The sequence below is a fragment of the Megalops cyprinoides genome, chromosome 24, assembly GCF_013368585.1.
Source record: "Megalops cyprinoides isolate fMegCyp1 chromosome 24, fMegCyp1.pri, whole genome shotgun sequence".
Classification (NCBI taxonomy): domain Eukaryota; kingdom Metazoa; phylum Chordata; class Actinopteri; order Elopiformes; family Megalopidae; genus Megalops; species Megalops cyprinoides.
The window spans coordinates 22,062,346-22,206,524 of NC_050606.1; the positions used below are offsets into that span (position 1 = coordinate 22,062,346).

The following is a 144,179-nucleotide window of genomic DNA, read 5'->3' on the forward strand; positions in this document are numbered from 1 at the left end:
TGGTCTAATTTGTGTGGTAATGGTAAAATTACAGTACCTAAGCAATTTAAAAATACATCTTTTTCGTATCATGGAAAAGGCAATTCACACATGGGAAAAAACACCTTTCAATTACACACATTCTTCAATACACAAAAAGATGCCAAGAAATAAAACATTGCTGTTTTATGTCTTACAGCTACTTTACAAATGTGTGAAAACACAGTAACGAGGCACTTTCTTTATAACTTGAAGCCACACCTCCACCTTTAAAAATCTCCTCTGTGTATCTTTCTTCATGGTTATTTCCAGCAAAAGTGTCTCAGCCTGCCTTTCTTTCCCTCAAGAATGACAGGTATAGAATACAGGTTTGTTTTATGAAGAACAATATCATGAAGAAAGAATGTAATCCATGCTTCTCGGTGATTGATTTCTGTAGCTTTCCATCAATCCCTTCTGTTTGTAAAGTATAAGTATCTTCACCTCTGAAATTGGCTCCAACATAATGCATTCAGGGTTGAAATATTCCTATATGTAAAATCATTAAAAAACATTCCATGTAAGGAACTGACTGAATCAAAAACAATGCCCAATGTCATTTCATTCTTACAGAGACATGGTTACTCCACAAAACCAGTTAGCAGAGGAAAGAAAGTTAGTCTGTTTGTTCATTCAATTCAATTTTAATTGTAAGTGCACTTTACAGTAAAAAAAAAATCCTCTTAAATAACAGGAGATGGAAAATGATTGAGGAAAAAATCCTTGTGTGTAAAAAATATTATTATAATAATAGAATGTTATATATTATATTTGATGCAGTTAACAAAAATGGTAGCATGACAAAACAGTAAGTTACAATAATGACAACAATAAAACAACAAACTAGTGTAAAACGCGCACGTGTAAGAAAAATGACACGTTAGTTTATGCTGCAATCAAAAAAGCTCTTAAACCTGGACAATAGCAATGGGAGCTGACAGCCTGTGTGGTGATCTGTCACCAGCTACAATTTCTCATTAAACATTATCCACAGTCACCGTGGAAATCATTTCTTTCTGCCACAGAACTGGTGATTGGGATTGTCGTTTCTCAATATCCTCAGAAATACAATGGAAAGACTAATGCCCAGAACCGGTGCTAATGTTATCAGCAGCATCACACAGTGAACTGTTGAGGGAGGGTCTCACCTTTAGCTAAAAAAAAAAAAACATTTAGAGTCCAGTGGTACTGTTTTACCGTAAGTGAACTTATTTTATTGATACGCAGGAAATACTGTTTTATTTTATTTTGCTAAAACTGTGGCAACTGTCAATTACATCTCAGAGTAATTATTCTGAGGTGCCTCACACACACACAACATGGCATTACACGTTTAGTTACATTGCTTAAACGTGCCTGAGAGTATGTTTGTGCCTGTGTGTGAGCGTATATGAATTTGTGCGTGCATGCGTGCGCATGGGCGTGTATGCGAGTGTGCGTACAATCGCTCCATTCACAGGATGACTAAGACAATCACGTTTCACGTGTGTGTCATTCCAGTATCTACAAAAAAGTCTTAGGTCGCTGTATTTTATCAGCAGAGTTAAGAACCAACCACAAAAATAATGATACAGAGGAAGGCTAAGTAAATGGAGACTGCCCGATAAAATTTCTGGTTCATGCCTTTAGATTATTTGCTATGTTTGTTTAGTTGGATAATTTCGATATAAATATTGAAAAGAAATTAAAGCAGCTTTTCAAATACTAAACAATTAGAATGCAACTCAGAGGTTGGGGTATGTAGTTCTGAATTACGCTGCTAGAGGGCAGTACAATATATACAATTGAGTAAAATTAACTCAATCAACTGTATGTACTGTATATAAAGCGCTCTCAGTAAAGCGCACATAACCAGCACAGCATTTTCAATCAAAATACAACTACCTACATCTAAGTATTTAAAGTACTTAGTTTACTTTGGTACTTATTGTAATTATTATTATTTTTTTATAATAATACTACTACTACTGTAATACTACTACTACTACACAACATATTATTTTGGAAATCATTGGTGGTACGAATATCATCCTAAAGTAAGCACTACACATCATAAGCTAAACTCAATCGTACTTGAAGCAATGAAAATGACCATGTCGGTGATATTGTAGCTATTGATTCTCAATTAGTCAAGTGATGTTTTATTAGTGGGTTAATTACACTTATGATGATAGCCGTTACTGTATTCATTATTCGTGAGAAATGATGGAACAGAAGCCGTTGTGGAGCCTGGCCTGCCGCCTGGCGCCTAGCCTGCCTGTATTTCACATCTGGTGCCTTCTGGACTGCGCTCGTCAGTTGAAAAAAGGTCCAGAGATCCCGCTTACCATACTTACAGTTATACACACGCTCTCTTCCAACAGTCAGGGTTGCCAAACAAATGACAATATTCCCCACGCTTTTCCTTTACAAAGTTGAGTCGTGGAGGGTAGATACGGTTGTCGTTTATTTGCAATATTGACAGTACTACAATACTCAGTAATAGTATTTAGTAAAATTATGTCTTCCATCAGCTTCAGTAGAGTATCAAAGTCACATAAATACATCTGGAACCGACAAAAGTGAGCGCTTCACTGTTGTGTGGGTAACAATGATTGATATCTAAATGAACACACCAGTTCCACGTTGTCTTACAATACTGCACACATAAGCTTTGGTTAATAAGAATCCAAAGGAAAAGCTCAAGCCGAGGAGCAACGCTGCAGTAAAGTAAAATCACCGTTTTCAAACAGCAACATCTCCCGGTCTGGTATCCTTACGGAAATTCCCCAAAAAAGAGTTCAAATCCACTAAGCTGGCAACGATGTTAATTAGATACTATGAATGACAATGTACCTAACCACCCACCGCGCACACCCAAAGTCACAACAGTATCCAGGAACCAATGAATTCCCTAAGAGTGCGTTTCTGGAAAAGAGAGGCTCTAACGCAATCCAATAATAGTTGCGACACCAGTGAAGTCCCGCCTACGTTCTAAACGCAACCAACCAACGGTGGGCTCTTCTGAATAATTCATCACTCTGCTTATGGGAGTGACGCAGATATTACAGATAGTCAAGTTTTTTTTTCGTAAAATTGTAGAAAATTCGGTTCATTTTTTTTACCCCGATATTATTTTATTACAATTTTACTGTACATTCTGAGTCATTCAGTCAGTCCCAGATTCAAGCCGGTTCTGTGCTTTCTCCAGGTCTCCGTATGTTGCTAGTATTGGTCGTCTAGCTCGCCAGCCAAGTTGATGTGTCGTTGCTAGCAAAAAAAAAGATGCCGCAGCCGAAATCCCGCAAGATCGCCATCCTGGGGTATAGATCCGTGGGTAAGTACATTTTTGAAATAAAGACTGTGTTGTGACGATGTGATACATGTCCGTTTGACGGGATGATAGGTCTGTGGTGAACCTAGCCGGCGTTGTGCACTGATGGAAGGACTGGGATGAGGCGGGCGAAACCACGGAGAACATAAAACGATAGTAGCTCGCTAAATGTCACTCCCGACTACTCAGATAACCAGGCGAAGCATTCACTCGAGTTCATAGTAGGAGGCGAATTTCTCAATTGGACAGCCAAAAGTCACACGTGCATTTGAATTCAGCTGCCTAGGAAGTGAGAAAAATTGGTGATGGAGCATTACTACCTATCATGTGTACTAGATTCAGAACAGCGGATTGCTGAACTTTTCCTTTTATAATCCGTAGCTTGGCTAGTTAACACCATCTTGCCATGTTAGCCTGATAGCCGCTTTTCTAGCTGTAGCCTATATATATACACACAGTATATAGTGCCCAGCTGCACAATTCCCAATTCATTTTTTCCCGAAGATTTTCAATAAACCGCAGACGCGTTATGTATTTCAGCTGTAGCCAAGTTAGAACACCGAATATATGCCGAGTGCACATACAACTTGGTGCCGTAGTGGAAGCCAAATGGCTAATACAGGCTAGCTGTAGCCTACAGCAGGTATTCCCCTCTACTATGAAGGATTAGAGGGAATGTTGTGCTCGATGCAGTCCGTTGTCGTTTTTAGTGAAACTGAGCGGCGAAGCTGTGGTTTGGTTACAGTTACTTTTTCGGCCGCGGAAAAGAAAACGCATACCTACACCAAAGCCTAATGTCAGTTTGTGTGTCTGATTTAAGAGTAAAGTAGCAATTGCCGCATGGCATGCTCAGCAACATGCCGCAAATTTAAGTTGCTCGCAGGTTGCGTTACACGAGTTTGGCACGCGTCGGAACAGACGCTTGTAGGGCGAAGCGAAGATGTCGAGCGGCGCAGACCATCTACCTTGATTTAATTGTTTGGAAAAAATGCTATATTTAGGCCTACTTAACTTCTTGACAGCGCAGTAAGGTTTTATGCTTTTGTAGCGTTCAACTTTTAAGAGTGCAGGGCTATCCTGACAGTAGCTACCACAGAGCATATCGTGGTAATTGTACCGATCAATAAGATGTCATCAGCTGTCGTCCATTGCCAAAGCAGGTCGGCAGTACACCTAGGAGGTTAACCCATTGCTTCTAAAAATACCATACTTTGTGTCCACTTATGTCAGCAGTACAGTTGGCAGAAATTGTGCGTGAACATGTAGTTTACGGTAGTTTCCCCGCCAAAAACACTAAGCGCTTTTGTAAAAGTGAAGTTGCACTTGTAGGTTTAACGTTCACGTCAGGTTCACTTCACTTTGACCCGATTCTACTTAAGGTACGGGATAAATTTAATTTAAAATGTCGATTATGCTATACGGATGGTGAGGTACATGTAGGCGAGCGGACGCACCAGCGCAGGCACCTGTATGGCACAGATTGCAGGTGTCTGGCACCGACATAAGCGAATGTGCCAAGGCTGCTCCGTCCAAAGCAGCACGGAGGAGAGCATGCCATTACGTCACATCACACAGTAATTAGCTACGGCCCGTTAATGAGGTCAACGTGTTGCGGGTTTCATCAGCTTAGCAGCTGCCAGCTACCGAACTCCATAAATAAAGTCTTAAAACTACACGCACTGCAGCTGACTTGTGTCCGCACAATGCACTACCAGAATGTGCAGCTGTAAAGACGCTTGCGTTCTGGATGTTTTCTTCTTAAATCCTCCGCAGTCTATACTGAATCTTCAGATGGTAAGACGTCCCCTCGGGAAGTAAAGCACGTGCTTGTTGAAACTATCGTACAGTATGTCCTTTCGGAAGAGAACAGGAAGTTCTTTTTCCACTGGTCCCAAGTATCTTTCGGCTGGTAGGTCATCTGGGCAGCGACGGCCCGGCATCTGGAGGCCTGTTTTCGGGGCCGTTACGAATAGGCGGCGCATTGTTCCCCGTCTCAGTGGCTGTAGATACAAATGATAGCAGTGCTGAAGTTGCAAGCACGCATTAAAGCAGTAAAACCTCACTTGAAAGGAAACCGGGTTAGATAACAGCTGACTGCAAGCTTTGAAAAGGGAATTCAGACAGCAAGGTTGTAAAGGGAGCTCTGGGTATCTGCACTGTATTAGATGTACTTACCTTAACCCCCCATCCCCCCCCCCCCCCATTAGTCAAGCAATGGCTGAAAGCGATGTGACATTGTGTTGCCATGGTCTTGTAAGCTGGGGAAGTGTACATCATCTTGATGTGAGAAGCATTGACATTAATGACATTATATCTTACTGTAAATCTGCTGTTCCCAGGGCAGATCCATTCAGTAGCATTGATTGATCTATCCACAGGCTTAACTAGATGTCATAGTCGTATTCATTAGTTGATGTGATCACAGTCTTGATTAAAAATCTAATGGTAGGACATTTTATGGATGTCTGCTGCCAGGTCAGTGAGTTAATGGGCACATAAAAATCACATTGTTAACTGTATATGTTAGTTAGAATAATGTACCCCTCCTCCTGGCATACACACACATACACACACTGTAAATGTCATTTCATTCTTAATTGTAACAACAAACCATGGTAAATGATACAGGAGTAGATTTGTTAGAAATTCCTTGAGATCACGTTGGCCAATGGGTAATGGTCATTATTGAGTTCACACACTATTAATGTCCTGTTTTTTTGCTCATACAAATCACATCGGCAGTGTCTTGGTCTCATAGGAGTTTAACTTGTTGTGCCTTCAGCTCTGTCTTGGGTTTCCACTGCACGGAGGTGACAGGTCTGAATGAGAGTCTCAGCTGTTTGAATGCATTGAGAGGTGTTCCCTTTTGTGGTCATTGTTAATGCAGGCGATCTGTTTAACTTTGCTCTGAGTTTTAGTGGTCTGCAGTGACCAACAAAGCCTTTCCATTTTGTAACTGGTCATTGATATGTAGCTGATATATAGTCATGTTGATATGTTGTTATTTTACCTTCTTCTTTAACCCACCAGAATAGTGATTGGTTTTAGCCTGGGCTCATAGTCAGCTGTAGGTGGTTGGGGCAGACGTTATTAATTCATTGAGAGAAAAGCAACAGAAAAACAGTACTCCAAAGTTCCTCACAGTCGCCATGTTTCTCAGCACTGTGGAGCTTTGCATCGATCAAATTCTCAAGTGAGAGGAGGATAAGTCAACTTTCCATTTTGAAGTTGGACCAGTGAAAACTTTTGAAACCTGTTACTGACACTGAACGCAGCCTAAAAGTATGCACTGTAAAGGGGAGTCCTACAAATGGGAAATTGTCTGTTGGGGTCAGGGATGCAGACTTTTAATTAGAGCAGCGTTTCTCAAACCTCTCCTGGAGTACCACTTGTCATGCATTTTTTAGATCTCTCCCTGCTCCAACACAGCTGATTCAAATGATCAACTCGTTATGAACTTCTGAAGCTGCCTAATAACAAACTGATCATTTGAATCAGCTGTGTTGGAGCAGGGAGAGATCTAAAAAATGCAGGACAAGTGGCCCTCCAGGAGAGGTTTGAGAAACGCTGAATTAGAGGGTTGCATGTTTGAATCTCCCATGCTGTTGCACTTCAGCAGTATACTTAAACTGACCTGCTTTCATAAAATAGCCCTGGTATGGATGGGTAATGAGTAACATCTAAGCTGTATGTTTTGACCCTGAATAACACCATCTGCTCAGCCATTGAGTATTGTTAGTTTATGGTCTGTCATCAGGCCTAATGATTGAAATATTACGGAACTACATGGGCACCTACGGCTGTACGCACAGATTTGTGAGTGCTCCACGAGAGAGAGAGATGTGTATGTGTGTGTTTGTCATGTCAATAAAGCTCTTTGGAACTGAAATTTGCAATTGAAAATTGAGAGAGACACATTAAAAAGGAGGAGACAGACCACTCGTTGAAATATAAATGGCGGTTGCATTAAGGGAACTCCCGTTTTTACACCAAATGGCCAATCGCTTTGTTGGTAAAGGCGTAACCTGGAAAAAGGCAGGCCTCATATTCTTAAGTACGCAGCACACAAACAGGGCAAATCTATCAATGAGTAGGCTAATATTAGGTACCAAGCTAGCATCCTATATAATGTCCCTGTTGGAGATCGGCGCATTATTGCGCCAGCTTTTCCACCAAATATTACATGTAAAAGATGACACAATTGTGACTGACGGAATTAAAGTATAGACCATTTTTGGATTTAAACATTTATTAATTAGTAATTCTAGTAATTATTAATTTAATTATTTGGCATTTATTGTGCTTTTTTCAAAATTTCTATTGAAGCAGAAATTAGCTTGCTAACTAGGTGTATCAATTAGCTAGCTAGCTTGCAAGCTAAAGTTAGCTTGTTAGTCATCTGCAGCTAGCTCTCGGCACACTCAAAAAGTAGCTATAAAACAAACAACAAACTGTGATACACCGACTTTATTAAGTACCAGGCATGACATGGTGACCACCTTTGAATGTTTACTGATAGTCACAGATCATGTAGCTACAAGTCCACTTCATACTTCGGGACATTCTAAAACACTTAACGTGAAAAGGCTTAATGTGGCTTAATGTTCCAAAACTGCGATCAATGATCACCAAATTTCTCTCGAACATCTCTTGTCAGAAACACTTCCACCTGTCAAAAAAAATCAAAACCAAAAACCTATGAGTATAGACGATATCATACATTAAGCACTTTCCTCTTCATTGACGCCCATTATAAGGAAAAGGTTTAACATAAGATAACGACCATATTCCTTGGATTTCGGGTTTTTGATATGTGAAAGTGTTTATGACAAGTGTTTATATTAAACCCATGGGGTCGTCGTATTGGTTCTTGAACGTGTTCATGATCAGAAACGTGCTAGAGAATTAGTCCTGATACGTCGCTGTTTTGGTCCATAATGCTATGTTAAGCTTTTCCTTATAATGGGGGTCAATGGAGAAGAAACGGCTTTATGCAAGATAGTTACCCCTTTTAGTGAATTTCAGTTTTTTTTTTTGATAGGAGGTAGTGTTTATGACATGTGAGATGTCAGATAAATTTGGTGATCATTGATCGCTGTTTTGGGACATTAAGCCACGTCAAGCTTTTTCCTTATAATGGGTGTCAACGGAGAGGAAAACGCTTAAGGTGAGATAATGACCATACTCCTAGGATTTCGGTTTTGATTTTTTGACAGGAGGAAGTATTTCTGACAAGAGATGTCCGAGAGAAATTTGGTGATCATTGATCGCAGTTTTGGAACATTAAGCCACATTAAGTGTTTTAGGATGTCCCCGTATTTCTCCTCTAGCTAAACGCTCATCAGTTAAGATATGTGATCAGTGTCTGGTCTGTGAGGAAGTGCTCAAACATTTCGATGCGACCGGGAGAAGGAGAGTAAACTTCAAACAGGTAGGCCAGATTTAATTATTCATTAATCAGTCAGTGGCGTTTCCCTCTCTCAGTTGTCTGTCGCTGTGTACGTGCGTGTACGTGCGTGCGCGTGCGTGGTCAGGTTTCTGTGCGTACCCTAAAATGAAATTTTGCAGGCGCCCCTGGGGAACTATATCGATGTTATTGTGAATATGTCACAATGCAGAGATGTGTCAGGGTATAGAAGAATGTCAATATTATCGACACAGTAAAACAGCAGTTGTCCTGCATTTTAACCTCTGTCTGGGGTCATTTGGTTAGATTGCATAAAGGAAACAAAAGCCCTTAAGCTCACTCCATATTTATATTTTTCGCCATATTTGTGTTTTGTCTTCACTCATTCATCACCCTGAAAATGTAAATCATTTAAGAATGAAATTGTTGCCTTATAGCAATGAGCTGATATCTTTCAGGGTTTTGTTTGCATCCCCTGTATGAACAACATAACAAAGTAACAGAATTTAGGTGTGCCCTGAAAATGTGAACTGTTTTCTGTAAATGAAGTGGTTTAAGCTAATCTTTGAAGTCTTAAGGCCAGTCTTAATAAGGAGTGGTGACTGGTTTAACACAGTGAAACCTCACTTTCTACAGTGTAATTATTTCCATATTCGGTACAAATTTATGCAATAGCTATTTCCTGTGTGGTAACCTGATTTTTAAGCGAAATGGGAAATATGCAAAAGAGGCATCTGGGATTCACCTGACAGAGAAGACATTGTGGTATGTTACCATGTGATAAGGACACGGCTTATTGAAATGATTTGAACAGAATCTTTCAGGCCAGCTCCCAAAGCCTGTCATTTCAGTTTGAAATGAATGTGAGGATTCGAATGAATTTTTACCGCCAATAATGCTAATTTCAATCTGCTTTGGAACCTGAGCTAAATGAAGGCAGCGCTTCAGGCCAGAGGAAATCAGGTCCCTGCGTGGGTTGGCTCCCCTTAACTTTTGAACAAGCACTTATGTGAGCACCGTTGTGAATTTGGGATGGACGTGTTGGCTCCCTGAATTATTGATGCATGCTTCCATTTGAAGTAATCGATACAGAAATGTTGATGAAGACCTCAGCCTGGCCTCAGTGAAGTCAGGAGAGAACACTCAGTTCTGTGGAGTTGAAAGGCAAAACTAAACCACAAAAAGAACCCAGTGCCCTGAGACTCTGACATACTTACATTGACTTTAAAAAAGACAGGTGGCTACCTAGTTGGTAGTTTTCATTACCATTTATCATGTCAGCCCGCAGGATTTATTTTATTTGATTTTTTTCTGAAAAAATTATACAAACGTGAAAACGGCAGTGTTTAGTTAGACATATAGTACAGTGCGGTACAATAGAAAGTATGCACTAGAAATAAAGGGCTCTCTGAAAGCTCACTTGCATGCTTAAATCCTGCGACCAAACACTTCCCCAGAGTTTTACTCTCTCCTTGAAACTGAGCCATTGGACTGTAAAGCAGGTCTAGGCTAGACCGAAGCGCAAGGGGAGCGGCAACGCAAAAGCTGCTGACGTAGGACTTCTCCGGAGAAGTTCTTGAGCTCAATGAAAGTTTTAAGAGCATGATGTTACGTAAAAGGCCGGCCAGAGATGTCTTTGGGGGACTCGACGGGTAGCAATGATGGGCGGTGCTGTCCTAGCGCTGTTCGGGAGCTCGAGTCGGGGACGGAGGAGAGAAAGGAAAGCGTTGTAAAGGAAAGCGTGGGGAGAGGTAGTGGAAGAGACAGTGCTGTTGGTGAAGCCGGGGGGGGGGGGGGGGAGCGCGGGCAGAGAGAGGCGATGGGAGGACAGAGCCACGGAGACGGCGGTGCTCCTAGACAGCGCCTTTGAAGTGGATGCGGGGCGGCAAGCTTTCGCCGGGAATCGTTCATTCATGATTTTTTCAAAAGGGTTTTAACAGCTCGCTCACGGTAGTATAGCCAGAGGGAACACACTGAAGCTCTGTAAACACTGCTTCTAATACACACCGCCTACAAAATATGAAGAACATGCAGACACCTTCACAAAATGTGATTGCTCATATATACAGTCAGCCTATCTAAGGACCATATTTTACATGTATGTGCTATGTATATGTATACATAGTATATTGGATGTGTTAGAATATCAGTTATCTCTTTAATAAATGCGTTCCTTGGACATATTGTCGAATGTATTTTTTCAACAGCCATACATTGTATAGCGTGCAGTATGTGTAAAATTACACATATGAAATTAGAAATGTGTAAATAGACTTTGGATGCAAAACTTTTAGTTCCTAACAAGAGATGTTCGTATGAAGTGTTTCCAGGACGTTCCAGGCAGACCTCACATTGAGCACTACAGCAGATCTGTCAGAAGCACCCACACAACCTGTGGCATGCCTTTATGGTGGTACCAAGGGAGGATTTGTGGTCGCAATTCACCTCAAGCCATGAATGCACATGGATTTTGCATTGTAAATATGTGCCTGGTGGCTTAGGTGCGATCCTGCAAAAAAAATGGATGATTTCCAAAGGAGGATGTAATTAGGCGAAGTCATAAGGTAATTTATTAAGCTGCTTGTGCAGCTTTGTGCTTTACAATTCCTGCATGATTTTCAGGTGCAGAAAGAGGTATTCATACTGCAGTACCTTTCAGCCCAATGCGGAAGGAGCAATTAACCCCTGACATGCCGATGGATCAGATGAAATGTGGCAGGCCCATGCATGGCACATGGCTATATGAACTGTATATGGAGAGGAGAGTTAATTTATGATTAGCCTTTTTAAGGAACCTTATGCAATTGCAACAGCTCAGTGAGGTGTGTCTGAGTCAGTTTAGTTTAACTTTTGTCCACCCAGATGCATTCGCAGAGGACAACTATAGCTTCCAGATACCTGGCTGTCTGTGGACTGCGCAGATGTGCGCAGACGTGTGCAGTGACCATGGACGCAGCCCTCACTGCTGTGCGCTGTTTTCAGCCCCTCCCCAGCTTGCGTCCGGTCACCTGGCTGGTCACAGCGGCGCTTCCTGCATTTTCATTACTAATCCTGTCTGGAATGCACAGTGATGTCATCGGGGATTTCCCAGGAACTTAAGAGGGCCCGATGGCTGGATTAGGGATTCGAATTCCTGTATGCATCCTTTGTTGTGCACGGCATGCTGGGATGTAGACACACTCTGTGTAACTGGTGCCTGGTCGTTCCCTCACAAAACCAAACCAGCTCACAACACAATCCAAATTGCGCTGCAAATTCACATAAAGAATTTTTCTATTTAGTGTGTTTGGTAAGAATTGTGGGCAGTGTTTTAAATAAACCGATTGGCTGGCACAAAAAATAAACTCGACATTGGAGATGCAGGGTGGGGCTGTGGAAGGGTAGATTGTATTATTAAGAACAGACATTTCTGATTGGTTAACCAATTTCATTAGCCACAGCATAAAGTTGAGTGTTGAGGACCCTCTTGCATGCTACAGCTATGGGACATTGGCCAGTGTTGCCTTTCTTGACACCTATTGCATGTTAAATATACATTTGTATTACACTTAAGTGAGGCCTAATTTTACCCTGTATTTCATACATACGTTTTTTAACCCATGAGGTCTTTGGAAGCTTTGAAGGCCTCCCATCAATCGGTTCATCACAGGGATATTATATAGTCTCAATTAAATTCATCATGCACAGTATTGATATGAAACATGTTAAAAATCCAATCTTAGTGGCAATTAAAGTAGCAAATGCTTTCATTTAAGCCATGTATACCATTTCCCAGGGAATGCTGTTCACTGAATTTATATGGAGTAATTCCATTGAACAGTTTTATGCGTTTGGTGTCTGACATTTTCTATAAAGGTTTTGTTATCTCTGATGCTGTCTGCAGATGTGACATTTTCCCTAGGGTCATGAAGCATAATCATGGACTACATAACAATATGATTTTTTCATGTCGATGACATTTTAGAATTACTTTAATTCATTCAAACAGTTTTCCTTAAATTGACTGAACGCTGAACATAACTTTCTTTAGCATCTTTCTAAAGTATTTCAAACATTTATTGAATTTTCAGACTTAATTCTGTGAAGCTAATTTTTGCAATTTTCATTTAGATTAACTGTACAGAGGCATTTTGTCTGTTTCTAAGAGCTGTTTGATAGTTGTATTTACCTGGTATCCAAATCACTTCCTGTTTGAATAACTCTCATCTTGGGGTCCAGTGGTGATCTTTGATAGCATTAATGTGTTGAAACCCTGACCGTTCATGTACAGACATGCACCAGCATTTGCAGGATACACTGCCTGTGTCCCTTACATTCAATTATACTGTAGTTTTTTTTACTGGGCCAACAGGAAGTGGGTCTTAAGCAGGGTGTCCATTATTTTCTCTCCGGGGTCAGATAACCAGTCCTGCTGTTTCAATAAAACATTGAGCATTCATTCCTTAGGGGTCTTTCCTACATTTTGATAAAAAGTCTAAATCTAAATCTAACATGTAAAAACATCATACAGGTGAAACGGCTAATCAACTTTGCCTTTGAGGATTATCTGCAATGATTTTGCAGGGATGATAGACAGCAACATTATGAACGGTGAAGGAAATGAACTTGTAACCAGGTCACTGCAGTTTCTCATCCAGGATTGAGCTGGAGAATATGTGTAAATGGATGCAGTGTGTGAATCAGCTTGGATGAGGACATCTACCAAGCAAATCGATACATGATTATATCAGAGCTGCCTGGCCTGTTCAGCATGCCATAATGTCATTGTGCAATAGCCACGCTCATTTTAAATTGACAGATAATTGTGGTCAGATTGACTTCACATTACATGCAAAAGGAAGACAAGAGATTGGGAATATTTTTTCTGGGGTCACAGCAACAAGATTTAAATGCTTGTTTTGCTTGCCTGTTGCTCACTAGAGTGGGATGTAAATATATCCAGTGTTCACGCATGTGTGTTTCATACCAGTATTCACAAGAGTGTGGTGAAAATTTATTCCATTGTTATCCAGAGTGCAATTTAAAGTTATTCTAATGTTCACCAGAGTATCATGGATCCTGACCCCATTGTTGATTAGACTGAGCTGTAATTTCCACTTTAATTGACAGTCAGTCAGGCTCTTATTAATCAATCCACTGAGAAAGGACGGACCAGCCCTCTCTCAGCACATTTTATGAATAGTTCAGAGACTTTTGGATCATAGCCAGGACCACATTGATCACCCATGTCCTGGTTTGTTTCAGGTTGGAACCATTAAATGCTGCATTCTAAAAATAAATACAAAAAAGCAGTACACTTCTGGAAGGAAAGACTAATATAACACACACATAAGGGACTCAGCTAGGCTGCAATATTTAGTCTATAAATCATTTTACTTAGATGAAAGGTGGGGACTGGTCAGCAGACAGCAGGATTACATACACACCAGCTGGTTGTTTAAGGTATTCCAGTGGAAGAGTCAGTGAGGGTCTGTCCGCAGACAGTCTCTCACCTGCAGCTAACATTGAGTCTACATGGGGCAGCAGTGTGATGATAGTGGTAGAAAGCAGAACTTGTAATTGAAAGGTGGCTGGTTCAATTCCCCACTGGGACACGCTGCTGTCATACCATTGGACAATATACACAACCCACAATTGCCTCAGTACATCTCCAGCTATATAAACGAGACCATCTGCTAAATGCTAATAATGTAATGTAATGCTGAGTCAGGAATGATGGTTGTTAACAGTGGGACACACTGCAGTGACTACAGGTGATGGGCGGCCACCAACAGTGACTGACCGACTGTTTAGGACGTGTCCTGAAGTTTAAATGTTAACCATGTGATGCACACTTGTGAGTCAACCATGGGCAGAGCATTTGAGATCACATTACTGGTGAAAGAAGAGGTTATTTATTTATGTGACATGTTGGCAAACAGGATGACAAAGATGAAGACCCAGGGCATCGCAGACAGTAATGTGCTATTGTTTGACCAGTAATAGATATTTATTGATTTATTTCTTTAGCTCATTTTCCATGTTTAATATTAGCATTATAATATGAAAGAATCTGTTAAGTCTCTCTCATTATGTTGTATGTCATTATGCTTCTTTCTCATTGTTGCAGTCGAGCACAGTGCTTTACGTAATGGAGCTGGAATATAGCAGAGATTGTTAAAGCTTCCCTATGTATGTAACAGCATGTCCACTGGGTTCTGACTGGAGGAACGAAGATCACATCTGCAAACAGCGAGTGCCGTGGAAAACCTCTGGTTGTTATAGTAACGGACTGCAGGACCTCACGGGGGGGACGTTGTATCTTTGCCTCTAAGCCTTCCTCACAGCCTCATAGTGTAGCTGCAACAAAGATGTTCCCATCAAAAGGACACCACGACACATTAAGTCATGATGCTACCACCATTCAACTCAGAAATGAGCAAATCCGTCTTATAATTTACCTTGCATTTAATGACTCTGCTCTGTCTAGTAGACATTGCTGTAAAACCTAATCCTACAGTACAATATGGTGTATGGTAAGGACCACGGCTCGTAACCTAGAGGTTGCTGGCTCAATTTCCTGCTGTAGCAATGCTCTTGTACCCTCCCTGTAGCAGATTGCTTCTATAAAAGAATATTTACAAAGTAAGCGCTCTCATATGTTCAGTGAGCCCAAGATTAAAGATGTGTCCATGTGTTGTAACTAGTCTCCCCTCAGGTTAATTGCTATCCTGGAGAAAGTAACTTGGCTGTGCTTCCTAAGAACAATCAAACAAAAAGTGTATGTAGGGCACAATCAAGTACGCTCCACAACACTGCCTTTCTGCAGTACCAGCACACATTTACAGAATTGATAGGTTATTTCTTACTTCTGCGTACATTAATTCTGCATACAGTGTAGCTAATTTAGTTTTTGTCATCTTGCTTGTCAGCAGGAATGTAATTGCAAAAAAAAAAAAAAAAAAGTGGAGCATTCTGTGGTCCAGACAGCGCTTTAAAAGAATAGGTGACTGTCATGATTCAGCCTGCAGGGAAGGCAGTTTAACTGCATTGTACCTCTCCACATCAGGTGTTGCCTTAAAGTGACTTCCATGACTGATCTGTCAGAACTTTGCAACTGAAGTGTGAGATCAGGAAAACAAGGAACCGGCCAAAATCTCAGTGGACTGGAAAACTGGAATTCAGGCAGAAAGCTATGATGGAAACAGCAGATGTATTTTTCCTGCCTGCACTAGTATATGGGAGATCCATACAGTCAGTTTTATGATGAGGTAAAATTAATATTGTTATTTGTATATATGGTATGTTATCAGTGGTAATTACATATTGTATATATTCTGACCATGATTAATTAATAAGATTTGTATGTACGCTGTAGGCATTTTCTCTTTTATTTATCTCTCAGGAAAATAACAATTATGTGTGACCATTTCCATGCTCTAAAACAGTGTGAGCTGTAGCATTTCTAAAGTTTTGGCCTTTGACCTTCAGGATAGCGATGGTGGTGTTGTGGCTTCAGGACTGAAAGGGAGCCAGGGGTCAGTGTGTTGGCAGAGGGAGGGCTGATATTTATGGCCGGGAAAGGGCAGGGTTGTAGTGAACAGGCCTCAGTCTGTACAGGATTCAGGACTCAGGGCAACGTTTGACATTCTCATTTCCTCAAGCTGTGGCAGTTCCCGCAAATCTGTGACAATACAGATCAACTCAATGTGACAACTGGAGTGGAACGGAACAGTTGGGTACACGGGCCATAAGCTTCGCTTCTGAATCTCTGCCAGCAGCTGGTTGTTGCACTCAATTAATTCATATTTTACCCCCCCTTTTTTGCAGGAAAGTCCTCATTGACAATTCAGTTTGTGGAAGGCCAGTTTGTCGACTCCTATGACCCAACCATTGAAAACAGTAAGTCGCTTTACAAATGCAGTTCAACATACACGTGTCTCTTCCACCCACATTACCTTGGTGTTGTAATCACTTTGTAAGTACTAACTGCTTTGTGTGATATATCACAAATTGCTGTTATTACACCATTACGTCTTTATGTATGAAGTTTTGGCAAGGGCATTATAGCAACAGTAACAACTAATCACAAAGTTGCATCAATGACAATGTTGCACTTAGAGTGTAATTACACAGATGCTCAAGCTACATGAAGTGACACCGAAGTATGTAATTAATGGTTTCCTTGTGCTTGAATGATACCCTTAGCCGGCCATACTATTGTCCAGTATTTGCTTGTACTGTCTTTATTTTGTACTTTTCTTTTAAGAATCCTTTTCTTTGGAATTTATATTAAGACTGCTTGTGTTCAGTGGCTTTTGTTCAGTGGTGTTTCAGGGCCCTAAACCTGGACCTCATAATTTAGCTGGTTGCCTGTTATAAAAACTAAAATGTTTCCACTGTAGTGGGGATATTTGTAATGGAAAACATGACCAAAGAGTTTATGTATGTACCCATCTCTCCTCCAGCAGCAACCAGATGGATTAGTACATGGGAAAGTAAACTAAAATCGAATCAGCACAGTCTTATTATCATTGACCAATATCTTTATCAGCGCTGAAACAAACCTTACAGTAAAGACAGGAGGGCTGCAGGATGTGGACGCAGATGCAACGTGGTGGAGACACAGTGACGCTGACAAAGCAGAGGGCATAAAACACACTGACGCTGGCGGTGCTAAGAGCGGCGTGGTGACGCTGATGAAGCACTCACAGCAGCGCTCAGCCGTGCTGGCGAAGCACTGCGAGTCGAACACAATGGGGCCCGCACAGAAAACTCAGCCAAAGTCCTTACTTTACCTCACATCATTAAACAGAAGTGCGGAAAAATAAGTCCACAGTCTTACCCAGCGTGGGTACAAAAGCATAAAAGGTCTTGGGAGTTTCATCCATTGATGTATGTGTATCGCTATACGGTGCAGCTCACAGTAGCAGCAGAGCCAATGCCAGGTCATAGAAAAGATTTGCTGGAGCTGCAAAGCTAACCATTATCCTGGAACAATAAGTATTTACGTTTATTTGTGGTAGTTCTTGCAAGTTTCCTGTGGTAGAGACCTTGAAATTCTACAGAGAATACCACAGACTTACGCACCTAGAGCTGATTATCTGGTTAAAATATTGAATATAGCTTGTACTGCACCTTGTCTGGCCAACCATTGAAACCTGGTCATGCAGCACTTCCAATATTGTTGACTCCTTATGGTTTTTTGCTTGTGTTGTGCTCTGGCTCACTTGTAGGTTGCTTTGGATAAAAGCATATGCAAAATGAATAAATTTATTATTAATGTAAATTAATATCTTTGGTATCATCATACATCCCTGGCTCTCCAGTAGGGGTGTAACGATTCATCGTAGCACGATGCATTACGATGCAAAAATGTGACGATACGCATCGTATAAGTTGGATGGTTTTGATCGTCAGCTCTAATTATATTTTTGTATTAATATCATCACTAAGCATACATTTTATTTCAAATGTTTAGACATACAAATACATACAAACACCAACAAACACTACATTACAATTCATCAGCGGTAGTAGAGAAATATATAAAATGAAAGTAGACACCTGTATCATTATTTGTGTTGCCAGTGTACAAAGTCATACGTCATGCTTCCGGCATTCCAATCGAGGCCTCACGTTTTACATGTTTCAGTCATAGACCGAAAGAGGCTTCAGTAGCAGACTAGCAGCGTCAGCGTGAAACGTAATGAGTGTGGCTGGAGCGGAGATTGAAATCGAGGACCCGCCATCCTCCTTTAAATCAGAGGTGTGGCAACATTTTCTCTTTGCGATCGTTCAACAGGAGAATGGTGACAAATTAACTGACAAAACGAAGACGGTATGCAAACACTGTAGAAAGACTATCAGCTGCACTACTGCTAATACCACGAATATGATGCAGCATCTACAACGCCACCACAACGACAAACTCCGGTCAGGGGATGTGAGAAAGAAAGCTACTTCCAGCAACTTCTGTTCCCAACGAAAGAGTTTTTTCTACAGCAGGGGATATTATAAATGCACAAAGATCCCAGCTTCTGCCTGCAAATGTGGATATGCTGATATTTCTGAAAAAAAATCTGTCAGTATTTTAGCTCAGCGTGCAATTTTCATAATTTCATATTAATGTCATACAGACAGACCCATTCAGTTCAATGCTATTTTATGTTTGAAGACTTTATTTTTGTCTAGCTTTCAAAGAATTCCTCCTAGGGTCAAGCTGTCAACACTTTAATGGTACAAAAAGACAACAATAGTTCAGCATTGTTAATGCATCAAAAATAAATCCATTGTTTTCATTCCAGTGTCAGTTCTATTGATATTCTTAAAAATATCGTGGAAGAATCGACCCATAGACACTGTGTCGTGAATCGAAGCAAACCGTGAGCTGAGCGAATCGTTACATCTCTATTCTCCAGGCATCGCCCATTCTTCTTCATTGTTTTTAGGTGGACCGGGTTATCAGTGTTCCATCTGCCACAGACAGAGGGCGCTGTGTCTTGCACCTCCTCCCACACCAGCATGCACGTTTCTCAATGAAAAATAAGCAGGGTGTAGTAGACTCTCACTACAGAGCAGCGTACTATCGATACATATATAGCTCACCCTGGCTTCAGGCAAGGAGCAAGAGAAAGGCCATAAAGCCCCAGCGTCCCTGTTGGGTTTGCAGTTCTATTAAAAGTAAGGATGACATTCAGCACAAATGAAAATACACTCCTCATGGGCACACTGTTAGAGTTTTGAGTTAGAATTAAACAACTACGGGCCTATAGGGCTGTGGAGGCTTTGTAAATCTATATAAACTGATAAGTTTGCAGAAATTTTAAGATACATTTTCACCTCATTGGGAAAAGAGGGTAATGTAGATTGGTCTACATTTGGAAAGGATTATTCAAATGTTGGTGCTGTAAGAACCCTGTGAACCCCCAACCTCTCATAGCCTCATGCCGATAACCAAGGTGCTGTGTTAGCGTGTAGGGAGGGTGGCAATGGAGAGTGTCGGAGTGACACTGGGGCGCGTGGGACAGCCCTCTGACAGGGAGAACAGTTGGGATGGGGCAGAGGAACGTGTTGCTCTGTGCTGCCCTTGGCCCTGGGGGAGAGGGCATGGCAGAACGGGCACGGGGTGTGCTCCGAGCCGCTGACGACGTGAAGGCGGCGCCGTGACCCGTGGGAACCGCGCCCCTCTGGGTTCGGCTCGACGGCTGCGGCCGCTCGCGGGGCCTCGGGCCCGGATTACCGTGGCGTCTCTCGACCCCGCCCGCTAATGAGACGTGACAGCCGCAGAGCGTTCCCGGCTTCCCCCTGCTCCTCACTCACAGTACTCCCGCTGATAATAGGAACAGATAACTGCCCTGGCCATGACTGGGTGTTCCCCTCGTTTCAGTCCAACAGTCAGATTTAATCTTCTCTTAAGCTTCTCATCAAGTGTTTTTCATCCTACAGCTGATGCAGGATGAGGGTAGACTCTATGACTGAACGAACCAGAGTTGTTTTTTTTTTCTTTTGCTTTGTTTTCACTGTTAATTAAAGCTATTGGTTGAAGAGACTGCATTTGGATTCATGTCAGATGAATACGTAGGTATACCTATGGGCAAGGCTCATAACCGAAAGGTTACTGGCTTGATTCCCCACTGGGGCACTACTGCTGGACTCTTGGGCAAGGTACTGAACCCAGAATTGCCTCAGTAAATCGCAGTCGCTCTGGATAAGAGCACCCCCTAAATGACAATAATGTCATGTAAATAATGCATTTTTTAATTTGTCACATGGATTTTCTTTTGTAGTAGTTGTAAAACAGGTATTCACTAAGTGCTGTAATGAGTATGTGATAAAGCTCATTTGTACAGTGAAGTCATTTAGAGATTGTTTTTAAAACTTAGTTGTGCTTTGGTCAGATCTGGTGTTTAGAAGCCAGAAAGGTCTGATTTTAACCCATTAAGACCTAGGCCACTTATTAAAAATCCTTTCTAAAACCTAAGCCTTTTCTGAAAACCACCTCCTAAAACCTGAAGGCTTTTTGAAAAATTGACAGAATTGTCAAGGTTTACTAAAATCTTTATTTCTCAGCCTCTGAAGCAGGTAGAGACATGAAATAAAAAGCATCTGAAATGAAATAAAAAGCATCTGAAAGCTGAAACCTGTGGCTTTCATTGTCAAGTGCTTCCTTTGCCCTAATGTTCACCAGTATTTTTTTTTTAAATCAATAAACAAACGGAATAGGAAAAAGTTAACAATTGTGTTTTTTTCCCCAGACATATTTTTTTATAAAAATGAAGTGGTAGTGCATTAACTTTAACTAAACCACATTAGTTTGTTTAGTGTACACAGTTAGTTTGTGTCAGCATAATAATGTCACTGAAAATGTCGACGAACACGCTTTCCAAAACACTCAATGTGTCCAACCCTGGTAGGAATGTCAGTGCCACTCCTTGACTTCCCCCATTTTCCAGTCATCTTGGAATCCAACGAACTCCTCCCCGAGATCCAACTCATCATGAAACATCCACTGAGCCTTGTCAAGTGGGTCAGCAGGCGCTCTGTTTCAGTCTAAATCATCAGTGTCATTGTCGTACTCATCCAAATTAATGCTGTGTTCAGCTTCAGTATTGCTCCTCTCGCTCAGATCATCAGCCATTTTGCTGCGCGAAACTTCAAAAACTTTTCCGGAAGCTAATAGCGCTAAAAACCAAAACAAACAACATTTCCCACAATGCATTTCGCGGCCCCCATGTGTATGTCAGCGAATCACTATACATTTCACGGGCCACGTGTCTTGAAAACGATGACATCACATGAAAGTCGTACACGTCGCATCCGGCTTTAAAGGTAGAAAGACTCCGACGTTGCAGCCGGTCTTAAAGGGAGAACGACTTATACGGCGCATCCGGTCTTAATGGGTTAAGAAGGTCAGCATTATCAGCTGTTCTCACTTCTGAATATAGCTGAATTGTCTTGCTCTTGCTGTAAAATAAGCTGTCTTTGAAAACTGTTTACCCTGGCAAATAAACTGAAGCTGTGTTACATTGCTTACATAGGTTACAATTCTTTACAATGTTATCCATTTATACAGCTGGATATTTACTGATATTTACTGATATTTACCTTGCCCAAGGGTACAGCAGCAGTATCCCAGCGGGGATTGAACCAGCAGCCTTTCGGTTACGAATCCTGCTCCTTAACCACTATGCTACACTGCCGCCCGTACGATAATGATAAAGTGATGGAAGTTATAGTGCAGACACAGACAGCGTAATGGAGGTGAACTGTGAAAGTAAGGAAGTGCCGTAACTCTGCTGATAATCGGCTATCTGAATGGGAGGCGCGTTGGCCTGAGGAAAGGAGAACTCCTTTAAGTGCTGGGCTGGAATGAAAAGGTGTGGTGTGATAAAGTCCGAGTCCAGTGGGGTGCAAACCTGTGACATGCTGGAGAGGCGTGCCGGAGTGAGTCGTGATCACTCTGTGCGCCGCGCACCACAGGGCAGCGTTGGCACGGAAACCAGGTATCCGTCATGTGTGGGGAATTCTGCCAGGTGTATTTCTGGAATCCTCTCCATTTTCATACACCACAGATTCACGCACACACATACCTACACACACAGGAAAACTGCACGCACGCACGCACACACACACACACAGACACACACTGTGGACTGGTAGCTGTGATACACTTGACGTCTGTTCTCACACGAATGAGATTTTCAGGGTTCTGATTTTTTTTTTTATCTCACAAAAGCTTCTGTGGGCAGTTATGAATGGGGAACAATCCAAACGATATCATAGAGCAGCAGCACTAGAATTCACATTTTCATATATCATTTCTCAATGATCCCTGCATTGCAATCTGGTTATGTAAATAATGGAATTAACTATGATGCGCTCCAGTCAGAGTGTGATCATGTCAGATATAGAAGCAATTTCACTGCATTCAGTCAGAGCAGAGAGTACGGAGTCTGCCCTGCCTTTGGCTCTGACGGGGGCATTCTGTGCTCCTTTTGTGCTTGTGTGTGTGTGTGTGTGTGTGTGTGTGTGTGTGTGTGTGCTTGTGTGTGTGCTTGTGTGTGTGCTTGTGTGTGTGTGTGTGTGTGTGTGTGTGTGCTTGTGTGTGTGTGTGTGTGTGTGTGTGTGTGTGTGTGTGTGTGTGTGTGCTTGTGTGTGTGTGTGTGTGTATTTGTATGTGTCTTTGTGTGTGTTTACAGTAACACCCCCCTTCTGTATGCTCTGTCTGCTAGTCATGTAGCCTTATGGGCGCTTATGTGCCTTTACTCAGTACTAGAGCGTCTGCTAAATGAGTAAATGTAAACTGTGGGACTAGCAAGTCAGTATCATTTGCATCTGTTTATTGATTTGTATTGCTCTTAATGGTGTCTAAATGGTCGGACACAGAACACACTGAAATGCCACAGCAGGGGCATGCGACTAGTTATCCCTCTGCTGCTGAGATTTGATTGTGTCATTAATGTTCCTGTTTGAATATAAATCCATGTCACCCCTGATTCAAGGTTTTAATGTAACAGGTGCCATCAGAGTGGTTAATGGAAAGAGAAAGATGCTTAGAAGGCAAAGGAATGGAGTAAAAGCAGGATGGAAGTCATTTTGTGGTTGAAAGCTTGTATCTTTAGGTAATTTCAGGGGATAGAGGTGGGTTTCTTGAGACCTGGGTTAGCATCATTATCAGTTTATATTGTGTTACCCAAAGCGTTTATAGACCTACTGGTCCTCTGTCACATCATGGTCATGGTTGTTTGTCAGTGTTTCAGTTCAGCTGCTTTTGCTAGTGCAGAATAGGAGCTCAGAGGCCTCTCAGCGCCGCAGGGGCTGATGGGATAGCTATGCAGATTGTCAGCTTTGACCTCTCATTTGGCTTGAGTAAGGTTTCTGTATAGTCTTCCACTTATATGTCATTTGATAGTATTACATGAATTCATCTCAAAGATGAATTAAGAGGTTTACATTTATACAAATGATCCACTCATCCACATAACCTTGCAAAAAGGTACCCAATAGTTGCACCCCATCTGAGATTCAGACATGCAGCCTTCTGGTTAGATAAAACGCCCCTTCAGCAGCGCTACAGTCCTCATATTAACAACTTAAAAAGTCATGACTTCCAGCATGACTACAAAAGGAAGAGCTCTCGGGGAGTCATAGGACAGGCTCAGATCTCTGAAGTATCCCAGCATGCACAGGGTTTTTCAATAACTGAACGCTCATGAATGGTTGAACACACGTGAATCAGCTAAGCAAATTAGAGTGTGTGAGGACGCCGACAAGAAGCTAACAAGCGTTTGATGTCTCTTAAATTGCCTCTTGACCCCTTTTTTTGAGTTTGGCTGCTTTGTTGTTTGTGTTCGGAGCCACGGGTGGTTCTTCCAGCAAGAAAAAGGGAAGCGTTCTGTGGAGGAATAAACATCAAAGATGAGCAGAGGCAAATGAGAGATTCAGACAGATTAAGCTTCGCCCCCTGCTGTGAACGTGCATGCTCGACGCGTGTGCGCCACTGATACGCTCCCTCAGGTTATTTTCCGTTGTGCTGTGAGATGGGTACTCACCACTGTGTATTTGTGACAAGATTGTCAAATTACTGAGGCTCACAAATACCAAATCAGGGGAAGCCCTGGGTATTCCTTAACAATGTCTGACAAAACGAGACATACGACAAGGCATCAAGAACGTTTGGAGATAAGTGGCTTATTGTGGTTGTTCTGAGAGAGATTTACCCTAGCCAGCAGAGATGTGGATCTGCTGTCATTTGGAAGGTTTGCATACGTGGAACGCATTAATGCTGAGTGTGTTACAATGGGAAATTACACTGTTAGGTTTGGCAGGCTCAGAATTTGGCAAACATACGGCTTACTGTTTCAAGGCAGCCTGGGCTTAGGGGGTGTCTGAAGAGCGTAGGGTTTTGGAGGCGTTGAACGTGGACACAGTCAGGGATGGGCCGGTGTTTGGCTGTACCAAATGGATCGGCATGAAAAGCACAGGACAGCTGGGTGTGAGAGTGAAAAGGGAGGCTGAGCTGTGATCATGTGATCACTGAGACAGTGGGCAGAGCCTGGTTGATGCACCACATGAAGCACCAGAGGGGGCATGTTAAAAGAGAGTGGTGAGAGTGTGATCTTCACTCACAGGCTGTGGCTAGATCTGTGGCTGTCCCGGGCCAGGTGACCTTATGTCCCTGCCAAACCCCCCCCCCAATCCCCTCCATCACCAGTCTGGAGTGGCCCACCTCCTGCACCTCCCTGCCCCCAGCACCTCAGCAGTGAGCAACCACGATCCCCCAGGTGAAGGTGCTGGGAGGCCTGTGTGCTGATACTCATCTGCCTGTACCAGGAGTGCATTGCCACCCCCCGCCTGCCACGCTCTGCAGTCTCTCACCGGCTATAAATAGCAGCAGCGTCTCGCTGGAGTACGCTGAAACATCAGCAGTGCTAACCCGATCTGACAGGGCCTGGGGGAGCCCCCCCCCCTCCTCTCCCCTCCCGCAGAAGCACTGCCGAAACGCCCACACACAGCCACCGCCGACCGCGTAGCCGGAGCTCGCTTGGTGGAGGAGCGCCCCGTCGCTCGTTCTGTAGCCCCAGGGGTTATCTGAGGTCAGGGGAGGCGTTGCTGGGACGCTGGGGCCCGCAGGGGCCCTCCCTGTGTCCCTGACCGATAGAAAGGAGATGAGGTAGGATGAGCTGGTGACGCGGTTACGGATGACTGGGCTCTGGGCGCACCTGCTGTCCACACACGCCTCCCCCATCACTGTGCTCATTAGCAGCAGCAGTGCTAGTAGCTAAAGCACTGCCTGCTTTTATCTGTGTCACCCAGAGGTGAATCAGCAGCACAGATTCTCAAATCTCTGAGTGATACGGATGCTCTGCGTAGGGCTGGGCGAATAATCGAATTTTATTTTCAGTTACAATTTTGGCTTCCAATGATTAGGAAAACAAGACAATCGAGATGAAACGATTATTTGTTATTTACTTATTTATTATTAATCTCTTTTTTTTACATTTATTTTTTTGTTTTTCAGTTGAATTATATTGGGACAGAGGAAGAATTCTCCGCACAGACCACCTCGCTATGAGGAAGCAGGGGAGTGCAGCAGTAGATTTATTTGCTCAGTTGTAAAAGAATACACGGACTCAGTTTTCAATTGCGTCTGTTTATTTCTTTGGTGCAAATCATCCTGGCTAGCTGTGTTGTGGTCAGTCCTGTAAAAGGAGAGAAGATATTGTTATGACAATGTACAGCATTGTTTGGTTGTTGTTGTTCGGATTTTGTAAATCTATAACGTGGGTGCACACAAAAACAAGCAATCGTGTTAGCCAATACAACATCCACGTAACTAAGATTTTCACTTTAGACAAAATGTGATCATTGTAATTAAAAGTTTAAATGACTCATCTGTGAGTTACAACTGCTGCCGAGAACACACAGGCAAAAGGAGTGCGTACCTTAGTCATGGGAATTATTTAGAACTATGGGTAGCGTAGTTTCCATTTGTTGAAACGTGAAAGGGGGAGTTTGTGCTGCCAATGTCAATTTTATCCTGCAGCGTGTTTATTTTAAAGGAAACGTGGGGTTGTGGATGAAATGCTTTTATTGCATCAGCAGATTGATTACTGTCATAATTCTGTGCTTTATTTCTGTAACTGATTTTAATATTTTGACCCAGGTAATGAGTTAGGCCAGGGTGGGGCTAACACTATTTAAGGACCCGGGTTCCTTCATTTGAGGAGAGGCTGTAGGAGAGTATTGACTCCATAAGCCAGCGTGAGAAGGAGACACTTGGGGAACAATTGCCCTGTGTTGGTGATTCATTATTGTAAATAGTTATATATTTAAACATATATAGTTCAAGAAAATCCACTGTTAAAAAGACAAGTTTTTTAAAACTTCATGCGTGATCTTTCCAGAGTCAGTGAGTATTCGTGTTAAATAATCGTGATCTCAATATTGACCAAAATAATCATGATTATGATTTTTGCCATAATCGAGCAGTCCTTGATCTGTGTTCATTCTCAGCCCATCCAGATAACATACGCATCAGTTGACCTGAGTTCTGGTCTCACCTGCTGTCCACACAGGCCTCTCCCATCACTGTACTCATTGTTAGCAGCAGCAGTGCTAATAGCTTAGCATTAGCACTATCAGCACTACAATAAAGCAGGGTCCAGCTAATGCACAACTCTGTGGAGAGAAGGAGAGGATAAGACTGGAGAAGAGTAAGAAATGAGAGTAATGAAGATGAAAGATGATCCACCCCAAAGAAATAAGGAGGGGTGGATGGAAGGATGAAGAATTGTGGAGCTGCAGCAGAGAGAGGAGTTGGGGGTGCTCACTTTTACACCGACCAACTTCAGGCAATCTGTTCATCTCATTGTTCATTTGGTCTGATGGCAGGCTGTGGAGGAAAATTTAAAGCATTGTTCATATTTTTGAAAGCATATTCACCCAGTGTTTGACTTTACTAATGCAGTTTTTTCACTCTGCTTCATTGAGAGATACTGGAGTATTACAGCAGTGTGCTGGTAAGCATCATCATGCCCACAACTCCTCTTTCTTCAAATCAATTAAATGTCAAGTTAACATTTACATTTACATTTATTTATTTAGCAGATGCTTTTATGCAAAGGGACTTACAAAAGTGCATACAGTAAGTAACAATTTTTAACAATTTTTTGCCTTTAGTAAAAGCTTTGTGAAAGAGGCTGTTGTTGCTGTAAGGCTTGTTAGCAGTAGCATTCAGTTGAAGACTAAAGATGGGCTTAAGTGGTTGCAGACAGTCACAGCACCTTCTGAGTGTTGTTACCCTTCAGAGTCCTGTAAAGGCTCTGCAGGAACAGTGTAACACAGTGTGGAACTGATTCAGGTCTACCAGAGCAAGCATACAGTCAGCCAGATTTCATCAAGAGTCCCTGCCCTCGATACAGCAGTTCTGATTGGCTAAAAGAGACAGCGACCTCACAGGAGTCTCACCATGGCCTTTATGTAGTAAATCAGTATCTCTTTTTTCATATTACATCACATTGCATTATGTTGTTGGCATAAAGCAGACATTCTTATCCAGAGTGAATTATTGCCCCAGTGTGGAATCGACCCATCAACCTTTCATTTATGAGCCCTGCTCCTTACCACTATGCTACACTGCAGCCCCGAATCTCCTATTGTATTACGTCAGACCTGGTTGAAAGTAGCAGCTTGCTCTGCTTCAAGGTAGAGAAGTTTGCTTATCCAACAATTTTTACAAAAAAACTTCCTGTTTGTGACCCTTTCAGTGGTTGAACTTGTAGTTGATATTTTTCTGAATGCAAAGAACTGCCAAGTTTGATTCTGTCTGACTGTGACTGGGCAAGGAATGTAATTAGCTTGTTAGAGCTAAAGTGCAGTTGAATGATAATTAGATGCATGATTTGCTGTGGGTAGAGCACAGTGAGGAGCTCTGCCTTCACTGGCCAGGGTAAGAGGCATTAATTCAGCCATGTAAGTGGGCTGCGGGATGACAGGGATGTGAAAATGGAGCTCGCCCGTATAAGGGCATCTGCTGCTTCAGTAAAACTGCTTATCTCTGTGAATGGACCATCATGGGGTGTGTGGCTGAGAGCTCCCGTCTGTGGTTTTCCTGACGGGGCGGGGTCCAGACGTGGGTCGGGGGCCGCAGACGGCGCCCCTTGTGCCAGCCTGCCCTTCATTGGAGAGCCTGGGACTTCCTGTCAGCAAGACTGATGGCTGGCTGTGGTCTCGAGCAGCAGCCGTGAACACACAGACTGGGAGAGAGAAGGCGGGAGGTGCTCTTACTCAGATCACCTGCAGAGAGAGGCTACCACTCATCTGGCAGAAAGGTGTCTGTCAGAGGGCAGCTCTGCTGGAAAAAATAAGAACCGTAATGTCATGTGCAGGTCTTTTTGTTGAAATCATTCAGTCTTTGTTTTGTGTGAACCCAGAATTCCAGAGCTAAAGCACCTCCTTTTATCTGCATCACCTGGAGGTGAAGCAGCACAGAATCTCTGATATTTAAATGATACAGATGGGCCCTGCGCTGTTTGTTCATTCCCAGATAACACAAGCCTGCATGGGCTCTGGCCAGTCCTACAGGAACACAACAGATTGGTTACCTGGTTCATTTCAAGATGTGATATTAAATTACAACTAAATTGTCAGTTTTCAAGTTAAGGAACAGTATTATAAAGTGAAATATCAACTTATATTTTGTTTGTGGAGTTCCCTTTCAGGAGTTCACAGCTGCATTAATTCTGCCACAAACATATACCTGTGAGCAGGCCGTAGCAGCAGGCCGACATGGGATGCTTAAAATGAAGTTTCTTCTCCCCAAAGTGTTTTTAAGGTAAAGGATCTGACCTTAGCTTGACTTGCACTCGCTTGAGATAATTCCCAGCTGTAGCGCAAGGTAAAATGTGCTGTTTTCCTATTCATGGTGTTTGGTGCAGTACTTTGGGATCACCACTCTGCAAAACAGATTTAGGTAATTAAGTACGGCTTGTAACTGTGTTCAGAGTGGGTAGCTGTGCATCATTTCCCCATCCATTGGCAAGATGTTAGCATTAGCTTCAAAATACTTCAAGCAAGTGGAACTGGACTTCTATTCAAAGGAGGTTTTGTGATTTCTTTCACTGTACTTCTGGGGCTGTTGGGATTCCCAAATGATTTTGAAAGAGTATATAATGTTTATATTAAGCATTTTATCTTAAGCCACACTCAGTGGAGTGCTCTTGTTTTTAGAAGGCTCTGTGAGTTTGTCAGGAGAGGGTATATCACAAAGCCAACAGCTTAATGTAAGCCTTGAGAAAGTGGTAGTATTTCTTGTTGAGCTAATATTTTGTATTGTTATTGTACTGTAAGTTAAGTGCAGTACTACAAATGTTAGCCAAGCATGTGAGTGCATTAATTATACCTTGTCCATATTTACTAAAGGAGTCAGTTTGGTATTCATCAAGCACACAAGCAAGATACTATGATCAGAGTTAATAAAAAATTGGCTTTGAGTGTTAGGCCACCTTTTTGATGGAAGGTGCCGTGACATACTGCTGTATCATCTGAAGACCATTGGAAATGCACGGTTTCTGACAGCCTGCCATAATGGAAGCTGCAGTGCATCTCGCTGCTGCTGAACGCATTGTCAGCACTGGCCTCACCAGCTCCCGGCATTTGGCTTTTAGGAGGTTCCACCGTGAATCATGTGCCTCGCCTGTTCTTGCATTGGTGATTTCACAGTTCAGCGCCTGGCCATCGAATCGATTCGCATCAGATAGTGAACTTTGAGGGAAATCACACTCTCGAAAACAAATAATTGACTTAATCATGGCATTTTGGCCTTCTCCCCTGGCCCGCATCAGATGGAAACAAGCATATGCATTCCATGGCCATGCAGAGTATTGACCGCAGGTTCCGTGGTCAATACAGGTGGCACCAGTTGACTCGCCTTACAACGGATGCCGGAGTGAACCAATAGGAAAGCAGCGTAGTGTGTCTAGACACACAAGGGAGAGAGAAAAGGAAAATCATGTTGCAGAGTAAATATGCTGGTGGGCTTGTAACCTGAGATTCCTCAGCATCCCTGGGCTTGCCTACAGTATTGGTTATTGTCATAGGATTACACCATCCCTTATCGTCTACTGAGACAAACATCTGAAATGACCTCTGTGATTACACAGTGAATACTTCAAGGTGAAATTAAGCCCACAGCCATCTTCAGGAGACAGTTTATATGGCTATATCTGCATGTATCAGTCAAGCTAGAGCATATACTACACATACTAATTAGGAATGGCCTTCCGTCATGTAGTGAAATGAATACTGTAGGTAACCCAGAAATGAATGGATAGGTAGAACCTGCAGGAGCCACAAACACCCCCCCCCCCCCCATGCTGTCCCCACAGAGATCCCTCTCTGTGCTGATTGCCAGTGAGATTGGTTGATTGCCCTCATCTGTTGCTGCCAAGTCCTCGTGCCTGGAGGGGGGTGAGTCATGTCGTGCCACCTCAGGGAGCACTCACCGCACCCCACGCCCCACTCAGAGAAACAAAACTAATCAATCGGGCCGCTTGGTTTCCTGTGATGTGGGGCTTTTGTGCTGAACTGCAAATCCCCAGCAAGGCGGTGAGGGACTTGCTGTGTGACGCACTTTTGGGGCTAATTGGTTTTTGCAGTTAATGGCGGGAGAGCGGCAAAGTGCAGCACTCCAAGCCCAGTGCACCAGCATCTTAGCACGTCTGTCTGAGAGTTTAACCAAGAAATCTCTTCAGGGCTTCAGCGCTGGAGAAGAGAGGACAGGAAAGCATTTCCACCAGTGCTGCCAATCTGTAGAAATCTCTGTGTAGAGATCTCATCATATTCACCCCTTGTGGTATTGAAGCCATTTTTGATGGGTACCCTAATGCTGTTTAAAGTCAGCAATGTGAAGGAGTCTCATACGTTCTTTGGAATCGGAGGTTGTGCCCATTTTTCTGGTTTTCGTGTTTTTGAATTGGGCAGTGTAAACTCCATCATATGTAGCACCCATTTGACTAAAGACATTGGGACCTCCCAAAAAAAAACAAAAAAAAAAACCTCGGCTCAGATTCGGGTCAGTCTTTCCCCTTCTTTCGCTTGTTTGGCTGTGGGTGTTAGGGAAGAGGTTAACTGTCGTGGCTCAGGCAGGGACTCAGGCGCGGACCACGGGAGCGTCGGGTTCCGAGCGTCTTTAACGGAATCGTCAGGCAGATCACTAATCCGAAAACAAGCAGGGTCGAAAACCGGGAGGCAGTCCGTGGACAGAGCGAGGATCGGGAAATCGGAGCAGGCAAGGTCGGGGAACCGGACAGGCAGGCAATCAAGCGAACGAGGCAAGGAGGCAGGCAAAAACGAGGTCAGGGTACGAGCAGGGTCGAAAAACGGGAAACAGGCAGACAGAAGCATAACGCAAACGGCGGGGACGAAACAGGCGAAAAACACTGTGACGAACTAGCAACCGGACAGGGAAAAGCAGGGAACATATAGGGCAAGGCTGACGAGGGGATGGAAAGCAGGTGTGCAGGCAATCAGGCGGGCGGAGACCGGGCGGGGAGCGGGGCAGGAAAAACACAAGGAAACCAAAAGCACGACAGCTAAGGAGGCGGAGCACTGACATTAACGTGCCCAGAAGCTTGCTGGTTCGGTTTTGCATTTACATTTGTAAGTAAAGAGACTTACAAGTGAGGTAGAGTACAACAAAAAACCATAAGGAATCCCCCTGAGCATATATTAAATGTAAGTAATGTGTACTGTGTCACCCAGGATAAGAGGGACTCCCCGGCTCACATGTGGCCTCTTGCCAAACCACTTGTTGGCTGTAATTAAAGACACAGCAGTTCCATTCACGTTCCATTCAAGACTGACACATGCTCAGAAGGGGTCTGGCTTTTATGAGGAGAGCTGCATCAGACAGTGCAGTTCTGACAGAACTGACCCCACCAGGGCCTTCAGTCGTGTTAGTGGCCTTCCACAGGTTAGCTTTGCTCACTCTGCCATCTCACTGCTCTGTGTGTGTGCGTGCGTCTGTGCATCTGTGTGTGTGTGTGTGTGTGTCCGTCCTGGTCATTCAGTAGCATGTGGGCAGAGGTGATTAAGCGCTTGAATCTGCTCTGTTCTCCTGGGTGTGTATGTGTGTGAAAAGTGTGAGCCTGTGTGAGAAAATGTGGAAATGGTCCCCATGAAAGAAGTGATACGTGTGAAAAGAAAGCTGCACGTGTAAGGACATTTTTGCAAATATATGCACATCTTTCTCTTGCACGTGTTATACTTACGTGTATAAGTATATGCAAATATGATGACATTGGATCATGAGAATGTTCTATAACTACATATAAATAATACATTTGCGCCAGAGTCTTACATAGGATACATACACATACAGACATAGACCTGATAAAGCGGAGGATGACTGTTGATAGCACTCTGACCTCACACTTCTCACAGTGAGTGGGGTATCTCTACAGTAACCACTCCACCCTAGTGCTGGAGGGGAGGGCCATACCATCATCACCACCTCTCCTCCCTCTCTCCCACAGCATTTACCAAAATGATCACGGTCAACGGACAGGAGTACCACCTGCAGCTCGTAGACACAGCCGGACAGGTAAGGGGGGCAGCATGGGACTCAATGCTTCAGCAACATTTCTGCAACATTGTGGGGGACAGACGAGGGAGGCTGCAGGAATGTCTAGACATATGGGGCTCGATGTACATCTGTGATATATATCACCTAACATAACATATAATTATGCAATACCGTGCAATAACAAATACATCAAATATACAATATATTACGCGTAGCAGTCAGGCTAATGGGGAAGATAGCTTTTCCTTCCTGCCTCCTGCATTAGCATTGCGTGGCTATGGGGGTGGGCATACCTCCAGACTTAACCTTGGGTTTAATAAGTTTAATGGATGGTGCTTTTCTCTATTAGGCAGCATGTCATGCCTGTATGAAACTGGTCTATATGCTAATGCTAAACAGCAGCAGTAATACCATGGCTCCATAGTGGCAATTTAAGGCCACTTATTTGCTGTGCCAGTGTGCAGTATTAACAGTAATACAATCAGAATATGCTGAATTTATATTACATTTACTGTGTGGAACTACAACATTACTTGCTTAGCAAACGCCTTTATCTAAGCTTAAATGGCTTCTTTGTTTTACATAATTGCCGTATTACGGCTTGATGTTCGCCAAAGCAATTAAGGGTAATTACCTTGCTCAAACAGCGCCTCATCTGGGAATCGAACCTGCAGCCTTTAGCCTGAAGTTGGCGCTGATAATAATGTCCCCCTTGTTCGTATCACTTGCTTCAAACTTCCCTCCTCTTCCAGGACGAATACTCAATTTTCCCACAGACGTACTCCATAGACATCAATGGTTACATCCTGGTCTACTCGGTCACATCCGGTAAAAGGTGAGTGTTTGGCTCCTGCTTGGGCTGGGGCTCTTGAGCTGTGGTAGTGAGGTCCTGTGTGCGGATCCACACGTACTTACCCTGCAGGCACATCAAAGCACCCTCAGATAAACCCACACAGGTGATGACTTACCGCTGAAAAATATATTTGCATATGTTTTTTTTAACATATTTTACATGTAACTTGTTTAAATTGTACATGTTATGTTTTTACTCCAGTTGGCCAGAGAATTCACAGCCAGGGTCTCCAAATGGGACTGCATAAAGGAGCCAGTCAGTTAGTGGGTGGGCAGGATGCCAATCTCTCCTTTAGACATGTATATGGATATATGAGTAAAATATGCTGTGTACAGTGGGCAGGACAGTGCATAAATGTTATGGACAGATTTATAAATATAATTTGAATGGATACGCTTATGTTCTGTTGTGCTAGAAGTTGCTCTGGATAAGAGTGTCTGCTAAATGCATGTAATGTAATGTAATAAAGGGCTATTAACAAGCCTGATGCTCAAAAGTAGTATGTGTGTGAGACATTCGGTTTCAGCTAAAATTTGTGGAAATGTCAGTATTTCAAAAAACGTAGAAGGTTGTTATGGCTCACGTGGAGATTGGAAAACAAACTGGTTTGTACCGTGGAATCAGAAGTCAAGTGTGCTTTTGTCAAACGTGCATCGCCAAGGGGACGTGTCACGCAATGATGTCACACCTTTGCCTGGAGGGAAACGGAGCTCTCTCTGCTACGAAGCTGCCTCCAAGCTCTGCAGGAAGCATGCACACCATGCCGGATGGAACGGCGTGTTCGGTTTTCTGATTCTTTTCGTGGTCGCCCGTTAAACGCACCTCTGACTCGACAGATGTAATCAGCGCTTTCCAGAGCACAGGAAGAAGAGTCTGTTTGCCTTAGAGTCTCTCTGACACTCCTATCTCTGAGAGAGATGTGAGAACAAAACTACCAAGTGGGTGGAGGATGAGACGGGTGTCGGAGTGGCTCTGTCTCCACCAGCAGGGGAATCTTTCATTTTAGGCCCTCTTTCATTTCAGTGAATGTAGAACGATACAGAAATACAAAGGAAACCCAAGGAGGCTCTGTATTAAAACAAAAAATTGGGTTAAGAGATGTATTTAACATCCAGTATTTATAAGCCAGCACTTGTAAAGACCAGTGACTTGGTGTGCTTGGAGTACTTTGATATTCAGACACGTACAGACATGCTCCAAAAACCATGTAATTAATAAGCTGTAACAATTACACACAGTACACATGGAAGACTAGGACTGTAAGGTGATCTGATGGTTCTTCAGAACATCCCCATCTATTCTGCAGGAGGGCCGCTGTGAAAGTCTCTCCTCCCTCATGCTGTGGTCGTATTTATAGGAACTTGCAGTGACTTTCTGAGGCAGCCTAAAAGCCCGGGACTCATCATTCCCACAGGGTCACCCTGGCAGTTGTTGGAGTGGAGAAGTTTGGGCAGGGGTTTGTGGACCTTGTTCCCCATGTGTCCTTTGAGGGCGCTGGGGGGTATCTGAGACCCCCCTGGTGGTGGCAATCCCACTCCTCCCCATGTGTAGAGCTCCTTAAGGGTGACCCTACACAGTATTTCAGCTCTGATTTATTCCTGATCCTGGCTGAACGAGGCGACGGGTTCATGTCTAGGCCAGGCAGTGGGCCTTACTGAACAAAAAACTAAATGCGTATAAGAGGCTGTACATCAGGGATGGATACAAGGTGCTGTATGTCTTGGGATGATACCAGGGTTTTCCCTAGGTTTTCAGAGGGCTTAGGTGCTGTCTGGGTTCTGGGGGTTGAGGGTTTGAAATTATTTGAAGGAAATTTCCAGGTGACCATCAGTCAGCCTGTTTTTCAGTGGGGTCTTGACCTAAAAATGAATCTGATTTTAAAGGTGTAGTCCTCAATCCTGGCTAAAGATTGTTGATATCTGAGCTCAACAGCCAGTCAAATACACCAGACCACTATAGTTTTATACATTAATTGTTTATAGCTTCCTTCTACTGTCATCCTAAACGTATTATGTTCAATTCAGAACACAGTGAAATATATGACATGACAGTTAAACTGTATCACCAATATTCATTTGTGGAGTAAAACTGTACAGGTCCTAAGAGTTTCTGGTTGGTGCTTGTGTTTATTTCAGTCGCTAGCAAAACTAGCCTGTTACCTAATGTTAACTCTAGGTTAGTATAAGTTATGGTAACAAAGGACGCTGTCAACTGCTTTTTGGGACAGTGTGTTTTTTTTTTTTTTTTTAATATTAGAAAATGCTTTGACCAGGCGAGGCGTCCACAACAACACTAACCCTACAGTCACACGGACAACACAGGAGGGAGACAAAGCGACTGGCTGCCATTCATTTTCAATGAGAGTTGGCGATTTACAGCGACAAGAGAGAAGTGGCCGTTGCAAAGCCAACGGGGCAGGGCTAAAATAGACTAGAAGTGTATTTTATGCAAATACTGAGCGATGCGACACGGCGACCACCAATGGGAGTGAAGGCAGCGTGACACACGTTGCTGAAACAAATGATGCAACATTTTGATTAGTTGTGTAACCTAGTAATCACAAGCCCATAAGCGAAAAGCGACAAGGGCTTCTGTGTCGTCTGTGTGATTGTAGGGTAACCCTACAGTCACACAGACGACACAGGAGCCCTTGTCTTTCTGTGGTATGGAAAACCCTGTATGTGTTTTAGCACAGTAGTGATGTGATGGTTTTTGTGTGGGGGTGGGGCTTTTGCTTTTAAATTGGCAGGCACTGAGCCTAAATCCAGTCTTTCTGTCGTACTGTGATTGCAGCATGTTCGTTGGTGTGTGGATATATTTGAGCCATGTAGTAAGGTGTGGGTGGCTGCAGACTGAGGAAATTGAATCTCACACACACACACACACACACACACACACATCACATTAAATCCCTGGAGTATCCATTATCTTTTCAGCTCCAAATCGGACATTTTTATGTTAATGGAAATTTAATGGAAGCCTGTCCCAAGCAATTAAAATTAATCATATTGTGTTTTCACGTTGAAAAGAACCACTGTTTTTCAAAAGCGGAGCCAGTTTTAAAACGTATTTACAAAGAGCCTTAGACCTCCATTCAGTCTGAAATGCTTTCTGCCATGTAATGAGTTTAGGCACCTTAAATTTTTCTATTTCACTTCTTATGTGACATTATGAGTTTTGTGGTATCTGACATTAATCAAAAATACTGTGTGAAGAAAGAAGGGAAAAAAATGTCATGCTAACATAGCATTAGCCTAAATTAATCATTGTAGAACAGAGGCCAACACCCTAAATAGTCTGAAGGCTTTTCAGAAGAGCCTGTTTTATGTTACCTGCATCTCTGAAAGCAAGGTTATTCCTCACAGTGTCTGTGCGTTAAAAAGGAAGCCCCCCCACGGCTCACCCATCTGCTGAAGTGGGGTACCAGAAGTGACTCTCCTCTCCTGGATCTGTCACAGAGAGAGGCGCAAGGTCACCGGGATGGGCGTAATATTCTGCCCTCTGAATCTCCCTTCAGGAGACACCTGCAGGGGGACCGTGAGGACACATGCTCCAGGGAAAGTGTTTGGTTGTACACACTAAGCATTTGCTTGAAGCATTTGCCGTTGCTGTCGGCAGTGTTGGAGCGTATTATAACTGACACCAGTCAAAGCCAAAAAGCACCAAGGATTTGGAAATTGGCCATGCTGTGGCCATTGACATGATGCACACTCAGTATATCTGGCTAAACGCCCCCTCCATAATTCACACCAGGCTCAACCTTCCCTGCCCCTCTACTACAGTTTATTCCCCAGCTGGAAAAGGGTTAACGCTTAGTAGAATGTGATGTTTGAATAATACTTTGGAAGAGACAGAGAACCCATGGCTTCCCATGGGAGAGGCCTTGTGCCATAAGCCAGATATGTGTCTTGTCAGGATTTCGCACCATGTAGTTGTTAAGTTTGTGGGTTCACATCCGCTCATGCCATGCTGGGGTCGTGTGGTCCTCACGGGCTCGGAACAGCCCCTTCCTGTGGAGTCACCCTAAATCTCTCCTCTGCTTTGGTTACCCCCCTCCTCATGTCCTCGTCAAGTCCCAGCATAACTTTGAATGACTGCCTCCCCAGCCTATCAGAGAGGCTGAAGCTGACCGCTGGAGGTGGGACCAGCAAGGGAGAGCCGGTGGGAAGCAAAAGCACACCTGAGCCATCACCCAGCAGAACAACGTTAATCACATCAGTGTCCCCACAGGCACAGGCTCCTGGTGACAGGGGCACCCTATATTCTGAGCAAAGTAGAGACGGGTTACAACTTAACATGTGCCTGCAGCGCACTGTGGGCGCACTGCTGGGAAGCAGATGGCGGTTATGTGTGTCGGGCCAGGCTGTACGTAACGCACTGGAGAGCAGGGTGCTGAGTAAGCAGAGCTGATTCAGTATCAGGCGAGCGCTCTCAGCTGTACACTTTGCCATTGTGTTTATCTCTCGACCCACATTCGGGGGCAAGCAGACTGGTTGCGTCCGGTCTCCACCGTTGACGTCACATGAGCATTTGTCACTTAGAACTCTCGTCCTTCGAGGGGACGGGGGCTCACCCGTGCACGCTCCGTAATAATGGCCTCTTTCTTTTCCTCTGTTTTGCAGTTTCGAAGTAGTAAAAGTAATTCACGAAAAGTTGCTGGATATGGTGGGGAAAGTTCAGTGAGTATTCTCCTCGATTGTCCTCAAATGCACCTGTGTCTCAGACTGAAAATGTTCACCTGCGATGTGATGTGATGTGTTCTGTGCTGTTCTTTCTGCAGAGTACCCATTATGCTGGTGGGAAATAAGAAGGATCTGCATATGGAACGGTAGGTTGAATTATATAAGGCATAATTCAACCCAGCATGTGTATGTACAATGTATACCAGAGCACAAGGCAGTGGACTGGGTTGGCTTCCATCAATAAATAGCGGGGCTCCACAGAGTCTTTTGTCCTCAGCTGAGTGATGAATTTTAGGAAGTGTTGCTTTTTACCCCTTCTGGCATAACACAAAGATACTCAGTGAAATTTGCGCAAAATGGTTTGTAATGAATGGGTGCTCTGACTGCAGTGCTGAGAGCAAAGAGTGTCAGATTGAATAGAGGAGTGGCCTTTGAGTCTATGTGCCAAGTCAAAAGGAGAAAGGGGGGGGGGGGGGACGGTAAGGCATTCATTAGCAATGACAGGTCTTTAATTTAGCAAGCCTGTGAAGAACCTGTCTTCTTTGTCAAATCCAACATGCACAATAAATTTCAAAATTCAAATTCAAATTCAAATTAGCTAAATTATCATGAAATACATTGTGTAAATATTGCCAAAGCATATATATTATACATATATGTATATAAACACACACATATTCACTTTGTCAAGACCTTTGAGTTACAAATGGCATGAGTCATAATATTTCACCATGAAATCACTAATCTGGTGTTTGGTGGAGTATTCAACGTCTTGGTAATTAACAGAAAAAGTGAAATTAAACTTGAGCTTGTGTTTTTTTTTTTTCTTTTTCTTTTTTTCTCATCAGTATTCATGGAAAGCACCATGAATGAAGCACTCTCCATGAAATAAGTGATAGATGTCTACTTCCTCCCTGAAGGTCTTAGTGAATGCAGATCTGTCTACAGTGACTCATCATTACAGAGCTAATGTCATGCCCTGCTTGTGGAAACATAAGAGTTTATGCAATCTAACACTCGATCCAGAGCCAGAGAATACCTTAATGTCAGACTAATCGATATGCACATACCTGCACCTCTGATGTCATCTGAAAATATAGCAGGCACCTGACGAGTTGCAGGTGTGACAAGGGGACCCTAGCTGGCCTACTAACTGGTATTGGCAAGAATTTGTTCCACCGAATGGTTCCACTGCTGTGGGCCCCTGGTTATTGTCGACAGATGACATGGCTGGTTTCAGACCAAAGCTGTAGGCCTCGGCCTACACTCGAGAGGAGTGCCTTGCTGTTTGAGCCCCTTGGGACCCAAGCCCTATGCAGTTTAACATACGTGTAGGGGATCTTCTTTATACCTCTCTCCTGCGGCTGAATCGGCTTTTTGAATCTTCCAATGTAAACAGAGCTCCCCTTCACCCAGCCAGCTCTCACGGATCCCTAGGATCTTTTGGCCTCATTGGGAGAGCAGTCTGGGGTTGGGACTCTGCAGGGCCTCGGTTGCCATGAGCAACAGCCAGCACTTTCTCAGAGGCTCTTTAAAAGAGATGCATGACCGTGCCCCCCCAGGGGCCATTAGGGGGTAGTGCAACACAACTTTTTAACAGGAAGCTCATCTGCATACAGAGTGGTAGAGAGTGGTATCACTTAACATGGGACTTATGTGAGGTCAAAGGTTATGATGTAAGTCTGTATGATCCCTGATGATTCAAGGTTCTGTTGAATGCAGTAAAAACATCACTCATTTCTCTCACCTTCATTAATACTGAGGTACTAGTGAAGGTGTCCATATACTATTTTTATTCCCTTTATCACATAAAAATTCCATTTTCATTTCTTATTGTCAGAATTGTTTGTGTATTGATTAGGAATTCAGCTATGTGGAGCACACCTGAATCAGCCCCATCTCAAGGAAAACAGGACTGGTGTAAATAAACATTGCTCAATGATTTGCACATATACAAATGTCAACATTTCACCCCTCCTGTAGAGGGCGACCACCGTCTGTTACCTCACACTGTTACCATAAAAAACTGCTGAGAGTTGTCAGATCAGTAGTGAAAAGGATTTGAAGTCAGCTATCTGGCTTCAGTGTGCACCTCTTCCATAGAAACAACCCACTGCTATTATCCTATTTATTACATCTACATTTACATTCATTCATTTGGCAGATGCTTTTATCCAAAGCGACCTATAAATGAATACCAACAATACAACACAGGTTTCAAAGGTTGGCCAGGCAAGCTACAACCTAGCAGGTAAAGCTAACGAGTGTGTTTAACTGTAAGATTACATTTTTTAATATATATATATATGTATATGTATGTATATTGAACAACATACTTTTTAACAACATACATTTTTCCATTTTCTCCCCAAGTTTGAATGGCCAATTCCCTGAATTTTTGGAATGCCCAATTTGTTGATGTTCGGTCCCATTGCACAACCACCACTGTCAATCCGGGAGAGCGTGGACAAGCACGTGCCCTCCTCCGAGACACCTGATGTTAGCCGCTGCTTCTTTTTGCACTGCGGTCCACAAGCTAAGCTAGCACAGAGATGAGTGAAAGGAAGACATTTCATATGCAGCTTTGGCACGTGGACCGCAGGCGCCTGACCGACCAGCAGGGGTCGCTGTTGCTAATGGGACCGAAGCCCCCGCCAACATACCCACCTGTCCCCGGTGGAACGAAGCCAATGTGTTCCGCCTGTGAGCTCCCAGTCACTGTCGGCTAGTGACACAGTCAGGATTGATCCCGGGCCGTAGCGTTCAGTCTACACTCGGAACGAGTGCTTTTACCGACTGAACCACTCGGGAGCCCACAACATACATAATTATATGAATGTCACGTCATACACACAACTCGACAGCTAATCAGAATCATAGGTGAGATGACAGAAAGTGGCTTTCTGCTGTCTGTTGCTATTTGCTATTTGCAGCAGCGTATGCTGTCAGCGCCGTGCCTGTGTTTAAAAGCATTCAGCAGATTGCTAATGCAGGCTGTAACCAGCCAGAGCCCTGAACGCAGTGTATCGCTGTCGGATAAAGGTCCAGTGGAACGTGGCACAGGAGCAGGAGAGCTAGATGCGCAGTGCAGCGGGGTCACCCTGTGACGCAGCCACATGGCCGGTGCTCGGGCCCGGCCATCCCAAAGAGGACGGCCGTAAATCTCGTACAGGCATATGGTCTTTTTTGTGTAACAAAGGGATAATTATGTGGTCTTTCATAACATTCATTTAATACTGAAGTGAGTGTGATATTGTAGTACAGTGCGCTCTGCTTATAAGAAAAACTAATATAAGAATCAACCACAGTGATCAAAAACACTGGAACAGGATTTCTGCTCTATGGAATAATTTCTATACTACTGCTGTACAGGCTTACTCATGTGTAATATAGTACTCAAAAAGCTGTTTAGAATTTTAATGCACCTCTAATTCATGTCTATAATTACCATAGCCCATAAAACGAGGTGAGAAAAGAAGTTGATTTTCTCGTAACCTGTTGTGTTCGGGCTGTGTGGCTAGATGCTAGTTGATATGGCAAATATAATTGCGAGGCTTTCTAGAGATCAACAGCACTGCCTTCTGCAGTTTTTCCATATAGATGACTTTGCCTTCTGCAGTTTTTCCATATAGACAACTTTGCCTTCTGCAGTGTTTCCATATAGACAGCTGTGCCTTCTGCAGTCTTGAAATATGGAAGCTGACTCTTACCAAAGACATACATCTGTTAAATTAGACATTCCATAATCTGCACTGCCTAAGATTCTACAAGATCGTCATTAGCATGTTCAGCATGTTCAGGAATAAAGGAAAATGAAAGCAAATAGGATACTTTTGAAGCCTACATACCAGCAGTTATCATTTTACATTACATTTACATTTATTCATTTGGCAGACGCTTTTATCCAAAGCGACTTACATTATCAGAGACATGAAATACATTGATGTTATTTTGAAATTTGTAGTGACATTGACTATACCGCTACACTGTAGTCTACACAGTGTTTCACATTTTGTGGCATCACACTCAGAGGATTAATGTGAGTCCTGTTATTTTTATTCTAAGGGTAAGGTGAAGGCTAGATTTGACTGGAAGATCCCCTTGGGGGTGGAAATAGCCTTTTCTACCCCTTCCCCATGTAGCCTGAGTCACATAAACCTGTACCCAAATCAATGGGTATTGTTTTTGTTTTTATCTTAATGCACACTATACTGTCTGTTACAGTATTGACCTGTACCATGTAGGGTCTGCTGGGAAGTACAAGCTTACCAGAAACAAGGGTTGTGCTGGAAGGTGGAGTCTGTAAAGAGAAGGTTGCTGGGAAATGTAGTCACTTTATGTGAGTGTGTTCACTGTTGTCCGATGGAAATGAAGCCTTTCAGACAGGGTGTGTCTGAGCTTAGTTAACATGCGATTGACAGGCCAGGAATGTGCCCAGAACCACTGGGCCAAGACAACTGCACAGCTCTGAACTGCTAATTCAAATGGATGTCATTTATTGTGTGAAGACAATCATACTGCCAGCATTTTTTAGAGATGCAACCAACCTGAAGGTGCCTGTTCACTGAGAGTTATTTTATCTCAGTTTCTGGGAGTTTCTGTGTGTTCTCTTATCTTAGCTGTTGCTAACATGCTCTGTTAGCTTATTTTAACCTAGTCCCCTGTGCTCCTATATCGCTAAGATGCTCTGTAGAGAATGAGGGCTCCTCTGTGGTGCAGGCTGTGATCTCCACTGTCTAAACCTGCTGTCTCTTCCACATTCACTGTTTTCTAGGGTAATCAGCTGTGAAGAAGGGAAAGCTTTAGCCGAGTCCTGGAACGCAGCCTTTATGGAGTCTTCTGCAAAAGAGAACCAGGTATCAGTGCTCTCCCTGGTCCCCCTGCTTCACCACCCATTCATACCGTGCCTCTGTCCCTTCCTAAATGTGCTACGCCAGTTCTGAGGGTCAAAGGTTTATAGGCTTCAGATTTACCATGTGTGCCTTGGATGTAAACTTCCCTTTTATGCCTTGGGTTAGGGTTGAATGAACATCCCTTTTCCCTCCAAATTAAGCTTTGAAGGTTTGAAGGCTTTGCGTCAGCGCTGTGCCAAAGACGTGAGTTTCAGGTTTCTCACCAATTTCTCGGTGGGCCAGGAACACATGTACACCACGTGCTCTCATATTGGAGCATAAATAAATACATACATACATCCACACACACACAACTCCCATCCCTTCCCACTACAGAAATGATTTGTGCTTGTCTTACTGCGATATCCTGGCATATTTTGATCCAGTCAGAAAGGGGATCTTGTTACAGTGTTAACCAATTCCCATCTGTCAGCTCAGAGGCTCATAACCCAGCTCCAATCAGCTTTGACTTTGAGATTGCCCTACAGCTCTTAACACTGGCAGTCACTCCACTGAGAGCACCAGCTCATCTTCTGATTGGACGGAATGCAAGGCTTCTCAGTAGTTCTGGTAAAGACTGTCAGTTCATTTATGTTGCACTGCTAAAGGCTAACCAGTTAGCGGGGATAGCGGAAACTGTCTCGATCTCTCTGATGCAGTTGTTCCATTTAATGACTAATCCACAGCATGACGTGGCTCAGCGTGAACACAGCGTCAGCAGAACCTCCAGGGCTCTTTGCACCGGTAGTGGATGGGGTCCACTAGAAGTCTTTAGGTTTCTTGCCTCGGATCCATCTCAGGTCTTTGGTGCTTAATTGGAGCCACTGATTGGCTAGGAACCTGACTCCAATAGTTCCAGACATCATCAGGCCGCTGGTTGAGTTCTCTTTAAAACCTGTAGATCCCTGGGACCTGGAGTGGCTACTACTGCAGTTTGGGATATGCTGTCTACAGCAGGCCTACAGGGTCCATTTCCATCAGTGGCGGCTGGTGAGCTGAAAACAGGGGAATCCCGAGCATTACCTTTAAATCTATCATTACTTTCAACCTGTTCCCCTTTATCCTCCTTGATTAACAATAAAACAAATAATTCACAGAATAATCGACACCAATCGTGTAATTAGAATAAATTATTACGCTCGCAAAACACCGCAGATTGTCTGAAATTTGTGTGCTATTGCGAAAGCTACAGCATGAGATTGTTTAATTAACAAGGATGGCAATTTGAATAATTGAGCGGCAAGTAATCCCAAAGCTTTCTATTAAATGTTTCACATCATAGCTTTCTTGTGTTACAAAATTCAAATTACAGAACGGAGCTAAATTTAGTTAAATCAATTTAAATTACTGAGAATAAATTTTTAGGTTAGATTGAGTGCAATGAACAATAACGTTTAGAACACAGACCTCACAAAAGCTGTGATGTGTCATGAGCATTTGATGCAATTTAAATCAATAAATGCCATCTTTGTTAATGAAACAATCTCACGTTGTAGCTTTCGCACGCACACAAACTGCCACTGATTCCCATGGCTCCCGGGGAAGTTGTCACTATTTCTGTGAGGTGGCAGTTTGGAGTACTGACATGTAACCAGAAGGTTTCAGGTTTAAGTCCTGGAGTAGAACATCATATGACCTCAGATAGACCTAGTCTAGTATTTGACTGATAAATAATATCTAATTAATAGATTGCTAAATTAATAGTTTAGCAACTTGCCTGTCTACTATGCCAGGAAACAGTGCACTATAGCATCCCCCTGGGCCAGTGAAGAAGGTGGTCTCTGGTTTTGGTGCTGAGAGCACCTCCTGAGGCAGCAAGCTCATTGGACCGCCTAATAGCCTTTGGAGGCTCTTATAGCCTGGGTTACCTGAGAGTGCCTTAATCCTGATTCTGCAGGGAGTAGGACAGAAGCTTCTAATGGAAGAACACAGCGCAGCGCTCCATACTTTAAGGAATCTGGATGACAAACGTACCATCACGTCCCCATCGCGCTAGCACATCTCAAAAAGCTGTTGGATTGCACTAGAGATGCACTAGAGATGATTGTAGGGTGTATCTTTCGGCTGCTTGTCGCTGTCGGGTGGAAATTACGACGGAGCTGAATTGCTAAACGATGTCAGCCCTTCTGAGAGCAGTCTGTATCGATCATTGAGCTCATTCCCATCTCCTGGCATTAGATCTCACTATTCCCTCACCATCAATGCTGCTGGAAGCTTCAGAGGCTGATCCTTGAGGTGGCATAACAGTAAATTGAGAACATTAAAAGCTGCTTTTCTCCCTCTGATATATCTAGGCAGGTAGTCCTCCTTCACAGAGTGTAAAGTTTCTGATGTCTGTAGAAACCAGAGTTTACTACAATGGCAAGTATGGGGTGGAATCAATTGCAGTTCATTTTGAGCGCTTCAATTCAGTTCATTCTATACAACAGAAAAAAATTTTTCATAAGTTTTCTTCACACTTTCTGACTAAGGCCCTTTTAGACTTCAGTGGAAGAGGCGCTAGAAACAGCAATGTACCTCGCTGACTAACTAGACTGACAGACTGACCAAGCAGCTACAGCAGTGACAGCATTTTACCACTAGGGGGACTCACAGCCATTGAACATTGCCTGCTCAGCTCTGGTTCTAATGAAACAGTGTTGTTGCGGCTCCTGCAGTCCCCTGTATTTATGTCAGGTATACTTCTGCTTTTCCCTTATGCTCACTTCCATTTTCACAGACTGTGAAGTGCACCAGAGCACCTGCATTTAGTTTGCAAACATACAATTAGAGAGACAACACAGTGTATTTTTCTGCTGTGAGTTACCTGTACTTTAATTTCAAAGGCAATTAGATTATTTTAGTCATGCCATGAAAGTATCTCCCTCTTCGCTGGAGTGAGCATGCTCCACATTGCATGTGTGTTGAGAGTTCTCAGGGCCATTGGATGCTAGGGGTCGACCGATATGGTTTTTTCAAGGCCGATACGATAATGATCGTCTGTGACAGAGGAGGATGATAACCGATATTTCAGGCCAATATCTGAATGTTTTTTTTTGGGTATGAAAAGAAATAGGCTGTGACAACATGGATTTAATTACAAACCCTCTTTACTTAGTCATATGTTTTCAGGCATAAAGTTAAATAAAGAGCAAAAAGATCAAATCAAATTTTTTTCTCAAAGATAAAAATAAACTGAAAATTGCAATAACTAAAATGACCACATTTGGCATTACAGGTTATCTGTGAGGGTCACATTTGAGCTGCAGCGTGTGTGTGCGTTCGAATGAGACCGTGTAGCAGACAGAGACAGGGCCTACTAAAAAGGAGCTAATATTGACGTTGTGGGTAAATTTCTCTATGGTTATCTTATTTTGGCTACGCAGCAGATGCCTATCGCTATTTCAAAAGCGTTCAAATATTGGACGAACAATGGCAATTATTACGTAAGAAATAAAGCGAATTGATACATCATGTAGGCTGCATTTTCATCATAAAGTATGAAATATCACACCTTAAAACTAGCCTGTGCATCCACACTTTTTTCTGAAGCTGCGGGGAGATTCTAGAAGCCCATTTGGTCATAAGTCATTTATGTGAAAAATGGACAGCTTATACAAAAGTAGGGTACCGTGTGGAAGGACTGTGATAAAATTAGCGAAAATACTGTGAAGTGCAAACTGTGTACTGCAAATTTTTATTTTAATATGCTCACTACCCATTGGGCATACTGCAAGGGAAACTGTGCTGTGTTATGGTGGGAGAATTGAACTTACAACCACAAGGTAACATGTTCACATCTTGAATGAGCCCTTGTGCAATGTCTGTAACTGGTACAGTTTTGGCTAACACCACGCTCTGTAAGTTAAATAGTTGATTAAAGAAGAGTAAGGTGTTTACCTCGCCCCACATAAAGACGTGCACTAAGCAGAACAGAAGAGAATGTATGGCTGCTGAGCAGAGACAAATGGAGTCTTTCTTTTGCGGTGGGGTGGTTCTGTGAATGCTCTCCTCATTAGCGGCTGGCTGTCAGAGTGAGGCTTGCTTGGACTCCTGCTGATCGCTGCGTAAGGTGCTTTACTTTAGCATACCCCAGGTCTGAAGCCCCTTCGCTCAGCCGTCATTAGTCAGGCCCAGCACGTGGCTGGTTAGCAGGTTGCTTCACCTTCCTCTGGGATCAGCTGGTCTGCCTGTAGGTACAGCTCTGCACGTTTGGCATCAAAGAGCATCCACAAACCCAGTGTGGAATCTGGACGGTTCAAAGGTCACTGGGTATGTTTCTTCCAGCTTCAAGAAGCCAGGCAGCAGTGGAAAACCAAAAGTTTGAATTTTACACCAGAATATCAGTGATGCATTGTGCATTCTGCTTACACAGGTTACAGTGTTGCCTGTATCTTGAACTGTGTTATGTGATTGTGCTGCATTTCCTTTGCCATCTCAGACTGTGCAGAGTACCTCTGCTGTCACAAACTGTGCAGAGTAGCTGTGCAGCGTTTCCTATGCTCTCCCAAACTGTGCTGAGTGTTTTTTTTTTTTCCCTGTGATCTGTAAAACTGTGTTGTGTTGTCTCCTCTGTTCCAGACTGCAGTGGAAGTGTTTAAGAGGATAATCCTGGAGGCAGAGAAGATCGATGGGGGTGTGCCACAGGGAAGGACATCGTGTTCGCTGATGTAGCACTGCCCAATGGCCACCCAATCGCTGGACACTGGGATATCCCTCTACTTGAAGGCTGACTGCCTGTTTTCCTCTATATAATCTTGGCTTTTATTTTATCTTTATTTTTAATTTTTTTCTTTTGTTATTTTGTGTTTTTCATGAGTGGAGCAGAGAAGTATTCACAGATGGAGGAGTATCCCACCCTCTTAGCTCCAGGTGGTCCTGCCCCCACAATCACACCCATACAAACCCCCGCCCTTAAGCTCCACCCCTGATGGTTAAAATGGATCTCTTCTGGTCATCTTCTTTTCTACTTTATTTCCCCTCACCTACCTTATCAATTTGTATATTGTATTTCTTAAAGATAATTATGGCCAAAAAAGTTGCCAGCATTAATTTTCTTGTGTAGTGAAATGTTGTTCCAATGTAATCATTAAAGCAGCATATTGTTACACTATCATTCAAGTCAGTATCTATGGTGGCGCGTGTCATTTCCTGCTCAAATCCAATGAAGCGTGTCCTTTTGTAGTGGAGATATTATACATGTACGTCATCACTGTATTCTGTCAGTTTGCTCACCATTCAAAAAGAGGCAAACCTGTTTCATTTAGTTCAGAAGACTTGAAGATTAAACAGAGGAAGCCTAAGACACAAGGACCAGCAGAAAAAAAAACTCCACCAAGAAGAAGACACATGTTGAGGGCAGGTTGAGTCTGCAGGTTTAGCGTGCACTCACCTCTTTGTCCTTAAGCTTCTAATTTAGTGGGCGATTGTGCGTATCGCCATCTCTACACATCCATTTGATCTCTAGGGGGCACTGTGCACCTGGATGCTCTATTTATTCTTAGCCCGGTGACATTTTGAGAACAGAATTCAACACCACAGGAAAAAAACTGTTCTCCAGCTGCTAGCTGGGAACACAAAAATAGCAAACTACTGTCATTTCATCATTAGTGGCTCAGGTTTGCTGGAAAACACTTCCATTCTGCCAGCTTGTAATGTTCTAGTTCACTTTCTGCAGTACAAAGAGCTTCCATTGAAATAAACCCTGATCATAAAGTAGACAAACCTAAAGATGATTGATTTTCTGTGACCTGATTAAAAAAACAAATTCAGATGTGCTGATATATTACATTAAATATGCGTTTGACATACATTGCCTAGCTTGTGAACTGCTATATGTAAGTAGGCCTACCTTTGGATTTGTAACATTTAACTAGTCAAAACAGTAAAACCAGGCAGTTCACGGTTTACACACTCACCATTCTAGAAACAACACTATTAAACTGTGTGTATGTGTCTGTGTGTATGTACACTATATGGACAAAAGTATTTGGCCAAACCTGTTTTTTAGGGTTTGGGCTAGGCTCCTTATCTCCAGTGAAGGGCAATCTTAATGCTTCAGCATACCAAGACATTTTGGACAATGCTATGCTTCCAACTTTGTGGCAACAGTTTGGAGAAGGCCCTTTTCTATTCCAACATGGCTGTGCCCCAGTGCACAAAGCAAGGACTGTAAAGACATAGTTTGATGAGTTCGGTGTGGAAGAACTTGACTGGCCCACACAGAGCCCTGACCTCAACCCCATCGAGCACCTTTGGGATGAACTGGAACGGAGATTATGAGCCAGGCCTTGTAGTCCAACATCAGTGCCTGCCCTCATAAATGCTCTACAGAATGAATGGGCACAAATTCCCACAAAAACACTCCAAAATCTTGTGGAAAGCCTTCCAAGAAGAAGTATATGTATTTGAATACAATGTAATTACAATCATTGTCAGTCAGGCGTCCGAATACTTCTGTCCATATAGTGTATGTATGTATGTGTGTGCGTAAGACCTTGCTGCACAGAGTGGCGTGATAGTTAGAAACTGTTTGCTGTTAACTTTATCTAAACTGATATTTGTTGTTAACTTTATCTAAATGGACACATTGATTATCTTTTCCCTTTGTTATCGCTCAGATTGAGGTTTATAGTGGCTGACACGATCTCTGTCTACCTCATGTTGATTGACTGATGTTGTGATGCATTAGGCCAAGTTCCTATTTCAGTACGGAAGTCCGGTATGGATTGAAATGGTTAAAATGTCATCCGATGAAATGGTTCTCATTAAAGACTCGTGTGTAATGCAGAACGATTTACCGAAACTCCCTCATGCCACAAACCTGAAATCGAACTCGTTAGCCACCCTTGGTTCATTCCAGACCTTTCAGCCAAACAAAAGCAGACGCTGTGACCCTGTGACCCTTTTGTCACAACAGTGACGTTTCCTTTATTATTTGGCCGTCTGATCTCCGCTGAAGTACGGGTTGCGGTGTTGGGGGGTTGGGAGGTGGGGGGTGTGCTGCTTCGTCATCACCACCCGGTCACACATTGCAGAGGTCAGTGTTGCAGCAGTCTATGTCAATGTAGGAGTTTGTCTTCAGCATGAGGCAGTCAGTCATCTTTATACAGCGACGGAAACTGGAGTCTGGGAGCAGAGACAGGCACAGACATGATGCTTAACACTTAACAATGGTGTTTCATCAACTGCCTACATCTGTGCGAAATCCACACCTATTCTGCATGAGGAAGGCTGAAACTCAGTCACCAAGTTTCCTCTGCGTATTGTGTTGGTGTAATCATTGCCAATCTTAGCTACAATAATGTGGTCAAAGGCAAATTCTGTTCTAAATGTTGTCTCCTCTGTGTAGCTGGCTCATTGTCACTGTGCTAGTTTCATCAAGACTGTGGGTTTTGAGCCCCCTGTTCAGTTTTATTAATCACTCATGAATTAATTATTAAAATTAATACGCATTGCTGTAGAGCTGGCGTCAGGAGTCCTTTAGTACCCCTGTGTCTGCAGTTCAGTCCTATGCAGTAACTCCTTTACAATGAATGGTGTATTCCAAATGTTTTAAAATAATACCAGGATTGATGATTATGATGGTAATATGATGATGATTTATGATATTTATTATTATTAGACTTACTGGTGCCTTTGACCTTCTGCAGATTACTGCACACATCTGACTGTACAAATGCATTTATTCAGCTTAGTGTTCAAAGGAGCAGAGCTGTCTGAGGGGCTCCACTGCAGTGTCTCCTGGGTTTTAATTTCCCAGCTTGTGGGTGGCAGTAACTTATTTAAAACCGGGAGGGCTGCATTTAGTCAACACAATGAATGCAGCTGTTGGTGTAATTCCTCACAAGGCACAGTTCAGTGAGTTTAATGGAAATTAAATGAGCTGTGGTTGTTTCAGGCCTGAGTTCCAGAGCTACTCTGCCACACTTACACCCTGTGTAATATAGAGAAGCTGCTGAGTTTGACCATGTACTTTGGAAAGGGGCAGTCTGTGCAAACAGGAGAAGCCCCATGGCTAGACCTGAAAAGCACTCAGACTTACAGGAGCAGATCAGATAGGGGATTAGGATTTAGGGCAGACCTACCAAGCAGTCCAGATTTAAAAGGCCAGACCATTGAGATGGTTAGGATTTAGGCCAGACCTGAGAGACAGTCAAGATTTAGGCCTGACGTGAAAAACCATTTTAGGACAGATCTGCAAAACAATTGTTACTTTGGCCAGACCTGAGGGGCGATTGGAATTTACAGGGTTAGACCTGAGAGGCGATCAGGACTTCGGGCAGCTCTGAGAGACTTACAGGGAGGGTTGAGGAAGGCGGCCCTTGCACAGGCGTCCTTGCCGTTTTCACATGTCTCCACACTGGTGGTGCATGTACCGCCTGGCTTTTTGGAAACGCAGTAGTTGCACTTCAGGGCATCTCCTACAACACAGGAAGCAGTTGGAGTCAGGGGTAATGTCAAGGTCAAGGTTATGTTTAGGATGCGGGATAGGGTCAGGGTTAGGGTTAGGGTTATTCAGAACTGGCATCGTTTACATTTTTACATGTTATTTCTGTTACTTATTACAGCCCGACATTTCCTGAAGGAATTTAGAAAATATAAATGAGTGAAAATGAATAAGGTATGTGCATTTCTATGGTCTTGGACCTCAACATACAATGTGAAGCAAATGTACCTGTATATTTAAACCTCGGTGAGACATTAAATACAGTGCAAAGATCATGAGGAGCGAAAACGCCAAAGAAGACAAATACAGGTAAGAATGCTTTGGCGTTTTCCCTACTGCTTAATGGTATGGCTTTCCAAATCATACTGCTTTTCAAAATGTGATTGTGTCGTAGGTGGTTTCATTTCTGATGGAATCTGCACGTCACTCAGTGAGCCACTGCTGAGGATTCAGATTGGCAGCTATTGTCTGCTAACTGTCTGCTTTTAAGAATCGCATCATTCCAGGATGATTCCATTGTCAGAAACAGTTGATTCTTAAAAGCAGATTTTGACAGTAAGGTGTAAAAAGCATGTTTATGAAGAACTTTCTTCATTTAATTGAAAAATGTTGTTAGCAAATGTCTTTGAAAATATACTTGAGTGTTCACTAGTTTTACATGATCCTTTTTTCATTAAAATAAAATAAACTTTTGCACATTATAGCACGGTGAATGTAACTGAATTAAAACGTAAAGTAGTTTGACTGCAATTAATTATCTTTGAGCGTCTCCTTGATAATTGGTTTTCATGAAGTGATGCCTCCTTAGTTCTTGAGAGAATATTAGATGTTAAACGCTGTGGAAAGCCCAAGTTTTTAGCTGCATTTTTTTACCACACAATCAAAAGACTCAGGAAGGCATCTGGATGTTCCTGTCTAATTCATGCAGCGTCGACTAGCATTCAGGCATTTAGGTAAACTGCAGAAACTTTTTTTTCCAAAATGTCTCGTGCTAGGAGCGTTGGTAGTTAGCGTTTGAGTGTATCTCTCATCTTGTACTAACAGCTTTTCTTTTAAATATGCACCTTTTAAATATTGCACTCCACTACATCAGCATTTCTTATGAGATGAGTGTGTTGTGCTTCCCTGATCTAAAAGGCATGATACCTCAAAATTTTAATGTCTGTCATAACTACTGCTCTGTGGTATTTTATATAACTAAAACTGCATATGCTGTTGCCAGCAACCCTAAAAGAAGTACGTACATTGACCGTTTGACTGAAATGAGACAAATTTGACAGAGAGCAGACTCACCACATGCCAGAACCAGCAGCAGAGCCAGGGAGACAACTAAAATCTTCATCCTTCTGGATTTTCTGGAAAAAATAGAAGGCACAAAAGAATGAATGTTTACCTGCCCATATCTGACTCTGAGTGCTTCATGTGTAGCAATGTTTCCTGTTACACATCAATTCATGCTACGAGAAACAATTAAGACATTCATGCAGAAATGTATCTGTTCTGTTAGTGTCCAAACAAACCAAATAACATTGATATCATTCTGATTTGTATTAAGTTACAAATTCTTACCCTATTATAGCAGAAAAATTTGATGATTCTGGAAAAAAAACCACTACATCAAGTAACTCCTGGATGGAGTTCTACTTTAATATGTGGTGATAGATTACTTCTTGTCGATTTCCCGACTTTGATGTATTAAAAGTGGGGGAGGAAAATCATTAAAGCACATTCCCAAATTTTCTGCACTTTTAAAGTTCATGTGAAAGATCAATAATGCTTAATGCATTGTCCAACTGGGAATTGCAAATGAATTACGATGCTTCAAGATCACAATACAACAGGGAGAAAAGCAAGGAAAAAAAATAACAAGGAGAGGCCAAGAAGTCATGATTTCACCAAATTATTAATGATCATTTGAAAATCTCACCCAGGATATGCTTGTTTTGGGGATAGAAATGTACCAAGCTTTCATTGTTTTACAAATGAAAAGTATAAAATATTATAAATTTTACATGTACAGAATTTGTTTTAATACAATTGTACAATACAATCTAAAGTGTAAATCAGTCTTACCTGTTTGGTGTCAAACTGGTGCTGGTGTTAATATACTCCCATCAGTTGATAGAATCCTCTCACCTCTCTGCTTTTTTATATCAACTCCACCTCCTCCTTTTTCTTCTGTTCCTTCCCTTTCCTTCTTCCCGCCCAGTGTCTGTGTGAACTAGTAGTCCGGGTTCAAATTGTGCTCCCTCTCTTTCCCTCTCTCCCCAACCTGTTCAATTCCAGTAAGGGTGCAGCCTTTTCACAGAAAAACAAACAAACCTTTCCCAACTCTGTCACCATCTCCCATCTGTTTATACAACCAGGAGAACGTTAGCCAGCACTAACATTTGCTGGCTAACGTAAGCCCCCAACTTACCTAATGAATGGCTCTTTAAAATGCTCATTCGATCACACGCTGACATATGAATCACTTTACAATGCCAACAAAGTGGACAGTGTAAATAAGAGGCAGGATGAGTTGAAGGTCTGGAATTTTATAAGTGTTTACCTCTCTCTTTCTCCGCCCTCTGTCTTTATCTCTCTCTCACTGTTTTCTGATACTGCTGCGAGTCACAGTTTTTGTACATCTCCAGTCTTCACAATAAGGCAGACATTACTTTATCCCACCATACATGTATCACTTCAGAAATGCATACTGTCCTCCCAGTGTTTAAGGAACTCTTAGGGACCCTTCTGTGTCTATCAATGGCTGTGTTGACAATGAAAGAAACATGGGGATTGTATAAATATTTATGTTTGGACACCTGTGTACAGAGCCTGACCAATAGTGTTATTCCTAAGAAAGCTAAAATCTATAAAAATAAACATGTCCAATAGAACAGAATATGTTCCCCCAGAGCAGAGTGGATATGTACAGTTTGGCTGTATGTATTTTATCAAGAGCATGGATGAAGGATGAAGGATGTATCCATCCTGAATACATGTGTAATAGGTAATGTATCTGTGTAGCTGTATTTGTGCCAGTGCTGGTAATAGGTCCATTCGATTCCATTCTAGCTGTAAGGTCCAGAGATCATGACCATCTAAAGTTCAATATCTGTAACTGAGAGAGAGTTGAGCGTTGTTCAGTAGAGGTAGAGGTCATATTTATTCAGCATCTGTGTTAGTATAACTTTGGTATAATTAAAGTCATGGGATAAGGGATGGTTACCTGGCTTGGACAATGGGGTCCTGCACTGTTCGGTCATTGCTCTACTCCATGGGACTGTGTACGCATGGAGAGGGCAGGCAGGGCAACCCTTTTAAAAGAGGATGTCAGAGCAAAGCTTGCTCTGGAAGACCCCAAAAAACTGATCAACTTTCTGCAACTCAGGCTGGGAAAGAGGCATGCACTCTGTCTCTGAGAAATCAAAATTTAGATTAATTTTGGGGTTTTCTTCATCTGTTTTTTTGAGAAAAAAGCCAGCAAAATGTCAGTTTACTACCTTGTCAGTTGCCAGCCTTTATGAACGAGCCACTCCTTTGTTTGTGAAGAAGCCATCAGCAAATCATAAAGATTTGAAAAAAGTAAGGCATTTTCCTGCCTCTGATTGGCATGACTGTGCTTTGACTTTACTCCCGCATATTCCAAGGTGACGTTGTGAAGTTCCTGCCTCCTTTTGGCCACCCAAATGCTGAGAGGACTGAGGAGCTGTCTGGAGTGCAGGGATGACTGTGCAGATGGGTTGACTAGCAGTCAAGTGACCATTCATTCTAGCCACAAGGCTGTAGGTTCAAACTGTGGCTTGGAGATTGTGCTTGTACCCTTGTACCTTCGATACATACAGTACCTTTGATTCTACAATAAATATCCAGAATACAAACTAACAAATGTAAGCCATTATCGATGGATAAGGTTTTCTGCAAATAAGTATTTCAACAGCTAGACCTTAGCAGAAAACTTTCTCATTGTGCAATCTGTTGACCAAATCAATTTTGTCGAACCTCTATATCTTGTTGAATGCTTCGTGGTAAATCCCACAGAGAGTGCCATCGGATAGAATTCAGTAAATCCCACAGAGAGTGCCATCAGATAGAACATGAGGTGCCCTGTGGTAAATCCCACAGAGAATGCCATCGGTTAGAACATGGTAAATCCCACATAGAGTGCCATCTGATAGAATGTGATTGCTGCTTTGGAATCTCCCCTAGCTGTGGTGACAGTCTGGTCAGTGTCAGCTGTTGTGTAAAAGCATTCAGATGTGTAACAGATGTACACTGTTTCCTGGGGCAACAAAAGTCCATCAGTACAGATGGACCTAAAAAAGTATATTCAGAATGAAGACACAGAGGGACTTGTTTGAGTGCCAAGATGCTTCTTCTCACGGTCAATCTGGAGAGGATCTCTGATGGTACATTACAAGGTAGGAGGGCGGACCCAGGAACATTTCCATCAGAAAGTAACAAATCTAAGTGGTTTAACCACATCGACCACTTAAGGGCGCTGCTGTAAATCTCCCCTCCTATCGACGCCGTCCCTGTCAGAGACTTGCTGATGGGGGAACGCGGAGAATCTAATTCAATTATTTTGGACCATTTGATACACAGCCCATTTTCCGGCTGCACCTCATGAGACATTAGCTTTCATGCGCTGAGTGTTTTTGATTTGATTTACATTTAATTAATTTTGTCTTAGAAGCTTTTAATGTAACCAGAGGAAAAGGATTGCACTGAGGAGCAGTCAGCTATCATCTTGGTGACTTCTCTCAGCACCAACCAGGACTGGCCTGTCTGAACCTATGCAGAATGATAATGGTACTAAAGGCATCTAGGATGGTCTTATGACTAAATAAAATAAAGGGGAAAACCATGTTTTTGATTGGATGGACCAAGTATTCCACAATCCACCTTATAAAGTGCCAAAGACCCTTGCAACACATACACACACACACACATATGAGTATGTGCATATACGCAGGGTGTACTGCAGTATTACTTACAGTGTCTGTGGTGACTGCTGCTTCTGAACACAACTCAAAGAATCTCTTCAGTATCTAAACACTGAGAAAGCATGGCTCACTTTCACTATGCAGAGTTAGGGTCAATTCTATTTCAATTCAGTCAATTCAGGGAATGAACTGAAACTCAATTCATGAATTGAACATTTGTTGTAGAAAATGATGTGGTGATTTTAAATTAATGAACTGAATTGGCTGAATCAAAATGGAATTGGCCCCAGCTCTAATACAATGCACTATTGACTCTACACTCTACAAGTGTCCAAGTTAATCACAGTGTTTGTGACTTTGTTTACATAATTTGTATTATTGATTATTGATTATTTTTAGTATACAGTATGTATTCTGTACTAGAATAATGATGACGATGATGATAATCATTATTGTGTTAACAGTATTTATTTATTTCACAGGCACAGTGGGCAGCCACTTGACTGCCCAGGATTACCCAGGAAGTTAAATTTCACCTGTAATCCCAGAGTAGGTAACAAGGAAAATAGCAAACAAGCATACAATGATACAATAATACAGAGGACATCTCATGGGTAAATGATGTTCAAATATTACACCATTATTACAGAAATAAAAAGGAAAAATGAGAGATAATGAATGAATGAATGGATAAATATAGTAATTATATAATATACTAGCAGTAGTAGTAATAATAATAACATGAAAGAGGTCAGAATGTTAGAGTCACAGCTGTGGTTGAATAACAGGGAAGCAGCAAGTTTGACATCATCTGCTGAACACTACAGCAGGAACTGGCCACAGATTACACAATTTAATAGAAGTACTCTCGAAGCCAAATCCAAATCCAAAACCAAGTGTAAATATGCTTCATTACTGACCAGACAGATGTACAGTACTGCTGAAACAATATAAAAATATTTACTAGACTACTGCTAAACTCCTAAAAGATTATTACTAAAACAAGAAAATAATAGATAAAATGGAAAATAGATATAGATTATGCAAATTTATATGCTTCCAGCCCACTCTCTCTCTCTGTCTCGATCAGTCTCCATCTCTTTCTCTTTCACTCCCTCTCTCCCTTCCTTCTTTTCTTTTGCTCTCTCTCTCGCTCTCTCTCTCTGTCTCTGTGTCTGACAGCATCTGCACCCAGGCCTGGGAGGCCATAGAGAAACATGGCATGTGCTCTCTCTCTCTCTCTCTCTGTCCCTCCCTCTCTCTCTCTCTCTCTCTCTGTCTCGGTCAGTCTCTCTCACTCCATCTCTTTCTCTTTCACTCCCTCTCTCCCTTTCTCCTTTTCTTTTGCTCTCTCTCTCGCTCTCTCTCTCTGTCTCTGTGTCCGACAGCATCTGCACACAGGCCCGGGTGGCCATAGAGAAACATGGTATGTGCAAATCCCGGGCAGCAAAAGCCCATCCAAGCAAAATCCATTGTCCTGCGCGTCTGCGTCGCAAAGCCAAAGTCCAGCATCAGCACTGCCAAGTGTAAGGGAAAGTGCCCATGTAGCACATTGGCTAAATCCCCCATTGTGAGGCCTTTGTCCGGCCGGCCTCGCGATACCACCGCGCGCTCTAACGGACGTATATATTGCGGTATCCAACTTTTTCACACTTACACTGTTTCACCTTGTGGGCTAGTTTGGACGGCATCTGGTGGAGAATGTCGCAGTACTCGGGAAAGGTAAGTGCCTGGGACTTGCTGGCACAGTTGCCGCGGAGTACCCGTCCCTGTCCCCCATCCCGGCGGAAACGCCTCCCAGCTGCGGTGTTGTTGTTGTGGTTGTGGTTGCGCAGTGATTGGCAGGCATGATTTTTGGAACTCGGTTCGAGCAGCGCTCTGGCTCATTACGTGAATTTGTGACAGTGTCATGTTAATACCCTACCTCAGCGTGACTGGATTTCTTGACCCCATTTTTTTTTTAACATTTCCACAGAAGCAACATAGCAGAGGACTTTCTCTCTGGTAGTTTTTGATGGATTTTAATTTAGGTTGCTCACAGTGGGCCATTTTTTTCTAGTGGAGATTTATTCTTCAAACCCAAACCCAAATTTTATCTATGTGTATATTTGTGTTGCTATATGTAAGGTTGTGTAACTCTACTAATACAAAATAAAACAGATAATCATTTATTTTTAGATGGGAACACACCCTAGATATATAAGTTTGATTAATTTGTATTGAAAAGGTTTGTCCACTCCAGACACTTTATCAGTATTATTGTTTAATGTCTTATTCACTGTTTGTTTGAGTCCTGAGCCCTCACTTTGGAGGTGTTATAATTTGACTGCAACATAAGCTGGTGAATTGTATTTTGCTTTTGAGATTAAAGCTGAACAAGAGAAATATTTTTATTTTAATAAGTAGAAAAATACTTTCCTTATGGGGGATATGAATGTTGAAGTGTCTATTTCTTAACCCTTGCTAATAAAGCCTGAAAATTCTATCTATCTATCTATCTATCTATCTATCTATCTATCTATCTATCTGTCTGTCTGTCTGTCTCTCTGTTTCTCTCTCTCACTGTATGTATGTATATCAATCTCTATCTATCCATCTGTTTGTCTGTCAACCTGTCTATCAGCCTGACTCCTCTCTCTCTGTCTCTCTCTTTGTATGTATCTATCCATGTGTATGCTTACTCTCATGTGTGTCTGACTTTGTCTATGTTAAATTCCATCTGTATGTGCTCCTCTGTGTTTGTGTCCCCAGATAGTGTTTTATGAGGGGCGATGCTTCACAGGCAGGAAGCTGGAGGTCTATGGCGACTGTGACAACTTCCAGGACCGGGGCTTCATGAACCGTGTCAACTCCATCCGCGTGGAGAGTGGGGCCTGGATCTGCTATGATCACCCCGACTTCCGGGGCCAGCAGTACATGCTGGAGCGTGGCGAGTACCCCGAGTTCCAGCGCTGGAACGGCCACAACGACCACATGGGATCCTGCAGACCCATCAGGATGGTGAGACCTGAGGCCTTGCACCAAGGGGAATGCCAGGGGGTGCTGTGGACACCGTCATTTGATGTCGTTTGACGATTTGAAACTACACGCTTACCTTCTAATTGAGCGTTCTCAGACTGCACTGCCATGCACTAAGGAGCTGAACATCTCTTAAAAGGCCCTTCGGTCTGTTTACACCACAGTCAGCGTTGATGTGTCAGTCTTGCATGCTTTGAAAGTGTTCAGTCCACCTTTGACACAGTATGTGTGGCAGCTTTAATGACAGGCTGCTGATTTGTCAGGGGCACATTACGACTACATTTAAAACTCAATTTTGCATTTTTAATAGTTATTATCTTAAATTTTAACAGTTAAGGACCAAAGTAGAACATTAACCCAGGTATAGGCTCAGCGTTATGTTAGATGTGGAGAAATGCTAGAGAACCTTTTCCGCTCTATATGCAGACCATTACATTGCTTGGTGCACCAAGTAATTTTGTGGGAAAAGAGGTAATTTCTAGGTAGGCATGCCTCTGTCCAATGACTAAGACGTCTGCTTCCGCCACCAAACCCTTCAGACTCCAGACAACATTCCATCAACACATTAAGGCAACTCAAATGCTATATTTACAGAAAACAGTAACTTTGCTGTTTTATGTTGGGGCAGTTTTTAATTGGTGAATTCAAAAATTTTACCAAGGATTCACTATAAATATAAGAATTACAACATGCTTGTATGTAGTACTACTACTAAAAACAATCATTCTCACATGAGCCCCAAATTAAACAATAATGTTTAATTATTATTTAATTTTAAGGTCTGAGGAAACATAGTCCTCCATTGCTCTGGATATGCTTAGCGCCGCGGATGCGTCTGTCTGCCTTGTGAGTCTCTAACCGTGTGGTGTGTGGTGTGCTCAACCCTCCACAGCACGGTGAACACTACAGAATGGAAATCTACGAGGGCCCTAACTTCAGCGGACAGTGCATGGAGCTGTGCGACGACTGTCCCTTCCTGCAGAGCCGTGGCTACAGCAAGACCTGCATCAACTCCATCAGGGTCTATGGCGACGGAGCGTAAGTCCGGCCGTATGGGCCCCCTCCGGTGCCCGCTCTGAAATTGCCCGCCTCCGCCGTTTAATGTGTTACACATTATCACCGATGGATTTCTTTAGTGGTACAGTACTGAGATTAAGTGCCTTAATCTAAGGCTCCCAGAATTCCTAGCGTGCCACATCGCAGCCCAAAAGCAGACAGTGACGAGCTGTTGCTTTGGGTTATTTTTTATCCCTGTTGAAAAATCATCTTTTAAGTAAATGCTTAAATCAGATTATTCCAGATTAATAACCTGGATGATGAGTTACATATGAGTAACTGTCTGTACATATACCCAGTAAGCAATGTGGAGACCATACTGCGATTTATCTGCTTGGAAGGTGTTTGCCCCTTATCCCCAGTGTATAAAAAGTGAAAGAGTGGACTCTAGCATGGACTCTACAGTTCAGACTTCTAGTGCTCCTTTGCTAACCAGAACCATACTTTTTATCAAACAGACAGATTTGTGCAACACAGATCCTGTACAACATAGATAAGCTGTCAATGAATCAAAGACAGTCACCCCTAGTGTTGGAGCTCCAGAATTATATGTAATCATTTACAAAAGAATACTTGGAGTGAACAAATCCATTTCAGTCTAATGAAACACAGAAACACAGATTCAATCTGATGAATGACACATTTTAAAACAAAATAGCATTTTTTTTCTTGCACTGTTTTTTTTTGGTGATGTAATCAAGCACACATGAATTAATTATTGTATTAATTATGAATGAATTAATTATATTAATTATGTAAGCCTTCACCGTAAGTTCGAGCTGAAGTAAATTTATATGGATTTAACGACCGAAAGTACTGCAACTATACAATCTTATTAGGATGGCGAACTATATACTTTGCACTGGCAGCTTTGCTCCTGCGTGGCTGAACAAAGGTGCAGTGAAAATGTAATCGCTCATTGAACGCCTTATCTCTGTGGTGATGAATGGGTGTCTGATCTGGCTGCCTTCTCTATCCATAGCTGGGTACTGTACGAAGAGCCCAACTTCCGCGGACGCATGTACGTCGTGGAGCGCGGAAACTACTGCTGTCACACCGAATGGCAAGGACACAGCGCCAACATGCAGAACGCCAATATTCAGTCCATCCGCAGGGTGGTCAACTACTTCTAAACCGTGCCCCATGGGACGGACTGTACTAATTACCTCTTTTGAGTGAAACTGTAAAATAATAAATAAAAAAAAAAACAAACAAAACAAAACAATATTTTATCAAACGCGTGTCCCTTTATTCGTGTCAGAATATACCTGAACAGACGGAACTTGAAACTAAAACGAAACACACACACATAATTATAGTCTATATGCATGGCACATAAGTTTAATTTAAATAATATTGAAATGGTTATTGTCAATGTATCATTATCGTTATTATTAGACTATTAAGGGGCAGTGGTAATAGTAGTCGGCCAAGTAGAAGCAGGCCTGTTATACACGATCACACTGTTTCCAGCACACACACACACACACACAAAGAGGCAGAGAGTGACAGACAAAAAACCTAGTGAGAGAGCGAGTGGCAATTTATGCTAAACATTAGAGGGCTGGCGTGTGGTGTGGTTTGCTGATTTGTTTCTCTCGCAATATCAATTTTAGGGATATTGATAAGTTTTCAATATATATATATATATATATATATATATATATATATATATATATATATATATATATATATATATATATATATATATATAATGTGTTACTTTTGCTTAGTATTAAAGACAGTAAACCCCAAACATCGGTCTTATACTTTCCACATCAGTTTCACAGTCCAAAAAAGTCATGCATCACACCGTTATAAAATAATCATTCTTCACATGAATAAATATATTACCATCATAAAATATTTCATGGGTTAATTTTTATTTCCCTTCACAGAAGTTTTCGACTGGTTTTTTGTTGTTATACCTTACTGCTTGGTATAAATGTATTCGTAGGATATAAAATATATAATGTACTACATACTTAAATTGTATATATTGATTTATTTAAGTATGTAGTACATTATATATTTTATATCCTACGAATACAATGTTTACACTATTTTATACCTACATATATATATGTTTGTATGACATATTCTTACATAACAAAATTTATCGTTTTTAATATTGATAATATTAATAAATGTTTAACCGACCTCACCTGTGTCTTTCCGTGTACTAAAGAATGTCATATAAATTCCCTGTTAAGAGGAAATCGAGCCAACTGGCCCTTCGGTAGTTAGACTAGGTTTGAATACAGTAAATCGTGTAAAATATTAACAATGATTCCTTCGCAAAACGGTACATCCATTACCGTTTTCAATACAACTCCGATGTGATGGGAAGCGGCACCTCCAGAACGCGGTACCTGAGAAACGTGCGTTCAGGTCACCGCAAAGGCTTTAACTGGTTAAATCTCAGCCTGGACGGAAGGAACCTGTTAACCTGCAGTGAAGAAGCAACCACATGCTTGGGGAGGACAACAGCGTAACAATGGCCCGTAGGTTTTCAAGGTAACCTTGCTCAAATTTAACTCTGAATTGACCTTTCTCGACAGTGACTTTAAGAGATTCTTTCTCTGTGTTTCATCGTCAAAGAAGGGATGCGTGCCGTTTTAGACTCCAAACAGACAGAAAAAATAGACGGAAAGTAACGGGTCATGCCCAAGGGCGTAGGAGAAAGTTTGATATTGGTCTGTATATGTAATCCCAGTCCTTAAAGGAGCATATATCTTGATTGAAGAATAAAAAAATATCCGGATGGCTTCAAATAAGAAGGTATGCGCGTGTAAACACCGTTTAAGTGCTTTCAAGAAGAGCTGCACACCTCTGTTACTACTAAACTCATCTGGACATAGGAGATGCACATCTGGGCCAGAGTTTGCCCCACATTAAGGTGTGTCACCCAACATTAGGATGTGTCTCATTAGGCCTATAAGAAGAGTTAATTTCCTCGTGGAGATGGAAAGTGTATGACACTAATCCACATAACCAAATGTCACACTTTGATGTAATGATGGCATGCCATCTAATCACAGCAGAAGACTGCCAAATATGGACTACACACAGCAGACAGGTTTTCCCTCACTGTATAGCCAGGGAAAACAGGTGCAACGTTGATGAAAATCTGTGGCCTTTAACAGGAAAGCATGGAAGTAGGCTACAGTAGATACTGTGTGTACGTTTTTTTGTTTAACTTAATTAAAACATTTATTCGTCTGCAGTTTCTAAAATTTAAAATGTCGACTGAATACTGCGGTGAAGTTTTCTTCACAAAGGTGTTCACACAATTGTCACACCGGTATTACTAACTAGATAGCTGATACTAACTTTACCTCAGCAACAGGCCTGTCAGTGACAAAACAGGTGGCTAGCTAACGCTAGCTTGTTCATTAACGACCAGCGAAATAAGTAACGAGCTAACGTTATAAATGAAAATTTACGACATAATACTGTTCAGCAGTAGGCTATAGAGAATTTGATACCGAAAATAGCGTGCGGCAAGTAGCCCAGAATACTTCCTATTCGAAAATAAAAACCTGTTTAACGGGTTTACTGTGCCTGCGGTCGTCGTTTAACATGAATTCAACATATCCTGAAATCAAATTTTATTTAACGTATAGTAGTTTCAACAGTACAGAAACGGGAAGGGGACGACGAAGACAAAAACAGCGCACACAAATATTGGGGGTTTGGGGGTTTGGGGTCCCCCCCCCCCCCCGGTTCCTACGCCCCTGGTCATGCATAGCACGTTGCGTTTCCAGCCAGAGGGATAACACCTTACTTGCTGTTTGAAATTGTTTAAATGTAACGCTATCTGGCCACTCAGAATCAAATCGGTCTTTTTAAGCATATCTTTTCAAAGAGAGAACCTGTAAAGGGAACCATTATGTATATATATAACCACCTTACTTCAGACTACTCAGATGTACCCAAGAACCTAATTATTTATTTATGCATTTTATTTAATTATGAGTTGAGGAATTAATCCGAGAATAGAAATAGAAAACTTGCAATATAGGGTAGAATTACTATTATTTTAAATTATTTTGTTTAACTGTATTATTGTATTTATTGTATTGTTCATTGTATTGTCTTGTATTGTATAATTCTGTCTACATTTATGTTTTCAATGTCGACACTTGCACCAAGAGAAATTTTTGTCATGATACCTGTTGCATTGTGACTGGTGTGTTGTGATGCATATGACAGTGTTACTCATACACAGCCCTGTCTAAGAGTAAGCTGTGCTGTGTAGGTGATTTTATGGGGAATTGTTGTGATTAATGGGCTTGTTTGAATAAATGCTTTGGGTAATTGAAGAGCAGGGCTGCTTGTTGTTCTATTTTAAAGCTCAGTCTGAGAATTAATTGCTCATTTGTTTTCAAGCTCGTCATTGTCCCTTTTCCCTATTGCTGCTTACCTGAAATGACTGTTGACTACTCTAGATTTGCCTGACAGAGTTATGGAGGTGGAATGTTATTTTTTTGTAGAATTAATCAACAAACATCCCCCCTGAGTGACTGTAACATGCTGTGGAACTGGATGATAGTCAAATACAATGTGATAGAGGAAGCTCTTCCATTGCTGGCTCTTTTCAGAAGGAATTATTAAACTGCATTGTGTTTGATGCCATCTTCTTCGTGAATCTGACACCAGTATCATTTGATTGTTAGATGGTTGGAGCATGTTGATGTCACAGTATTATTTGATTATCAGATGGTTGGAACATGAAGATGTCACGGTATGATTTGAGTGTGAGATGGGTGGAGCATGACGATGTCATACTGTGATTTGGTGGATAATGCCATGACCCCTCCCTCTTCACCTTTTAGACTTCTGGTGTTGGTGGCCAGATGCTGTGTGTTCAGAGGCTCTTATGACGGCATGGTGGGAGTGAGCCTGGCATGGTGAGCCTGGATGGTGGCAGGCCACAGTGGGAGTTCTGGCGGCACTGCTGTGCTGGGCTGGTGCTGACCCACTTCTCCTCCTAAGACCTGCTGCCAGAGCACAGGTCAGACAGTGAGCAGAACCGGGACTTCTGGTCACGAGTTTGCCTGGTCACCTGGTCTCCGCTATAGCTGGTGTCTGACAGGCAGTGCTACCAGATGCTGTCGGGCCACAAGGGGCAGTGCTCTGCATGGGGCTGGACACGCCCACCAAGATCCTCTTCATGAACTGCAGGGATCACATGGTGCAGTTCTAGGACCTCACCACTGGGGAGAGATTTAAATATTGCAGGGCCACCGGGGCTCCATTATCTGTCACACAAAGTGTAAAACATCATGTAACATCATCTAACATGAAGTGTCCATTCTGATTTTCCTGCTATTGCCTTTAACACGCCTGTTCCTGAGTGGTTCAGTCAGTCAGGGCTCTCCATTAGGTTATGCCATTTGCTGACAAAGACCAGTAGGTGGCAGTAGTGGAATGTAATTGCTTCTTTCCATCAAGGTAGAGTCGGTTCAAAAACACCTCAACAACACCCTTTAGTGACTTGTCAGGCACCTTTGACTTGCCTGAGATGACATCAGTGGAGGATACACCTATTCTCCTTTTGGCGATTGCAGACACCATAAAATGTGTTCAGTAGTTTCCTTAAAGGAACAGGATGGGCTGTTGCTGATCGAGTGCTTTAAAACTCAGCAGTGGTGCCGGGATGTAGCGTTCAGACTCAGCCCAAGAAACTGGTCAAACTGGTCATTTTTCAGTGCAAGAAAAGTGCTGACTGTTTTTCAGGCCCAGATTCAACCACAATGGACCCTGTCCTCAACATTAAGTTGCTCTTCTGCAACTTTTACCATTTTTGTTTCATATGACTTGCAGTTGCTGAAAATTAAGGAAAATGTGTAAGAAACAAAGAATATAAGCACTTACACACAAAGGACAAAGCACACTGTGGTTACATTGTATCTTGGTCTGGGGCTGGTTTTTGTTCCAGCTCCATGGGTTAATCTCTTTTCTCCTGTTTCAATACATGGGTGTTATATAAAAGTGTTACATAATACCGCTACCCCACCCCTACGAATGGGAGGTCAGTATGTTCAGATCTCTCTCAGTTCCTTATGCAATTGATCCATAACAGATAATTCCAGAATTTGACATCATCACATATCATCAGGGCTTAATAAGACAAACACGTTTAATGGCAGAGTTAATGTAATAAGTTTCCAAAGGACTGCATGCTTGGGAAATTAAAGCAACTGACAAAAATGCTGAATGCTGGGTGAAAGAACGATTTCTCTGCATGTCCCAGCTTGTTCTGAGGACTTCCACATGATTGGATTATACTGAATTCTGAAGGGAGTTTGTAGTGGGAATATAGCGGGTGTGTGTTTCAGATGGCAGCTGCCAATACAGTTCGGCTTAGTCTCAACCAGGGAACTTACTGCTGTGGGAACATGGAGGGAAACATTTCTTATGTTTATTGATAAAAGAGCTGTTAAAGCAGTCTGGTTAAAATTATTAACAGGAGGATGTTTTCCCTTAACACAGGCTGTGGAAGAAAAGGATATTGTAGGGAGGATGTGATGCATGATGTCATTTCCTGTCCAGCAGTTCCATGCTGATTGTGAGCCACACTGCTGTTGCACTGTTCAGCAAGTCTTTCACAGGATAGGTCTTTATAAGAGTCAAATCTTGGGAAACCTCTTTCAGAGGCAAACTGTTACCTCATATTAATATGAGCCAGCTAATGTTAACGCTTTGTAAGACATTGACATGTGCTTCCGATCCGAGTGGCTGTGAACGGTGACACTGATTTCATTCCACAGATTGGGAACTATAACCTGTATTCTGGGAGTGCCGACAACACGAGTGCCGGTTGAGACGGTTGAGTGCCGGTTGACTGCCATAGGAAAGTGCATTTACATGTTCAAGTTGCACAAATGCATCGTCAGCCCCATCAAGGACCACAAATGGCTGTGTAAGTGTTGGTGGCAAGGTGACCGCACGATCCCACATTCCTCAAAGCCTGAGTTCAGACAGAGCAGGCTGGACTCGACAGCCGTCTCAGTGTTGTCACAAAAGAAGCATCCCAGGGATTTCCCGGTGTATCCGTCTGTGAGAAAAAGCCTCTGTGCATCATAAGTGTCAGAGAAAATGATAGGCTGTTTGCTCTATAAAACTCTTCTCTGACTCTGCGAGTCCCAGATAAGAATAGCAGGCACTGTTCAAAGAAACTCAAAGAGATGTGTAAAGGATAGTTACACAATGATCGGATAAAATGCTAACCATGATCTGAAGGCACTAGGAAACTGTGTGGATGGCGATATGGTATGAAGGAAGAAATATGTGGCCAGTTAGCATTCTGCTCTCTGATGTGTAAACCTGGAAACAGCTGGAGCCAGAGAGAGTATCACTACTCCCCAAGCTTCAGTCAAACAGCACTGTTATACCTGCGGCTGTACGAGGCTCTGGTAAGACAGAGGCTGTCAGCCGCCTGAAATAGATATGTCACGTGCGCTACTGGAGTCCTCCGAACCAGCTCGCAAAACACACAGACGGATATTTGCTGAAGAAGACAATGTCTTTAGCCGTTTTCTTTTCCCTGGGTTTAGAAATGCAGGCTGCTTTGCACTTCAAGGGAGACAGCTCTTGTATGGAGACGGCCTTGTGGTGCAGAACACGCGTGCCATTCATCAGTCAGCAGCACTTTACGACGGAAGCCCCGTCCCCTGCACGCCCACCCCTTGTGAGGGCGAGAAGCCTTTCATCCAGACTGACTTGAAATTGGTTGCTTAACGATGCAAAATTTGAACCCATTGAATGCGAACTCTCGGGCTTGCACTTAGAGAGTGCCCATAGTGAAAGTGCGTCGGAAGGAGCTCTCATCATTTACGCAGCAGAACGGCATGCTGGGTAGCTTGTATAATGAGGGCTCACATCTTAAGCAGGGAAATTCCCAGCTCCAGTTCAAAACAGATTGCTGTTAATGCATTTTAATCACCAGCTTGTTATCAAAAGATGAACACTCACATGGAAACTGTAACTGTAGCTGCCGTGGACTGCTTAAGTGGACTCAGGTGCTAAGCACAACAAGTGGTAATTTAGCAAGGACAACTACTGTAGTTACTCATTTAACTGATCACACTAGGGCACATGTTACAAGACAAGATAATGAAGCACGACTCAACGCATACTTTAGTGTGTGGTGACTTTGTGTGGTGTTCACCATTTTTACAATCATTATCAGCAGTGCCATTCAGTCCCATCATTTTCAGGTGTTATTCCTATTCAATATTTGAATAATGTCTACTATTGTCACCAGATGTCCTCCTGCATGTCAAGCTTATCTTGTTCCTTAATGTCTTTGGAAAATATCAGAACACCTGCTGGTATTTGGCTGCTTTCCAGCTTGACTATAACCTCAAAATGAAAGCCAGATGGACATGTGAAATGCTGACTGTAAGGTAAAGTGCAGATCACTTTCAGGGTGCCTCGGCGACCCTTAATTCAGTTTAAAGCTCTGCTGATTTTATGCTGGTTGAGATCAATATTCCTGTTGATTGTTCTTTTTTCTGCAATGGTCAAAACATAATGAATCTTGAAGCTGTTTCGGTGAAATTGGTGTACTCGCAAGCTAACTAATAAACTGTTATACAAAGAACTTCAGTCTGGACCGTGGTTGCAGGAGAAGTAGAAATGTTTATTGATGATCTTCAATACAGCAAGGCTTCGCAGGCGATAGTTGGCTTCGCAGAGTTTCAGATGTCACACGCACAAGTCTCACACTTAGTATCTTATGCCTTACACACTCATCAACCTCTCACGGTCCGGCCTCCCTTCTGTTCCGTCTCTGCTCTGCTCACACAAAGAACATCTTTATAATACCCTAAATAGTTGGAAACTGCTGACATAAGCTGTGCGAAATATTTAATTATGACTGACCTTGCATTGCCTAGAGTCTGGTGCCTAATTGGAAAAACATTGCTTCAGAAGGTATCCTTAGATTGATAGGGGAGCACACACTGACCTGACTCCCCTTTGTCACAAACACTGACAAGGGAGGTAGAGTGGGAGAAAGCTCAGCCAGGTAGTGTACACCTATATCAGTAAAACCTTTATTATAAGAAGCTTCAAAGAGCTGAGGTATCTGCGGTTGTGATATATGCAGTGCTCCATCTGATCAACCCCAAATGGTTAAATATGAAGTGACTGACGTAGTACTGAACTACAACTACATGAGTGCTTGAAATCATAGGCCTCTCCATTGGGGCGGCCTTGTGCCACGTACACACTTTCAGTGTGCATGTGTGCATGATTAGTGCAACATAGCAGAATCACTTGGAATGTAGGTCACAGGTTACAACCCTGTGATCAACCTAAAAACTACATAGAACACAATCATCATTGTCTCGGTGTATACTGATTCTACTAAACTAATCAGTATATTGATACAACGATCACTAAATAATCACCACTATTCTTCAGTCATTAAAGGTTTTTGGCTTCAGGGTGTATGGCCTTCTTGCCCAGCCTTTTTGACTCCTGGTTGTCCCTAACCACTCTTTCATAATCTCATACCTTGTGCCCAAAACAGTTGTGGGATCACACACTGCAATGACCTAATGTAGCACAGGGTCAATGTGTAAGAAAAGTCACGGAATCCAACTTGCACCCAGAACATTGAAAGCTCAAATGCTGGGTGGGACACATTGGTTTACATCCCTGGAGTAAATATGAACTGGTATGGATGGGTAAAATGTGCTTTATAATGGTGTCTGGTAAGCAGATAAACAACGTGACACACATACTAAAGCCCACAGATTATTCATTCAATGCACAGTTGATAATTAGCATCACTTACATTTTAACACATTGATGTGACTTTGCTACTTGAATCCATGGCTTGGCTGTACTTCCTCTACTCAAGTGTCCTCTCCAATAAAACATTTTCTTTTGAGTTCAGAACTTTATAACACCATAAACTTTAGATTGGCCTTAATTCTTCTTTTGAATGTGAGGATGACAGCAGTCTACTGTCAACTCATTATGTGGTTGTAATGTGTCATACTTACTTATGGTGACTTGCTCCACTTTGTAAGGTAGACATTGAAATATGAATGTCCCAAAGAGTACTCTTTGTTTCACACTTATCATTATGTAAGTACAGTGTGGCATTAGCCATATGTCAGGACTGGCTATATAAATTACAGCAATGAAAAGAGTTTGATTTCTTTGTCAGTTTACACAGGAGGTGGAAAGTGTTGGGCCAGAGCATTTGTCACCCAGCCTGAGACATTGAGAAGAGGCTGGAAGGGACACACATTTGTGATCAATAACCTCGCTGTGGCCAATCTGTTTTTATGTGTGGAGCATCCATTTGGTCTGCATTAACAGGGTGATGAGCAAACAAAAGAGCATTTCATATATTATGAGGAAAAGCAGCTTGTTTGGCTTGCGCTGTGCTGTAAAACATGTCATTGACAGAAGACATCACACACATCTTAGTGCATGTTAAAATGTGCTGACTAATATTTGCTGCCACTTTCATAAATGTGATTGCATATATGCTGTGTTTATTGTACATTTTCCACAATGGATACTGTTGTACTTTTAAATATTCATGGTATATTTTTAATCATTTTTCCCATATTTAGGATAAAATACACATCTTAACATGCATTATTTGTGAGGGCAAGCACAATGTGTAGTGAAAGAAATAAAATAATTGAAAAAGCAATAAAAAGAGCTAAAAGTGCATGCAACACAGCAGTGCTGGGACCATTCTGCTTACTGCACTTTATAATAGCTTCTACTCACTGTTTTTGACATGAAATCTCTGTGAAACATAGTATCCAGGCAGGTGAGTCAGCTTTTGGCTGCTGTACATTTCTGAGACAAGTGCTATAAGAACGTAACAGCCAGCTGAGATCTGCAGAATCTTTTATGCAGAAAGGGATATGAGCTTAGGTAAATCGAGCCTATTACATTTAACAGCCCTGTGAACAGAGCTTCACTGTAGCCTCTATTGATGATATTAATTAAAACTTCCTATATAGCCAGCAAAAGGGCAATCAGATAATAGTGTTATATACAGCTGTCTGATTGGCTACCTTAATGTGGGTCTGATTGACTGGGGTTCAAGTGATTAATATCCCTAAAGTAATTTTGTCTGACCTTGTTTAGAAAGCAGGATCAATGGAGACCAACAGTGCAATGTACTTAGAATGTCATGAAAGAGCAGGCAAATTCACACCCATGGAGCACCACTGGGATACTCTCTCATACCGACACAATAACTGAACATACCCTTATATACCTGAAGTTTATTAGATTGAAGCAGCTAAATTTAATAGGTCATGGAGACTGTGTTGTTTACTGTTGGGTAGCATATTAATGTTTAATGAAATGTGTTTCAGGCAGGGACTATAACTTTTCCAGATGGTCCAGTCTTGAATTGTGGCTTTATTCATATCATACCTCTTATTACAGTCCAATGGAATGCTCACATCCTGGCTTACCCTGTGTGTGCTGCTTTGGCTCCACCCACTGCTCATAAATGACTGCACCTGCTCCTCCAACTGACTCCACCCACTCCATCCCCTCCTCTTAAATGACCCCACCCACTACTCTTAAATGGCTCAACCCACTTCTCTGAAATTACCCCACATCTGCTCTTCAATGACTGATTTTTTTTACTACTATAAAGTCAGCTAAAGAATACAGATTTACGATGCAATGATTTATGAATGAAAGTTTGTGATTAAAAGAAAGAAAAAAAACAAAAACAAATATGGATTGTTTCCTTGATTGAAAAAGTAGTGGACTCAGTCGCTCGACAATCGGCATATGTCCCAGTTCATTAAGTGCTAGTGATTTTGGTGGTCAATACCACACATAGCAATATGGCATTCCAGCAGACCTAGGGACAAGAGCCCATTGTACTATTAGTTAGATAGGCAGATGCCCTGTACAGAGGGATCTAGTTACATTCTGCATATCTTCCTGCACTGTAACATTAACTGGACAGGAGAGTAAGCAAAATACCCAGTTTGCTTTTTTTTTTGGCAGATAGTGGTGTTTCCCTAGTCAAAGGTCCTACTGATTTCATTGTTTGTAAACCTGCATACCTGCATGTTTCCTCAGTGTGGGAACATTAAATAATGGAAGTTGATCTCCCCTTACACTACAATGGAGCCTGACTTTTTCCCCATTGCATTTAGTACTGCATTTTGAGTAGAGCCCCTGATTTTTGACCTGTAGTACAGTCTGTGTGGTTAATGTTTCATTAGATATGCCAAATCATTAGCTGTCAGCCAGCTTGCTCAGCTACTGTAGGTCAGAGGTGGCACAAATTAGGCAATGTGGATATTAAGCAAGGGTTGGATGTCAAACAAGTAGAGTATTGTTTCGCTGGTGTTCTTTCTCCCTCAATCAGCATGTTTACTGTAGATTGCCTCCATTGTCATTGTACAGTGTTGACAGAGAACGGATGTGTGGGGGCGGGCGGTAAAGGTTTGCTAATCAAACACTTTTATTGAAACAGAAGCAGAGCAGCGCACACACTCTATGCTACACATGTCTGTCACCTCATTCACATTTTTTTATGGCTGTAAAAAAGGGAAGCCAGCCTGTCCATTCAAGTGTATCTCACCCTCGGCGCATCTGATAAGCAGCCCGGAGCTGCAGCCAGAGTTTGCTCTTCATTCAACGCCTGACAGGCACACAGGAGCTGAGATAAAGCACGACTGGCACAGCCTGTACAAGGCTATAAGCTGTGCACTTCAGCATCATCTCGCATTGAGGTCTGAGGTGAAAGACACAGAGACATATTTACATACATGTATATAATGTTTGTGCCTGTGTGTCTACGTATCTCTCTCTCCCTCTCTCTCTCTCTCTCTCTCTCTCTCTATATATATATATATATATATATATATATATATATATATATATATCTGGAGATAGGCAAATAGATAGATACAGAGATAGATAGATTCATTTATACTGTCGTTTAGCAGTTTAAAAATGAATATATGTCAATTTGTTTATATAATGCAAAGACTACATACAAAAAGAACATGAATCAATTCTTATAACCATTGCTCCCTAAGGAAGACTGAGTTCTTATTTTAAGTTGCTTCGGCTAAAACTGTTTAATGTTGTATGCCTTTAGTGTTCTAGATTGTACTGCCTATGGTGCCATCTACAGATCAAGGAAGGTATTTTCAGATGAATTATTGATTAGATCTGGGTTACTAGGGCTAAGCATCCCTGTGCAAGAGTAAACTGCCAAACCATGAACCAAACAGTCCTTTCAGAAGAAGACTATCTGCATTGTGTTACCCTGGCAAAACCTAATGCTAACAGGGAGTGGAACAGCTCCTAGATCAGAACAGCTTCCTCTGGGTTTAATGCATGTATATTTATTGTCACATCCACAAGGTAGTGTGAATCAATTATACAGCATGTCCTAAGGGCCAAATACAAAACAGCAATAAAAAAAAAGATCTATGTTTGTCTACCATGAACTCGTTGTGCAGTCTCCTAACAGTCTCCATGCATCTCCTAACATTATCATATTTAGTCAGAGATTGTATTGGTATGTAGTATTTTAGGGGTATTTATATTTCATAAAATTCTGTGGTTTTAAAAGACAAATGGCATGATTCAGAGTTAGGCTGAGCACAGTAACAGTAAGCAATAACGTGTTGTCTTATGATCAAGTAATTCTGAAGAAAATAACATTACTGATCTGTATGGGGTAGCGGTAAGGAGTAGGGCTTGTATCCAAAAGGGTGCAGGGTTGATTCCCCACTGGGGCACTGCTGTTGTACCCTTGTGCAAGGTACTTAACCCACAATTACCTCAGTAAATATCCAGATGTATAAATGGATAACATGTAAAAATGTAACCTATCTCACTGAATGCTATTGTCATTTAGCATCTACTAAATGACAATAATGTTATATGAATTATGTCATAAAATCTACTGTAGAGTTACATACATTGGAACATACACTTGACTATAGAAGTATAAAATTACATGTGTGAAATTCATGATATTGAGATATTTTTTCTGTGTAAATTGGGGACTGTTGGTTCACTAATGCATACCAGTAAATTAATAAACTGCATTAGTAACTGCATCTTCAGCATAATAAAACATTCCACCAAATCACAGTAACTAATAATGGTTTATTAATACAAAGCTAACAGTTACTAATTAAATGATTCTTTTAACTAAATTCAGGGTCAAAATGACTTGTGGTGTAGAATTACTAATTTGGAGGTGATTTTTATAAATTCAATGGTATATCTTTCATTTTCAGTATATTCTACTGATTAGAAAAAATATCAAATCAGTGATGGTATCCTAAGGGCTCTGTTGTACAGTACATATCAAAAATGAGTATTCTGTATAATTTGTGTAATCTGTAGGCCTATATTTTACTGTATATAGACAAATTGTGTTTCATAAAAGTTTAGCATTCATCAGATGTGATATTTTAAATGTCTGATGTTCCCAGGGGAAAAGACAACAGAAAACAGAAATATTTTTGGGAAAGATGATTAATCATTACAGGAACCTTGCATTGCCATTTTCCTTCGTTTCACTGCAGTGGAGGGTATCTATCATAATGTGTGTGACATTCTTCATAATCGATAGCCAACTTTAAGTTGGTATGCCTTGACGTTCTGGTCTAACCTTTGATGTGCCTTAGCCCCAAAAAGGTTGTAAACCTCTGATTTACCCAATATATGCTGAAGTGTTACGTCTTCCTCTCTCTGTCTGGTCCTGTGTCTTATTCTTTATACCAGACCGTTGGTAGACAAACGCTAGTCCTTCTGTACAAAGTGGTGGCTTTCTCAGGGGACAGGTCAGATATAATCCCCCTCCAGCTGTTGTCTCTTTGTATTAAATGTCACTGTTTCCTCCCCACGGCCGCAGCAAACTGCATGGTCTTTCCGCGAACACTAGGTGGCACTCACGTTGCGCGCTTAACCGTAATGTCCTCACGTTCACGGTTCAGGGAGCCGTCAGTGAAGAAGCGCACGTCAAATGAGAACTTCATGCGCGGTTCGGTGTGAAACACGTGAGCAGAAATTTGTTCCTGCCAAACCTTTTCCTCTGGATTCTAACAAATCCATTATGTTAAACATTATGTTTTTCAATTAAACAGCGCCGTTACCGGCCGAAAATGTACCAATTACCCTGACCCAAACATGCCCTGTCTCTCCATTCTCGCTTTCCTTAATGCCTCTGTGATCAATAAGAATCAGGCAAACGTCTGTATCTGAGGCTTCAGATCAGTTCATCTAAGGTGAACATTGAGTTGTTCTTTTTTCATCACAAAATGTCCAATGAAGTTAACCGATGTAATTAATTATCCTTTTAATTGATATGATAATGTGGTGGTACATTAACCCTCTCTAGGGTGAACTGTATTCTGCACTGTAACCACAATGTTATGGCCCGGCCCCGATCCGAACAAGCAGTAGGCTACTTACATCCAGAAATGACAGAGAAGTAAAGTAATGTTAATTAATGCAACCTCATAAAAACCGATTTTAAAACCCTGGGACTGAGAGATAAGCGACGAGTTAATGGACTCCAAAACCTAGCAGCGCAGAACGTATCAAATATTGTAGCAACATGCATGTGTTATGCTGTCAGAATTTGAATTCTGACAAAAGTGACATACATCGAAACAACAAAATAATGCGATTGGTACGTCTTTACCTGCCAGCTTCAGATTTTCCAACCCAAAACTCGCTTATAAAACGAGCAGTAAAGAACGTGAGGGCTGCTGTGAGTTTCTAATAGAGGGCGTCTCATCTGAAACGTGGCTCCCGGTCTGCTCCGAAGCAGATGTTTGCCGCGGCGCTCTTCGCCTGAATTCCCGCCGGCAATGGACAGTGCTGTCAGTGAACGCACTTACAGCTGCCGTGACTGCGACGCTCTCGAATGGGACCAGGAGCAGAATGAACAAGCTCGCGAGTCCCAGTCCCCTCATTAATTGGGCCAGTAATCATAGCAGTAAAAGGGTCTCTGTGAGCCCCTGGTAGCAGTCACTAGTTGATGACTGGGGGAAAATTAATACTCTATTATTACATTATTAGGTATGGAGCCCTTCAGCGTTAGGGCATAAGGCCCCTCTTCCGCATGATTCATATTACATTAGAGTATTCTTGCATTTTTTAAGTCACTTCAGGTTTTGCATAAGAATCTGATTGTTTTTTTTCATTTGCATAAGAGCTGTCTTCATATTAAGATGTCTTTGCTCATGATTACAGCAGAATATTCATGGATTTCCCATATGCGTGTTCTGTAGGATGGGTCTCCTGTGAATGGTGAGAGCCACCTGTGCTAGAATATGATTTCTGACAGGAAAGCACAAGCAATTGTATTGTAGTCGTTCGAGGACATCACATGCCTCAGCACCTTAGAAGATTGACTGACCTTTTTTTCAACAACAAAACCATAAAAGAAGTAACCTTCACCAAATCTACAAATCTATCTCTAAACACCAGATCAGAAAAAGCGTACCCTGTGCATGAGCTCTGCACTGAGCGTTGCTCTTTTATGTGACTAAAGGGAAGAATGGTGGAGACTACACAGAAAGAAATGCAGAACATGACTGAATTCATTCTTTTCTCTCTCTTTCTGGGTTTGTGCTTCAACCGTGGAACCCAGAAGTACATTCTGTCTACAGAACACATCTCATTTTGTTATTAGTGTGGGATTTTGATTTCATGTACAAGAATTCCTTTTGTCAACACAATGTCACTCAGGATAAAGGAAGCCAAACTCATCGAATAAAAAAGCACTTCTCTACATATGGCTTTGATATGGTAAAGTGCAAGACTTTCTGCACAAAGAACAAGACTGCACTACTTGTTCCTGAAGATTTGAATGGTACATCAAAGGCAGAGTTTAACTCCAGCTGAATCTCACCTGCTCTGTTGTAAAGTAAACAGGCTTGCTAGCAGCAGATGTTCCTCTGATGACAGAGTGGTTTGTACAAGGAGTTCATTTAATCTGGCCCGAAGGAGCACACATGGATTTGTTTTCTGAGAATGTTGTCAGTGAGCTAAACTGCATGTTCTTTTTTAAATTCTTATTCTGTTTTTTCCCTTTATACAACTCCCTATGCTGTAGTATTGCCGATTGTATAGGAGGCTCTTCTCACTGCAGCAAACATCACATCTGTGCAAGATCACTGAAGTGAGATGCATGCGATCGCATATGCTTGGACGCTGTTGATGGATATTTTTCACACTGCAAATCACCCAGTGCGCTACAGTGGAGTAGGCTCTCTGTTGCAGGATAGAGAGCACCCCACTGACCTCTGAGCAGTGTACAGGAACCTGCTGAATCACTGAGTGCCTGAGACTGAAGAGACACGGAAACCCTGTCCGACGTACCCACTCCTATCTGTGGAGGAATGAAGCCAATATGTTCTGCTGTCGTGGGCTCCTCAGTTTGCACTCAGAGCAAGCATGAATAATTTGGCCACCCAAATACTTTCTCTAGGATGTACTAGACAGTATATAAAACCACCACTTTTCAGGTACAAATCCACAGACTGACCTGTGACTGCTCACAGAGATCAGCACTTTGTTTTTGTAAAAATGTTTTTTTTTTCCTCCAGCATGGACACTTTTTAATATTTTTGTCCCTATTTAATTAAATGCTAAATGCATTATGTATGTATGCCTACTTCAACAGACATATGTGTTAATAATATATAGTAAAGTCATTAAATACCTGACAGTTTTTCATCCTTGGAAACTGCTGTTGAGTGGCAAGCCTTTCCATGGACAAAACCCAAACATGTTTTCACATTGCAGGTCAATTTGCGCCTTGACCGTAGACACTGGCGGACACCTCTGACGGCAACTGGGGTGTGCAGGAGAGTTCATGCTGCCTGTCAGTTCAAACTCCATTATATCTCGCATGTTGTAAAAAAGCAAAGGGTTGATGAGCTCCTTACGGTTCCTCCTGACTCACTCACTCTCTGCATACACAATAGGTGCTAACGGCCCAATGATTTTATCCAGAGAATAAATCACGGCTGAAAGGACACAATAGCCCTGACTGTGAATGAAGCCAGGGATGAAAGTGACTAAAGGGAGAGACTGAGAGGGCTGTGGGAGAAACCTCTCAGCACGTGCTGGGTTTGTCTTCCCTTCTGAAAAGTAACACATGTCAAATCATGGTGAAACATTCAATCCAAAAGTTATTGCATATATTTGGAAATGTAGAGATGGGTGCAGCTTCCCAATTGTTCCTATATTCCTCTACATTTAGATGCTTAGCAATTTTATTCAATTTTATCCAAAATTTTATCCTAATTTTATCCACTTATACTATGGGATATTTACTTGTGGGTTATGTAACTTGCCTAAAGGACAGCAGCGGTACCCTAGCAAATAATCAAAGCAGCAACATTTTTGTTATGTTTCTTGCTCCTTACCACTACGTCACACTGCTGCCCACAATCTCCATATTTGCAGTTTACCTATATAGGTAATCCTAAACTCCAGATACAGGATTTTATGCTTTCTGAGACAGACACTTTGCATTTATATCCTGAATTTCAGAAGTCAAAGAAACACCATCCAGGGGTACCCAGGTCAGTATTCAAACTTGAAAACAGACACATTCTAGGTGAGAACATGTATTGGTCTGTATGAGTATGTTGTGCACATCAGAGCAATAAAAGTATATCATGGCATGTTCATTCTGATTGCATTTAGGAGCAATGCATTATGGGAATTCCATTAAAGTAAAGAGAGATTCACTGTGCTCACATAACCAGCTCCTTCTCTGATCTCATTGCCGTCGTAAAACTCAAAAGAAAAAAGCAATTCCATCTTAAATTGCTTATTCAAAGTTATGAACAGGCAGTATTGTGGTTCGATTGAAGGGCCCATTTAGGCCCAGATCTAATGACAATGTGCTTTGTCCCTAACTTAACTGTCCTTAACAGCACACCATTGAACTTGTTACACTATTTCATTACATCATTTTGTTACACTGTTTCACTCAAAAGATTTTCCAATCATTTCAGCCCCCCTACACATATAATGATGTTCAAGTGCTGGAACATTCAGCAAGGATTTTGTGTGAACAGTGACCATGCATACCAAAAATACAGACTTTAGTTTGTCTCTGTTTGTTAGTCCCTCACTCTTGTGCAAGACAACACACTAAAGAAGTCACCATGAAAAAGAGCAGTTGTGACAATTCTGACATTTCTTTCCTGGGGAAGGCCCAGAACTTGTGCATGGGCATACAGTACCCAACCCCTATGGGGGCGCCAGAGGTAACTGGAACATCACCGAGGAAGACCCACAAGCAGGGTGCAAGGAAGGCAGATGATAGATCAACACCTGTTTTTCACCATTGACTCTCTTAATTTCTTAATTTGACATTTTATCGCTGCTTCATGACCAGCTGGACCACCTCACTATGCCTGCTGGGAAGTGGAGGCAGAAGCAGAAGCAGCAGCAGCTTTTAAGAGATGCCCATCCATTTTCAGCTGAAATCTTCCAAGATTATAACATCCCTATGAAAAATAAATGGGTTAACTGGTCCAAGACAGCCATCAGAGAATGTTTTGAAGCTCATATTGAGACTGTAAAAAATACTGACAGGCAGGAAGTCAGAATTTGGTTATGACTTTCGATTCACTGGAGCAGGGGAATGTACCGATGCCTCTTGAGGGGAAAGTAAGAAAACAATGGAAGAGTTCCCCACTACTGATACAAATTAGTGCATTTCACTATCATTCCCAATACAACAAGTGGTAAAAAGGGCATGAAAACAGCTCTTTTAAGGGTTATTGCTCCTTAAAGATAAGACAAACAGGGCTTGTATTCACTTAAATTATAATCATGCTGTAAGCAAATGGTGTCCGTAATTAGTTCACACAAGAATCCTTTGCGTACTCCCTCGTCCTGTGATTTGTTATTGCACTTGAGAGCTGCAGGATTTATTTGGAGTTGTTTTTCAATGTACCAGTACTTTGCATCCACTTGAGAAAAAGTCCTTATCTTCATTTTGCAGTAAGGGAAACACTTGAGACATTATTTGGGTGGCAAAGGCTGGCAGCGCTTTCATGTGGCATGCTGAAAGCTAATTCATGCCATTATGCACCTTTGATTGGTCCTTTGAGCCAGAGAAGAATGTAAAAGAACAGCCAGTGTCTCAGATTACCCACAGCGCCGTTGGGGAAAAGGAGTGACCAGATTGGTTGTTGTGACATCGCTGACTGGGGAGGGAATACCAGGGCCCCGAGCTGAGTGCTGACAGAAACACAGGCGACCTCCCAACTTTCGGTTTGTTTAAAAGGCCCTCAGGGTGGCTCTGTGATAACACAAAGCCAAGGATAAGTGGGTGGTTGAACATGGCAAGTATGGCTTATTTTTCAGAAATGTACCCTAGGTTCTGTTTTAGGGCATATTGAATTGGCCAAAAGCAAAACAGAAGAACCTTAACTCTAAAGTGGTAAAATGCCAATATTCATTTAAAAAAAAGGAGAAAACAAGAAACCATGAACCATTTGAACCATTATGCAGGATATCCTCCCTTAATCCACAACAGCATTGGTGTTCATATCTGCAAACTTTTAATGACTGTGTCATTGTCTCTGTGTTAGACTGACCTGGGAACAGCAGTGGTAAAGTGCTAAAGTAAACTCCTAATTGAGGCCCCGCAGAAGGTCAGATTTCCAAGCTGTTAAAATGGCTGCTCACGTTCACCAAAGTTTCAAAGCCCTTCTCAAATGTTATCTCCGAACAACAGAGGAGACAGAGTGGCACAAGATAGAAGCACAGACTGGTATTTGAGAAAACGCACAGCGTCACATTCATTACCAAATGCATTTCACAGAGTTTAAGCATTTACCACATCCCTATTCAAAGGTATGAAATCAGTGTTGACATTGAGGGGAATCGTGTCCAGAAATGATATCCAGAACTACGCTGTAACTTGTAATTGTTGCCTGAGAGCTTAGTGCAGGAATATAATTTAAAGCAATTCGAGAGGGGTGTGCTCACTATCCAGGGGCCTCCCCAGCCCTTGTGTTAGAACTCTGAAGTTTCAAGAGATACAAATTATAGTAATTACCGAAAGGAATCACCCTCAAGGCTCAGGTGCTTTTTTCCACCGAATGAGCAAATGAACAGTCGTCAACACCGTACTTTAGTGTTATTCAATTAACTTCAGCATCAGTTAACGCCGAGATGCTCTGCATGCTTTTGAGAAGCCTCTACAGGTTTTGGCGGATGATTATATCTCCCCACTAACCTGTTTAAACACAAACACATCAAGAACTGTGCTAGAGTGGTGACAGGATCTTGAAGAGTTCTTTTACAAGTTTATAAGTTCTCAATGGATCCATTGCAAATGAGCAGTTTTATAATTCATGAAATAAAATTGGAAATTTTCTCACATAATAAAACAAAAATAAAAATCTAGGATGTTAGGATATAGATAATCACATAATCATAGCAGTACACTTCTAATTCATGATCCTTCAAGATACATATTTCATTATTAAAGTAATTTAGATAAAGGGGTGAAAAACTCTCCTGTGGAGAATGCTGTGAGAATAGTGTAGTCTCAGGGTTTCATCCCCCCCCCCCCCCCCCCCGAACTTCTGCAGTACCCTCTGTGACATCACAATGATATCACTAATTAGCTTAGCTCCTGGAGTAGGAGCAGAGGGTAAGTCTTTAGAAGGGGCCCGATCTGCAGTGTACAAAAGCTATACAGCTACAAAGCAGTCGGTTCTGCTCAAATCCAAATACATCCTCATTCAAAATGAATTAGGCTCTTATTTCAGCCTATAATTTAAAGACAGTGGTCTTTTGCAGAGACAGGAGAACCTGACAGAAGGATAACCATCTCAGAAGCACACTGTCAATCAGGCCTTTATGGTAGAGTGGTTAGAGGAGTTAGGTTAGAGGCCACTCTTGGCAAAAAGGCATGTGACAACCCGCCTGGAGTTTGGCAAACAGCACTTAAAGAGGTCTGAGGGTATGAGGAAAAAGATTCTCTGGTCCAATGTGACAAAAAGTTTACTATTTAGGCTGAATTCCAAGCACTACATATAATGAAAACCAGGTGCTGCTCATCACTTGGCTAATACCATCCTTACGGTGAAGCATGGTGGTGGTGGCATCATGTTATGGGGTACTTCTCAGCAGCAGGGATGGAGAGACCCATCAGAGTTGAGTGAAGGATGAATGCAGCTAAATACAGAGAGGTCCTTGAAGAAAACCTGCCCCAGAGCACACACAGAGAGTGGCTTCGAGAGAAGTCTCTGAATGTCCTTGAGTCCAGACTTGAACCCCATACACATCTATGGAAAGACCCGAAGATGGCAGTTCACAGATGCTCCCCATCCAAACTGACTGAGCTTGAGAGGATCTGCCAGGAAGAAGGGGGGACACTGCCTAAATCCAGGTGTGCTTATAAAGATTTACCCAAGAAGGCTGCCAATGGTGTTTCTACAAAGTACTGAATGAAGGGTCTGAATTCTTATGTAAAATCTTATGTAGATCAGATCCATTTTGAAAGAAAAGGATTAATTTTTTTTTTATTCTGTACCGTGAGTTAGGATCTCGTCAATAGTTTGTTGAAAACAGGGGCACTGATTGGCAATTTCGCTTAATTATCTTGTACACCTGTGGTGACATTTTAGGTATATTGCTATGTTGCTATCAGAATGATAAAGGCAGTATGCAGAAGAACTTGAATCATTAGCCTGATATTTACTGAAAAACATTGTAGACCTCTTATGAATATAAGAATAAAAATTTCAAATCCTCACACAGCCATAGGATCTTAGCCTCACCACTACGCTTAAATTTCACTCCTGTGACACTTCAAACTCCTCTACTCCAGTAACTCCACATAACTGCTACAGGTTCCAACCACAGATTTGAATCACACATATCATAAATGCTAGGTATGTTTTCATTCTTAATATAACCATTTCTGCAAAAACATGTACACTAAAATTCCTCAATCCAGGTAAATTGTGAATCCAAATTATTCCATATTCCTTACTTCTTATGCCATATTCATGTGAAGTATCTGCTTGTTACCAGATTGCTACTTTCCCTTAAATACAGTTGTCTTCAATATGGGGTCATTTATTAGTTTCTTGTTTTCCACAAAAAGGCCCTTACAATAAAGCATGGCTTTAGAAAGTTCAGCATAATGTTCCAAATCTAGATTAGAGGAAGCAGTTAGAAAGCAGGGAGCCTCATTCACTGATATACCTATTTTTACGAGTGTGTGCTAATATGTTAAGTGGCAGTGTGCAAGTACTGTCTCTCTCTCTCAGCAAGGTGGATATATTTTAATCCCTGTCCTCTGCAGCAGCTGGTGTCTGGCTTCCATGGTTTCCTGGATGGTCTGAATGCTGAGGGCCTACACATGATTCTCAGGACCAACATTTATCATTAACCACTCCCACAGTGCAGGGCAGAAGTCGTGGGCAAATTCCCGAGAAATGTGCGTGGCTGGCAGTGTAGCATAGTGGTTAAGGAGCAGGACCCGTAACCAAAACGTTGCCGGTTCAATTCCCGCTGGGACACTGCTGTATCCTTGGGCAAGATACTTAACCCACAATTGCCTCAGTAAATATCCAGCTGTATAAATGGATAACATTGTAAAGAACTGTATCCTATGTAAGTCGCTTTGGACAAAAGTGTCTGCCAAATGAATAAATGTAAATGTTTAACCAGGACAAACTGCCCCTTTCACCTCAGCTTGAACATCGACTTTTGTACAGAAGGGGACTGGAAAGCAAGCTCCAACAAAAGAACACCAGGGAGATGTTGAGTGGCGTGAGAACCATCACTGGGGGAAGGGTAAGTTGACTGGCCATGGTATAGATGAGGTATGTGGATGAGGCCAGTGAGTTAAATCTGTTTTTTAACAGGTTTGATGATGCGGCTTCTTCCCACCCCTCCCACCCCCTGGGCCTATCCTGCAACTCCAACCCTCAACCTGCCTCATCTGCTCCACCTCCACAACTCCTCTCAATGACTCCCTGTGCTCCGGGCCATCCACCCCCCACCTCCCTCCCCCTGCTCCCCTCCTCCATCAGGGCTCTCTAACAGCTCCACAGGGCCAATCACCTTCTCTGCGGAGGATGAGAGAAGGGAGCTGAGCAGGCTACGTCTAGGCACGGCAGCAGGTCCTGATGGTCACAGTATGTGAGGACACAGGGATGCGTGTCTGACACAATCATGAGCAGCACGGGGGCACCAAAGGGGACCGTCCTGTCTCCATTCCTGTTCACCCTCTACACATCGGACGTTAGATACAGCTCACAGTCCTGCCATCTGCAGAAGTTCTTGGACGATTCTGCCATTGTGGGCTGTATCAGCGGGGAACAGGAGGCTAAGTACAGAAGGGTGGTGGACAGCTTCGTGAGGTGGTGTGAGTGGAATCACATGGAACTCAACATCAGGAAGACTAAGGAGCTGGTGTTGGACTACAGGAAGCAGAGGACTCCCCCGAACCCGGTCAGCATCAATGGTGCAGAGGTGGACATTGTGGAGGATGACAAATACCTGGGTGGCCACATTGACATCAAACTTGACTGGACTAAGAATACTGCTGCTCTGTATAGGAAAGGTCAGAGCCGCTTGTATTTTCTCAAGAGGCTCAGATCCTTCAATGTGCGTAGAACCATGCTGCAGATGTTTTACCACTCAGTGGTGGCCAGTGTGATCTTTTACGCTGTTGTGTGCTGGGGTAGTACGGTGAAGGCAGCTGACGTCAGTAGACTCAACAAGCTCATCAGGAAAGCTGCATCTGTCCTGGGAGTGGAACTGGAGTCTCTGGGAGAGGTGGTGGAGAGGAGGATGCTGCAGAAACTATGCAGGATCATGGACAATCCCTCTCACCCCCTGTATGCCACACTGCACTCGTATCAGAGCACCTTCAGCCGCAGGCTGAGACCACCGAGATGCACTACGGAACGTCACAGGAAGTCATTTCTTCCTGTGGCTATCAAACTGTACAACTCCTCCCCCTTCTGCAGGAAGAACAGCTGAACCAGTGAAAAATGGACAGTACATGCTACCATAACCATTCCCCTACCGTTCACCAATATGTCCAATATGTATATGTATATGTTCATATCAGCATCTTCCTGTGCAATATGTACATGTCCATCACCATTTATCTGGTGCAATATACAATACCGCAACAGAAACATAATACTGTGCAATATGTGAGGCAATATTAGCAAACACTTAATGGTTGTGCAATACCCTTGTGTCACGGACTGAATGCCGTGCCAGTTGTGTGAAAGACGCCATCAATTCCATTTCATTTGTTTTTTTTTTTTATCCGGAACATCAGAGGGATCGGTGAGTCTAAAAATGAAAATGTTTAGTTGTAGGTGGATGGTAGTAAAGAGCTGTGGAATAGGTGGTAGTTATGCTAAGAAATGTAGATATGACCTTTAAAACTTGAAATGCAAATTAATGCAACTTCCGTGTCGAGACGCCAGGGAGACGAATCAAACACAGGTTAAAAAACAAAAAAATACCCTAAAACTCAAAAAGGGAATGTGTGTAAAAAGCATTTTGTTTATTGTTAAATGTTTCACTGGTCGAAGAAATAATCATTGTTTCTTTATGGTAACTGTAATTAGTAAATGGGGGGGGGGGGGGGGGGGGGTACTTATGCACTGGTTCGCCATGGTGTTGTTGTAAAAGGGGGGTGCGGGTGAAACCAAACATTAAACAGAGGAGGGAATATATGTGAATATACAGCTTCTTATGGTTGTTTTAAGTGTATTACAGTACCCCTTATTGTATTATAGAAATAATGTTACGCTCGATTAGCAGTTGTCTTTCTTTTTGTGAAGGTACAAGAAATTGTAAATCATGGAATGTAAATATGGTGTCTGAATGTTTGCTGTATCCCAGGGGGAGGGGCTTCAGGTTTTTAAGGCCTGGGTAGAGCACCCTTGAGTGTCTGAGTGTCTTTTTCTGAAGGTGAAGCGCTGGGAGAGTATGCTAGCTCTCCTTAGTGAGTGCTATAGGGCCCAGTTTGGGGCATAGCCTACAAGCACAAACAAGCTCCAATATAATCTTTCTTTCTCTTTTTTCCTGTTTCTTTTTTTTGTTTTGTCCAGATTTTTTGTTGTTGTTTGTTAGTTCCTGTAGATGTTGTGCTGTAAATAACCTACATTGTTAATTGCGGCACCTGTAAATAAACCACTGGGTTTGGAACATCCTTTGATTTTATTACGATTTTATTATGCCAACTGCTGGCATCCCAACACCTTGCTACTTGAATATTTAGGGGCCAAGCACCGAAGGTGCTAGGCACCTATTGTAATTAGAATTTTTCACTATAATTATTATCATTATTATTACTATTATTCTTATTATTACTATTACTATTTTTCGCCATGGGAGTCTATTGCAGCCCATAGAACCCCTTGGTGGATTTTTATGAAATTTGGCACATTGATAGAGGACAGTCTAAAGTATCCAGGCATCAAATTTAGGGACAATCCAGCCATCTCTGTAGCACCACCAACAGGCCAAATTTCAAGGTACATTTCTTCTTATAACTTTTGAACTGTTTGTCCTACGGTTGTGATCTTTTTCCCCCCGAATCCTTGGGTCATCTCAATATGAATGCACCCATTGGCGTTAAAGTCCACAATATTGGATTTTCCCCCATTTTGAATTTTTCGAAAAACCTACTTTCTATAGTCCTAGACTGTTGACATATCAGCATCAAATTTGATACGTATCATGTACAGAGGGTTCTGACCAAATGTTCAAAGAATTTTGCTAGGGCAAACAATGTGGCTGCTGTCATCCAATGAAATTCCATGGCAAAGACACCAAAACAGGAAGTGAGCCATATGTCAGCAATTCTTGGTTGGAGTCATGCCAAACTTGGTATACTTTACTGCCAGGGGGAATATTGGGTACCCACCAAGTTTCATGAAATTTGGCCGCATGGGGGCGCTATACCATAAAAACAGAGAAAAAAATTCAAATGCCTATCACTTTGGAACCAAAGCAGACGTGTAAACCAAATTTCTTGTGCATCATCAAAGTAAAGGACCCGAGCTGGGAAATTATGGACCCTCTGTGGCGGCCATTTTGTTTTTCAGCCATCTTGGTATTATCGTTTTTTCAGTGGTTTTCTAAGCCCTGGGTGGATTTTGGTGGATTCTGGCACCCTCATAGAGCACAAGGTATCCAGGCACCAAATTTGGGGTCATTCCATCATTCCCTGTAGCGCCACCAACAGGCCAAATTTCAGAGTACATTTTTTCTTATAACTTTTGAACCATTTGTCCTAGAGTTGTGATCCTTATTTACCCTGAATCCCTGAGTCAGGATGGATTGAATAGACACATCCACTGTATTGAATATTTGAAAAAAAAATCATATTTTGAGGGTTCTGTGCAAAAGTTATTCAAAGAATTTTGCTAGGGCAAACGATATGGCCGCTGTCGTCCAATGAAATTCCATGGTGAAGACACCAAAACAGGAAGTGAGTCATACAGTATCTCAGCAGTGCTTTGTTGGAGTGATGCCAAACTTGGCACACTCTGTTGGAATTAGGAATACTGCGTAGGCACCAAGTTTCATGAAATTTGGCTACTTGGGGGTGCTATACCATTAAGGATTACTAGAATTACTATACTCATTCAGTTGAAAAAAATTTCTAGACAAACAGCATGTGTTTAAAGGAGTTTTGTTGAGTGATCTACATTGTGAGATCATACCTGGCGATCAAACCTGGTGACTACACCTAGCAACCACAGCTGGCGATCACACCCTGCTGTCACACCTGGCGGGGAATATGAGGTTGACCCCCTTGAGGACATCATGGAAAAAAGAATACAAAAAATATGGAGAAAAAGAGGCGTGGAAAGAGAGGGAAGCATGAAACAGCTGACACAAGAGGGCGGCATCTTTACACCAGGTTTAGCAGCTACAGCTGAATACAAGGAAGGTTGTCGGGAAAATTTCCTCACAAAGGCTCTCAACATTATTAATACAAGGCTTTCTCTGGAACATTACTGTTTTGACATTAAACTGCTCCTGCTTTGCATTAAGGTCTTAGTACTCGGGACACTAAAGTACATGGTGGGGTGGCAAAGAGACTTGACTGGGAGGGTCATGGGTTCACATCCCAGGCGAGGCATTGCCATTAGAACCGCCTCAGGAAAAATCTAGCAGAATAAATGAATAATGTGTAAAAATGTAAGTAAGATAAGTGGCCCAAGATAAAGGTGTCTGCCAAGCCGATAAATAATGCAACACTGTACTGAAGTTCCATGGATGTTACAGGCTATGGTCAAAACTCAAAATATTGTTGTCTGTTTGCCTCTGTAAATTAGTGTAAAGTGTTCTTTTTGATATCACAAGTGTTGTCACCTGCCTTGATACATTTTTCAAAGGACTGTAGAAAAGGACACAACTCAACACAACAATCCAAAATCCCCAATCCAGGAGCATAAGCACCTTATCGTGTATAAGTCCCACAGGTTTCTACGAGTCCAATTTGATAAAAAAAAAAACATTGTTATTAATAAAGGACACTAAAACAATTTCAAAATGACAAAATCTTTACAGAATGTGTGGAGGGCAATTGCAGCACCCATACAGAAATGAAATATAATATACTAAGAATGTTGTTCAACCCAAGAATATCTTTCAGATACAATTAAAATATATTAAAATATATTATTGGAATATACCAAAAGACCATATATTTTTAAAATATATTGATTGAGCAAAAACATTCTAAAATATATTCACAATATGTCATTTTTTTGCATGGGCAAAATGAAGAAATACATGTAAACCAAATTTGACCAATCACAGAAATAATGCAGTTCTTTGAAAACATAATCACCAGTTATTCCAGTCACCCATCATGCTGTACTTGTGCAATTACTGTACACTTACCTGAACACATGTCCTCAGTTCTCTAAAATGGGACAAATAGATTTGTTTTATGGTATTGCTGAGCTTACTGAATTGATTTCTCGAACATGCCATTATCAGTGGCGATGTTTCTCTGAATCCTTCTCAAGGCCAGTGTTCTTTTTCTCCTTAAAACAAATCCTATTGTCGTTGTCTCCTGCACAGCGCTAATCTTACTGCCGCAGCGCCAGCATGGGCTTTCCTCTCAGCCCTGAACACAGAACACAGAGCCACAAATGAGCGTACAGCACCGTTAATGTAAAGCAGGCTTTCAGCAGCTACTGTAATACTTCACACAAGCATGCTGAATATTGAATGTACTTCATTACCAGTAAAGAATACTCAGATAAACGAGGCAACAGTTGACCTCTTAACAGTTTTTCTCAATTACCTAAAATTTCTCTGTCTAAAAATATAAGGTCAAAATTATACTTTTGTCGTTACATGAGTGGTGCACGTCAGCCTTTGCAGAGAACGTAAAATAAGTAGCTAAAGGTTAAAACTCCTCAATTGACTTTTGTCCCATTAGCAAAACCTCCTCTCTTTATGATTACAGTATATGATTATCTATCTGTAGAATTAGGCACAAGTGTTACAGCAGGAATGCAAAAACCACAGTGCTCGATATGCTGTAAGTGAAGAAAAACACATTTTTGCATCATATTATTTTATTTGTCATTTTATTTGTCTGATTTCACTTTGTGTGAATTTTGCTATTTGTATATAGGAGAGAAAAAGTGACAAAAATCATTTTACTTGTCAGAAATAAAAATTTTGCACTTGCCCTGTCTTTGCCTGTCCAGTACTATTAAGATTAGATTTTTAAAGATTAATTTTGATTTTTAACGACAGAAATTATCCAATGCGTACATGTGTTTCTGTTACATGATGTTCTTTCCTTCCTCAAGGCAGCGAGCAGTTGCTCTGATTTCCCATAGCACGGTCTAAGCAACGCTCAATGTGTTGGATATTTTACATTGCCTTCCATATTGCAAATCATGTCCATGCAGATATATGTTGTGAGCAGCTCCAGCTTCAAGGGGATGCTCTATTGATTTCTGTCAGAGAACATGTTTTCATGTACATCACAGAGAATGTTCTCCCTGGCCCAGGTAGCACTGTGCAACCCTTCACAGGCATCCATAGTGATGTCCACACACACATCTTCCATGGCAGAACAAGGGCTCCTGACTTAGGGGAAATTCACTCATGAAACTTTGAGTGTCAGCAGGAGAAAAAAAAACTCCTATGTGGGGTTGAGGATGGTGCAGCAGAATGGTAGGTACCAGGTTGAAAAGTACATGTGTTTCCAACCAGTCATGGACCAGGATAGAGTGACCTTCCTGGTCTCTTCCTCTTCCTCTCCCTGTACCTTCACTAGCTTTAGCATTTCTCTCTCAAAACGGCTCCAGGTAAGGATAGCTTATCTGTGGTAAAGGTCTGACTGAAGGATAATGAAACCCTCAGTTTATGTCATGGTCAAATACTGCTGCTCTGACTTCATTTGAGGTCATGGTTCTTATTTTATGAGCACAGCAGCAAACCCAACCAAACCTGGCACCCTCTTCCATACATGAATAAGCTACTGCTGTTTCTGCAAAGCTTTGTATGTCGTTGTGATGTAGGTATTGTCAGTTATATTGTTCTGCATTCTCACATGGAGTGTGCCATTCAAGAGAATTAGCATTAACTGTTATCACACAAAGATAGGATATATATATTAAGACTGTCAACGTTAGCGCGTTAACACTTGTTCGCGATTTATCTGGAAACTTTAATACGTTAATGTTTTAACGCAAATTAATCATACTATCAAGTTTGACTGCAACTTCCTTCCGTAATTCCAGCAGGGATATTTACCTGGCTGAATTACTGAAAGGCGTGGCAAACGCAGATGTGCTGAACGGCAAATTTCGTTTTAACCCTTTCGCATGTAACTTATTTGTTATGGTATGTAGCGCGTGCGTTACCTTATATGGTTCATTATGTTTCCATTTGCGTTATTAAGTTTCTTATAGATTTCAGTTAGCATTTGCTATATTTTAGAGTTAAATCACTGTTTCCTCAAAGCTAAAATTAGCTAGAATTTCTCCAATCTAGAGTTCTAATCGCACCAGTTTTAGCATTTGCTCTAAGCGGCTAATCACACCGGTGTGACCATATGCGCGAAAGGGTTAAAACGAAATTTGCTGTTCAGCACAAACGGAGAAGTTAATTGCAAAATGAGGCCCCGCTTTCCAGCCTGTTTTGGTCACAGAGGGGCCTCAATCTAAGGCCCACCATTTGCAGACCATATCTCAAAACTCCAAACGAACATGATGTGAACAGGTCTCTCCTCAATGCCTGTGGTAAAGATGGTTTACAGCAGATTATTGTGCCGTAAATAACCAGACTGAACTACATACCTGTGAAAATATACACAAAATTGTGTATGACCGCACTTCATGAGGTATGCCACAATATGCATTTAAAATCCACAAAGATGGTAGAGCTAAGGAAGCTTTGGCAACCTGACTGGACAGGAAAGTTGTAGTATCCTAGATATTAGCAGCACTTGGGAAAGGTTCTGGTGTCAGCACACAAATGTTGCTATATGTGTCAAGCACTTCACTCGTGCCCCACAGTGTGTGCCCTCCCACTACCACTAAGGAGTCAGTTTGATGTTTTGCAGCCATCAAGTTGGCATTGTCTTGTGGAATGCCTTGTGCGTGTGTTAACATGTTTCACAAGATGGTAGCTTACTTGTGTCCTCTTTTTGCTTGCTGTACGATGGGACTGATACACGGAAAGTGCACGTCTGATGTTTGACAAGTATGTAGGTACCTGAAACCATTGGAGCTAGGCTACATGAACTGCAGCAGAAAAATTACTTGAAGATATTATACGCATGTAAGATAATAAATATACACAATAAAAGTATGTGACTATGTAATCGACATCAGAGAACTACATGCGGAACAGTTTTAATGTGATGTTCAGCTGGGGAGACAAGGCATCAGTGTGGCACAGGTGGTTACTGAACAAGCCTTGTAGCCAGAATGCTGCAGCTTCCATCTGTGGGTAGATAACTACTAGACAAGGTTTCCCAATCTGTTTCTGAAAAAACACAAGAAACACTCAAAACCTCAAGATCTGAGTCTTGCAAATGGTTTATTCTTAAAAGTGGAAGAGTGAAATGGATGTTCGTATTTTCCAGTTATTCTCGATTGTTTGGATAAATTGTTAGAAACAATAGTGCCAATTTGTAGAATAGGTTACACAGTCAACAAATCTGTGTTTCATTTTGCAAAACAGTATGGTCAATGAGTGTGTCCTTATCATGGGGGTTATAGTCATAAACATTTTATCACCAGGCTGAAAAAAATTCTCTCCTGCATACTGAAATGATCTCTATGGTGGGAGACCTGCTACACTGTGACTGGACCTCACACTGTCCCATTTGATGATGCAGTTGAGCAACCGTTGCCCTCTATCACCTCTCCCACCATCAACATCTGTTTAGGGGTGATTATGTGATCAACAGTTGCTGCTCTCATTTAATCTGCTTTATAAATTGTTCTTTCCATTGCCTTGACCAACCCTCCCACCTCCTCTGCACTTCTAATAATTTCTATTCGCTTCCTCACAGTTGTCTTCACTCCTCACATGATCATCACACTAAAAACACGTTTTGCAAAACAGTTAACAGAAATGCAGTCTGGGAGTACACATTTCACCTGAGAGTCTGTTTTCTCACGATATTCTCAAGCTTTTTTGATAATTTAAAGAAACCTATTGCAGCTGTGTTGGCTCATTCGCTGTGGGTGAAGTCACACATGAAGGGACAGATCACCTATGGCAAAGTCACAGGAAGCAGAGGGAACAGGAGAACCGGCTGTGAGAGGTGGGAGTCGGCGTGTGCGAAGGCCACACTCTCTGAAGCCATCACTGCTGAGACTTGCTACAGCATGGATTCAACACACCAGCCTTTATTATTATTAACATGTTGTCTGGCCAGGGAAAATATTTTGTGTGATGAAAATTCATCAGCTGGCATACAGTTTTTTTTTCTCAGTTCCTACTGTGGTCTACGAATGCAACTACAGTGATCCATTGATCACGGCCTTACATTGTTGCCCCCTCTGCCCCATGACCTCCAATGTGTGGTCTTCTCTCAATTCTAGAGGAAAATCTGCATGAACAGCAATGTGCATTACATCACAGGGATTGTACAGTAAAATATACTGTAGTACAGGAAGTGTATGCATGCATAGTGCACAGTAACAGTACATTACTGTAGTAGTGGTGCTACACACAGCTACAGTACTTACTGATCTACTCTCCTAAAGATTCTCAAGATGGATGAAACTGTCTGGATAGACTTAAATGAACTCTTTGACCAGTTTCCGCCATGCTCAGGCTATGGTTGATTACATGGTCCACAACTGTGGCTCCGATGTCATTGAAGACAGTTGTTGTTCTGTTTGTTTTCTGTGATGGCCTCGTGCTCTTCTCCCTCCTCACATACACACGCACACACACCCTCCCTCACTGTTTCTCTCTGAGCTCCTGTTTTTTAGCTTACCTGAGGCTTTCCTGTATTTGACTATACAGCTTTATACCGTGGACTAATTGATCGATTGAATATTTTGTGTCATCGCCTCTACACAGTTGGAAAACAACAACACAGCTGGAATTGATTTGCAAACAATGTGTTGACAACTTGAAGGCACAACATTCTCAAGTGAATCTTGTATTCTTTAATGACACTTGTGTTAAGAGTTTTGCAAATAGCGCAAAGGAAATGCTATTCATGAACAAAGAGTAGAAACTAATTAGATGGAAATGAGCTTGAGAAATTGAAATCTGATGTGCCGTGCCACACATACTGTATCTTTGACCATAGGTTCCAACAAGGCAAGAAGTGAATGAGAAATACTATAATACACAGACTAATGTGGTGAGGAAGGGAAGACAAACTGAAGCAAAACAAGGAAGGAGAGGTATCGATTTCAGTTTGGATTTTAATCCTACACTTTCAAGGTGTATTGAGAGGCGTTGCTGTTGAGAAGGCTAGGAAATGAAGGCTGCAAAGATGACGAAGTGTCTTACGAAGAAACTGCAGACGAGTGCAAGCCTCTGGCATCTGCCGGGGGGTTAACGCGTGTAAACACACAGACGCAGCCGCAAGCGCTGATCCGCTGACATCAGAGACCTGTAAATGGGAGCTAAATCTGCGTGAGCTGGAGGGAGAGAGGCAGATGGAAACTGACCTCGTTAGACGCACTGGCAGCGTTTCAGGTCATTAATTAACACTCTTTATGTGGCTGAGAAGGGCCTTGAATGTCAGTCGTGAGGTTGTGTGTGTGTATGTGTGTGTGTGTGTGTGTGTGCGTGTGCATTTATTTGTAAGTATGTGTGTGTATTTAATTATGTGTTGACTCTATGTAGGTAATGTGTGTGTTTGTGTGGGCATACATGGATGCCTGCGTGTGTGTACACATGTGCACTTGTTTGTGTATGTGTGTATCTGTATGCAAACACCAGCATACTTTTGTGTATATGTGTAAAGCGTGTGTGTGTGTGTGTGTGTGCGTATAACCGTGTGTGCACACATACATGTGTTTGTATGTGTGCATGCAGCCATGCATTTATTTGGTACTCTGTGTGTGTGTGTGTGTGTGTGTGTGTGTGTATGTATGAGTGTGTGTGCATGTGCACCTGTTTGAGTTTGTGTGTGTTTATATATCAAGTTTTAGCTGTCTTTTGCTGTGCTGCTCTAATGGGGCTCAGAGATTGGTCAGACATTTTCACAGATGGCCAGTTTCTTATAGTGAGAGAGCAGTAACTCTAGCACTCATCTGTTACACTCATAATCTCAGATGCCATTAGGTTGCAAACTCAAAGTCCCAATTACTCAGAAAAAAACTGCTGCAATAAAAATCATTCATCCCCTCTGCAATATCAGTCATAAACAAGTCTATGACTCTAAATGGGGGAAATACGACAGAGAATAACTCCTCAACTGAGAGCTGTTACAAGAGCTCTGTGTCGGTGATGGATGTGAGGCAAATGCCCAATTTCTAAGTGGTCAGTGGGAAATAAAGTTTTCCATTGTATTGTCTAGTATTTGTACTTCCACTTCCACTACAAAGTTGTCCATAAAAGTGTCCTTCCTGGTTTTCATGCCAGTGACTGACACTGAGAAGGTGCAGGCAGTCTGTACCTGAATCCCAACACAGCCATTCCAAGTGCTGAAGGACACGAAAGAGACATCATATGATTATTCCTGAGATGTTAATCGGCTCTGAGAATGAACCACACATCATTTTTATGTGCCCATTTTAAAACTGTCATTATCATTAACCACGACGGGAAATTGATTCATGATGTCGAATATTAACACATTGGTCTCTGCAGTGGAGGAACTGTCAGACGTGAAGTTATCGTGTGAGTCATGTAAAGACTTATCATGGTGTTGATCACAGAGATAATTGTGACTAACTGTGGAAAAATCTATTAATTTAAGAAATAATAGCAATAATTACTATTTCAGGAGGTGAATGCTCAGCCTGTATCAGGTTCCGTGATGAAAGATGATAAAGTTCTGATCTGATGGCATGTAATGGCCAAAAAAATTTCATTTAGCTAATGTTTCTTTCACGTTTTTTTTTTTTTTTTTCAATAATTCATATCAGCATTTCACAAGACACACAGGAATCTGGTCAATGTCCACAGAGTGGATTCCCCTGAGACCTTCCTGTAACTACAGCTCGTCCCTGACATCGCCTTTGATGGATTCAAATTAAATTTCATCGCTGAACAATACCGGCATTCTCGTGGAGATGACAGGCGGTGCCATGCACGTCATACTTCCTGTGTCCTTGCTGACGTCCTGTTCAGATGTGTGTAATTGACTAACCCTTCATAACACAGCAGGCTTGTTCCTGTAGATGTACTCCATTTGAAAGAGGTTTTTCCACAGAAGATTTGGAGCTCTTGCCACATTAATACATGACGGGTATTCACAACAATGGGAATGCATGTCTGACTAAAATCATTTAGCCTCTGAGTGCTTTTCAGCTTTTTTCAGTTTGCCAAGGTTGTGTCACATGCAGCTGACACAACATTCAAACTGCTGGTTTGTCTCCCACATTAGTTGCAATACAATTCTTTTTGGAATATCAGCACATGGCAAACTGATATTGACTAAATCTAGTCATAAACAAACTTTCACATTGCAAGCATATGGCTGGGAACAAACAGACAGTGGAGTGGCATAGTTTTTGGCTGGAGAGAACCATTTTATGAATATGCCTTAGCTGTCTGGTACCCTCTGCCCCGCTCAAGGGGCACTTGTTTCCTCTTAAGGGGTCTCTTTGACTGATATTACTCAGATGGATCTCAAATCTCTCTCTTCCTCAGAAATCCCAGTGTCCCTTGCAGACATCTCTTCCTGGATGACTCCCGACTGAAGCTGAAACCCTCCTTGATTGAATCTCTTCTCTACTAAGCTTTTCAATGGTGAACTTCTCTTCCATTTGGATGAGCTACCTCTGAATGCTTATTATTTTATTATTTGCGCTCATTCACAGGGTTGGGAGGGTTACTTTTAATATGTATTCCACTACAGATTACAGAATACTTGCCCTAAAATGTAATTTGTAATGCATTCTGTTAGATTCAAGGTAAGTAACGTAATCTGAATACTTTGGATTACTTTTGGAACGCTAGCTATGTTTACATGCACACATTTTTTTTTCATTTGGAATGAAATTATTCCGATTGATGATTCCGAATGTAGTGTTTACATGAAAGCGATCGGATAGTTTGTCCGCTTTTACATGTCACAAGCGTACTATTGGAATAGATACTCTAGCTAGCCAACTAACGTTAGTTCTAGAGTGGACTGGTAGGTACACTATACCTACTACTTCTGATTGCTTTATAGGATATTGAATAGAAACAGCAACCTCCAACTTTAACGCGAAAAGTAGCCGGCAAATTGAAAAAAAAAAAAATCTATCCTACAACCGTAATACAAATGTACTACTACTGTGTGTGAGGTGGGAGGGAGAGGTGACTTAGGCTACCAGAGATGTTTTCCTTGGAGACTAAACTTTCCGGTGTCTTGGGCGAGCTGAGCCCAACATCAACGCCGTGTTGGGCTGCAGCAGCCAGCGGCTGTTGTCCCATAATTTCATCCATTATGCCAAAAAAGGGAAAGTTGGTAGCTGATTAGCTAATCCAGTGCAGCCAAACTATGTAAAATAGCTAGCTAACGATCAACATTACCATAAATAATGAAAAAGAGAACTTACTTCAAGATGCTTCTTCAGGTTAGAAGTCGACTCTTTTGAAGCAGATAGCAGTTTGGTTGCTGGCAAACACCGCTTGCATTGTACTGTCATGTTGCAACCTTATTTGAAATTTGAAAGTAAAATGGTCCCGGTATTTCCATGACATAAACGCTTTGTGCTGGTTGCTTTCTGTCTCATTCTCCATTCTACTGTCTTGTAAGTCAGGCAGGCTGCACACTTTTTTCTTCTTCTTTTGTTCTGTGAGGGGCATATGAGAGATACACCCCGGAGTTGCCTATCATTGGATATTATTCCCAATTGAATAAATATTAAATGAAAAAAAAAAAACGAATGAAATTAAATGAAAAAAATCCAATGTACTTCCTTCAGTAATCTAAATATTTTAAAAAGTAACTGTAATTTGATTACCATCAATTTAAATGGTAACTGTACGGGAATACATTTACTCATACTTTGTATTTTAAATACGTAACGCCGATACATGTATTCCGTTACTCCCCAACCCTGCTCATTCAACATTGCTGGTTTCACTCAGGTGGAAATGTTTTGTGAGTAGTTTTCACTCATGACTGAAGTGACAATGTTATTCAGTGACTTAGTCCTGGTGGCAGGCAGAGCTTTTATGTAAATGTGACCAAATGCAGTAGAAAATGCATAAAGCGACTCTTCAGCATTGTGACACGCAGGTTTTTTTTTTTTAATTTATAGGATCATTATTCTCTGCCATGGCAGTGTAAACATGCTTACATTATTGAATCAATTCTAGGCTTCTGGAACAGAGAGACAACCATGTACATTAATAAATGTACATCCACTTTATTTTCTCTTTGGTACAACAGATTGTATTTTCTTAAGGCCACAAGAGCAGATATGAAATATCCAACATATGATTCACATGCATCCAGATAAACACCCTGCAAATGCAAAGAGACAGAGGGAGTGAAATATCCTACACAGTGTACAAACACAAATCCACACACAAATAGGTAAACGCTACCCACACACAAACACAATCCACACACAAACAGGTAAAAAACCCACACACAGGCAGGTAAAAACAATGCACACATAAACAAAATCCACACACAAACAGGCAAAAACCATCCACACGCAAACATAACCCACACATAATCAGATAAACACAATCTATACACAACCATAATGCACACACAAACAGGTAAACACCATCCACATGCAAACACAATCCACACAAAAACAGGTAAACAGAATCTACACACAAACATAATCCACACACAAACAGGTAAACACTGGCCACACACAAAATGGTAAAAAGGAGTCCTTCCTCCTCACTGACATGGAATACAATAAGATATAATATAGGATATGATGTTAGAAGGCAATATATCTGTGTAAGACTTTTTCCACAGCAAGCTGGCACAGCCCCCAGGCATAATGAATTACTGTTTGTTTTTTAACATTTCCTTAGCATGTGAAAATGGATAAAATGCATGGATGTCTAAAAAGGCACTAGAAGTCAGGAAAATCATCATATGATATGGGATATGACGTGACACAAAAAGGCAAATCAAAAACAGCTTAATGAGTCTTGTTATCGAACATAACCTGCCAGAGTCTCTCGGAGGGATTCCCTGGAGGCACTGTTGTTTCCTTTTCGTACATTTCCCGACTTCACTAAGATAGAGTCTTGGGCACCATGGTTTGACACCAGTTGAATGCTGGGAAGCTGGGAGAAATATCTGTCTCAGCGACAGCTTTCTCTACTCCCTGGAGGGTCTCATCACTGTATGAATGTGAGACTGTATGAGAGGAAGAGGAAATCCAAAAGTGAAAGGCAGCCTCATTGCCTCTCTTAGTGTTCACTGCTAGCTGTCTGAATCACATTCTGCTTTCAGTGCAGACTTTTCAGGACCAGATAGAACTGCATTGCAGTTTCACACATACATTGCTTTACATTATTGTCATCCAGTAGATGCTCTTTTCCAGAGCAATACAGTGGCACAACTAGTACCTACTAGCCTACTAGCTAGCTGAATAGCTAATCCAGTGCAATCAAACTATGTAAGATAGCTAGCTAGCGATCAATATTAGCATTAATAATGAAAAAGAGAACTTACTTCAAGACGCTTCTTCAGGTTAGAGGTCAACTCTTTTGAAGTGGATAGCAGTTTGGTTTCTGGCAAACACATCTTGCATTGTACTGTTGTGTTGCGACCTTTGCCAAATCTGAAAGTAAAATGGTCCCGGTATTTCCATGACATAAATGCGTTGCGCTGGTTGCTTTCTGTCTCATTCTCCATTCTACTGTCTTGTGAGTCAGGCAGGCTGTGCGCTTTTTATTCTTCTTTTTTTTGTGTGAGGGGCATATGGGAGATACACCCTGGACTTACCTATCATTGGATAGATTTTCCAACTGAATAAACATTAAATGAAAAAAAATAATAAATTAAATAAAAAAAAATCCAATGTAATCCCTTTAGTAATCTAAATATTTTAAAAAGTAACTGTAATTTGATTACCATCAATTTAAATGGTAACTGTAACAGAACACAGTTACTCATATTTTGTATTTTAAATATGTCACACCGTATCATGTATCCCGTTACTCCCCAACCCTGCTGGTGGATGTCTAGATCAACACATAAGTGCAATGCAATATGCAAGACAGAAGGACTATACCATTCCAAACACAATGCTAACACATTACTCTGAAGTAAACCCTCACATATATAATGACATGTAAGGGGAATTAAAGATCATGTTTAGGACTGTATAGGTGGGTCTTCCATCTACATCTTCACCTTTCTGACTGCAACAGGAAGCTTCTTCTACCACACAATGGCCAAACCAGACAGGATCCGAGCAAGATGCAAGGTCACAAGAACAGGGGGGCAGCTCATTGTCTAGAAGAGGCTGATCACAGTGGCCTGGTTTGTAGCTTGTGATGATTGATTGAGGATAAGAAAGACACACCAAGCTCCTGTGTATGTGTGTATGTGTGTGACTGTGTGTATGTCTGGACGAGTTTGCTATAACGGGCATCATGCATATTTCATGAATGCAAATGAAGTGCCTCTGAATCAGACCTGTTCTCTGGCATTCCTTTTGCTGCCTCACCATGTTATTAATGTGGAGACCAGCAGCATCCTGAGGAAATGGAATGTTCTGGAGGCCGTGGCTACATGATGTCCTGAAAACTCTGAGCCTTTGTGTGTGAAGGAGTAACACAGAGGTGCAGAGAGGTCACTCGCCCAAAGCAAAGGAGAGAGGGAGAGAGCAAGGGAGAGAGTGGGAGAGAACAAGAATGAAAGAGAGAGGGGGAGGGAGAAAAAGAGAGGGAGAGCGAGACAGAGAGAAGGAGAGAGATGAAGGAAGAGAAAGAGACAGAGAAAAGGAGAGAAGGAGAGTGACAGACAGAGGGACAGCAAGACAGAGAGAGAGGGTAGGGGGAGAGAGACAGAGAAACAGAGCAGAGAGAGGGAGAGGGTGTGGAGAGAGGGTGGGCAAGACAGAAAAAAGGAGAGAGTGAGAGGGAGAGAGAGGCACACGCACAGACACAAGAGAGAGACTTCCTTTCTTCCAGACCACATTACTCTTTATCACTTCAAATGTAAGTCATTATACAAACACACATTATGCTTTAGCATGACAGAAATTCTTTTCCATGCCAGTAAGCTCATTTGAATGAAATTGAGTTGAAGTGGAGAGTGGGAAAGGGGGGGAAGACAGAGAGAGATAGAGGGTTCGTATGGAAATGATGCGGTAATCAGGCTTTGTTTAACAGAACATCTGCAAGCACACCTGCAGTTCCAAAGGTGGCTCAATTGATTGCTCTGTGGGTCACATCCGTCATCAGGGGCGATAGTTTTTACAGAACCCCCGAGAGCAATGCAACACTAAAAACTCCACAGCAATGATCCTAGAAAAACCCAAACCCACTGAACCTTTCTGAAACAGAAATAAATGGGAATACTCCCTGTAATCACCCACGAAAGAAGGCATAACCTCCATTGAGGAAAAATCTGCACTTCTTTATTAGGTGTTCTAATAAAATAACCTGCCTTATTGTTACCTAGCAACAGCAGCAGTAATCTATATCACAAACAGAGCGTGGTTGAATGCTCACTGAGTACCATGAGTAGAATGGAGAAATAACCTGCGGTTGCCAAATAGGGCGCACAATAACTGTTCTTAAATTACACATTCATCTGACTTTTGAGTGTTCTGGCAACTTGCTATTGAAGTTAAAATCATATATTAAATTGCATAACTCTTCTGAGATCAGTGGCCGCATATTATGAACAGTTCCTAAATTTCAAAAGGATTTGTTACACCATAGATTATTTCATAATTCTATTCAAAAGTATCCAATTATTTTCAACCTCTAAAGACATGGATATTAGATTTACTGTATTACATAAGATCTTTCAGATGCACAACACTGAATGCATAAAATTACATAAATGAAAGCAGCAATTTTTCCTTTTGTTGTATTTGCACGGTATGGTGGCATACAGCAGCATTGTATTTCTTTGATTTTAGACTGTTAACTGTGATCTCCATAGCAGTAAAAATGCATTTTATTCACACATCCCAAGTATTTATTCCCTGTGAGTCAGTACTAACACTTGCAAAAATAGGCCTGCCATGAAAGGTATTGCCATCAAAATGAAACTACCCTCAATAAATTAGGCTATATAACAATTATTCTAAACTTATAACAATTAATCTAAAATTAAAATATTTTTGTATTATATTCTACCTGATATTGACTTCTATAATAGGGCAAGCCATTAACTAATCTTGAAATACTGCAGTTGCTGAATAAAATCAAACCTTTTAGTCCAGAAATTATTTCTGGGATTTGAAATGGTTATTTCTAGGGATTTGAAAACCGGCCTATACCACCTCCACCAATGAATGAAATAATTCATTAATTTTTAAAAATATTTTTCACTCTGTTTTTCCCCTGTATCTAATCTGAATCAATCTCCCTCCCTCCCTCTCCACCCCCTGCTCCTATGACGACCCTATGAGGTATGGACATTTGAAAAGCTGTAACCAAAAGCGACCAATTAATTATGGAAAACATCCCCTGGATGTGTGTGATTTATCCTGACACCCCAAGGCCTGGCTCGCCTTTGCGACGATCTCTAATGGCAAGTGTGTGAGGGGTCATTTGTCTCACTGTTGTTACACTGCAATGGCACTCTGTAAACAGTGTTACCGTGTTAGCGTGCAGACATGCCATGGTCCTGCACACATTCACGCTGACGCCCACGAAGGCCGAGGCAAGACTTATGGAGGGGAGGGGTGCCCGGGGGGGACCCTGTGTCCTTAAACTCTGTGGTATTCATCACCATGTGACGCAGTAATGAGTTTTCGGTCCCCTGCTCACAGCGACTCATGTTGGGGGGGGGGGGGGGGGACATCAATGCAATCGGCTGAAGAAACGAAGCGTAAAGTCTTATATTCTCAAAGAAAACCATGAGCCATTATAACTGCTATTGCCAGGAGAAACTGCAGAGAGTCACACGTCCTGATTCCCACCCTCTGTGAAATATCTGAGGCAGCCTAAAGGATCATACAGGCTTCACAATGTTCTCAGTGTTTCATAACAGACAGAGTTCATTCATCACTGCACATGAAGTTCTTTAGCATTCCCAAAGCTTGACCTTCTGTGTTGTTTTTTTCAACTGACTGGAAAATAAATCAATATTTGCTTATGCCACTTCCCTGGGTTATTTCCTGGAAACATTTTAAATTAAGTAGACAATTTAGTCATGCAGTTGTATTGTAAGTTATGGCCAAGCACTGCTGGATATACCAACATTACTGGATTAATCATTTGTTATGCCAGGTTTTTACGACTTGCTTGTCACAAAGTGGACAGAGAGTGTTCTCTAGAGGGAGTCAAAAATTCAGGAAATCCAGAGTTAGCTGGGGGAATACTAGAAATTGCCTCCCTGACCCTGGGAAAAAGATGGTCAAGAAACAGTGGAAAAGGAAGCAAATAGTAGAATCTGAACATGAAGGCTCAAAAATGGCAATATCCTCTGTGGAGTCCAGATATGAGATGACCATTGATGGAAAGTCAGCAAAGAATACCCTGCTACACCTCTGCTACACACATTATGCTCCCCAATGACTTATATAATTTTAGCTGTGAACAGTTTCAACATTTTTGACCATTTGTCAAATAAAAGTGATCATGTGCATACAAATGTAGATGTATACAAGCAGTGACACCTCAGGCACACTGACATTGTTCTGAGATTGTGCAGTTACAGAGTGGAAACTGGATGGTTGTCTTCCTTTCTGATTTTGCATTATTCTGTCCCTGCCAAACACCTGTTTAAGCCAATGGATGTGCGTATGCCTGTATGAAAAAATGGTCATTGGTGGGTTTGGACCCTCCCACCGAGTAGTGGTCAGGACACAAACATCAGGTGTTACACATTAATTACTGTGCAACATCTTGTTATTACACCATTTCTGGGTGCTCAGCAGTGACAAAACACTTACTGCCTATTACACAGTAATGAATTACTTAACTGCAATGTAATTACATGTAGACGCTTAGGTACTTACTATGTAGGTGCTTATCACATAGTATCACCATTCAGATCCTAAACCAAGGTTCTGCATTGGGAGTAGTATTGAGTGGTTCTGTTGGGATCTGTACTGGAATAACCTTAAAATTTTATTCTTCATAGCTTTTGAGACATATTGCATTGCAATGCAGAGTGGGCAATTATGACTGATACGCTGTGTTTCAGGAGAAATTGTGCAGCAGCTGTATCTGTCTTTAATCTTACTGGGTAATTGTTCAAGCATCTGTGGCGGGTTTCCTTCATGCTGCGGGTCAAATCAGTCTGTAAAAAATGCAATTATAAACAAGCTTCAGATTAGAGAACCGCTCTATATTTCTGGGAACAAGAGCGCTGGCTTCTGGGTAGAGCACTCAATCAAAGCCACACTGTGGTAAGTGCCAGCTATCAAGGCTAAAATGGCAACTATAATGAGAGCTGAGCTCCGCACGTCAATGTGTCGCTCCCACGGCGAAATTGAGAAATTGCCCGTGTTCCTGGGGTGGTGGAAACACATCGGATTTTCTTTTGCCGGGATGGAAGTTGTTTTAAGTGGCGTGCTCTGATATTGCTTGCCGCCGGCAGTGTGTGTTACCTCTGAGTTGTTTGCAGAGATAATTTCATCTGGCTCTTGGGTCTCCTGCCAGAGCAAGCCTGCCTTCAGCCTCCTTTTTGCTGAAGAGCTCTCACCTCAAAGGACCTCTCCCCTTTTCAAAGCCGCACCTTCCCCCGTCTTTCCATTCTGGGGCCCGACTGTATTAAACCTGCGCTTTTATCGATTTGTTTACAATAGAAAATGTAGGTCTCTTTGTTGTTGGGGTATTTTATTATTGCTGTGTGGAAATTGCTCTCAGTTGACTCTCCAGTGAATTTCCAGTTCGCAGGATATCGAGCAATCAAATTGCACCAATTAACCTGCATGAACATGGAGACATGTCTACCTGTCTAATTCTTTTTGATGCTGCAGTTGAACTCTTGGCTTCTGTGTGCCTTTTCCAAAGGGCTGAATCAAAAATAATGGAGCATTTCATAATCCGAATCTGAATGACTCCCTTGCAAGGACAGAGCTGTGCTCTGTTTGGAGGAAGGAATAAGTTTGTTTTAGAAATGAAACCCAAAGAAGTAACATGGTGTTACAGTACTCATAGCTTACTGTGACTTTCCCTTGTCTGAACAACCTCCTTTGTTGTTCAGGGCTTTAATCAAAATGTCAGCTTTAACCAACATGAAAAAAACACCAAAACAAAAAACAGGTCAATATCAATGGCATGTTGTGCCGTCCTGAAACAGTGTAAGACCAGCAGAGGAAGGCTAAGCTGTATTCAAACACAGTGTAGGCCAGCAGGTGCATGCTGTGCCACATTCAAACACAGTGTAAGGTCAGCAGAAGCATGCTTGCTTGTAACATGCAAATACCACATTCTACCTGATGAACAGAGGCATGTGCAACGCGGGAGTGGTTTTCTGCTGAGGTCAGCAAATACCTAGTTGTGTTTCCTGCTGCAATTATGAAGGACAATCAATCTCCTTGATACTAAACCAGAATTAAACTAATAATTGACTTATCACTTAAGATATATATCAACAGCATTGAAATGCCATGGTAACACCCTGACCTTGATGATTGCTTTGTAGTAGATTCAGGAAGCACATGTTGCCACACATAATTGCCTCGTTATTGCACAAGGTCATACAGTATACGTGATAACAGAGGCTCTCCACAGTTGGGTCACCCTTGTAGGTGGACATACAAAGACTCGAGCGTGTCTGTGCTGCAATGCTAAAAACAATGCTTACAGACGTGTGTGATTTATGAAATGGGTCAAAGCTGCAATTAAGAACTGCTTTTCTGAGATGATGTGTCTGTATATCAGTGTCCTTCATGCATGCAGCATGTAAATTTTTGTACACACATGGTTCACTTTCGAAAACGAGGCAGGGCTTTTGCGAGTTTCATTAAGCATTCATCAGATTCACTAATGCTAATTTGAAGCATGAGCCTCTGGTTTATGGAAACATTGCATTTGAAAAGCAGCCGTTTATTATAGCTTAGATCATGGTGTACGATAACACTGTGAACTCAGCACCAACGAAAGATACCCCAGGAAATTGTATGCTTTCTGTTATGCACTTAGCCATATCAATTCACAGTCAAATGCTTACACCTCAAAATATTTCATGCATCTGTTGACCCTAGAAACTGCAATGTTTGAAAAAAAAGTCACACTGGTGAACTATACTGGTGTTGAATATTATATTGCTATTGCATCAGTTTTGTGAAAGACTAAAATACCTGTATACCTGTATAAATAACTTTCATCTCCAGTTCAGCAAGACACAGTACACTGTATACTAGCTTTGTGCTTACACCTATTCTTCAAGGCAGAGGTGTTCTTTCAGATGACCCACCGTATGTGCCTTTCACTGTAATAAAAGAAAATTTTCTCTTTTCTGTTCCTCTCAATATCTCGGCAAGCTCTCTGAATTTCTTCAGTAGCTCTTTTTTTCCTGCAGATTTTTCACGTGTCTTTCTTTTTTGTTACATTTTTGTTATCATTCTCCGTTTTTTTACTATTACTTTTTGTGGCAAATCTTTGTTTTCCCATTCAGCCCTCCTGGATCAGGCCAGACGACATCCTGTCCTGAACAGTGTGTTATGCAAAGCGTGTGCACAAATCCTGTGCAGCTCTCCCACTACCTGTTTTAACAGGTTGTCTCTTTGGCCTGGTTGTGTTAGTACCCACAGTATATACAGTATCTAGTCTTAATAAACCACTTAACTCACACTGGCTGTGATTGTATTGAAGCCACGTGTTTAATATTGCGGACCTATCCCTCACAAAACTTGTACCTCACTCTGTATGAAATTTGTGAACAATTAAGACACAAAGAGATTATTAGAGTATGTTTGTTGCATATTTCCAGTGCCACCGGGTCAAATGAAATATCCTTCCCTCTGGTGGTTTATAAACTTGAATAGAGAATGCTGAGATGAGAACGCTTAGTTCCAGAGCTTTCACTTGTGGCTTATTAGCCATAATTCTCAGCCTTTATTTTCCTCTCTGAATATTTTCCGCTCATTTAAAATGCTGTTAATGTGTACCCCATGGCTGCTTTTAAACAGAAGTCAAAACTGGCATTTAAAATATTTCAGTCCTTGCTCTGGCATCTTTAGCATAAGTGCTTGAATCCAAATGCTTTCTAAATCACCACATGCACTGTTGTTCTGAATACCCATGGCTGTGTTGAATAAATCCATTGTAATACATGGGTGCCTGCTAATCTTTAGAAGCCCTGGGCTCTTGTACTAGTTGCTAAAAGAAGAGTGGGAGTCATGCAATGCCTCCTGAAGTGTATTGGTTTCTGTTTCCTCAACCTTTCAGGGAGCTGGCCCTGAACATTCTTTACAGAATGTATTATCTTCTGTATGATGCTGTTAATTCTTTACAGTGTGTCCAGTCTTCTTTAAGATGCTGTTCATTTTTAAGTGAGTCCAGTCTTCTCTAGGATGCTATTTTATACAGTGTGTGCAGTCTTCTCTAATATGCTGTTAAACACAACAGCACCAGGCAGCAGTGTTATGGAGCTGGACCTGACAGAGTGTCACGAGTTTGACCCACAGGTGGGTCACCACTGTGCCCCTCGAGCAAGGCGCTTGCTCCAGGGAATTTCCCACAATCTGAAGAGATAATGTTTGAACTGCTAAACAAAGTATTTATAATAATAATAATAATAATAATAATAATAATAATAATTGTCAGGGCTCCGCCCCCTTAAGCCATGGTGTTTTTGTTTCTCCTTGTCCATGTGCTCTTGTTTTCCTTGCGTTCCAGCCCCCGCCCTGCTCCCAGCCTGGTCCCCGCCCTACCTGATTTCATTACCGTCACCTGCCTGCCTGCTCACCTGCATCCCATCTCCTCATTACCCCCAGCTATTTATATCCCTGCTTGTCTCTGTCTCGTTGCTAGTTCGTTTCAGTGTTTGTTACCTGTCTCGTCCCCGCTTTAGTTTCCCTGATCGTTTGCCGCATTGCCGTTCCTGCCTGTTTCCCGACTTCGATTTCTGCCTGCCGCTTTGGATCCGATTGACACCACTCACCTGCCTGGTTCCTGACCCTGTCTGCACCGACTCCCAATTCTGGATTTGCCCCCGGACTGCTTCTCCGTGTTTCGAACCCTGCCTGTCTCTGAATTACGAACCGCCTGCCGATTCAAATAAACGCCTGGAACCGGAATACCCTGTGGTCCGCGTTTGTGTCCCTACCACCGTTCTAACAATAATAGTGGGAAAGTGATAAAGATGGTTGGCATTTTTCTTCATGTTCACTGAAAGAAAGGTTTAAACTCTTGTATCCATTTTTCCTCATGTCAAGCCATAATGATGATTGGACTGGTGAAACATGCATTGTGCCTCTCTGTATGGAGACTGCATGCAGCTATTGACTGTTGAAGACATTACAACATTATTGGCTATAGTGTACAGAACATAATGTGTTCTACAGTAAAGTTTGGACGGTGAAAGAATACTTTATTCTTGTGCAAGACAGGAATTAAAATGGAATAAACATGATAATTGTCCCCAAATGAATAGTGTACTTATTAATTAATTAGCAATTATAATCAAAGTCTTCTAACGGCTGTTTTTAATCAGTGAAAGCTTTTTTCTATCTGTACCAATCTGGTAGAATAATTCTCGCCACTACGCACATCATGTACAGTGTCAACAGCTGTGTTCAATAGATAACAACTGAATGCTGTTGTTGTATTTGGTTCCAGTTGTGGTTAAATCTGTTTTGTCTTCAGGTTTCATTTGTATGGATGGTTTTTTAGTTTCTAGTGAATGATTTAAATAAAATAGTTTGTTTAATAGTAAATTGATGTTGAAAAAACTACAGAGAAAAGTAGAGACACAAATGAAAATGCAATTATTAACTCAATTAAATAACTTTAATTGATATGATATAATGCATGAATTACAAAATACTTATGGGGAATGGTATAACGGTATTATTGTGAAAAATAAATGAAAACCAATATTTATTCAAGAGACAGATGTGGAATGAATGTAATATTTTTTTCGTGTTCTCCCAGAATGCTATGGGACATGTCTGTGGGTTCCTGGGTGGAGTCTCGCTGTGAGTGCTGAGATGGTACTGAGCCACGAGACTGAGGCTTCAGATAACCAGGCAATTTATTTGAGATGTAATTTCTCAATTACAATATAACATGATATTTAGTTGCTTAACAGACACTCTTATCTAGAGCAACTTTGATAGGTCACAAAGAATTCTTACATGTTTTCCATTCAGATATTTGCTGAGGCCATCTTCAGCAAAGAGCTTGGGCGTCATCCTCGACAGCAACCTGGACTTCAAGGAGTACATTGCTCGCACGTCACGGGCCTGCCGATTCCTCCTCCACAACATCAGGGGGATTCGTCCGTTCCTGACAACATATGCAACGCAGCTCCTTATCCAGGCCACAGTTCTCCCTCGACTGGACTACTGCAACCCTCTCCTCGCAGGCCTCCCAGCCTGTACCACCCAGCCTCTCTAGCTCATCCAGAACACAGCTGCCCGACTGATCTTCAACCTCCCCAAATTCTCTCATGTTACTCCCCTGCTTAAATCCCTCCACTGGCTTCCTGTCGCTGCCAGGATCAGATTCAAGATCCTGACCCTCGCCTTCTCTGCAATCAACAGGACAGCCCCTGCCTACCTCCAAGAACTCATCCAGCCCTACACACCAGCCCGACCCCTGCGCTCAGCAGCAACTGGACGCCTCGCTCCTTGCATGGTCAAGGCAGGAGGTGCTCGTTCTGCCAGACATCGGCGTTTCACCTACATTGCTCCCCAGTGGTGGAACGAACTCCCTGTCTCGCTACGGACAGCTTCTTTACCCCATTCCTTCAGACGGGGCCTGAAGACGCACCTCTTCAGACTCTACCTGGACTGACCCAGCACACAATTGCTGATCCCCCCCCAATCAGTGCTGTCGTAAATTGCTGTGCTTTTTAAATTGTGCTTTTTAAATTGTTTCTTGTTGCCGCCTTTACCCTGACGCTCATCGCGCCGTTTGAAGTTGTTGAAGTTTGCTGTTTGAAGGTGTATCGTATTAGTTGCCCTATAGGCTGTAATTGTAAAAATTACAAATTTGATAGTACTGTGTCCTCAAACAGACCTTGCTCTCAGCTGAGAACTGTCTCATTGTGGAACTGTACACATCCTGTCCCCGCACTGTCGCTATACTTGCTGTATGCACTTTTGTAAGTCGCTTTGGATAAAAGCGTCTGCTAAATAAACAAATGTAAATGTAAATGTTAAGTACCTCTCCCATGAGTACAACGCCAGTGCCCAGTGAAGAATTGAACTGGCAACCTTTGAGCTACGAGTCCTGTTCCTTACCACTATATCACTGCTGTCCAATATACATGGCATTCCTAGGGAAGCACAATGATTTATGGTGGATGATGTGGATTGGAGTGAGTACATGTCTTCTTGTGCCCTCTCTTACATTACATTTACAAATCCACTTTTATGTCAAGTCAGGAAGCACTCTGATCCCAAGGTATGAATGTTGTGCCTCTTGCAATTTTATAAACATAGGGGGAATTTGGCAATTGTCCTTTAATCTGTGCAGACATGAGTGGATCCAAAGCTGATTACTGCTAATGGTTTCTGTCAAACAATGGCCACTCAGACAGCAGATTCATTGCTATAATGATATGTTGGAGTCAGAAGGTCTTGGTTTCTTATTGATCTCTGGGCACCATCGTGGCATTACATTCTTAATGACAGCGTTTCTCTGTGAGAATTACAGTCACACCAATCCACTCAGAAGAACATGTTTTCAATCATATTGAAGTGCAGTAAATGCAACTGAACTGACCTAGGAACAGCTTTAAAATCAAGGCCATTCTTCTTAACAGTCATACTGTGACTTAGAGGGAAATGCTATGCATGATGCAGGTATGCTGAGATGTTATGCATTATACAGGTGCACTGAAATATTATGTATGATGCAGGTGCAGCTGAACACCAATGAAATAATGACCTCAGCCATGAGCAACACAATTAGGATTAACCCCAGGTCAGATGGCCAGTCCATCAGGATCATTATACATGCTCATTTCATGCAGCGAGGCATGTTTCTGACGATTGGAATGCCATTAGCTAAATCTGATGAGACTCAGATCAAATTCCACATATAAACATGGACAATATTCACTTCTAATGTTTATTTATGTACTCTGCAGCTGACAGGAACTGACACTAAGAAAAGCTGAAAATGTGCTAACATCAATAAGTTATAAAAGAAGATATATATCTGGTCTTCTAAAAAGTTTTTGACAAGGTACCACATAAGCGACTTATTATCGAGCTGAAATCAGTAGGAATTAATGGAATTGTGTCAAATTGGATCCAGAACTGCCTTCAGCATAAATTGCAGTCAGTTATGATAAGAGGCATTTCGTCTGAGCAGGGAAATGTAGTAGGAGTCCCTCAGGGAGTGGTTTTTGGGCCTGTGCTGTTCCTTTTTGACATAAATGACCTTGATAAGGACTTCAGAAGCATAATAGTTAAATTTTCTGATGAAACCAAACTTGAGGGTGAAACTAAAAGACAAAAAAAATCTACTGGTTGCACTGTGCTTTACTATTTCTGCAGTTTGCTAATGTTATTACATTACATTTCATTCATTTAATCTGCTCTATATTTCCAGTGCTCTACAGGTGTACATGAATAAGGGTACCTGCATAATAAAAATAAGCAGAGTTACATATAGCAGGGTGCAAGCTCTCTCCACTCTTAACTGTTGACCTGTTAAATCAAAAGACCTCTACCAATGCCAGCTGATTACATTGTTAGCTGGAAAATACATTACATACAATACCGGGCCTAAAATTTAAGCATTGCTTCTTATTCCCAAAGGCAAAATCCCAGCACTTCATGTCATCCACAGCCTTCTATAACTTTTTGAGCAACACTATGTTGTTAACAGACAGACAGAGAGACAGACTATCACTTGAACATGACTAGTGCTCCATCTAATGGTTTTGGCTGCATTGACATTTTTGTAGATCATAAAAATGAGTCAGAAGTGGCCAGGTATTCAGTAAAGAGTGTAGCTCCCATGCTGTTTACAGTCAGACAAACAGATATCTTTGTACCATCTACTGGTGGTGAAGCCAACAGAATGAAGCCAACAGAATAACAAGTGAGACACACAAACATCATCATAAATCTTCTAAATACCCTTGTTACCAACTCGTGTGACCCTTGACCTCTGGGATGTGATGTTCATGAGCTAAACAGACCCCTCTGTCCGCATGTCGCATTCTTCAGTCCCATTGTACTGGTTAGGTCGTGTGGATCACAAGATTACAACATTGTCGAGGGTAGTTCCCATATTTTGCTCTTCTCCGTCGGCTGGACAGTGTTTGTAACTCAGGAGCAGTTGTATCGTGTGAACAGAAGCAGCTCAATCTCTGATGGCTTTAAAAAGCTTTAAAATCTGGGCATCTCTTGCTGAGTATGTGAGTAGTTACTGTCTTCATCCCGTTAAATAACTCAAAATTGTTGTGCTACAGCAGACAGTGTCAGCAAATTCTAACATCTAGAAAAGACTGCATTCAATTCCCAGTGACCCCCTTCTTATCAGCACTGTGTATACATGACAATATTAATGTGGAACCTCTGTGGACATCTTTTCACGTCACAACGTTAAAAAGCTTAAGGACTGGCACTCAGTCCTCAGCTGCAGATTTTGCTTTAGAGTGAGTGACCTCCTTTTTGTGTCCATGTTTCTTTATTAAAGTACTTTGTTTCCCTTGGTGAGGAATGTGTAGATGTGAAGCAGGTACCACCTGGGGCTGCTGAGTAGCTAAGTAGTTAAGGCCCTCAGTTTGAACACAAACTGAGCTGCATGGCATGGATTCGATCCCAACACTGACTGGGAGCCCACAGCTGCAGAGCAAACTGACTTCATACCTCTGGGAATAGGGGTGGGTAGGTTGGCCAGAGTCCTCTTGTGTCAGCACTCTCAGTCATCCTACAGTGCGTCATGCACCTGCACAAACAATATAAGTGGAGTAGCACCTCTCCCCAGACTGTTGCCACTCTGCTGTAGTGTGCTGTGTGACTTACAGTGCAAAAAAATGCACACTGCCTGGTTTCAAGTGTATAGTAGGCCTGCATTTGTCTTGCTTCAGTGCTCCTGTGAAGTGCAGATGTTGTCATGGTGAGATGAATCTAAAACACAATTGGCTCGGCTTCTGGATATCAAAAACAAAAGCAAGGAAAAACATGGTTCAAGGGCAGCAACACATTTTCTCAGCATCTAGTGGTAAACTAACACACTACTATTAATTTGAGGGGAGCTGCTCTCTCAGACAGGGAGTTAATAATTTAATCAAACACTACAGTTTCTGGAGCTGTCAAACACATGGGGGCCACACAGCGCTGGGAGGCAAACTGAAGCTGAGCTGGTCAAAGCTTTTATAGAGAAGGCAAGCTCTGAGAAGGGCTTAATAATTAAAAGGGACTGGAACCCAGATTGAGCGTGTGGTGCTTTGAAATGAAATTTCCTGATGTGATTGGAGCACGGGGGATTGCGGGATTTTAGATGCTGACGTGTGTCTGTATTAACATGGGGTTTGGGCTGGTTGTAAACTGTCAGAGGCACTGATTGATAAAACATGGTGGGTAACTGGATTGCACATGTGGAGGTCAGACTTATTAACAGCTCAGCAGGCCCACTGCTGCTTCCTTGCTCTGAAATCTATGCTTGAGCTATATTGTCTAGTGATGCAATGTGCTTGAGCTCTTTTCTTCCAAAACTCAAAATATTTATGAAATTTAGAATGATCATGGGTCAAATTAAGATGGTCATGGGCTTCCCATGGGTAAAATATGAGATAAAAATTGAATTGAAATTCACCGTTTAGGGGGTGACAGTGGCTCAGGAGATAGAGCAGTCGACTGGGGATTAGAAGGTCCCTGGTTCAAATCTGGCTCATCCTGGCAGAGTGTCGAAGTGTCCTTGAGCAAGACACTGAACCCCCAACAGCTCCCAGTGGCCAGTTGGTAAGCCTGTATAGCAGCCTCTGCCACTGGTAGGTAGATGTGAGGCATATAACTGTAAAGCGCTTTGAGTACTCAAATGAGTAGAAAAGCGCTATATAAATGCAGTCCATTTACCATTTACCTTTGAAAAAAGCCAACGTACAATGCTACCTGTATAAAGCAGAGATGTTGAAAGGGAATGTAGTAATTTCCAACAACCATGAGACTGACACATTTTACTGTATGGTTGATAGTGTAGCTCTAGCAGAAATAGTCCAATTACAGTTTGAAATCAGTGGCAAAATGTGACTTAAAAATGTAGCCTTAACCAGGATGTTACAAAACATTAAAACAATGCACATAGATAACAGCAATGCATTAACAGACAGCGACTGGCTACCCCAAATTTCAGAGATGCAGAAATATGGTGGTACACTCCCACTTCCCGCCAGTCCAGAGGCCATGAAAGGTATATTGTTCCACACCCCCAATGAAGGGAATGTGGGTTAGACAGCTGTGAATGACCAGTAGCCACATACAACCCCGTAACTTTCTGAGCACTGACTGACTTACTACATTCAGAAACATATCCCAGTAAGTTGGATCTGGCATGGAGAAAGCATGCAGCTAGCACAGACTCAGTATTTAAAGTGAATGGTAAGTGCAGAAAATGTAGATAATATGGAATAAATGTTGTGTTCCTCTTGCTGCTAGCTAGCTAGCAATACGGGAATTATAAATACAAGCTAACTAGTTGTAGAGAATGGCTATAAAATATGTGAAACTTGTGCTTATTAAAAATAGCAAGGTACAACAGTATATAACATGCTGTTTAGCCTATTTAGCAAGTTTTATTTCATTTTCAAATAGCTAAGTAGTATAATGACTCCAAGCTGTGCTGTTGTATGAAAACAAAACAATTGAGGGTGGTTACTTGTTGTGTTTTATTTAATACAACAGCAGAGTGGTAAGTTATTCCTTAGGTGTATAGACAATTTAAGACAAAGGATAACCCATAAACATATACAGTATGAACTTAGCAGCAGAACCACTTGCCAAACACGTATTACCAGCAATATAACTGTTACACATGTGAAAGCTAAATCAGACACATATGAAGTGAATGAGGTCATGGTATCGTTCCTGTTGGGAGAAAATGAAGGAATGTGTTACATTTTGGGGCTGCAAAAAGCTGTATTTCACAGCCCTATTATAATTATTTATGATAAATGTCATTATTTTCTCCACACACTAATAAAATGTACCAGTTTTCAGATATCAGTACTAAATAAGAAGCATCATAATTACAGTGGGAGAGATGGCAGAAGATATCTTTTCACATTTCCTTGCATATATTACTGGGGGAAAAACAGAGTCAGTTCAGTTTATGGTTGGTAGAATAAACGGACTGTTATACACTATTGTAAAAATAATATCTCCAGTGAAGCAGGTTACTGTAGGGTATTATAAGGTTAACCTTCCTTTACAGTTCTCTGTGGTAATAAATAACAGGGCTTGGAAGCACAAGGCTTATTTGTAATTCATTTCAGATTTGTGCATTATCAGATTTGCAAACATTCTAAACACATTTGGAACGTGGACTTTCACCCCCACATGAATCTAATCCTGCAATCTAACCATTCTGCTTCTGTTAGGTTAGAAAAGTGAAAATTATGCACTGACTCAAGACTGCAGGTTAGATACGATCATCAAATTATATTGTAAGGATGCTATCTTGCCTGCTGTCGGCTGCATGTTTCAGGGGTGGAGGCAGTCAACATAAATGACAGTGATGAGCTGGAAAAGAACAGCACCTGCTGTCTGCTCTAGGAAACAGCCATCATTCTACATGTACATGTATTACTGACATGTGATCTTATCCACTCAAACTATTTCAAATTAGACTGAACTCTTAATCCGAAAGCTACTGATAGTGATTGCTCTCTTGTTTTAGTATTTGTATATTGTTAATTGCCTTCTAAGTTGTTACTGAATAGTAATGCCAAAGTAAGATTTAACAATGCCAATTGTGATTTTGTCTTTAACTTTATAACAGGTCAGTATAGGTCACACTGCATAACTGTGAATGCATCTTAGCTCAGCCCTGTTGAACTAGACAAATGTGTGTGAGGGATATAATGAAATAAACAACAGTAATAGCAGTAGGTAGGCTATGAATATCCATACAATTAAAGCATGAAGGTTGTGTTTGATGTGGTCATGTTGTTTGGATGCCTTGAACAGCTAATATGGAAAGGAAGTGGTGGGTGTGATTTTTATAGTCATGGACACGAGTGGTGTGTCTACTTTTTGTTATTTGTATGGGGATTTCCTGTCAAGTCTCATCATGAATATTCATTTGGAAATTCAATTATTATTAAGATTAAGCAAATTCCCTGAACCATGTGGGATTGTCTATGTGCCAAGTGTTTCTAAATCACCCAAGATCTTAAACTGGTGTGTGTTTGGTATATTTAGGCAAACACTTTCCTTTTATTTTCACACTGTATAGAAATGGAATGGGCTCAACTTTGCTTTGCATATGTACAAATATCTCACAATACATTGCTCTTCTACACATTTTTTCCATGACTTTATATTGAAATGAGAGATTGACATTTTGACACCATCACCCCTAATATCTTACAGTGCCTGTCAGGACTTTGATGTGTGACAACGTTTTATTTTTGTGCTGTTGTTTCAGGTGCTTTGCTAAGGTCATTTAGGGCCCCCATTTGGCACCTCTCAACCCCACTAAGCTCAAACTGTCACTTAAGGATGGCTCTGCCAGAAAAAAAGCATGATGAAATTTATTACGGACTTCTTTTCAAGTATGGATTGATATTTCAAATGGCTTCACATGATAGATTATTTCCCCCCCAAAATCCCAGCATATAACCGACAGTTGCAATATTTGGAAAAAAATACAGGAAAACACCCGTCTGGTGCTCTCAGTACTCTTATTCATGTGATTCAGAAGCCAGTTTGTTTCCTCTATGAAACACATATAAAGGACAAAAGAAAATACCCATTTGCTCTTTAACCTGAGTATTCCAATAACTGTCTGGCATCTCATCCAAGGAATTGTGTAAAAAGAATGTGATAAGCCTCATTATTAAGAATCAATATGCATACAAATAATCAATTGACTGACCCCACCAAGGCAAATGCAAAGAAGCAGGGCACTTGTGGCAGAGATTGGCATGCTTTGGTCTGTTCTAAGTTATTGTTTCTATCAAAATGTACATTTTAATTTCTGAAGGCATGCTGAGAAATAATTATTTTGCCTTTGTACAAGTGCATGATGAAAGTGTTTAGATTACAAAGATCTAATTATGAGTCTAAATGTGGGGATGATTAGATGTTACATTTGTATGTTGCAATGCATATACGAAAATGGAATGTAGATATACCATATGCAAATGGAGATCATTCACTGTCATTTTATTAAAGTTATTTAATTCAGAGGAACAGCCTTTGGGCTTTTTTCCCTAATGTTCTCTGGTAAATCAGACAGCAACATAAAATATTTATATCACTCCCATTGTTTTGCTTTTATATATGTGGAGTTATTTGTCGAAATGATATGATGAGGGGATGTGGTGTGGTGGTATTATCGAAAGGCGGTTGGTGCTCTGGCAACTGACAAGGGACCATGGCCGAATGTGGTCACATTAGGTTCAATCACTGTGTTCAACTGCCTTGTTTACCAAGGATAATGCAGTATGCTTAATCTCTGATCTGCAATTCACCGACACAGACTCAGTGAAACACATGCTCATAATAATTGCAGTTTGCTTATTATGGCAGACAGCAGAGAGGTACAGCAATATTAAGAGCTCTCTGTTGTTGTTACTGTACTGTTCAGTCCACTTTTCATCAGAAAATTGAATCCTTTATCCTTGTCCTTATATTACCCACATCCCTGCCTGAAAGGGAGTTGCCATTTTAATTGATCTGTATATGTAAATCACTTTTTTTCCCTATACACCTACTACAAACAGGCATACCATTTCAAACATGCCAAAGCACTCAATAGTGGAAAGAACCAGTATTTTGATATCTAATAAAGCAAAGACGGAACAAAAGATAATTGTTATCCTAGTCCTTATTATTCATTAATGAGCTACAGGCTTGTTGAAAAGGGGGACATGAATATTTAAAGGGGAGCGAGACGAAATTGCGTTGGAACACCTCGGTGTATTATTAGAAGGCAGTGCATTTGAGCGTCAGCACAGATGAAATTCTAATGAACCTCATTTCCGGTTGGCCCTTGAGGTTTTCACTTTACATCAAGGCCAGTGAAACAGCAGTGATGTGATGTGGTAAGGAACGGGACTTAACGGTTCGGTTCCCACGTCCTGGTGGACCTTGTTCAATATCCAGTTGTATAAATGAATAACATGTAAAAAATGATTAATTGCTCTGGATAAGTGAGTCTGCTAAGTAGATGTGATGTAGTGAAACATGCTTAGTTCTTTTAAGATCTTCGAATGCTATAACTACAGGGCTTCCTGACTCAAGAGGGTACAGAGTATGCTGGAGGTTGGATTCTAAATAACTGGCAAAAGCGTCTTGAGAAATACTCTGCACAGAGTACAGAATAGTTGGTGAAAGTGTGATTAATGGTGGAATAAGATTGCAATATTGCAAAAGACTACATAAAGTTCAAAGTCAGTAACTCTCAGAGAAGGGCAGGTAGAAGCCCACAACCATGACCTCCAACCAGAGGATACAAGCAAACATTGGTTTCAGTTACCACAGATCTGAAGAAAAGGGAAGCTTCCTCTCTCTCCTGGTTGTCCCAGTGGCAGGTATCCCAACTCTTTTATCTATTGCAGAAGAAGTTTTGGGAGCAAGTGTTCAAGAGTGGACGAGACCTAAGGCCATGTTCGGAATGGTCATTTGTTCACAGGCATCATGGAGATGCGTATTACGGATAAAGACCATCTTTCTTTCCTTGTGGGACTTCCTCACTAAGACTTTCACTGACCCAAATCTAACAGATATGCACAGATTTTTTGATGCAATTGTGCAAGTTGTTGATATTCACAATAATTGACATAAAACTTGTTAAATAATTGTTCAAAACAAAAAGTGTAATCAAATGCATTCAAAATAGTCTTAGATTTCAGATTTTTTGTATGGATGTTATGTCTTCATAAATGATAGGTGAAGGGAAGTTAGACATTGTGATAAATATAATACAGATTCCCTTATTTGGTGAGGGTTAGCTCACTCTGATTGGCTGACAGAGGCAGGGCTTTACCCACAATCCATTGGGGTTGTCCAGAGTCTGTGCTCTGCTGGATCTCCAGTCTTCTTCAATGAGATTGGCAGGGGTCAACTGGGAGATGATCTACATTGTTCTTCAGCCTTTTAATTGGGTCTTGTTTTCACCTGCCCCATATCTGGGTTAAGTTCTACCACACTTTAAAATGGACGGTACTGTTGACCTGCAACCTGCAGCATGTCTTTATTATTGCACCTCAGGGAGGAGTGAGATTAACACAAAGTGGACTGACTATGTCAAATGTGCAGAACGCAGGTCTTTTCTTTGATATCAGAGATACAAAGAACACCGCAACAACTACCTGAAAAGAGAACCATTGCTTCCTGCAAAACCAGGGTAGCTGGGCAAGACAAGGACTATGTCATGTAACAGACTATTCAGTAGAAATTAATTCCCATACAATCAAAGACTGAAGGTTACAAGGCTACTTTGTTTGGCTTTGAGTCCAAGGAAGCGATCACACCTTGCTGTGGGCCGAAGTTGTTGACCTCCATGTGTAGGCATAAACAGAGAGAAGAAAGGGGGTGGAGGAGGGATGCCATAAATAACTGACACTGAAATTAAGTGGAAGGTGGGATTTTTACTGTCATAAATGGGATCAGTTTGTCTTTCTTTGGTTAATTGCATAGAGGCTATCAGTAAATACTGCTTCAGAATCTTCATTTGGAACTGCAGTTTGTGCGTCTCTGTTTGTCAGGGCTCCCGCCCCCTAGCTGTTGTGTTTTTGTTTTTCCCTGTCCATGTGCCTTTGTTTTCCTTGTGTTCTAGCCCTGCCCCGCTCTCCGCCCTGTCTCCGCCCACCTGATTGTCTCCACCCGCCTGCCTGCACACCTGCTTTCCATCACCTAATCAGCCCAGCCCTATATCTACCCTGCTTGTCTCTGTGTTGTTTGCCAGATCGTTTCAGTGTTTCTGCCTGTCTCGTTTCCCGCCTGTTTACCCTGTTTACCCTGTTTGGATTTTGCTGGTTTTTGCCTCGCCTGTTCCTCGACTTCGTTTTTTGCCTGCCCTTCTGTCCTGATTGCCTGATCTGCCTGCCTTCAAGGTTTGACCCTGACTGTTTCGGTTTTTGATCCCTGTTTTGCCCTTGGACTGCTTACCTGGTATTTTGACCCTGCCTGTTTTTGGACTGCCTGCTTGTTTGAGGATTTTGCTTATAAACGCCTGTAATTGGAGCACTCGTGGTCTGCGTCTGAGTCCGTGCCTGAGTCCTGACAGTACGATCTGGCACGGTATGGACTCAGCGGACCTTCCCCAGATGAAGGTGGCATTGGAGCTGCAAGGTGCGTTGCTGGGGAGCCATCAGAGCCAGCTGGAAGCCATCAGCAGTTCCCTGGAGAGCTTCGCTACCAACATGGCTGCTGTCACTGCTCAGCTACAGCAGCTGCAGCTGAGCCAGGAGAACTGCCCCGCACCTCCCGCAGCAGCCTCCTCATCTGTCACACCTGTACCATTGAACTGGGAACCCCAATTGCCACCCCCTGAATCGTATGCAGGGGATCCAGGAACCTGCAGATCGTTCCTCTCCCAGTGCTCCCTTGTGTTTGAGCTCCAGTCCTCCACGTTTCCCACAGACCGGGCGAAGATCGCATATGTCATCACCCTGCTGACAGGCCGTGCCAGGGAGTGGGGCACCGCGGTCTGGGATGCCCGCGCCCCTTTCTGTCACTCATTCGGAGCCTTCGCCGAGGAGATGAAGAGGGTGTTTGACCGCTCCAGGCACGGTCATGAGGCCGCCAGGGAGATGCTGCTGATCCGCCAGGGGCGCCGGTCGGTCTCCGATCTCGCCATTGATTTCCGCACCCTGGCCGCCACTAGTGGGTGGAGTATGGAGGCGCAATACGACGCTTTCCTCCACAGTCTTTCGGAGCCCATCAAGGATGAGCTGGCCACCCGGGAACTGCCAGCTAGCTTTGACGCCTTGGTGGACCTGGCCATCCGAGTTGATCAGCGCCTGTCGCAGCGACGCCGGGAGAGAGGGGCCAGTGGACCGCTCAGCCTCACCCGAGAACATCCGCCCGCGCCGGCCGCACGGAACCCTGCACGTCCGCCACCTGCCTCCCCAGAGCCGATGCGGGTTGTCCGCACTTGTCTGTCTTCCGCCGAGCGTCAGAGGAGGATCAGCACCCGATCCTGCCTGTACTGCGGACAGCCTGGTCACTTCATCGCAACCTGCCCGGCAAAAGACCAGAACTCACCCACAGCCAGAGGGTTACAGGTGAGCGTCACCCCCTTACACCAGTCCCTTGAAGTCCGTCCTCTGTTCTCGGCCACGCTGCTCATCGGGGGTCAGCCTCACGCAGTCTCCGTCCTGATTGACTCAGGAGCCGACGGAAGCTTCATCGATGCCAACCTGGCGGCCCAGCTGAAACTGCCCCGTGTCCCGCTGCACTCGCCACTGGAAGCCCACGCCATCACTGGGGCCCCGCTGGTCCGGATCACCCACGCCACTCCTCCGGTGAGTTTCCTCGTCTCTGGTAACCATCGCGAGGAGATCGTGTTGCATATTATTAACACCCCACAAGCCTCCGTGGTCCTGGGTCACCCCTGGCTAGCCCAGCACAACCCCCACATTGATTGGGTGGGCAATACGATCCTGGGCTGGAGCCCGTACTGCCACTCCCACTGCCTTCGGGATGCCTTGGTTCCTGTATCGCCGGTCTCTCCTGCCCCCGAGGACTTCCCAGACCTGTCGGCGGTGCCTCCTGAATACCTGGACCTGAAACCTGCGTTCAGCAAGTCCCGTGCCACGTCGCTACCTCCGCACCGTCCATACGACTGTGCCATCGACCTCCTGCCCGGCTCGTCACCTCCGAGGGGGCGTCTGTACTCCCTGTCACCCCCGGAGACCGAGGCCATGAACCGGTACATCCGGGAGTCCCTTGCTGCAGGCATCATCCGTCCATCCTCCTCACCCGCAGGGGCTGGGTTCTTCTTCGTGGGTAAGAAGGACGGCTCCCTCCGTCCCTGTATTGATTATCGGGGCCTCAACGCCATAACAGTTAAGAACCGCTACCCCCTGCCGCTTCTGTCCTCTGCGTTTGAGTCGTTACAGGGGGCCACCGTCTTCACCAAACTGGACCTCCGCAACGCTTACCACCTGGTCCGGATTCGTGAGGGAGATGAGTGGAAGACGGCCTTCAACACTCCGTCTGGGCACTATGAATATCTGGTCATGCCGTTCGGTTTGACTAATGCCCCGGCTGTCTTCCAGGCCCTGGTCAACGACATCCTCCGAGACCTGCTCAACCGGTTTGTGTTTGTCTATCTGGATGACATCCTCATCTTCTCACGCTCCCTGCCTGAACACATCCAGCACGTCCGTCGCGTTCTCCAGCGCCTGCTGGAAAACCACCTGTACGTCAAGGCGGAGAAGTGCGAATTCCATCAAAGCACTATCTCCTTCCTGGGCTTTGTCGTCACGGCAGGGAGCATCCAGATGGACCGGCAGAAAGTCCGAGCGGTGGAGGAGTGGTCTCGTCCCACCTCCCGCCGGGAGTTGCAGCGCTTTCTTGGATTCGCCAACTTCTACCGCCGCTTCATCCGGGATTACAGCACGGTAGCAGCTCCCCTCACCGCTCTGACATCGGTCAACAAGGCCTTCTCCTGGTCCCCAGCAGCTGAAGAGGCCTTCCGTGACCTGAAAACCCGCTTCACCTCTGCGCCTATCCTGACTCAGCCAGACCCTGCCCGGCAGTTCGTTGTGGAGGTGGACGCCTCGGACGTGGGAGTGGGGGCCGTCCTGTCACAGCGCTCGGCCACCGACAGCAAACTCCACCCCTGCGCTTACTTTTCCCATCGCCTTTCGCCTACTGAGCGCAATTATGACATCGGCGACCGGGAGCTGCTAGCTGTCAAGCTGGCGCTGGAGGAGTGGAGGCACTGGCTGGAGGGGGCGAGCATGCCGTTCCTGGTGTGGACCGACCATAAGAACTTGGAATACCTCAGGTCGGCCAAACGTCTGAACCCTAGACAAGCCCGCTGGTCATTGTTCTTCTCCCGGTTTAATTTCACCTTGTCCTACCGCCCGGGAACCAAGAACGGTAAGCCGGATGCCCTCTCTCGCCAGTTCGTACCCGCCGGGGACACCCAGGAGCCCAGCACCATCCTGCCCACTCGATGCGTTGTCGCAGCGGCGCGCTGGGACATCGAGACGACCGTCCGCACCGCCCTCCAGGCCGAGCCGGGCCCGAGCTCCTGCCCCCCTAACCGTCTTTTTGTTCCCCAGTCTGTTCGTTCCCAGGTCCTGCAGTGGGGGCACTCATCCAGACTCTCCTGCCATCCCGGTGCCCGTCGCACAGTGGCGTTCATCCGCCAGCGGTTCTGGTGGCCCACCATGGAGGACGATGTCCGGAAGTTCGTCACCGCCTGCTCGGTCTGTGCCCAGAACAAGACGTCCAACCAACCGCCCGCCGGCCTGCTGCAACCCCTGCCTGTTCCCAGACGACCCTGGTCCCACATAGCCCTGGACTTTGTCACCGGCCTGCCCCTGTCTGATGGTAACACCACCATCCTTACCATTGTGGATCGGTTTTCGAAGTCAGTACATGTCATACCGCTGCCCAAGTTACCCTCCGCCAAGGAGACTGCCCAGCTGCTCATACATCATGTGTTCCGGCTGCATGGTCTGCCCATCGACGTGGTGTCCGACCGGGGGCCGCAGTTTACCTCTCATTTCTGGAGGGCGTTTTGCAGGCTACTGGGTGCCACCGTCAACCTGTCGTCCGGTTTCCATCCTCAGTCCAACGGCCAGACCGAGCGGGCGAACCAGCAGTTGGAGACGGTGCTGCGATGCCTGACGTCCCAGGAACCGTCAGCGTGGAGCCAGCACCTTCCCTGGGTGGAGTATGCCGTTAACTCCTTGCCCTCTGCATCTACAGGGCTTTCCCCGTTCCAGTGTTGTGTGGGTTACCAACCTCCCCTGTTCCCGGCCCAGGAGGAGGAAGTCGGCGTACCCTCAGCGGCGGCATTTATCCGACGCTGCCGCCGCACCTGGAGACGCGCTCGGCACACGCTGCTGCGCTCTGTGGCTCAGGCTAAACGGTTTGCCGACCGCCACCGCTCCAAGGCCCCTCGCTATCGCCAGGGTCAGCGAGTGTGGCTCTCCACCCGCGACCTGCCCCTTAAGGTGGACTCCCGCAAGCTGGCTCCCCGCTTCATTGGTCCCTTTCCCATCGCTAAGGTGATCAGCCCCGCAGCGGTCCGGCTGAAACTCCCGCTCTCTCTTCGCCGCATCCACCCGACCTTCCACGTCTCCAGGATCAAGCCCGTCGTCCGCAGCCCTCTCTGCCCAGCTCCCCGGACTCCTCCGCCTCCCCGCCTGATCGATGGAGCCCCAGCCTACACTGTACGCCGTCTGCTGGGGGTTCGGCGTCGAGGGCGCGGTCTCCAGTACCTGGTGGACTGGGAGGGCTACGGACCCGAGGAGAGATGCTGGGTCCCAGCCAGGGACATCCTGGACCCCGCCTTGATCCGGGACTTCCACCGCCGGAACCCAGGCTCGCCTGCTGTGACGCCCGGTGGCGTCCGTAGGGGGGGGGGTACTGTCAGGGCTCCCGCCCCCTAGCTGTTGTGTTTTTGTTTTTCCCTGTCCATGTGCCTTTGTTTTCCTTGTGTTCTAGCCCTGCCCCGCTCTCCGCCCTGTCTCCGCCCACCTGATTGTCTCCACCCGCCTGCCTGCACACCTGCTTTCCATCACCTAATCAGCCCAGCCCTATATCTACCCTGCTTGTCTCTGTGTTGTTTGCCAGATCGTTTCAGTGTTTCTGCCTGTCTCGTTTCCCGCCTGTTTACCCTGTTTGGATTTTGCTGGTTTTTGCCTCGCCTGTTCCTCGACTTCGTTTTTTGCCTGCCCTTCTGTCCTGATTGCCTGATCTGCCTGCCTTCAAGGTTTGACCCTGACTGTTTCGGTTTTTGATCCCTGTTTTGCCCTTGGACTGCTTACCTGGTATTTTGACCCTGCCTGTTTTTGGACTGCCTGCTTGTTTGAGGATTTTGCTTATAAACGCCTGTAATTGGAGCACTCGTGGTCTGCGTCTGAGTCCGTGCCTGAGTCCTGACACTGTTTGTAAATACAGCATTGAAATTTTTGTCTTGTATTCCTTCTTTCTTCTAAACCAGCTGTAATGATTATGAACTGTAGCAGCATACTGTAAGCAAGTTGGCTTCTGGTAGTCGATTTATTATTTTGGCTACTTTTATGGAGATTATCAGACTATTAAGATGCAGATCTCCTCCCAAATCCAGCAGTCCTGTTTACAAGCACAAGAGCATCCTCCTGCCTTTTTGTGTAAATATTACAGCTTGTTACAGTCCAGTATGTACAGTTGTTAGCTATCATTTTTTATTTACCAACGTGCAAAAATACTGAAAATCAAACTGAGCTAAATGTCAGTGAATAACGACTAAAAATGTCAAACTTTCCTGCTTTGAGATTGCTTGCTGCTTACATGATGCATGTATGACAGTTTTTAAAACCGTTTACATTTTGAAGCCATTTCATAATCCAAGCTGGCCAAGTGAAACTTGCAATGGAATAATTTATGGAACTGTCTGTCATTGGTCTGACACAAGGACTCTGTCACTTGTTTTTATTAATATTCACCAATCTGGCACATAACTTAAGCAATGTGCAGTACACATTTAACAAAAGATGGCAGCAGGCAGGCTTTCATTGGTGTTTGCAAAGCTGTTGATTCATGGGAGAAAATGAATGAAATGTGGGATGTAATGGAACTGTGCACCCTGATTGCGTTATTAAAAATTACAAATGAAATGACAAGAATGAATCGATAATCAAATTGTTTCCTCCATGATCGAGGGGCAGGATGGATCTATGCCCTCTCGCTGGCTTCTCCTCTCACGGGAAGCATGATTGATGATCTGCTGTCTTGAATGTGCCAACAGCTTTTGGTGAACCGATTAGTCTGTCTCACTTCTTGGCACAGTGGGGCTTGGTGGGGGGGGGGGGGGGTGTAGGGGAGGATGACTTCACCCCAACACAGCCCAGGCACATGAAGAGCAGGCTGGTAAGTGTATTAAGAGTGTGCTGAGATGTTAATGGCTGCACATGGCTCACCATCAGGATGTGCAAGGCAAAAGGGGAAAGACAACCTGAATAATGTTTGTCAGCTCACTTTGTGTGATTTTTGTTACACTTGTGGGTTACAATTCTGTACTGTATGTCACAGGAGGCTGTCATTAATAAAGCAAGCTCACACACACGGACACAAAAAGCACACATGCACATACATGCACACGTATCAATGCACACATACAATACAAGCACACACACAAATAAAAAATAAATCAGTGGATAAAAAGCATTGAAGAACAGTATCATTTGTAACAATTTTGACTGAAACTGAATAAAGCTGAAAATAAATTGAATAAAATGTAACAATGCATGAACAAATATATTTGTCACTAGATGAAATCCACTTAATCCTGTCACAGGAGATTACTCCTAATTATAATGCATCAATGTGGCTTTCCATATTTCCTATTTTGTAGGTTGCATTATGTTTTAAACATTTCATTGGTAGCCCATATGACAGCTAAGTGTTTTCAGAAAAACAGAATTTTGTTTGACCAGAAGCTGAGCCAACCGATTTCAACTAACAAACTTGCAATGAAACAATCCTTCCTCTTGGAACATTTTGCTATACAAGGTAATTTGAAAAAGACAACTCAAACCCATGACATGACCTATTCCAGGGCAGTGGCATCCACTTCTAAAGTGTTCTCATCAACACAGATCCACTCACCAGATCCATTGTGACACCATCACCAATATGAAGACATAAAGAGATTTCTGGTAAAACTTACAGTATGTTGTCACTTCCTTTGCCCAGAGATCTATGTGTATTTCAACAGAAATGTTCTGTTTCATTATTGTTGAATGCATTTAAGCTGTCTTGCTCTGGCTTAAATGTGTTATTCAGAATGCTGCCCTAAGTTTAGCTGAATTTCTGATATATTTTTTAAAGAAATCCACTTCCCATTTCGATGTCCTGGTTGGAGAGCGCTCTATTGAACGCAAATTCAGATGTGAGGCGAGACGCGTTTGGCTCTTGCGATTGATGCTCATGTGTGTGCAGATATCCCAGAAGCCTGCGTAACCAGAGCAGATGGACATGCAGGCTAATGGTTTTTCAGAGCAAAGTTTCCCTGTGATCTCAGTCAGTGAGTCCTAAAGCATGTGACCCAGGAGTGTGGGTAACATTATGGAGCCTCAGTGGTTATTTTAAAAAAGAGAGAGAGTTGTTATCACACTTCTGGCCTCTGGTGCTCAATATCAAATGGGTCAATTCTTAGCAGTGTTGCTCTGTGATTTTCAGGGGCAGTAAGGCACTTATAATAACTGTAATATAAAATCCCTGAGGACAGTGCTGGACAATTGTCTTGTTTAACAGTACAATAACAATTGCTGTGTGCTTTGACAGCTCAGAGGAACAGACTGCGCTTGACTGTTTTCTTTGACATTCTCAGGGATTTTTTTCCTTTTTTATGTAAATGCATAGAAGTTAAAAGAATGTGGTTACCCCATTTAGATGCATTTACCAACATTGTTTGAAAATGTATTCAAAACTGAGATAGAGAGAACATTTCCTGGAATTGATGTTCCATGTCTCAACACGATATATAATTTCTTCCTATTGATATTACCATTGAAAGTGCAGAAAGAAAGTGTAAAAAAGAGACATGCTCTATTGATTTTGAGCTTCGTTGGTTTCCAACAGTACTTAGATATAAGTGATCAGATTTTTGGTTTTGAACTTCTTTCATTTCCAACAGTTCTTTGGGATGAGGGGTTATGCATGATTAAAGAACATATCTCATTCAGAGTAGATGCTTGCAGTCTTGGTCTCCTAGCCTGCTGGCTCACTTGGCAGCATTTTTTTCTATTGTTTTCAAAAATGAGATATGAATTTGTTCCTAATGTTTTCTTTTAAGAATGTGCTACTCTATTATTACTTATTAATTTGGAAGAAGCTCTTAACTCACCCTTTTATAGCATTATGCATTAATCCATGCCACAGGAGAAACAAGAACAACTATAACACAATGCAGGCAAAGAACAAGAGAATTACAGTAAATAAGCCTCACCAAAAATAATGGTAAATATAGCTGCAAGCAGCAATGAGGGGGCCAAGCAGCGAAGCAGGCCAGAGTTTCCATGGCAATGTGATGTTATTACGTCACACATAACTATAAGCAATCACAAGCAGTTTCATGTGAAATATAAATCCCAACTTATAAATAGTTTTGGTAATTACAGCGCCCCCTAGAGGCAAAATACCACCAAATTTCGTGTGCATCCCCCCAATGGGGTCCCAAGTCCATGTACCAAGTTTGTTTTTGATATGTGAAAGCATTGCAGAGATATGAGCTCACTTCCTGTTTGGTGGGTTCGCCATGGATTTTGATTGGCTATAACAGGCGAACGTTTTGGAAAATGAAAAATCCATTTGATAACTATTGTGAGCATTGGTCTGAAGATCATGTATGCCAAATTTGGTGAAGATTGGAGAAAATTTGTGACCTGTGAAACTTTTTTTGTGTTTTCAAAAAAATCCAACATGGCGGAAAATGCAATATGGCCGAAATTGAAGGCATAGGGTGCGGTGAAGTCGGCTTGACCCAAGGATTTTAACGGTATCTCATTTTTGAAAATCGGACAAACGGTTCAAAAGTTACGTGCATTAACAAAGGTCCAACTTTGACTTGTTGGTGGTGCTAGAGCGTTCGTGGTGCTGATATGAAACTTGGTCAAAAGAATCAGGGGAGGGTCCCGAATCAGTGTGCCAAATTTCACAACTTTTTACCAGACGGTTCTATGGGCTGCCATAGACTTCAATGGCAGAAGAAAGATGTTTAATAATAAGAAGAAAAGGTAGAAACACAATGGGTGCCTCGCAGCTTCACCCCCAACAACATAGTGCACAACAATTCTTCAGGACCAACATGGATGCAGAACCTGAAAATCATTTGGAGTGATCTGAAAGAGTTGCTCTGCACCATGTCCACTTAAGGAGTGATCAGATTTTATTACTCCACAATGGGGCTGTGTTGTCTCCCTCTCAGGAAAATGGGATTTTTAACTACAGGCAGCTGGACATTTCTCACACATGCTGGCAGGAGGAGAGCAGTAACATTTCTGCAGATTTCAGTGGAAATCAGACAATATGACATATGGTGTGACAGCAATTAAGCTTCCGGTGACCTTTCATAAAGGTTACTTTTTAAGGTGATATTTCATAGGTACTCCCTGTTGCTGTATATTAAAATACAGCCACAGCTTCTATGGTCTAAAGGGTGACACAGGGGCACTGTGAATCCCAGGGAAACACTTTGGTTTGACACATCAGAATTGTGCACAGCTAAACATATACTTTACCCACACCCTACTTTGGTGAGAGAGTTGAACTCATACTGCATAAGCAGCCACCCGTCCCTCTGGGAATGAGCAGAGGGAATAGTGCCGATGCTGCAGAGAATTTGAAAGCTGTCATCTGAAAATGACGCGATTCTGGATAGTAGCGGTATTCTTCACGCTGAACCCAAAGGCAGTATGGATTGATCTTACACTTTTTCCCCTCCCATTCAGTGTAACTGGGAAAAAATGCACTTCGTAAAAAAGTCGGAAAGGTGGAAAAAATAGCTGTGCTCGACAGTTCTTGTCAATGTAAAGATGATGTCTCTAGTGGCATTTAATTAGCTGTAATTAACAGTTGTGAGGAAGGGAGAGGAGGACAGCTGACCTCTCTGTAAATGGAAGCATCATGTTGGAGTAAAATATGTGGAGTGGAGTAAATATTGTGATTGTTCATTGGCAACACTTTAGAGAGGGCTTTGTGCAAATGAGTTAATTTATACTGGCTGGATTTGATAGTGTAATCACTTGTGCCCATAACCATCCTATCCAGATGTGGTAGAAATTAGATCTACTCTGCCCTCACATGTGAGAAGCAGCTTGAAATCCACTGATGCTGATTATAGCTGTCACTATAATTAGGCCCAATGCATTATATCCATGCAGTAAAGCTATGCGTGAAATCCTATCAGTTCTTGTGTTAAAAAATTACATTAATCATTTATTTGTACGGCCATACTCATATTGTGATGTCATAGCCAATGTCAATCTTTAATTACGTCAACATTTTTAGTCTTTAAAAATGTTATCTATTTTTGGAGGTTACATGCACATTAAATTCGTCACAGTTTTTTATATCTAATATATGTGTCAATAACACAAATGCTTCCTCATAACATAACTGAATGGGAAAGATAAGATAAGAGTGGAGTAAATTTCTTATGGGACACATGTAGGTACAGAGTTTTAAGTTTCTGCGACCCAAGTAATTTGCCTGATATTCCTACAAGATCAAACAGGAGCATTGATAGATGCAGTAAGTTTCCTTTTGCATCTCTACAGGGAGAATAATGAAATATTTCACTTTAAAAAGCCCATGGTAAACCAAACAATTCTACAAAGAAATCTGAACTACACTGTTTTTGATTAACATGCATGTTAGCCAGTATGAACATGTTTTACTGTGCAAATATGCATGTTAGATGAGTCATCAGACTCATACTAATCCTCTGTGCTACCTCAATTGTAAATTCCTGGATATGTCACCGATTAGCAGTACCTGTTATTAATATTCATACATCAAGATTCATGCATGATCCTTGGCATTATGGTATGCGAGTTTAATAATTATGGATTCATTCATGAGATTCATGGCTTTATGGCTTTATATTTTGCATGTTGTCTGTTATGTTCTGATTTCCATAACAGGTAGCATCTGTTTCTTTTGGTGTGTCAGTGTGACGGACATGCGGTGGTGTGTGTCAGGCTTTAACGTGGCTCCGAGCCATAGAGCAGTAATGCATTTCTAATATGGGCAGCCTGCGTCTTTCTTTGGGTTTACGGTCTCTCGGGTCAGCAGCGGACACAGGGCTGACCTGAAACAAATAGGGGTTACTAAACAGGAGTTACTGTAAAAAAAGGACCGTACTCCTCATTTTCTGAACACGCAGTTTAATTTCCCCAGGGCCCTCTCAGAGCACAGAGATGCACTCTAATCAAAGGTCCCTCCTGGAGCAGACTGATGAAAGTGTCGAGCCCACGGCTTTCAGTGCTCCATGTGTCCATGTGTCCTGCAGCCCCCCCCCCCCCCCCCCCCACCAGTTTTAACTTTAAACAGATAAGCGCATCCCAGGGACGCTTTGGCTCCTTTTTAAGGCCTTTGAATTGAGCTGCTGTGGACCTTTGAAAATGATGCCAAGTCCCTCGCACAAAAAAAGCCAAGGTTCAAAGGCCGCCCCATTCTGCCGCCTCATTAAGCCGTCATTAGCGCCCGCAAGCTGACACAGCCAATCCCTTGTCGGTTTTGAATGTCAAACACACGCTGATTTACCTAAATTTCCCCCAGACCAAGAGGGGCTGACCCGCTGGGCTGCGCTGGCCAATGAAAGCACAGATTACGCAGCCTGAACAAGGTACCTCAATTGGAGTGTAGAGGCCCACTCCTCCTGATGGCTGGAGGGCCGGCATGGAATTAAGTCCCCTGCTTGCAGTGTTTAAGACTTTCCTGCTGGGCCAGTCATGTGGTAAAATGGCTTTACAAAGACCGGCGGCGCTGATTGAAAAAAGGCGAAGCTTGTTATGTTCCGGATTCATATTTACAGAAACAAATTTCAGGATCTCTCCTGTAAAAAGAGACTGAGGCAAGCCCACTTGGCATTATTCTGCTCGATTCTTTCTTGTTGGCTGGCCTTGGGTGGGATTTTTTTTCAAGGCAGTGCACTTTACTTTGAGTCAAGCAAATATTATTTTTCTTTGGCACTCGAAAAGCATGAATTCTGTGGTCACTGAAATTAACAACAAATGCATTGAAAAAAGAAAAAACACAGCGATTGCTTTTTTCCTCAAAGTTCAAGGACAAGAGCATCACAACCAGACTGAATCTGGGTCACTGTTATTAATTTGTTCTGAGGACACCAATTAATACCTGCGGGGAATAATTACTAAGGGCCAAAAATAATTGCAGTAATAACTTCATTTATTGTTTCCCAGTAATTATGTCAGAATCTCAATGCATAAATGGAGAGGTGACAGTCATCTGCTTCTGGGCTTGCAGAAATGGAGAGTAGAGGGACCCAACAGCAGTAATCCAGGCACAGCACAACAGTTCCAATAACAGGGCAGGCTAGTGCAGACAGGAGATGAATTGAAGCTAGCAGAGCCAAATTGAACTAAATCACTACAATCACAGAAACAAGAGTGTACTCAAACTCCCTCTCCACTCGGCCCAGTGCTACTTCCTCCTCTCTGTCCGAGAGCGACCGAGCCTTTCTTAGTGACTGTTAATCTCATTTAATGGGATCTTTAAATCCTAAAAATACACCAAATTAGCTCTCAGACAATTAAAGATCTCATTACAGCACAAAATGCAGTGTGTTATGCAATCCTTTATCTCTGTGGTTGGACAGATGTGTTGATGCACTTTAAACAGTTGCTGAACATGTTGTTACTTACAGACAGACACAATGATCAACCAAACTAGCAGTAAAAGAGAGGGTGTCTGGAACACACAAAACAATATCAGCCCTGAGTCCATTCTCAGTTCAGTTCAGCTCAAGTCATCTTTAATGATACCGTCCCACAAATTTGGCAAAGTACAACGAAGGCAAAACATATGCTGGACAGAAGCACAAGTGTGGTTGATCTGGCAACAATGACAGCGTTTGCTTCCATGAGCAAGCGCGACAGACAACAGAAGCATCAGAAGTGAGGAAAAAAGTTAGCAAGGAAATAAAATGGTATCACATGCAGTGATCGCTGCAGCTGAGGTGAAACATACAGTATTGATTTCAATATTGATATTGACCACTGTTGATTTCTAAACTTGAGTGATGCATCAGACCCAGCTCAACAGGTACACTTGGAGCGCACACACTGATTAATAGAAAATATGTTATCTAGGTTGTAAGGACAATGTCATGGGCCTGTAAAACAATCTGTGATTCCAGACGGGGTGCTGTGGCTGAAGAGAGGCCTGCTCCCATTTTGATTAACACCTACCACTGTCCTTTCAGCACCCCAGAACGCCTCAGCAGGCCAGGAGTGCTTCAGAACCATGGACAGCAACAGTTATACTCACAGAAGTGCTGTGGAACCATGCACAGCACCAGTTATACTCACAGGAGTGCTGCAGAACCACAGACAGCACCAGTTATACTCACAGGAGTGCTGCAGAACCACAGACAGCACCAGTTATACTCACAGGAGTGCTGCAGAACAATGGACAGCACCAGTTATACTCACAGGAGTGCTGCAGAACCACAGACAGCACCAGTTATACTCACAGGAGTGCTGCAGAACCACAGACAGCACCGGTTATACTCACAGGAGTGCTGCAGAACAATGAACAGCACCAGTTATACTCACAGGAGTGCTGCAGAACCACAGACAGCACCAGTTATACTCACAGGAGTGCTGCAGAACAATGAACAGCACCAGTTATACTCACAGAAGTGCTGTGGAACCATGCACAGCACCAGTTATACTCACAGGAGTGCTGCAAAACCACAGACAGCACCAGTTATACTCACAGGAGTGCTGCAGAACCACAGACAGCACCAGTTATACTCGCAGGAGTGCTGCAGAACCACAGACAGCACCAGTTATACTCACAGGAGTGCTGCAGAACAATGGACAGCACCAGTTATACTCACAGGAGTGCTGCAGAACCACAGACAGCACCAGTTATACTCACAGGAGTGCTGCAGAACCACAGACAGCACCGGTTATACTCACAGGAGTGCTTCAGAACCATGGACAGCAACAGTTATACTCACAGAAGTGCTGTGGAACCATGCACAGCACCAGTTATACTCACAGGAGTGCTGCAGAACCACAGACAGCACCAGTTATACTCACAGGAGTGCTGCAGAACCACAGACAGCACCAGTTATACTCACAGGAGTGCTGCAGAACCACAGACAGCACCGGTTATACTCACAGGAGTGCTGCAGAACCACAGACAGCACCGGTTATACTCACAGGAGTGCTGCAGAACAATGGACAGCACCAGTTATACTCACAGGAGTGCTGCAGAACCACAGACAGCACCAGTTATACTCACAGGAGTGCTGCAGAACCACAGACAGCACCGGTTATACTCACAGGAGTGCTGCAGAACAATGAACAGCACCAGTTATACTCACAGGAGTGCTGCAGAACAATGAACAGCACCAGTTATACTCACAGGAGTGCTGCAGAACCACAGACAGCACCGGTTATACTCACAGGAGTGCTGCAGAACCACAGACAGCACCGGTTATACTCACAGGAGTGCTGCAGAACAATGGACAGCACCAGTTATACTCACAGGAGTGCTGCAGAACAATGAACAGCACCAGTTATACTCACAGGAGTGCTGCAGAACCACAGACAGCACCAGTTATACTCACAGGAGTGCTGCAGAACCACAGACAGCACCAGTTATACTCACAGGAGTGCTGCAGAACAATGAACAGCACCAGTTATACTCACAGGAGTGCTGCAGAACAATGAACAGCACTAGTCCTACCCACATGCATGGCAGCAGCTGCTGCTTGCAACTCATCACTGCAGCTGCTCCTGGTTACTGAACCACACCACGACACACCTTTTCAGCATCAAACAGCACGCTGATGAGCGCACCTGTGAAGCTCTGTGGCTCATCACCTTGCTGATAGATCTTAAAATGGATTTCCTACTCCTGTACACAGTTTCCTTTTTTAAGATATGGTAGCGCAGGTTCCTAACGCTTCTGTGAGGTGAATACATTTGATCATAATTTATGTAATACATGTGTACATTTTCAAATAATTGTGACATGTGTGCTCTGTAGAGTTGTTATAGTTGTTATAGCATTAACTTTTCGCGTGTTTCACGCTCATACTTCATCGTTTTGATATAATTCATCAGGGGTGTAAACAAGGCTCAAAATTATACAAGAATTATGTGCAGAGATTCAAGAAATCTTGCAAAAACACACAATCAGACTGTGTCTCCTTAAGGAGACTGTTTTACTGACATTGAGACTTACAGCACAATGGCTTGAAGCTGCTGGAAGAAAGATTGCACTCGATCCGAGATGAAAACTACTTGTGACAGAAACCTCCATCTGAGGGACTGTAAGATCAAAACACAGGCATACGTGTCACTTGGGAAAGCTTTTATGCTGTGATATTTAAAAGTATGTGTACTTCGATTCAGTGAACTGGGGTGTGTCTTTAGTCTTAAATGTATAATATGTGTTAGAAAGAACTCTGAAATATTTAAACATCTGTGACGCTGCATCAAGTTCTTTTTATCCGTGTCCTCTCTGAAATGTGACCCTAAAAGGAACCCCAGTCAAAAATGAGTGTTTTAAGACAGTACATGTGATTAATGCCTTTTAGCACAGCAATCATTTTTAGATGTTAGCTATTTTCCTATAGAGTGAAGAACCTAGGTGAATTTAGTTTCTACCCTTTTTCTCTGTATTATATATGTTTTATAAGATGATGAACATTAGCTTGCTAGATGGCAAGCGTCCAGTTGTATATGTCAAAGGGGAGGGCAGGTTGAATTCAGGTAGCAGGGAGAGCAGTGCCAACATGTTCAGGCATTGTGTCTATCTGATGAAGCCATGGACTTCACTGGTAAGAGTTTTGGCCATTTGCAGATTTGGTATTGCTACACCATGGACCAGGAAATGTGGGTTCAATTCCCTGCTATAGGAATTAAGATCTTCCCTGGCTCAAAAGCCATTCTTCTCCAAAATGTTTACTTATAGCAATAAAAATGTAATCTTCAAATGTATCTCTTGCTTCTGAAAATGAGGTTTTATGCAAATGATAAAGCACTTAAAGCATGGCATAATAAATATACTGATGAAAAAACACCCCATCCATGTGCCAAAATTTGTGACATGCCACAGTTTCTCTTTCTGTATATTTATGAAAACGAGCTGTGGTGCTAGCTAAAGTTAAATACATCTATTGTTTTTTGCAGTGCAAGAGAGAAGAGGTACTACTGCATTATGGAATGAGCCCACCTATCCACCATCGCTGACATTAAATAGTCACAGACTGTTGAAACATAAAAATCTAAGCATGTCACCATTGCATACAGTCACGTTGCCAGGAAGTAACACTGACGCACTGATCATCATATCTTGAGTACCTCAGAGAATCTCAGAAAAGAACATCTGAAGCTAAGGGGATCAGACTCAGCCAATGCTTTACAGCTGTTCAACTCAGCTACAGCTGTTTTTGGAGAGGTATTATTCAGTTTTATTTGCTCCATCTTCATAAACAAGTGCTGATCAATGGCAGGTCCTTGAAAATCCTAAAGAGTGAAGCTTTAATGTATAGCATATTCATTTACATGTAAAGCTGTGTGACAGATTTTATGCAAAATCTGAAAAATGATGAAAAAAAATCTATTTATACTTTCATTAAATACATGTTATGCATTTACTATAGAAATTATTTGACAATTTTTGAATGAAGTTTTATTTAGGTAAATTAATACATACAATACAGTATGTATTCTACAAGGCATGGACTAGACTACCTATTTCAATGTAGTTGTAATTTATATATCAGTTGAAATATTACGTACTATGTGCAGTATATCAGACATACATATGAGATTTATTCTTCAGATTCTAGATTTTATATTTCACAATACAGAACATGTTCTGTGCAAAGTTCTGATCTTAACAAAAAAAACCCCAGCTCATGCCATGTGCATGCTCAGTAAACGCTAGTATTATTAGAGCAAGCACCACGTGTATTGAGATGGTAACGGTGCGTATTTAATTAGAGCTGTGGTGGACTGGGCTGAGGTGAGCTGTAGGACAGCATGAGGGTCCTGCTCTCTCACGCTCTCTCTCTCCTCCCAGCTGCCCATGGGTATGGCAGACAGCCCAAGATCAGAGGTCAGACACATTAACACAGAGAAAGCCTCGCCGGTCGTGGGACGTCCCTCGGGATGCTTCAGAGAGGGTTTGCTGAGGGCAGGGGAGAGCTCCAGCGGGCCGCGCTCCGTTGCCCTTCCCTCCCCCGTTCCTACACAATATGACTGCAGCCGTCTTTGTGTGGTGCCACTGCGTGACGGTGCATTTAGGAAGTCTGCAGCTTCTACCCCACCTCATGTCGCTTGCGACGGAGGACAAAGGGAATGCATCGGGCCAGCTGGAGTCAAAAGTTCAACCGCTCTGCCTCAATGGGTCAATTTCAATCCATGTCATCTGTCTGGACTGTGGGACTCCTGGGTCTTCACCCCCCTGGCCCATACAGGTAACCTATGTCACAGCCTTGTACCACTGTTTGAGCTTGCACTGCCAATTGGTAAAAAGTCCAGGTCTCAGAGCGCATGGAGAGCATGAAGCTCAGCAAAGTAACAGAACTTACTCAGCTGGTTGGTGACTCTGGGTTAAGCCAGCTTTGCATAGCCTTTAGATCATGCTGGCAGGGGAGAGAGCATCCCGACTGGATGGGCTGCCCTTGCTCAGGGGCAGGAACTGAGGCTGGTATCATTCCTGTTCAGTGACTCCCCTTTGAGCTCTCTGCAGCGCTGTGTGAACTCAATGCCACAGAGAAACTCAGGAATCCTGCTCACTTTACAATCTGAGGTCACTCCTTTGTGCCTTTTACTGCAGCTTTCTCCTAATGCTACAGTTCTTTAGCACTGCTATATGTATTCTAGCAATTACTTTCTGACAAATACCTCATTTAGCAGTAACACGTCAGTGTCATGGAAACTGGAACTGCAGGAGTTCCACAGCTGCGTCTTTTATTTCTGGAGATTTTTTTTTTGGGAGGATCTCAAACCTAGCTCACTGCCTACTGTGATGAACGCAGACAGCGGTATGCACTGCCCAGAATGCTTTGCTGCAGAATTAATTGGCCAATCCATATCTTCAGGAGAGGGCTGGAATCCAAACGCCTCCAATTCCCTCAGGTTTCACAGTAGGCATGGTATTCATATTCTGAGTGCTAACAGAGTCCCATTCAGATGCAAATGGTAATACGTTCAAGTTCTCTTACATATGTTTAGTGACAAATGAGATAACTGAGATGTGTGCACGGACCACTCCTAATTGCAATGAAATGCAAAACACTGATTGGATACATAAATCACCTGCTGCTCTTAATTGCTCAGCTTTTTTGCATACATCATGTAAGTTCAGAGCGCATACCTCTAGTAAGCAAGGTACTTCACCATAAGCAGTATGATGGTCTAAAAATGAGAATCTGCAAAGCAAATAAATCAGTGATAAGTAATCAATCGATTTCTGTAGTAAAGACAAAGGCGAAAGGGCCACAGTGCATCACAATGCAATGCAATGCAAGCAATGCACACTGCAGAGGTATGGTCATGGTGCGTCATAAGAAAGGAGTGATATAGTCATGGTACGGTCATAAGAGGATAGAAGTGTTTGTGGTTATAGGTGAGGAGACGTGTGATCACGGTATGGTTAAAGGAGACGATAGGTATGTTCATTGTGTGTTTACAGGAGAAAGGAGATGTAGCCTAATCATGGTGTGGTTAGAGGAAAGGGCAGGTGTGGTTGTGCTGTGGTTATAGAAGAGGATAGGAGTGGTGGCGGTAGGCTTATAGGTGAGGGTGATCTTGATGTGGTTGTATGAGAGGAGAGGTGTAGTCATAGTGTGGTTATAGGAGAACAGAAGTATGGTCATGGTGTGGTTATAGAAGAAGAGACATCTGGTCATGTGGTTATCAAAGTAGGGAGGTATGGATGTGTTGTGGTCAAAGACGAGACAAGGGGAAAGTGAGACACACACACTTGCAAGGTATTACTGTAGGAAGGGATTGGATTTTGGGGGGTGTAGATGCAGAACACCAACGGCTATAAGCATGGCTTAAATCTTCATCAAATTGCAGTGCAGTTTAATAGCATTTCATGAACAGCATATTGCATGTGACAGATGCAAAACACATTAACTGAAGACATTAGGCTTTTATTCATTTACATTTACATTTATTCATTTAGCAGACGCATTTATCCAAAGCGACATACAAAAGTGCATATAGTGGGCAAACAACAGGCACAAGGGCAAGATGTGTACAGGTCATTCAATGCCAATAGTGCTGAAGCTGAGCACAAGGTCAGTGTAGCGAGACAGAGCTAATCTGATCTAAGGTTACATATATCAAATACAATCACTGGGACAGTAAAGTACCGCTATGCTACCTAGGCAAAAACATGCTACAAATACAAGGTAAGAGATAGAGCTACAAGTACAAGCCAAGAATCTTAGATTTACAAGGTCGAAATGGCAAGGGTGTCAGTCCAGGTTGAGTCTGATGAGGTGTGTCTTCAGCCCACGTCTGAGGGGTTGGAGTGAAGAAGTTCTCAGGGGGGTGGGGAGTTCATTCCACCACTGGGGGGCAATGACGGAAAAGTGACATTGTGAGGATAGTGGGCCTTTCGTTCTGTTGGTGGGACGAACGAGGCATCCGGATGTAGCAATTGTATTCCTGTTCTGCTTTGGCCATTCATGCAGCTGAGTGACCAACACACTTATTACATGTGTGTTTCTGCATTGGAGTCACACCATTGTACAAGGGTGAGAGTGAACATTATGAATATGAAATGTATGTGCTTATTTCCATGCCCACTTTGTGCTGACTGTAGTGAGAGGAAGTGTTGAGCAGAGAACAGTGTGCTGGACCCAGGGAGTTACATTCAAAGTGCTTACCTGAAATACTGTACTGGAAACCCGGCTTCCTAGCTACTGTACAGTATAACTTTGTAGGTTTAGAATATGCAACGCTTGAATAGGTGTGTAACGATGCTGGCCAATACACCTTACACAAAAACAGGAGAAATTATACAAAAAAAGCAATAATTAAAAAAAAATCAATAAAACACAAGGACCAACCTGAACACACAGAGCCTAAAATATTCAAACAAAATTAGCATTGCTCTCCAGCCAGCCACACATCTGTATTTAACTCCTTTGAAGTAGGTGGACATATTAATCAATTAGCTGGTTTTAGACAACTACAAGCCAAGACAATGACAACACACTATTTGCAATGAAATTCATCCAGACTAGCAAGATGGGAAATGGAAGACAGGATACTCAAACAAACACAAACGACAATTAAACAAGTACAAATGACAATTAAATAATTACAAAGAATCAGTTTTGAGACAGGTGACAAACATCCTTCACAAGCTGGATATGAAGCATTGCAGTAGCTGTAGTGTAGTAAATTCAGACCAAACAGCTCAATCCGTACTGTTTTAGCAGTAAATGCAGATCCAGGTATTTTCAATATGTGAAAATAAAAAGCAGAAAGAAAATGAGACAAACACATTGGCAGACAGCCAAAAACATTTACTAGGCATTTCAGCAAACACAGGGCACACTAACTAGAAGATTTACTCAACACAAAATATCATGAAAGAGGGAAACGTAGCCTTTGGCAGCTGAATAAATATTTCAGATACCTGGAGGCAATATATGAGCTGCAGTGTACAGGTTTCATCAGTCTTGTGCAGTCTCTGCAGGTAAAGTGAGTACAAATACAGTGTCTGTCAACTAGATTTCACTTTGAATTTCATTTTCACTGAGTTTTCAAGATTTTTATGGCCATACTAGTGTGGGGATATATGCAGGGCCAGCCCGACGCATAAGTGAACTGAGCGTCTGCTAGGGCCCCCGTGGCCACCAGAGGGCCCCCAACAGAGCTTGAAATGTCCCAAAAGAGAACTTGAAATGTTTTTTATTTATTTATTTATTTTTTGTGATATATTATGTCAATGGTAATCATACAAAAACATAATATTATGTTAACGGGCTGGCTAGCTAATACTACTGGTTTAATCAATTACCACTGCCTCTGTCAGAGCTGGTGTCACTTTCATGCGCATGTGCACTGTAACGGACATTGACTGCATTTTGATGCAAGCACCCCCTAGCCAGCTATGGGGTCGCCGAGGTCTGGACCTCGGTAATTTTTTCCCCCTCAGGCTGACGTTTTGCATTATATGTGTGTGAGAATGAACATGATTTCATTTTGTGAACAAAAGTGTTTTGACATCGTTATAAATCCCCCTGCCGACGCATCTATTAGGCTAATGTTAGAGCATAGCCTAGGCAGAACAGTCAACAAATCTGAGCGAATTCTCTGTAGGCCCTATGGCCGTATCGATCCACTAAATAAGACTTATTTCAGCCAATTAGAACTTATTCCTCAGTGGTAAGCGACCATGTTTCTGTCCCATCTGATAGTCGGAGGGATAAGAACAACAAGAGCCTACCAGCAGTGAGTAACATTTTAATGTCTACTAACTAGTGTCCTCTTTTTTGAAAACCAAAATATGATCAATCTAGGTAAATAATAACGTTACATATTTACCGTGTTCACATATCTGTTGAACCGGTCCGTTCACTACCTGTGGGACAGCAGCACTTCCGAATGCCATTGTATCATTTTGTATCAGATAAACGTTATCACACTAGCTAGCTAGCTAATTAGCTAGCGTTAGCTAATGTAATCTAATGTTAGCGAGCTAGTTAGCTAGGCTTGCTAGCTAACGCTCAGTGTTATCAAACGCTAAATATAATACTGCACTGTAAGGTTTACAAATTGACAAAAATGATTCAGGAAGAGCCTGCCTAAAAGTTGTACAAAAACTGTGTTTGTTGAGGAAAGAGTGTGAGAGAGAGTGGTAGCAGGCAGCGCGTAGCTCTGTTGGGCAACTGTCACATGTCTCTGAAATGGCTAGCTAGCTTGTAACGTTAAACAAACTATAACAACCTCATCAGTAATCACAAGCGCAGCATTGGCTGGTACTCTGCTTCTTGTCAATGTGATTTCATCTTACAGCACTGGCTAGCCTCAAAATTCGACAGCTTTGAAAATTAACCTTACCTGTGCAATGTGGTCCAACAGAGTTACCATATGTTGCTATATCAACTAACTTACAGTCCTCAAGGTTAGCTAGCTAAGATTGGCTAGCTAATCTTCCAGAATCTGGGTGATTGCTTTATGATTTCTGTTTTCTTGTTCATGACTGCTGCTGCATTTTTATAGTAGATGCAAAATCAGCAGTTGTCTGAGCCACTGAAGTTGGAAACTGGGAAATGGACTTCCCAGGCCTGGCAGCTCCATTAAGGCTCAGATGTATGCTGTGCCCCTCACACACTGCAGAGGGTGCTGTATTTCTCAGACTCGTGATATGTGCTGTGAGTGTGCGAGTGTGTGTGTGTTAGGGAACCGGTGCGCCTCCCACAGAGCACAGAGATGCTGAAGACCCCGCTTCCTAAATAGTTTCAAAGGTTCCCCTGCTACTGTCACAGAAAAGTCAAAATCTTGCTGTTCTTTGAGATAACACCATAAGATGCAAGCTTGAAAGCTGTGTTTTGTTTCTCTCAGTGACAATCACAGAGAAAGCCCCCCAGACCAGGCCCACCCCCATCCCCCGATTTCTGTCGGTGCATCTTTGAGTGTTCAGATCAAAGAAGGGACGTGGGGTTGATGTGTTTATGACACCCCCCCCCCCCCCCCCCACCAGTGTTGATCCTGCTGGGAGGAGCCACATTCCTGCCTGTGAACTTTGCTGCTGAGAAGCTCCTATGGCAACGGTTGCAGCACACAAACCTGTGTGCCTCCACACCGCTTTTACACATTTCCCCAGTGCTGTCTAGCTGCAAGTTACTCATTTGGCGTAATCAGTACGTAATCATTTGGCAGACACTCCTCCCCAAAAGTAAGGTACAACAATACTTATCATAAGGCCATATAAATGCACAGAAAAGGACAGACCACATGTGAGAACACAGACAATACATGATGTCATACAGGGCTGTTATAGCCAGAGCGATACTTAATTAAGAATACATGCGACTAAAATCACAGGTTTCAGGAATAGTGTCAAAGGGCCATTACACCCTACGAAGAAAAGCAAAGGCTCAAGTGTTATACCTAGTAAGGGGAGGTGAGATGCAGTCTCAGGAGGTGGGCAGGACTCAGTCTTCAGCACATGGGCACTGACTGATGATTGGATTTTTAAGTGGGCAGAATGGCCAATGACAGTGCCCTGTGGCTCTGTACTGGTACTGTTTCAGGCATGACACTACTCTCCTTGCATAGTCAAGCCATGTAACTGCCTCATACCTTCCTGCATCCAAATTCCCTGGCCATCCCATTTTAACCACTGCATTCCTCTCCCTACAAGCTATGTTGATGGGCCACAGCAAATATGATGCCTCGACCATTGCTGCACCATCCACTCCTCGAAGGAAAGTCCC

The 144,179-nt window shown here is 42.6% G+C and overlaps 3 protein-coding genes across 3 annotated transcripts; 2 read left to right on the forward strand and 1 right to left on the reverse strand.

The window, feature by feature from the left end:
- Positions 1–3,046: 3,046 nt before the first annotated feature.
- On the forward strand, positions 3,047–48,251 carry LOC118770835 (GTP-binding protein Rheb-like). The gene is made up of 8 exons (XM_036518563.1): positions 3,047–3,334; positions 16,548–16,619; positions 32,756–32,823; positions 33,558–33,640; positions 38,281–38,337; positions 38,439–38,486; positions 43,115–43,196; positions 47,793–48,251. Exons 1-8 carry the CDS (start codon positions 3,283–3,285, stop codon positions 47,883–47,885), a joined length of 555 nt encoding a protein of 184 aa, XP_036374456.1. The 5' UTR covers positions 3,047–3,282; the 3' UTR covers positions 47,886–48,251.
- Positions 48,252–50,112: 1,861 nt separating this feature from the next.
- LOC118771396 (neurotoxin 3FTx-RI-like) lies at positions 50,113–53,853 on the reverse strand. Its single transcript, XM_036519377.1, has 4 exons — positions 53,734–53,853; positions 52,954–53,015; positions 51,512–51,634; positions 50,113–50,339 (listed from the first exon to the last, which is right to left on the reverse strand). Exons 2-4 carry the CDS (start codon positions 53,000–53,002, stop codon positions 50,236–50,238), a joined length of 276 nt encoding a protein of 91 aa, XP_036375270.1. The 5' UTR covers positions 53,003–53,015; positions 53,734–53,853; the 3' UTR covers positions 50,113–50,235.
- A 4,338-nt stretch (positions 53,854–58,191) lies between these two features.
- On the forward strand, positions 58,192–61,798 carry LOC118771422 (gamma-crystallin N-A). The gene is made up of 4 exons (XM_036519411.1): positions 58,192–58,313; positions 59,343–59,591; positions 60,502–60,647; positions 61,648–61,798. The coding sequence occupies exons 1-4, from the start codon at positions 58,293–58,295 to the stop codon at positions 61,796–61,798; spliced, it is 567 nt and encodes a 188-aa protein (XP_036375304.1). The 5' UTR covers positions 58,192–58,292.
- Positions 61,799–144,179: the final 82,381 nt, after the last annotated feature.

What these genes read in the sequence shown, in the direction of transcription:
- LOC118770835 (XM_036518563.1), top strand. Translation starts at nt 3,283, where the DNA reads ATGCCGCAGCCGAAATCCCGCAAGATCGCCATCCTGGGGTATAGATCC. An exon ending in TCGTAGACACAGCCGGACAG is followed by an intron (nt 32,824 to 33,557) that starts GTAAGGGGGGCA and finishes CTCCTCTTCCAG; the next exon opens with GACGAATACTCAATTTTCCC. An exon ending in TCGGTCACATCCGGTAAAAG is followed by an intron (nt 33,641 to 38,280) that starts GTGAGTGTTTGG and finishes TCTGTTTTGCAG; the next exon opens with TTTCGAAGTAGTAAAAGTAA.
- LOC118771396 (XM_036519377.1), bottom strand. Translation starts at nt 53,002, where the DNA reads ATGAAGATTTTAGTTGTCTCCCTGGCTCTGCTGCTGGTTCTGGCATGT. An exon ending in GCTGCTGGTTCTGGCATGTG is followed by an intron (nt 51,635 to 52,953) that starts GTGAGTCTGCTC and finishes CCTGTGTTGTAG; the next exon opens with GAGATGCCCTGAAGTGCAAC. An exon ending in CGCCTTCCTCAACCCTCCCT is followed by an intron (nt 50,340 to 51,511) that starts GTAAGTCTCTCA and finishes CTCTGCTCCCAG; the next exon opens with ACTCCAGTTTCCGTCGCTGT.
- LOC118771422 (XM_036519411.1), top strand. Translation starts at nt 58,293, where the DNA reads ATGTCGCAGTACTCGGGAAAG. An exon ending in TGTCGCAGTACTCGGGAAAG is followed by an intron (nt 58,314 to 59,342) that starts GTAAGTGCCTGG and finishes TTGTGTCCCCAG; the next exon opens with ATAGTGTTTTATGAGGGGCG. An exon ending in CCTGCAGACCCATCAGGATG is followed by an intron (nt 59,592 to 60,501) that starts GTGAGACCTGAG and finishes AACCCTCCACAG; the next exon opens with CACGGTGAACACTACAGAAT.